Source organism: Nicotiana tabacum, chromosome 1 (genome assembly GCF_000715075.1).
Source record: "Nicotiana tabacum cultivar K326 chromosome 1, ASM71507v2, whole genome shotgun sequence".
Taxonomy (NCBI): domain Eukaryota; kingdom Viridiplantae; phylum Streptophyta; class Magnoliopsida; order Solanales; family Solanaceae; genus Nicotiana; species Nicotiana tabacum.
This window is the reverse complement of record NC_134080.1, coordinates 210,917,386-211,061,564: the sequence shown is the minus strand read 5'-3', so window position 1 is coordinate 211,061,564 and position 144,179 is coordinate 210,917,386. Positions and strand designations below refer to the sequence as shown.

Below are 144,179 nucleotides of genomic sequence, written 5' to 3'. Positions count from 1 at the left end.
GAAATGAAACGAAAACAGGCCCAACCAGCACTGATCCAGTCCAAAACCGGCTGCCTAAGCAGCAATTCAAACGACGCCGTATGAGGGCGTTCGATCTGAGCCATCCGTCCAGGCCAATCCAACGGCTCAGGACCTCTATCAGTAACCCGTTTCAAAACCCGACCCAAATAACCAGCCTGACCCAACCCCTCATTTAAACCAAACGACCTCGTTTCACTACCAAACGACCCCGTCTCATTTCTCACCCTCAGATCCAAGCCGTTGAGATCATATGATCTAACGGCTCAGATCCGATCAACCTCCCCATATATAAACTCAGCCCTTACCCCGCACCCCCTATCCGAACCCCACCCCTCACTCGTCTCCTTCCCCAACCTGAAACCCCCAAACCCTAGCAAGCCGCCCTAGTTTCCCTTCCACCAAAACCCGGCGGCATGAACGCCGGTGGCCACCTCCCGAACACCCTAAGACCCCCTCACTGTCCTAAACACGAATCCACTAACCACGAACCTCGAATCATCTCCTATCGTCTCGAATCTGGATTTGAAGATTCGAGGCAATACTCGATCTACACCAAACCTCACCAACTTTTGTATCAGCCACTCCCCTGACCTTCCTCGTGACCAAACCAAGCTTGGTTTGGTCCGAATCTACCCACAACTCCCTAAAAATCAGATCTGGAAATCCAGACTTTAGAACACATGCACCTGGGGAATCCGGCCGGTCTTGAAAGGGGTTTTGAGGTTCAATGGATCTTAACCAAGGTGTTCTCATGTGAGAACACCCTGGTTAAAATTTGTTCGGCCTCAAATGGGCAGAGTTGAGTCGGATTTGGGTCTGTTTGATTTAAACACTTTTCGGTAAGTTTTCTTTCCCTTTTCGTTTATATTAATTGCTGATTAAGTCATTAGCATTGCTGTGTGGTAATTGTTTTTTTATTTTTTGATAGTTTCTTAATTTCTTTCCTCTCAGTAAAGACCTTTTATTTGGTCAATTGTTTCTGTGTATGATTTAAATGTATCCTATGATGAGCATGTCCGATTAGTATAGTCGTCGCATGAATAACTTATATAGGCCCCAGTAATTGAGCACAAAATTGTCTGATGCCCTTTAGGTCCCTGAACGTATTGTTTATATGAGCGACTGATTATTACCTGCTATAATTAGTATAGTCGACTCTATAAATGTCGTCGATTAGTTTTCTATAACTAATGAGTCGAATGAGCTAATAATGTCGCATGACTAATTGTACCTTGTCACTGACTGGATGCCCAGCATCGTCTGAAATGGTTTGTTTGCATTGTAAAGGGTCAGTCCAGGCAGTCTTGAATTTGAACTTTCATCAGTTCAAAAATGCCCTGATGCTGCAATAGGAAGGGGCAGTAATAAGCAAGGTTAAACAGGGGTAATCTGGGGTTTGAAAAGGGCAGAAAAGGTTAGTTTAAATGAAGCTGACAAGTAGGGTACTAATTAAGATTAAACTAATACCAATGGGGAACAAAACATGAGGGCATGGGTTTAAAAGGAATACTAAAATAAGCCCATAATCCTGATTAAACAAAACCAGGCGTGGGGAACCAAAGGGGCTGGGCACAAAAGATGCTTAGGCATGGCTTTAACAGAGTATGGGCAGGCTGCAAAGTTGCAGCACGAGGGCAGCCTAGCTGCACTGAGTCATTTGGCTTATAAATAGGCCATTTGAGAACTTAGAAAGGGGCTGGACATTTCTTAGTCTTCAGAAAAGAAAAACAAGAAACATAAAGTCTCAGAATATTGTAACCAAACACTGTCTGAAAATTACATAAGAGTTTATGTTGGTTTAGCTGTCTTGGCCAATTACTGTTGGTTGCCTGTTTGAGCTGCTTGTGGTTGTTGAATTGCTGGGGTGTTTACATCGAATACTCTGCTGTCTCTGCTGGTTCCTACTCTGTTTCTGGGATTTGTTGTTTGTTGCTCGACTACTCGGGAGCTTCATCTTTGTTGGTTGATTTTGTTGCTGTGTTGTTGCTGTGTGTCTGCTACTGCTGTATTCGTTGCATACCACTCAACTGATAACTCTCTTTCTTCCTTTCCTTCCTATACCAGGTACACACCCAATACACTGTCAGATGTAGCTGGAAATTTGAGCATGAATGTAAATGAAAGACCTGAAGAATTTTGTTTATATACATAGTTTGCCCTTTTAAATATCATGTGATGTAGGAAATTTTATGCCTGTTTTGGATGCTGGAGATAGCCTTCAGGCCTGATAACTATCAACGAATGTTAGTTGAATGTTAGATTGTGTATATAGGATGGTGATAAGAGTATGCCTAAGGCAACAGGTTGTATCTCAGATTTAGTGCAATAGTGTAGTATAAGCATGTAATGTATGCCAAGCATAAAATTCGTACACTAAATAAGTTCTTTCCTTTCCAATAAATTGCTATATATAACTCTTAAACCATGTCTTAAGATCAGGAACACAAATTCAGGGCCTCAACCTCACAAGGGTCGAGTTCAGGCCAAAACAGGCCAAGTCGGCCTGCTTCGAACAAGCAGTGGCCCAGGTCTGGCCAATCACGCTGGGCTGGATTTGGGCCCGTGATTACTTGTTCGGACAGCCTCGTTTCTGATTGTAGGCATTTCTGAATGTTGTTACAAACAACTTGCAAGCATGTAATTAATTAGGACTATCTACTGTTTTCAATTGATAAGGACAAACGCGATAAGAAACGTAGTTGCTATAGGATATCCTTTTAAAATAAGAACGAGATGAGCCTCGATGAAAATAAACAAAACGTGCAAATGCGGGGCCCTTGTTTAAATGTATATTATCGAAGCATTTAGGTTCCAGGACGGGTTGTTTAGCAAATCTCACAACCCTCCTAAAATAACAATACGATAGACTCTTTAGGACGCGCCTTAATAAATCTTACCTTCTTAAACTAGGGTGCGCATTTATGCGACCCAAATCCAATTCTCAACGGAGTCGAAATGTGTTTCTAATCACGGGTACATTGACTGTGACGTGGTTCGAGATGAATGTCCATGACGTTGCAAATTCATAAAAAATAAAGAACGAGATGAGCCTCGCCAAATAAAACATACAAATTGCGGGGCCCTCAGTCAATATTTGCTTTAAAAATTATTTGGACTTCGGGATGGACCGTTAGTAAAATTCCACGGTCTTAGCCAAAATAAATACGCTAGTCGCTTAAGGCGCGTCTTTAATAATTTAATTTCTTTAAACTCGGGTGCGCATTGATGTAACCCAAATCCAAATCTCAACGGAGTCAAAGTATGTCGACGACCACGGGTACATTGATTGTAACGCGGTTCGAGATACATTTTCACAACGTTGCAATTCCTGATAAAAACAGTAAAGTGATAAAAGCGGTTTAAAGATAAAATTTGCACACAAGTTCATATTGTATTTAAAATCAGATAAATAAGCCAAATATAACAGTTGAGCGACCGTGCTAGAACCACGGAACTCGGGAATGCCTAACACCTTCTCCCGGGTTAACAGAATTTCTTATCCGGATTTCTGGTACGCAGACTATAATATAGAGTCATTATTTTCCTCGATTCGGGATTAAAATTGGTGACTTGGGACACCCTAAATCTCCCAAGTGGCGACTCTGAAATAATTAAACGAATCCCGTTTAGATTGTCCTTTAATTGGAAAAAACTCCCCTGCGCCCCCTCGGGCGCGGAAAAAGGAGGTGTGACAGCTCTGGCGACTCCACTGGGGAGGAAGGACCCAGAACCACTGGTTCAGGGTTAAGAATTCGAGCTGGAAATAATTGTTATTATTTGGCTTTATTTATTATCTGGTTTTTTTTACGTGTTTGAGCCTAATGTGCTAAATGTTGCTTTTACTGCTTTGATATTATTTGGACTGTATATATAAACTGTGCCAAAACCCTTCTCTTCTCTCTTGAGGAGCGCACGTTGGTCGTGGCTTCTTTCTGTTAGTGCCATATGCCAAAATAGAACGAGGATTCGGAGGAGTTGCAAAATCGGATGGCCTTTTGGTTACCGGTACACAGCTCCCATCCTTGGCTCGAGTTGTCCGCTCGGGTAAGCCAGGTCTAGAACAACACCTAGGTTCTGAACGTAGTATAACAAAGCCACATGCCAGGATCCCTAGTAGGAACGTTTATTTGCATCATGTGCATTTGACTTAGGGGACTCAACACAGGGGTTGGGTCCGTCTAGGACTAGCAACCTGATATGAAAAGACCATCCTGCTTGCTTTATGCATTTACTTGTTTCAAGGCTTGCATGCTGACCGGTTTCGGAATAACGGATAAGGAGATAATTATTTTTGAGAGGACTCTGCCAGAATTTTGAAAAAAAAAAATTAAAAAAAAAAAGAAAAAAAAAACAAATAGTGTGTCTTATTAATTTGTTTTAGCAAGGGTCTTTGATTCATCTCTAAGAGAAAAATAGTGTGTCAATTTGTGTATTTGAGTCCAATGAGTCTAGATCTTTGCTTAATCACCCCAATAAACATGCAGAATGAGCATGAATCCAAGTTTGCCGGTAACAGTTAGAAGCAAAATCCCCCTGGAAGTGCGATTATGGTGGGAGGATTTGGAAAAGTCAGAGCAAGACAAGGTCAAACTGCACCTGGGAGGTTTGGTTGATTTGTTAAAAGTCAGGCCTCGGTGCGACATCATAAAGGCTTTGGTTACATTTTGGGATCCGGCCCACAACGTGTTCCGTTTCTCAGATTTTGAACTCACCCCAACCTTAGAAGAAATGGCGGGTTACATGGACGTCACTGAAGGTCTAAGACACAAATACCTGATCGCTCCAAGGGCTGTGAATTCACACAAATTCATGGATCTGTTGAAGATAAGCAAAGGAGTCCCATACGCTGAACTGGATAGAGGTTTTTCTACCCTACAATTCATATACCAGAGGTACGGGAGCAAGGGAGGATTTAATGATCCAGAAAGTGGTATTTGTAGCAGGGGAAATCTGGTAAAATGGAATGAGCATAGGCGGTTCGCTTTTATGGTGGCATTTTTGGGCCTTGTGGTGTTTCCCCGAAAAGATAGAAATATCGATCTAAAGGTGGCTGGAATCGTCAAAATCCTGATTACCAACGATAAAAGCATCCTTGCTCCCATGATAATGTCAGAAATATACCGAGCCCTCACAGCTTGTAAAGCTGGAGCAGACTTCTTCGAAGGGTGCAACTTGTTGTTACAGATGTGGATGATCGAACACTTGTGTCACCATCCTCAGTATATGCACTACATGTCTACAAATGGGGGCTGCATCGAGGGTTATAGCCTAAGGGTTTCAGGTTTTCGATCGCCGGGAGGGTTTGAAGAATGGATATCCTATCTCCGGATCATCACCGCAGACCAAGTAAACTGGACTTTGGGTTGGCTTTCTGTGGAAGAAATCATATACATGCCCGCCACTGGTCCTCACTTCCTCTTGATGGGACTCAGGGGTATTCAACCTTATGCCCCTTACAGGGTAATGAGACAGTTGGGAAGATGTCAAGTACCACACCCGGACGAAGATCTCAGCACTTATGCAGTCGAGGTCAGCAGTGACGGCCAATTTCCTGAAAAGACAGTTCGTTGCATATGGAGTGAATGCCAGTACTACGGCAAATACCCGGGTAAAAGATATGTCTAGGGGTGAAGTCTCGCCGGCCTATCTCACTTGGCAGAACAAGAAGAACATCGTGAAATGGCCAACCAAACGGCCTCACCTCCGAAATTTTGTTGAATCATCGCAAGGACAATGGGACTGGCTCGCAAAAGAGGAGGGTTACCTGGTTGAAATTAGGAAGCTGAAGCGACAAGTTGAAAGGATTGTATTCGAAAACAACGTGCAAGTCGCCCAAGAGCAGGCTGAAAAAGATAAGCTAGCCCAAGAGAACCAAACCCTGAGGGCCCGCCTTCGTCAAGCCAGTAAGAATAACATCGACCGACAGAAGCGCTGCTCCGACGAAAGATTGATAGCCAGTTTGAGAAATCAGGTCATCCAGAGCCAAGAAGAATTAGACCAATCAGAGGCTTGCATAGCAAGGATGAGGGCCAAATGGGCAGAAGGTACAATGGCCCGGAGGAAGCGCCTACAGCAAGTCATGAGGAATTGTGAACTGAGCGTCAAAACAGCAAAGGAAACAAATGCTGCTCTGCAAGAGCGGATCTTCAAGCAAACACAAGATGCCCAAGCCGACCGAAGACGCTATTACAATGCAATGACAAGGATGGAAAGGCAAATGGACATGTTCCAGGATCAGCTCGCCACCGATGCACAAACGCTAGGATTGAAAAGCCGACAGATAAGGCAATTGTTCGCAGAAAGGGACAACATTCGAGCAAGAATTGACGAAATCGGGCATTACATCTACCTAAAATGTTTGGCATGCGAGCAAACACCTCGGGAAACCCTCATTGCTTCCATCATGGGCTGCGTCCACCGGATTATGAACGAGTTGAAGAGCTTGCAAAGAGGCCTTACACCTAGGGCCGCGAAAGGGCCGAAAGATGCCTCGTGGGTCCCTAAGTTGGAAAATTAGTTGACCAAGTCCTGGTCGTTTTGTTTGTTGTTTCCCCGTATGTTGTTTTCTTTTCCTCAAACCAAGTTTAAAACCGAGGAGTCTGTACTGTTGCTATTTTGTTTGAAGTAATGTGTAATAGCAAATTTTGATAATGAAATTAAGTGACTCCGGAAGAATTTCTATGTGTCTTTACTTTGAGGCAGAACTACGCCTGGTCTGATTCGCGCGGGGACGTGATACGTAGGCAATCCCCATAAGATTCGACCGCTTTTAATAAATAAAGAAAAGAAAATGTAAATAAAATAAAACGCAGGGTTTCGCAAAATACTTTAAAAAGACGAATGAGCAAACCGGGATGACGCATGTTGTTTGAAGCAAAGCATGTAGAAACGGTTAACTGCCTAGGTGCATTGCATCCTCTATGTGTTATGATCAAATCTGTTAAGCTCTAACACTAACAAAGTTTGTTGTTGTCTGATACCAGACAGTTAGTTGTTAAAGAATTCTGGCAACACATTCATACCAAACCAGATCCAAAGGACCGATAGCATCAAGCATGACTACTTCGGAGAATAGTAATGAGGAAGAAAGGCCGATGAGCCAGTTGCTAAAAGAGGCAATGGAAAAGATTGAAAGGATGGGACTAGAGATGCATGCAATGCAGCTAGCCCTGGCCAAAACACAAAAGAGCCCTGAGACACTGGGACACATGCCGGAATACCCTCACTCTGGCCCTTCCACAAGCCGCCCAAATCCCCTCTATCATCAAGAAAGAAGCCCTCACGATTCCCAAGCTCCACCACCCCATCAACCTCTCCCAACACCCAACATTCCCATTTTTGTGGGACCTACATCAGCTCCTTTGCAGCGAACGACTAGTGAGCCATTGTTTCAGGCTCACGACACCCAATACTATCCCCCTGAGCCTACATTCCACGCACCGGAACCACAGGCTTACAATCCCCATTTGAAAGTACCGGCAGAGGTTGAGAAGCCGGTTAAGGCCCCTGAACAGGAAGAAGTGTTGAGAAAGTTCAAAAGCCTGGAGCAATCCTTCAGGAACTTGCACGGGCTGGGCAGTCAAGTCAGCGTGGCATACAAAGATCTGTGCCCTTTCCCAGATGTCCAACTCCCGGCTGGGTTCAAGATGCCCAAGTTTGATTTATATGAAGGGCACGGTGATCCCATGGCACATTTGCGGGGATTCTGTAGCAAAATGAGAGGGGCGGGAGGCAAGGATGAGCTTTTGATAGCTTATTTCGGCCAAAGTCTGAGTGGATCTACACTGGAATGGTATACCAGGCAGGATTTCAGCAGGTGGTACACGTGGGATGATCTGGCACAGGCTTTTGCAGGTCATTTCCAGTACAATCTAGAGATAGTCCCTGACCGTCTCACATTATTGAGAACTGGGAAGAAACCCGGGGAAAGTTTTCGCGAGTTCGGATTCCGCTGGAGAGAACAAGCAGCTAGGGTCGATCCTCCCATGAGAGAGGGAGAGATGGTAGACTATTTTTTGCAGACGTTGGATCCAACCTACTTTGGTCACTTGGTGACAATGGTTGGAAAATCTTTCAACGAGGTGGTCAAAATAGGGGTCATGATAGAAGAAGGTTTGAGGTCGGACAAGATTTTAAACTATTCGGCACTTAAGGCCACAACCCAGGCTATTCAAAGCGGCACGGGAGGTGCGCTAAGAAGAAAGAAAGAAGAGGTTGCCACGATCGAGGCAGGCAGTTGGTCCAGGGCTGGCATGCCTCACTACAACCAACCCAGGCCTCACAGGTCAAATTACCCATACAACCCACCACAAAATTTCTATCCACTCCGAGAACCACATTGTTCCGTACACCAAGCCCAGGTATACACTCAGCCTCTGGTTCGCCCACAATGGCGCGCACCGGCTCCCCAGAACATATATGCACCACCACAAAACACCTACCCTCAACCAAGGGCATATAGAAATCCTTCAGGGGCAGGTTTCCGGGGAAATCCAGATGCTAGGAATGACAGGTTGCGGAAGCAAAGAACCTTCACCGAACTGGGAGAAACCTACACCGCTGTGTTCCACAAGCTGCGGCAATTGGGTTTGGTTAGTCCTGTCCATACTCGGGAACCAAATCCCCCGCCTCAGAATTTGGATCGTTCAATCAGTTGTGAATACTGTTCAGGGATGCTCGGGCACGATACCGAGAAGTGCTGGAAGTTAAGGCATGCCATACAGGATCTTATTGACACCAATAAGATCGAGGTCCAGACACCGGAGGCTCCTAACATCAACCAAAACCCACTGCCAGCGCACCACGAAACTCACATGATTGAGTTGGTGTGTGAGGGAGGAGAATTAAGAAAACCCTCACAAACAGTGATGATGATCCAAGCCGCCCCGAGAGAAGTCTTAACCAGTGGAGGAACGAGTATATAGCCGCAGGGTGAAGGCGTCAAGCCGGTAGTAATATTGGGGAAGAGCCCGTCCGTCATAGTAAGCAAACCCGAGCCAAGCAAGTTGGTAATACCAGGGATCCTGCCCACACCGGCAGTCATGTTGAAAGGGGTATGTAGAGAACGGGTGACCATAAAGCCGGTGGTCCAACTGCCGATGATTGACAGCAGGGCTGTGCCCTGGAAATATGAAAAGGCAGTGGTGACGTACCAAGGAAAACAGGTGGAAGAAGTCAGTTGTGAAGCGCAAGGGCTGACTCGATCAGGTCGATGTTTTGCTCCGGTGGAGTTAAGAAAAACCAACCCAGTGGCAACCAAGAAGCCAGTGTCAGAAGAAGAGGCTGAAGAATTCCTGAGGAAGATGAAAGTACAAGACTATTCTGTGGTTGAGCAGCTGAGAAAAACACCTGCCCAGATCTCACTATTGTCATTACTCCTCCATTCCGAGGAACATCGTCGGGCCCTGTTAAAGATATTGAACGAGGCCCATGTACCCAGTGAGATTTCTGTAAACCACCTGGAAACCATTGCCAGCAAGATTTTCGAGGTGAACAGAGTGACATTCTCAGATGATGACCTGCCGGTGGAAGGAACGGAGCACAATAAAGCTTTATACCTAGCTGTCAAATGTGAAGACTCGGTGGTAACCCGAGTATTGGTGGATAACGGCTCAAGCGCCAATATTTGTCCATTATCCACCTTGGACCAGTTAAAGATTGACCGTGGAAGAATCCGGGAGAATAGCATCTGTGTCCGGGGGTTTGACGGAAACGGAACAGCCACTGTGGGGGATGTTGTACTTGAACTGACCATTGGTCCGGTCCTGTTTACCATGGAATTCCAGGTATTGGACGCCACGGTATCTTACAACTTGCTGTTAGGACGACCCTGGATTCATGCAGCTAAAGCGGTGCCTTCCACCCTACATCAGACAGTGAAGTTTGAGTGGGAAAGACAAGAGGTCGTGTTGCACGGCGAGGATACAACATGCACCATGAGCGGAACCATTGTGCCTTTCATAGAGACCACTGATGACAAAGGTCCTTGGGTCTACCAGATTTTCAATACAGGGTCGGCCAACAAAATTTCTGAAGGAGAAATCATCCCGCGCCCTAGGGTAGCTGCCGCAACAGTCATGATGGTATCAGAAATGCTGGGTAATGGATTTGTGCCAGGAAAAGGCCTGGGAGTTGAACTTCAAGGGATAGTCCAACCTGTTTCCCTTCCTAAGAATCTGGAAACCTTCGGGTTGGGGTTCAAACCAACCGCAGCAGACAGGAAGGAGGCGCGAAGAATGAAGAAGAGGGTCTGGTTTCTGCCTAAACCAGTGCCACGCCTCTCAAGGTCTTTTGTTAAAGCAAGTGCCAAGGGGTCAGTGATCCCAAAGATTCGAGGACCTTTGACCGGTATAAATGAAGACCTGAATCAGAGTTTTGAGAGGCTGTTCGCGGATGTCAGTATGGTGGAAGCTGGAGAAGGTTCCAGCAGAGCAGAGATACAATTTGTGGGGCCTGAGGCCAAGACCAACAATTGGACGGTTACTCCTCTTCCTGTCCGAGGGGAGTCTTGGTAGTAGGCTTTGATTAATGTTTTGTTCGTTTATTTGTTTGATCGGATTATTCAAGGGTGTAATCCAAATTTTACTTTCGTTTTTGTAAAAGTGTGAACCCTTTTATCCCGCAAATTTAATAAAGTTCTCTTCTTTGGTCTCATTTTAATTTTTGTCTTGTTCTTTTTCCTTCTGAACAGTTCTCTTTTTACTGGTTCTAATGACATGGCATGCACAGCGGATCTTCGACCTAGTCTAATAAATCAATCTGAAACTGACTCAATGATGCAAAAGGTCGTTTGTGACGATGAATCTGAATGTGACGAAGGTGAAGCCTTCGAAGAAATAAACAGAGAACTGTGCCAGTTTGAAGAGAAACCCAAGCCTAACTTAAATGACACCGAGGCGGTGAATCTAGGAGACGCTGATAACGTCCAAGAGACCAAAATTAGCATCCACATTGAGCCGAATGTCAGAGCAGAATTGATCAAAACTCTCAGGGAATTCAAAGACGTTTTTGCCTGGTCATATGATGATATGCCTGGATTAAGCACCAATTTAGTGGTTCACAAATTACCCACTGACCCGGCATACCCTCCGGTCAAGCAAAAACTAAGGAAATTTAAAACAGAAATGAGTGTAAAGATCAAGGAAGAAGTGATTAAGCAGTTACAAGCGAAGGTCATTCGGGTCACTCGATATCCCGAGTGGTTGGCCAATGTGGTACCAGTCCCAAAGAAGGATGGAAAAATCAGGGTGTGCGTTGATTACCGCAACCTCAACAAAGCAAGTCCCAAGGACAATTTTCCGCTGCCCAACATTCATATCTTAATCGACAATTGTGCAGGGCGCGAGATCGGATCCTTTGTGGATTGCTATGCAGGTTATCATCAGATCCTAATGGATGAGGAGGATGCTGAGAAGACAGCGTTTATTACGCCATGGGGAACCTACTGCTATCGGGTAATGCCGTTCGGGTTAAAGAACGCTGGGGCAACATACATGGGAGCAATGACTGTCGTGTTTCATGACATGATACACAAGGAAATTGAGGTGTACGCCGATGATGTGATCATCAAATCTTGGCGTCGGGAGGACCATGTAGCAGACCTAAGGAGATTTTTCCAAAGACTCCGAAGGTATGATATCAAGCTTAACCCGTCCAAATGCGCATTCGGGGTTCCATCAGGAAAGTTGCTAGGATTCATCGTCAGTCGACGGGGGATTGAGTTAGACCCATCCAAAATTGAATCCATCCGAGATTTGCCACCGCCAAGGAACAAAACAGAGGTAATGAGTTTGCTGGGTAGACTCAATTATATCAGCAGGTTCATCGCTCAACTCACAGCAACTTGTGAGCCCATATTTCGGCTGCTGAGAAAGAACGCTGCAGTAGGTTGGACAGCAGAGTGTCAGGAGGCTTTCGACCAAATCAAAGGGTATCTGTCTAATCCACCCGTATTGGTCCCACCTAAGCCCGGGAAACCCCTAATCCTTTACCTGACGATCTTGGAAAATTCATTTGGTTGTGTGTTGGGGCAACATGACGACACAGGAAGGAAGGAGCAAGCCATCTACTATCTTAGCAAGAAATTCACAATGCATGAGGTCAAGTACACTCAACTCGAGAAAACGTGTTGCGCCCTAACTTGGGTAGCTCAGAAGTTGAAGCACTACCTGTCTTCATATACTACTTATCTCATATCCCGCTTGGACCCATTGAAGTATATCTTTCAGAAACCTATGCCCACGGGAAGGTTGGCAAAATGGCAAATTCTGCTCATAGAGTTTGATATCATATATGTGACGAGGACGGCCATGAAAGCCCAGGCGCTGGCAGACCATTTGGCCGAGAATCCCGTTGATGAAAAATACGAGCCCTTAAGAACGTATTTTCCTGACGAAGAGGTGATGCATACGAATGAGTTGGAATTACCCGAGGAACCAGGTTGGAAGCTTTTCTTCGATGGAGCTGCAAACGCAAAAGGGGTTGGAATAGGAGCAGTACTCATTTCTGAAACAGGACGGCATTATCCTGTTACGGCTCAACTACGCTTCTATTGCACCAACAATATGGCCGAATATGAGGCTTGCATTCTGGGTCTGCGCTTGGCTGCTGACATGGATGTCCAAGACGTCTTGGTCTTGGGAGACTCGGACCTCTTGGTACATCAAATTCAGGGTGAATGGGAAACACGAGATCTAAAGCTCATACCATACCGACAATGCTTGCATGATCTGAGCAAGCAATTTCGATCGGTAAAGTTCAAACACATCCCGAGAGTTCACAATGAGGTTGCGGATGCCTTGGCCACCTTGGCATCAATGCTGCACCACCCTGACAAAATGTATGTTGATCCTCTACACATCCAGGTCCGTGATCAGCACGCCTACTGCAATGCCATAGAAGAAGAAGCAGATGGCGAACCCTGGTTTCATGATATCAAGGAATACCTCAGGATGGGGATATATCCAGAACATGCCTCTGGAGACCAAAAAGAGCCCTCCGGCGGTTGTCGAATGGTTTCTTCCTCAGTGGGGGAATATTGTACAAAAGAACCCCGGATCTGGGATTGTTGAGATGCATAGATGCCGGGCAGGCAACGTCGGTTATGGCAGAAGTACATGCTGGAGTTTGTGGGCCACACATGAGCGGATATGTATTGGCAAGAAAAATCCTTCGAACAGGGTGTTATTGGCTCACCATGGAACACGACTGTATCACTTTCGTGAGGAAATGCCATCAGTGCCAGATACATGGAGACTTGATTCATTCTCCGCCAACAGAGTTACATACGATGTCAGCACCCTGGCCGTTTGTAGCATGGGGCATGGATGTCATTGGGCCCATCGAGCCAGCAGCGTCCAACGGTCATAGGTTCATTCTAGTGACCATTGATTACTTCACCAAATGGGTTGAGGCTAAAACCTTCAAATCAGTAACCAAGAAGGCAGTGGTGGACTTTGTTCACTCCCATATCATCTGCAGATTTGGGATCCCAAAAGTGATCATCACGGACAACAGTGCGAATCTTAATAGCAGCTTGATGAGAGAGGTATGCCAACAATTCAAGATTACACACCGCAATTCCACCCCATATCGTCCTAAGGCGAATGGAGCAGTCGAAGCAGCCAATAAGAATATCAAGAAGATACTGCGAAAAATGGTGGAAGGGTCCAGACAATGGCACGAGAAGTTACCCTTTGCCTTGTTGGGTTACCGCACTACCGTCCGGACTTCCATAGGCACAACTCCTTATTTGTTGGTGTATGGAACTGAGGCCGTGATACCAGCGGAGGTCGAAATTCCGTCCCTCCGAATTGTCGCTGAAGCCGGGATTGATGATGATGAATGGGTCAAGGCTCGATTGGAACAGTTGAGCCTGATAGATGAGAAAAGATTGGCAGCAGTGTGCCATGGTCAGCTGTACCAAAAGAGAATGGCAAGAGCGTATAATAAGAAGGTGCGCCCCAGGAAGTTTGAAGTAGGGCAGCAAGTATTGAAGAAGATCCTCCCACATCAGGTCGAGGCAAAGGGCAAATTCGCCCCAAATTGGCAAGGGCCTTATATCGTGACCAGAATATTGTCCAACGGTGCTTTGTGTTTGACAGATGTCGAAGGTAGATGTGTCGACATGGCTATCAATTCAGATGCAGTCAAGAGATATTATGCGTAATTTCTTTAATTATGGCAATTTTTGGTTTATTTGTTTGTATTTGGCATTTGTTGAATAATGAGATGACGGAGGCAATTCTTTCTTATACCCAAACACTGTTTAACCCTTGCTTCCCCCTTTTGAGCCTTAAGTTATTCTTTCATACCCCTCTTTTGGAATCACTAATGGGAAAGATATGAAAAAGAAAAGAGAAGAAAAGAAAGGAAAAGAAAAGGGAAAAGAAAAGAAAAGAAAATGAAAAGAAAGAAAAGAAAAATCAAGGAATATAAAACCGTGGGAACTACGTTTGACCTGATTCCTCAAAGAGGATACGTAGGCGCCTCACGGCTCGGTCATAGTATGCATCATAGCAAATATAGGATGCATAATGTACATAGTGTGCATAATAGGCACAATGTGCGTAACGCACATAGCTCAACATAAGCATAAAAGATAAATTCCCCAAGCAAGAAAACTGGGGCAGAGGTTATGTTTTAAGTTCCAACAAAGGTTTGATTCCAAAAGTTGTAGCACATCACCCTTCAAATTGTTTTCATTTTTATAGCCTTTCTTCAAACCCACACCAAAACCAACATCAACCTCCAAAGACCTCCCGATCAATGTTCGATAGATGCCAAGTCCGGCGAATAAGGCCGAGGATAATACACTGATCCCAAGCAAAGAAGAGGATCGTAAGACTGGAAATGAGTTGATGGTCAAGGGAATCTCCAGAAAGGAGGAACGTATCTACAACACCCCGATTTCCCGAAAGAAATAAAATGAGAGAGTCTTATCGGTGAAAACCTTCACAAGGCACCAAGAGGCGAGGTAAGATGAGGGATATGAAATGAGAGAGTCTTATTGGTGAAAACCTTCACAGGCACCATAAGGCGCCGGGAGATGAGAGAAACGAGAGAGTCTCATCAGTGAAAACCCCTCGAAGGGCACTATGAGGCGACAAGACAGATCAGCAAAAGCTACAACATCCGAAACGGACACTCCTTTATCATCCCCAGCAAGTCAGACCATCGGGCAAAGCGATTGATACAAATAGACTGGGTCGGGAATCTATGGTGCACGTCATGATCATGGGGACCAGTCGTATCCCCCAGATAAGTTCTTTTGAGTTTCTTCTCCCACCAAAATATTCTTTCAGAAAGATTTTCTCCTTTTTCTAGCTTTTATTTCTTTTCCTAAATGTGTCTTGAAAGGATTTTTCAAAGCTTACTACCAGAAATCGAAGGGGAATTCATCCAATGCAGGATAATACAAACAGTCTTAAAGGCCGGTCCCAGGCAATGCAGGGATTGTGCCCGGAAATTTTGGAAGAAGTAAGCTCCAAAAGGGAGTGGTTTCGGGAGGTAGAGGCAGACTCCCACAGAATATGCTTAAAGAGAAAGCAGAAAAGGGGATAAATTGAAAACCAATCCCCAGCAGGCTAGAGACCCCCAACAGGCAACTTTGCCCGCCAACCAATTATGGGGACAAAGAGCAAGAGAAGGGGAAGAGAGAAAAATGGCTCGCCAGAAAGGCACCCTCTACCACCACGATTAAAACTGACTAAATCCTTTTGTCTGTTGCAGGAGAGCAAAGAATTGATGATGGCAGCAAGATGCAACGCCATGGAAGTCACAAAAAACCGGGGCAGAAAATTTTCTGCCGATTGTCGAAAATTTTCTCGAAAAACGGGGAAGCAATTTCAATACATTTAAGTTCTAGGTCGCCCACCAGTATAATGCGGGAATACTTTTAAGTTCTAGGTCGCCCACCAGTATAATGCGGGAATACTTTTAAGTTCTAGGTCGCCCACCAGTATAATGCGGGAATACTTTTAAGTTCTAGGTCGCCCACCAGTATAATGCGGGAATACATTTAAGTTCTAGGTCGCCCACCAGTATAATGCGGGAATACTTTTAAGTTCTAGGTCGCCCACCAGTATAATGTGGGAATACATTTAAGTTCTAGGTCGCCCACCAGTATAATGCGGGAATACTTTTAAGTTCTAGGTCGCCCACCAGTATAATGCGGGAATACTTTTAAGTTCTAGGTCGCCCACCAGTATAATGCGGGAATACATTTAAGTTCTAGGTCGCCCACCAGTATAATGCGGGAATACTTTTAAGTTCTAGGTCGCCCACCAGTATAATGCGGGAATACATTTAAGTTCTAGGTCGCCCACCAGTATAATGCGGGAATACATTTAAGTTCTAGGTCGCCCACCAGTATAATGCGGGAATACATTTAAGTTCTAGGTCGCCCACCAGTATAATGCGGGAATACTTTTAAGTTCTAGGTCGCCCACCAGTATAATGCGAGAATACTTTTAAGTTCTAGGTCGCCCACCAGTATAATGCGGGAATACATTTAAGTTCTAGGTCGCCCACCAGTATAATGCGGGAATACATTTAAGTTCTAGGTCGCCCACCAGTATAATGCGGGAATACTTTTAAGTTCTAGGTCGCCCACCAGTATAATGCGGGAATACTTTTAGGTTCTAGGTCGCCCACCAGTATAATGCGGGAATACTTTTAAGTTCTAGGTCGCCCACCAGTATAATGCGGGAATACTTTAAGTTCTAGGTCGCCCACCAGTATAATGCGGGAATACTTTTAAGTTCTAGGTCGCCCACCAGTATAATGCGGGAATACATTTAAGTTCTAGGTCGCCCACCAGTATAATGCGGGAATACATTTTAAGTTCTAGGTCGCCCACTAGTATAATGCGGGAATACATTTAAGTTCTAGGTCGCCCACCAGTATAATGCGGGAATACATTTAAGTTCTAGGTCGCCCACCAGTATAATGCGGGAATACATTTAAGTTCTAGGTCGCCCACCAGTATAATGCGGGAATACATTTAAGTTCTAGGTCGCCCACCAGTATAATGCGGGAATACTTTTAAGTTCTAGGTCGCCCACCAGTATAATGCGGGAACACTTTTAGCTCTAGAGTTTGGAATCAGTAGCCCCACCTGAAGACGGAAGGTTACAACAGAGAGCCCCAAGCAGGAAAAACAATAAAATCCCCAGCGCCAAGAAGCAGAAGTCTGCCAAAACAAGCGCACATTCAAAAGGAAGGAAGAACGCGTCTCAGAAGAAGCAGTTCGGAAACATTATGGCATGCCCAACATAACAATTCTGATGAAAAACCATACCGCTGGAGAAACCATTGAAAGATTTAAGGAAGAAAGCCATGTTCCCAGCAAATCAAGCAAAGTGATGAGAACTGACATTCAGAAAAGGTGAAGGACCAGCATCATCTCCAAATTCACAAAATAAAGGCGTCAGAGGAAAGCGTCAGCCGACAAGAAAGCAAGACAACAAGAACAAGTTGAAGATATATGAGATCTCACACTCTAGCTTAGCTTCTTGTTTTTCCTTTTAGAGCAATGTAACAGGGAGATCGGTTGAGCAGTAGCATCCTAGAGCAGCATACAACAGCGCGCAACAACAGCAAACACTACAGTCACACGGTAGTCCCAGCTACCAAAAATTTCCCGAACTACATTGACCTGATTCCTGTTCAGCCCAGGATATGTAGGAAACCTCTGAAGCGAAGGTTCGGTCAAATCCTTTTCAAAAATGCTTCACACGGAGTATTCGGACAGGAAAAAATTGCTCGCTTTATCTTTGCGCGAAAACCCTTAGTGTCTTCGTGCAAAGAGGGGCAACTGTAAGCACGTGATTTTTGCTTCACGAGCAATCACTCCAAAAGGAAAACAAAAAATAAAAATAGTGACGGATGATTTCGCTGTACAATTTTTCGATTTTTTTTCCGTGACATGTGTTATTAGTCATTTGTGGGTCTGTCTATTTTGCATCTAGTCATTATCAAACGAAAATACAAAAATATGTGTCAGTAAAAGAAAATTCAAAAAATATATATGTGTGCATCGTTCGTTCTCGGCTTTTAGTTCACTTACTTAAATATTTTGTGATAATTGTGTTAAAATGTTGCATTGTTGTTTAGTTTTAATTTCGTTATTTTATTTATTTTGTTATTTTTATTTTTATTTTTGTTTAAATTTAAAAGAAAAATGAAATTAGAAAACAAAGAGGGAAGGAAATCGGTTGGGCCCAAAAGAAATGAAACGAAAACAGGCCCAACCAGCACTGATCCAGTCCAAAACCGGCTGCCTAAGCAGCAATTCAAACGACGCCGTATGAGGGCGTTCGATCTGAGCCATCCGTCCAGGCCAATCCAACGGCTCAGGACCTCTATCAGTAACCCGTTTCAAAACCCGACCCAAATAACCAGCCTGACCCAACCCCTCATTTAAACCAAACGACCTCGTTTCACTACCAAACGACCCCGTCTCATTTCTCACCCTCAGATCCAAGCCGTTGAGATCATATGATCTAACAGCTCAGATCCGATCAACCTCCCCATATATAAACTCAGCCCTTACCCGGCACCCCCTATCCGAACCCCACCCTCACTCATCTCCTTCCCCAACCTGAAACCCCCAAACCCTAGCAAGCCGCCCTAGTTTCCCTTCCACCAAAACCCGGCGGCATGAACACCGGTGGCCACCTCCTGAACACCCTAGGACCACCTCACTGTCCTAAACACGAATCCACTAACCACGAACCTCGAATCATCTCCTATCGTCTCGAATCTGGATTTGAAGATTCGAGGCAACACTCGATCTACACCAAACCTCACCATCTTTGTATCAGCCACTCCCCTGACCTTCCTCGTGACCAAACCAAGCTTGGTTTGGTCCGAATCTACCCACAACTCCCTAAAAATCAGATCTGGAAATCCAGACTTTAGAACACATGCACCTGGGGAATCCGGCCGGTCTTGAAAGGGGTTTTGAGGTTCAATGGATCTTAACCAAGGTGTTCTCATGTGAGAACACCCTGGTTAAAATTTGTTCGGCCTCAAATGGGCAGAGTTGAGTCGGATTTGGGTCTGTTTGATTTAAACATTTTTCGGTAAGTTTTCTTTCCCTTTTCGTTTATATTAATTGCTGATTAAGTCATTAGCATTGATGTGTGGTAATTGTTTTTTTTTATTTTTTGATAGTTTCTTAATTTCTTTCCTCTCAGTAAAGACCTTTTATTTGGTCAATTGTTTCTGTGTATGATTTAAATGTATCCTATGATGAGCATGTCCGATTAGTATAGTCGTCACATGAATAACTTATATAGGCCCCAGTAATTGAGCATAAAATTGTCTGATGCCCTTTAGGTCCCTGAACGTATTGTTTATATGAGCGACTGATTATTACCTGCTATAATTAGTATAGTCGACTCTATAAATGTCGTCGATTAGTTTTCTATAACTAGTGAGTCGAATGAGCTAATAATGTCGCATGACTAATTGTACCTTGTCACTGACTGGATGCCCAGCATCGTCTGAAATGGTTTGTTTGCATTGTAAAGGGTCAGTCCAGGCAGTCTTGAATTTGAACTTTCATCAGTTCAAAAATGCCCTGATGCTGCAATAGGCAGGGGCAGTAATAAGCAAGGTTAAACAGGGGTAATCTGGGGTTTGAAAAGGGCAGAAAAGGTTAGTTTAAATGAAGCTGACAAGTAGGGTACTAATTAAGATTAAACTAATACCAATGGGGAACAAAACATGAGGGCATGGGTTTAAAAGGAATACTAAAATAAGCCCATAATCCTGATTAAACAAAACCAGGCGTGGGGAACCAAAGGGGCTGGGCACAAAAGATGCTTAGGCATGGCTTTAACAGAGTATGGGCAGGCTGCAAAGTTGCAGCACGAGGGCAGCCTAGCTGCACTGAGTCATTTGGCTTATAAATAGGCCATTTGAGAACTTAGAAAGGGGCTGGACATTTCTTAGTCTTCAGAAAAGAAAAACAAGAAACATAAAGTCTCAGAATATTGTAACCAAACACTGTCTGAAAATTACATAAGAGTTTATGTTGGTTTAGCTGTCTTGGCCAATTACTGTTGGTTGCCTGTTTGAGCTGCTTGTGGTTATTGAATTGCTGGGGTGTTTACATCGAATACTCTGCTGTCTCTGCTGGTTCCTACTCTGTTTCTGGGATTTGTTGTTTGTTGCTCGACTACTCGGGAGCTTCATCTTTGTTGGTTGATTTTGTTGCTGTGTTGTTGCTGTGTGTCTGCTACTGCTGTATTCGTTGCATACTACTCAACTGATCACTCTCTTTCTTCCTTTCCTTCCTATACCAGGTACACACCCAATACACTGTCAGATGTAGCTGGAAATTTGAGCATGAATGTAAATGAAAGACCTGAAGAATTTTGTTTATATACATAGTTTGCCCTTTTAAATATCATGTGATGTAGGAAATTTTATGCCTGTTTTGGATGCTGGAGATAGCCTTCAGGCCTGATAACTATCAACGAATGTTAGTTGAATGTTAGATTGTGTATATAGGATGGTGATAAGAGTATGCCTAAGGCAACAGGTTGTATCTCAGATTTAGTGCAATAGTGTAGTATAAGCATGTAATGTATGCCAAGCATAAAATTCGTACACTAAATAAGTTCTTTCCTTTCCAATAAATTGCTATATATAACTCTTAAACCATGTCTTAAGATCAGGAACACAAATTCAGGGCCTCAACCTCACAAGGGTCGAGTTCAGGCCAAAACAGGCCAAGTCGGCCTGCTTCGAACAAGCAGTGGCCCAGGTCTGGCCAATCACGCTGGGCTGGATTTGGGCCCGTGATTACTTGTTCGGACAGCCTCGTTTCTGATTGTAGGCATTTCTGAATGTTGTTACAAACAACTTGCAAGCATGTAATTAATTAGGACTATCTACTGTTTTCAATTGATAAGGACAAACGCGATAAGAAACGTAGTTGCTATAGGATATCCTTTTAAAATAAGAACGAGATGAGCCTCGATGAAAATAAACAAAACGTGCAAATGCGGGGCCCTTGTTTAAATGTATATTATCGAAGCATTTAGGTTCCAGGATGGGTTGTTTAGCAAATCTCACAACCCTCCTAAAATAACAATACGATAGACTCTTTAGGACGCGCCTTAATAAATCTTACCTTCTTAAACTAGGGTGCGCATTTATGCGACCCAAATCCAGTTCTCAACGGAGTCAAAATGTGTTTCTAATCACGGGTACATTGACTGTGACGTGGTTCGAGATGCATGTCCATGACGTTGCAAATTCATAAAAAATAAAGAACGAGATGAGCCTTGCCAAATAAAAATACAAATTGCGGGGCCCTCAGTCAATATTTGCTTTAAAATTATTTGGACTTCGGGATGGACCGTTAGTAAAATTCCACGGTCTTACCCAAAATAAATACGCTAGTCGCTTAGGGCGCGTCTTTAATAATTTAATTTCTTTAAACTCGGGTGCGCATTGATGTGACCCAAATCCAAATCTCAACGGAGTCAAAGTATGTCGACGACCACGGGTACATTGATTGTAACGCGGTTCGAGATACATTTTCACAACGTTGTAATTCCTGATAAAAACAGTAAAGTGATAAAAGCGGTTTAAAGATAAAATTTGCACACAAGTTCATATTGTATTTAAAATCAGATAAATAAGCCAAATATAACAGTTGAGCGACCGTGCTAGAACCACGGAACTCGGGAATGCCTAACACCTTCTCCCGGGTTAACAGAATTCCTTATCCGGATTTCTGGTACGCAGACTATAATATAGAGTCATTATTTTCCTCGATTCGGGATTAAAATTGGTGACTTGGGACACCCTAAATCTCCCAAGTGGCGACTCTGAAATAATTAAACGAATCCCGTTTCGATTGTCCTTTAATTGGAAAAAACTCCCCTGCGCCCCCTCGGGCGCGGAAAAAGGAGGTGTGACAGGTGGTTGTACCTGCACCACAATAGGATTGAGTGTGAATGTGGGCTTCTTAGGATCGTCACCCTCTTTGATAAGTCCAATTGATCCCTCGGGATCCCACTCCTTGTAAGTTTCTATCACATTGATCCCTTCGCCCCTATGATCTGGAAGAGGATTGTTGTGGACGTTGGGTGCAACTTTCTTCGCCTGTATGACCTTATTATGCCACCTGATTGCAATGCTTTGTTCGTGGCCTACAATGCCTCAAAAGTTTTCACCATTCCACTTTTAACACCCTCTTCAATCCTTTCTTTGAGTTTGATGATATCGGAGAACTTATGATTCTCAATAACCATTAGCCTTTCATAATACCGTGGGTCTTGTGTCTTGAAAAATGACTTGTTCATCTGTTCCTCGTCTAATGCTAGTCTAACCTTGGCTGCTTCCGACCTCCACCGAGTAGCATATTCGCGGAAAGTCTTAGTTGGCTTCTTCTTTAGGTTCTGGATATAGAAGACATCCGGTGAATTCTCCATATTAAACCTGAACCGATCCATAAAATCTGATGCCATGCTCACCCAATTGGCCTACTTCTTAGGATTCTGGCTTATGTACCAGGACAGGTCATCTCCGGTAAGACTTCTCATGAAGAGCTTCATTCAAATTCTTTCATCTTTTCCGACCCCCACGAACATGTCACAATAAGTTCTCAGATGAACCTTGGGATCACCCTTTCCATCAAACATTTTGAACTTGGGAGGTTTGTAACCCTCTGGTAGTTCCATATCTGGTTGTATGCACAAATCCTCATAGTTCAGACCCTCTATCCCTTTGCCTCCTTCAATACCCTGAACTCGACTTGTCAACTTCTTGAGCTCCTCGGCCATATTCTTGATGAGCAGTTCCTTTTTAGCGTATTCTGATGTATAGGAGATTGGTTGAGCAGAGTGAGGCAGGGTCTCTACGTATATGGGGTTGTTTTGGTGAGTGCCAGGGATTTGGGTATAGTGGTGGTCGTTGGTTGAGTTTTGAGGATCGGGAATAGGTTGTGGTGTGTTCTAAGGAGTGTGATAGGTAGTGGTTTGTGGGTACTGGGTTGGTTGATGATGGTGTTATGGAGGAGTTGGTACCGGTAGAGGATTGGGATTTTGAGGCGGTATGGCATATTGATAGGGTGCGGGAGGATTTAGTGGATGTTGGTTTGGCGTATTTTGAGGAGGTGCTGGGTTCTAGGCATTTTGTTGGTTAACATCTAGGAGGTTTATGGTGAGGGAGAGATTGCCAAGTTGCGGACCTGCTCTAGTTCCTCTTGTAACTCCAGTATTTTCTGCTCCAATCGTAGGACCAAATCATTCTGGGCCGGAGTACTCCGACCGTCTGAAGTTTCAATATTCTCAACATTTTCTTTTCGGATGCCACTCAAATCATCCATCTTAGCTTTTCCTCTGCTTTTCAGATTACTCAGAGGAGGAGGAGGTGGAAGGCCTCTAGATCTGGTGTGATATGCTGATGATGCCAATATGCGCGAACCAACCTTAGGGGATGAGAATAATAAAAATAAAGAAAAAAAAGGTAATTAAGTCAGTAAGGATTCTAAAAATGTTTGCAGTATTTAAACACATATTGCGAGAATATAAATTCGCGTCCTAATTTGGGAGCCTCGTTGTGCCCAAGGTAGGCCTAGCGACATGTTGATTTGGAGAATTTCAGTACCAATAATTGCTCATTTCATTAATGTAAAAATATATGAATCTAAAATGATACTAAATAAGATAAGTCACTGATGACACTTGGCCTTATTACATTTGAAAAAGTAAATAAACCTAATCTACTTGGTCCTAGAAGGACCTTCTCCAGGATGGATGTTTTTGACTTTGTCGATCAAATTCCCCAGTTCGCGCAGGTTCAGCAATAGGTATGCCCTTGCTAAATGTCCTCCTTCACTTCTTTCGGTGTTCTGGCAATCGGTGACTCTCTTCCTCATTTTCTCTCCAATTCCATCAGACTGTACTCCAGATATTCCAACCTTTCGCTTGATCTAACAACCATCTCCCTCCATTCATTAATTAGTTCCATATCGGTTTGGTGTCGCTACAATTTCTCGGCCTCGGACTCGTGAACTCTTTTACGCAGTTTGTTATATTTCACTTGTGCTTCAGCAATTTCATCTATGACTCTATTTCCTTGACCAACCCTTGGCTCGAATATTCCTGCTGTGTCATCTTCTAACCATGATGGATAAAAGTACACATGACTGGCATGACATCCATCTGGCTCGATGGTATCCTTTTCCACGATAATTTTCAAATTCCACATATGTTGAGCTTCACATTTGTATGGACGTCATCATCCTGAAAATCTGCCCTGTAGTGACTCATTTTAGCTACTTTCGGTATGATATACTTCCTGCCTTCCTGTCTCATAACCCTGATGGGAGCATAAGGGTATATGACCCTTAACCCAATCAGTACCAAGTGCGGAACATCCCTAGATCTAATGATGAATTCGTCGGTAGGGAACTATTCGAACATCCATTGAACTTGATCCTCGGTCAGATTGCTGAAAAATTGCACCCATCTTGTAGCATTCTCGGATTGAGCAAACCTGTCTGGGATATAGGTCATTCTCTTAGGATGATGAAAAGCTATGTGATCATTCCACGGCCTTCGCGGAAGCTCTTGACGGTATTGACCTCTTTGGAGATACTCTAACAACTAAACTTGTATCAGCATATTACAACCTTCAAAGTATTTGTACCCCTTCTGATAGCGCTCCAAGGCCTGGTATATGTCTGCTATGATCATAGGTACAATGGTATATGTATGCCCCTTGATCCCATCCATTAAGGTTTTGGTTACCATGGCCAGTCTGGTGTGGATTCTATCCCCTTGAATCGGGAACACTATCATACCTAAGAAGTAGACGATGAACACAAAAACCCTGCGGTGAATCCAACCCAAGGAAGTGATGGAAATTCGTCATCAAAAATACGATAAGATCTGTTGTGACCGTATCGTTCATAGAGGAAGTCGAAAGGTATGTAAGATTTCTTCAGGCACTCCAAATCCTCATTCTTTTCAGACCCATCATCTTCAGAAACCCCTTAGTAGTGCTATTTTCCGGCACCAATAAACTAGGACTATCCCAAGGTAGCCCAGTGAATCCCCCTATTTCTTCCAAGAGAGGGGTCATTTCTATGTTTCCAAAGAGAAACACGGCTCTTTCTTTGTCCCAAAATATTGTGGCAGCTTCGATCAACATGTTGTTCGACTGGAGGTCCAATAGAGAAGGCAAATTTCCCAAGACCCTTTTCACATGATTTTTATCACTTAATGGAAGATCCTCCCACCAATCTAGCAATAGTGGTGGTATGTTATGGACCATGCCAAACCTGGGGACTTCGTGTCACGACCCTAACCTGGACCCGGTCGTGATGGCGCCTCTCGTGAAGACAAGGCCAACCGACACTTCCCATTTTTTGATTATTAACAGTTAAGCATTTAAGAAAATGGTCTAAATAGGATAAAATAAATCCGAATTAACCATGATAACATAAATACGCGAAAGAACACCTATACACAACCCTAACTGGGGTGTCACTAGTCATGAGCATCTATAAGTCATAATACAATTATGCTAAATCCATAAACTAGTACAATTGTCTGATAAGAAATGGAAGCTATAAAGGAATAGAGACACAAGGTTGCGGACGTCAACAACTACCTCGTAATCTCCGAACACCCGCCTGAAGCTGGTTGAATCAGCACTTGGGAGCGGAACCAACTACGCCTGAATCTGCACACAGGGGTACAGGGAGTAAAGTGAGTACTCCAACTCAGTGAGTAACAAATGTAAATAACTGTTGAAAGTAAGAAAACACGTAAGGCATAAGGCATTATATAATAAAGTAGTAAAACCATTTAAAAGCAGTAAAATAGTGAAAAGTCAAGTAAAATCCTCTTTCAACAAGTAAGCAAGTAATTGACAGGTAATTACGGTAAAGTAAACAAATAGAAGTTCGCCCCTCGGGCACAGTGTCACCACATTAACAGCCCCTCGGGCTCAATCTCACAACACAATGGGTACCCGCGCTCACTAGGGTGTGCAGACTCCTAGAGGGGTCCCTTACGGCCCAAGCGCAATAACAAGCCATCTCGTGACATCAAAACTAGGCCCTCGGCCTCATATCAATCAAGCCACCTCGTGGCGTACATATCTCAGGCCCTTGGCCTCTAAATCAGTATCAGTGTTTGCTCACAATATAGGCCCTCAGCCTTACTCAGTCAAGAATCCTCACAAGCCAATCGGGCAATTGTAAAACATGATTTTCAGCCCAAAAATATCATTTAAAAGATCATGTAAGTGTTAAAATAGAGTAAACATGGCTGAGTGCGAAAACAATGAAATATAACATGACTGAGTTCAAGTATAAAGTCAAAACAGTGAGGAAATACCAGTAAAAATCCCTGAAGGGTTCAAATAGTTGGCACAAGGCCAAAATATGGCATTCAGCCCAAATCATGATGATAGTAAATATATTTCAGTCAAATACACGGTAAAATAGTCATTCGGGATAGACTAAGTCACAATCCCCAACAGTGCACGACCCCACGCTCGTCATCAAGTGTGTGCGTCTCCTCAATATAGCACTACGATGTGCAGTCCGGGGTTTCAAACCCTCAGAACATCATTTACAATCATTACTCACCTCGAACCGGCTAAATCTTTAGCTCGCTATGCCTTTTCCCCTCAAATCGTCTTCCACGTGCATCAAATGTATCCAAAACCAGAACTAGGACGTCAAAATATGCTTAGGGAACGAAGCCCAAGAAAAAACAATCAATAAAGGGCACAAAACTCGAAATTACCAAAACCCGACCCTCGGACCCACATCTCGAAATTCGATAATTTTTACATCAATAGGTTCCTCATCTCCCCACGAGTTCATACATATCAAAAGTTCTCAAATCTGACCCCAAATGGTCCTTCAAATCCACAATTAAAGGCCTAAGTTTCCAAGCCCTAGTTTCCCCAATTTTAACCTTTGATTTCCATAATTTCTAGCTCTAATCCATGAAATAATAGCATAGAAACGCGTTTTAGGTCCGAATTCCTTACCTCAATGAAGTTCTATTGAAATCCCTCTTTCAAATCGCCCAAAAAGCTCTCAAGCCGAAGTAAAAAATGGTGAAATAAACCCATAATTCGCGAAGGACCCTTTTTATACCTTCTACCCAGTTGTTCCGTATCTGCGGCACCATTGCTGCTTCTGCGGTACCGCATATGCGGTCTATCCTCCGCTTCTGCGGAAATCACTTAGCGGACCAATTCCGCATCTGCGATCCAATCTCTGCACCTGTGACTCCGCAGGTGCGGTCCAACTACTGCATCTGCGGTTCCTAACTCTTCGTCTCAAATCCACTTCTACGGCTCCCCTTCTACACGTGCGGTGCCACACCTGCGGTCCCCAAACCACAGGTGCGAAAACACCAAAAGCAGCAAAGTTTAGCAGCTGCAATAACATCTCAACTTCACCGTTAACCATCCGAAATCACCCCGAGGCCCCCGGGACCTCAACCAAAAGCACAAACATATCCCAATACCTTATTCAAACTTGTTCCAACCATCAAAATACCTTAAACAATATAAAATCACCCAAAACACATCGGATTCAATCCAAACTTTCTAAAATCTTCCAAATTTCGCTTTTGATCAAAAACCCAACCAAACCACGACCGAAAGACCTAAAATTTTGCACACACATCCCAAATGACACAAAGGAACTATTGCAACTCTCGGAATTCCATTCCGACCCCTATATCAACATCTCGCCTACCAACCGAAAATCGCCAAAATATCAACTTCGCCAATTGAAGCCTAAATCTACTATAGACCTCCAAAATTCATTCCGATCGCGCTCCTAAGCCACAAATCATCTCCCGAAGCTAACCGAACCATCGGAACTCACATCCGAGCCCTCTAACACATAAGCCAACATCCGGTTGACTTTTCCAACTTAAACTCACTCTAAAGAGACTAAGTGTATCAAACCTTACCAAATCCTTCCCCAACTCGATCCGACCAAATCGATACCACATAACACGGATAAATAAAGCATAACGAAGCAGAAATGGGGAAAACGGAGTGGTAATTCATGAGACGACTGGCCGGGTCGTCACATCCTCCCCAACTTAAACAAACGTTCGTCCGCGAACAAATCAAGAAACATACCTGAAGCCTCAAACAGGTGGGGTTATCTTCTCCGCATATCCTGCCCAGTCTTCCAGGTAGCCTCCTCCACGAGCCGACCTTTCCACTGCACTTTCACTGAAGCTATATCCTTTGACCTCAACTTTCGAACCTAATGGCCCAAAGTAGCTACTGGCTCCACATCAGAGGTCAAATCATCAGCCGACTGAACCGTGCTAAAATCCAGAACATTAGATGGACCCCCAATATACTTCCAGAGCATAGAAACATGAAATACCAGATGCACACTCGACAAGCTGGGTGGCAAGGCAAGCTCATAATCTACCTCCCCAATCCTCCGAAGCACCTCAAAAGGCCCAATGAACCGCGGACTCAATTTCCCTTTCTTTGCAAATCTCATAACACCCTTCATGGGTGAAACCTTCAACAGAATCTTCTCGCCAACCATGTAGGACACATCTCGAACCTTCTTATCAACATAACTCTTTTGCCTCGACTGCGCTGTACGAAGCCTCTCCTGAATCACCTTCACCTTCTCCAAAGCATCCTGTACCAAATCAGTCCCCAATAGCCTAGCCTCACCGGGTTCGAACCAACCAACTGGAGATCTACACCGCCTCCCATACAAAGCCTCATATGGAGCCATCTGAATACTCGACTAGTAGCTGTTGTTATAGGCAAACTCTGAAATTGGTAAAAACTGATCCCATGACCCTCCAAAATCAATAACATAAGCACGCAACATGTCCTCCAATATCTGAATAGTGCACTCAGACTGCCCGTCCGTCTGAGGGTGAAAAGCTATGCTCAACTCAACCTGAGTACCCAACTCTCGCTGCACAGACCTCCAAAACTGCGATGTAAACTGAGTGCCCCTATCTGGGATGATGGAAACTGGGACACCATGCAACCGAACAATCTCCTGGATATAGATCTCTGCCAACCGCTCTAAAGAATAGGTAGTACCCACTGGAATGAAGTGTGCGGACTTGGTCAGCCGATCCACAATCACCCAAATAGTATCGAGCTTCCTCAAAGTCCATGGAAGCCCAACAACAAAGTCCATAGTGATCCTCTCCCACTTCCACTCGGGAATATCCATCTGCTGAAGCAAGCCACCCGATCTCTGATGCTCATATTTCACCTGCTGACAATTGAGACACCAAGCTACAAATCCCACAATGTCTTTATTCATTCTCCGCCACTAATAGTGCTGTCTCAGATCCTGATACATCTTTATGGCACCCGGATGAATGGAATACTGCAAGTTATGGGCCTTCTCAAGGATCAACTCCCGAAGTCCATCCACATTAGGCATATAGATCTGGCCCTGCATCCTCAACACCCCATCATCTCTAATGGTCACATCTCTAGCATCACCATGCTGAACTCTGTCCTTAAGGACAATCAAGTGTGGATCATCATACTAGCGCTCTCTTATGTGATCATGTAAGGAAGACCGAGAAACCACACAATCCAATACCTGATTGGGCTCCGAAATATCTAACCTCACAAACCGATTGGCCAACGCCTGAACATCAACTGTAAGAGGTCTTTCCCCAACTGGGATATATGCCAAACTCCCCATACTTACTACCTTTCAGCTCAAAGCATCGGCCACCACATTGGCCTTTCCCGGATGGTACAATATAGTGATATCATAATCTTTAAGCAACTCCAACCATCTCCGTTGTCTCAAATTAAGATCCTTTTGCTTGAACAAATGCTGAAGACTGCAATGATCAGTGAACACCTCACAAGATATGCCATACAAGTAATGCCTTCAAATTTTCAATGCGTAAACTATGGCAGCCAACTCCAAACCATGAACATGGTAGTTCTTCTCATAGGGCTTCAACTGACGAGAAGCATAAGCAATAACTCTACCCTCCTGCATCAATACACAACCAATCCCAACTCTCAAAGCATCACAATACACGGTATATGAACCTGAAGCTGATGGCAAAACCAACACTGGAGCTGTGGTCAAAGCTGTCTTAAGCTTCTGAAAGCTCTCCTCACACTCGTCTGACCATAAAAATGAAGCACCCTTCTGAGTTAACTTGGTCAAGGGCGATGAGATATATGAGAATCCCTCAACAAAACGGCGATAATAACCCACCAAACCAAGAAAGCTTCGAATTGTTGTGGCTGAGGACGGTCTAGGCCAACTATGAACCGCCTCTATCTTCTTCGGATCAACCTGAATACCCTAGCTGGACACCACGTGCCCTAAGAAAGCCATTGAACTGAGCCAAAGCTCACACTTGGAGAATTTTGCATAAAGCTTCTCCTCCCTCAATCTCTTCAACACAACTCTCAAATGCTCCGCGTGCTCCTCCTGACTACGCGAATACACCAGAATATCATCAATGAAGACAATCACGAATGAATCAAGATAAGGCTGGAACACGATGTTCAAATGCATGAACGTTGCTGGGGCATTGGTCAGCCCAAAAGACATCACCAAGAACTCATAATGACCATATCGGGTCCTGAAAGCTGTCTTAAGAATATCTGAATCCCTGATCTTCAACTAGTGATAACCTGAACGAAGATCAATCTTGGAGAACACCTTCGCTCCCTGAAACTGGTCGAATAAATCATCAATGCGAGGCAAATGATACTTGTTCTTGACTGTTACCTTGTTCAATTGCCTATAATCAATGCACGTTCTCAATGTGCCATCCTTATTCTTCACAAACAGAACTGGCACACCCCAAGGTGACACATTAGGCCAAATGAACCCCTTATCAAGGAGTTCCTGAAGTTGTTCTTTTAATTCCTTCAACTCTGCTGGTGCCATACGATACGACGGATAGAAATGGGCTGAGTACCCGGCACCAAGTCAATACCAAAATCAATATCCCTATCTGGAGGCATGCCCGACAGGTCTGTGGGAAAAACATTGGGAAAATCCCTCACAACTAGAGTAGAATCAATATTGGGAGTCTCAACACCGACATCCCGCACGAAGGCTAGATACGAAAGACAACCCTTCCCAACTATATGCTGGGCTTTCAAGAATGAGATCACCCTACTGGGAACATAATCAGTACACCTCGCCACTCGATCTGTGGCACACTCGGTATAGCCAATGTAACTTTCTTAGCATGACAGTCCAGAAGAGCACGACACGGAGATAGCCAATCCATGCCCAAAATGACATCGAAATCCAACATGCTCAATAATAATAGATCCACTCGGGTCTCCAGACCCACGATAGTCACCACACACGACCGGTACACACGGTCTACAATAATAATATCGCCCACCGGGGTAGATACATGAACAGGTAGGTCTATTCGTTCTATCTAGAAACGAGACATGAATTCTCGCAGCATTTCGTTCTCCCCCTGCTTAATCTTGAATACGTCAGACTTCCTTGTTGCTACCTTGATGGCGCCGGCATGCGCTGTTACAAAGGAGTCTGCTAGCATGGCAAACACATCTATGGAGTTGGGAACTAGGTTGTAGTACCACATCATGGCCCCCTTCGAAAGCGTTTCTCCAAACTTCTTCAGTAAGACGAACTCGATCTCATCGTCTTTTATGTCGTTTCCTTTCACCACGCACGTATAGGCAGTGACATGTTCGTTGGGATACGAGGTCCCAATGTATTTTGGGAGTTCTGGAATTCTGAACTTCTTTGGAATGGGTTTCGGAGCCGCTTCCTCTATGAACGGTCGTTGCACAAACTTCCTCGAATCTACACCTTTCAGGACCGGGGGCGCACCTGGGATTTGGTCGACTCTAAAGTTATAAGTTTTGACCTTCTTATCGTTGGCTGCTATCATTTTCTCGCCCAACTCGATACTTTTGACCCAAATCCAAATCTTAATAACGTTGAATAAAATGTGTTTCGGATTGCGGTGCATTTCATGTGGCGCAGTCCAAAGACATGTTTTAGACGACGTTAAAATCTTCTTTAAATAAATAAAAGCAGTTTTAAAGTGTTAAAAATTGCACCATAGGCTAAAACATGTATTGAAATCAGATAATATGCAAATTATAACAGTTGAGCGACCTTGCTAGAACCACGGAACTCGGGAATGCCTAACCCCTTCTCCCGGGTTAACAGAATTTCTTACCCGAATTTGTGTGTTCGCGGACTGTAAAACAGAGTCAATTTTTCCTCGATTCGGGATTTGAAACTGGTGACTTGAGACACCATAAATTATCCCAAGTGGCGACTCTGATTTTTTTTAAAAAAAATAATCCCGTTTTGATTGTCACTTTAATTGGAAAAACTCCCTTATACCCCTTTCGGGGTGTAGGTAAAAAGGAGGTGTGACAAGGATATCTAGATGAGCATGAACAAAATACATAAAGCTTTATTAAAGCGGGCAGCAGTATCTATCAGTTTGCCTACTGATTTTTATTAATATTCTGAATCTGGGCGTGTTTCAAGCAGCAAGAAATCAAAGTTTTTTATAGACCCAGATTTTTTAATTACCCTACACGCTTGCCTAAGTGAGGACCAGAGCAGAATCCTAAAATTGTTAATTACCGACTACAGTTTAGAAAACCAGTGATTGATTTTAATAGGCAGATTTTATCTTTTTAGATCCTATAGGCATGCTTTCTAAGTGTTGAAACTGATTATAAGCATTATTTCCTATAGACATGATATCTAAACACAGAAACTGATTTTTTACACTTACTTCCTATAGGCATGATGTCTAAGTGTCAAGACTGATTTTATATGCATTTCCTATAGGCATGATATCTAAGTGTTGAAACTGTTTTTACGCTTAATTCCTATAGGCATGATATTTAAGCGGGTAAAGGCGTTAACCAGTTGCCAAGCGAGTTCAATAAAGAAGATCCTAGAGACATGATCTCTAATGCACGCAAGGGGTTTGAAAAATATAGTTCTTGATGCAAAATTGATAAAACTGACTAGAAACGGGATTTCTAGGATGCAAAGTGAAAATTCAGGATTACAAATAATGAGATAAGTCCTATAGGCATGGTTTCTAATGGCATAAAGAATCACCACAACCTATAGGCATGATTTCTACCCAAACCCAACAAAGATATAAAAAATCCCTCCCCAGCTTTTACTAATAACCCCTGTAGACATGTGATTTTTGACCCTCCCCAAGATTTTTTATTTTTTAGCATGTAAATATTTAATTTAGGTTTATTATCTCTATTTCAACTAATTTTGACTCTTTTACTTTATTTTTATCACAAAAAATAAAAATTACAAAAATATTTTCTTTTTTAGCTAATATAGTTACTTTTAATTTATCTACTTTTCATAAAATTCAAAAAAAAAAATAGTTCCACCTTATTTTCAGGAATATTATTTTAATTTTACAATAATTTTTTAATTTTTTTTATCTTTTAGTATGATATTTGAAAAATACAAAAAATAGGTTTTTTTAACGGTTAGTTTTATTTTAATAGTTATTTTACTTAAGTAGGATTAATTAGTTAATGGTATAGTATTTTTGGTCTTGTTTTAGAATAAAGAGTATGAAATTTGAGGCTAATTTTATTTGGTCTTAATTGAAAAGGCCCAAATTTCGAATAGCCCAAAACATTGAGTCCATACCCATTCCCCATTTGACCTAACCTAATTCCTACCCCTATAAATAAATCCTAATTCCTAAATCCTAATCGATACCTACACCCTAAGAACTCTAGAATGAGACGTAGCTGAAGCCATCAGCTCTAACTTCACTACTTGGCAGAATCTTGCCAAAAATTCAACGCCCCCACTCCCTGCAAATCCATCTCACTGCAAACTCCCACAAGCCAACCCCCCAAGAAGACAATAGGCCACCCCTTTTAATTCCCCATCTCCCTTGCTAGAAAACGAAAAAGAAAACAAGCCGCAAACACACATAAAGGGACGATAGTCTCATTAAAAATAAAAGAGAAGACCAGCCGCAAAAGAAAAATTAATCCAGCTTCGGTAAGCTTTCTATCCAGCTTTCAATATGTGTAGGTGTAAATTAATCTTTATGTTAAAATTGATATGTACATCTTATTCGTTGGAATAATTTGAATCGAAAGGAGTGCTAATGTTTGTTTTATCGATGATCTTTTGGTGTTTCCATCTTCAAATTAAGTAGCCTTGGCTATCTCTTTGTGTGTGTGATTTTAAATCTTAGAAACATTGCATTGGATCGAAGCCAGCAATTTTTTTTTATAAAAAAAGTGGTTGTTTCTTGTTCATTAGTCTTAGCATTTTTAATTCAAGGTTAAATGGTTGCATGACTAGTTATAAGAATTAATTGTAGTTTTTGTCTTATCTTTGGATAGTGATTTGCACATAATTGAGTTAAATCTTATTAGCTAGAGCCTTATATCATTCCAATAATTTCCCTAATTCATGGTCTCGCAATAATTTCAAAGATTAGGAAAATAAATGAATCTCGTTGTTTGCTTTAGGCACGCAATTAAATTATTACAACTATGGGTACGGTTCCCGTGGCGTAGTTTGTGATACTTAATCTCAAAATTAGTTTTAAATATGAATATTCGTAGTTCATGTAATTGAACACTTTCCCTTTAATAAATTGAGGTGCACCATACGCAAACAAAATCCATAATACATTACCCTCATATTGGTTATCTTAACTAGTGTAAAAATGCCTTAAATTTTCGTAGTTTTCTTTGGGTGCGTTAACTAAATAATTGTCAGAGCTACGGGTACGATTCCCGTGATGTGGTCGTGCCACTTAATTTCTAAAAATACGGGGGTACATTTATGTGACCCGGCCCCAATTTAATCTTGTTAATAAAATAAACATGTTGTGGATCGTGGGTACGGTTCCCATGACATGATTCGCAATGTGTAATCAAATAAGTAGTTGTATGACAATTGGATTATTAAAAGCGGTTTAAAATGAATAAAATGCACATGGGTTTCAAAGATGTTTTAAAATCAGATAAATAGGCCAATAATAATAGTTGAGCGATCGTGCTAGAACCACGGAACCAGGGAATGCCTAACACCTTTTCCCGGGTTAACAGAATTCCTTACCCGGATTTTTGTATTCGCGAACTGTAAAACAGAGTCAATCTTTCCTCGTTCGGGATTTAAACCGGTGACTTGGGACACCATAAATTATCCCAAGTGGCGACTTTGAATTTTTAAATAAATATTCTCACTTTGATTGTCACTTAAATTGGAAAAAACTCCCTTATACTCCTTCCTCAGGTGGTAGGAAAAGGAGGTGTGATAGCTCTGGTGACTCTACTGGGGAGAAGAACCCAGAACTTCTGGTTCAGGGTTCAGAATTCGATCTTAGAATAACTGTTAGAGTTGGCTTTTGTTTATTATCTGATTTTCTACGTGTTTGGGCCTAATGTGCTAAATGCCGCTTTTTACCACTTTGATATTATTTGAACTGTATATAAATTGTTGTGAAACCCCTCTCTTCTAATCTCCTGGGAAGTGCACGCTGGCGTGACTTCTTTTCTGTTAGTGTCATACCCTATTTTAGAAAGAGGTTCGTACAAGTTACAAAGCCGGACGACCTTTTGGTTCTTGGTACGTAGCCCCTACTCGGCTCGAGTTGTCCGCTGGGGTAAGCCAGGTCTAGAACAATACACCCAAGTTTTAAAGCTAGAATAATGCAGCCTCATGTCGGATCCCTAGTAGGAACGCTTATTTGCTTCATGTGCATTTGACTTTGGGGACTCAACACAGGGGTTGGGTCCGTCTAGGGCAGGTTTACCCAAATTAAAAGACCATCCTGATGCATCTTACGTGCTACTTCTGTATCTGTCTGTTTTGGCTTGCATGTTGACTGGCTTCTAGAATAGGGAAAGAAAATCAAAAAAGAAAAAAAAAGTGAAAATTCTGAAACTCAGCCGAAATTCTGAAAAAAGAAAAGTCATTTCAAAATGAGTCAAAAATTTTAAGTGTCATGTTTCCCTTGTTCTGTCAAAACTGGCGAACTACGCGGGTCTGCTTCTCACTGGATGTTAGATACGTACGCTAACCTCATCGGTTCCGGCCCCCAATTTTCAAAAATTCAAAAAATATTTTCCTTTATTTCCTTCTTTAGAAAAGTCTTTCCTTACAACCACAATTTAAAAAAAATCCAAAAATATTTTTCATTACTTTCTTATTTAGAAAGTCTTTCTTTTAGACCCCAATTTTTTAAAAAAATATATACAAAAGTATTTTCTTTTAATTTCTTCTCAAAATACAAAAATATTTTTTATTCTTCTTTCAAAAATTGAAAAGAAAATTCAAGGTTCAAAAATATTTTCTTTTTCTTTAAAAGCATTTCTTTCATAAATTCAAAATAAAGATCCAAAAATCCAAAAATATTTTCTTTCTTTTTTAGAAGTTTTTCTTTCGAAATTCCAAAAAAAAAGGTCGATATTCAAAAAAAATATCTCTTTTCTTTAGAAGTCTTTTTTTGCAAAAATTTTGAAGAAAAATCAAAATCCAAAAATATTTTCTTTCTTCTTTAGAAGTTTTTCTTTCGAAATTTAAAAAAAAAATCTCTCTTCTTTAGAAGCCTTTCTTTGCAAAAATTTTGAAGAAAAATCAAAATCCAAAAATATTCTCTTTCTTCTTTATAAGTCTTTCTTTCGAAAAAATAAAATAAAAAATTCAAAATCCAAAAAAAGTTAGTTATTTACTTTATTCCTGATATTTCCGAACTACGCAAGATCTGATTCATGTTCCCACATGATACGTAGGCAACCCACATCAGGTTCGATCAACCATTGAAAATAAAAATGAGAAAAAAATGAAAGAAAAGAAAAAAAATGAAAAACAAAAGTGAAAAAATGTTGATAATAATAAGGACTGACTGAGTCCATTCTAACTTGTTTTTTGTTTTGAATTGTGAAGAAAGTTTGTGGTGGTCGGTGTGTGGTAAACAGACAGCACAAGTTCCAAGGAAAAATGATAATTGACATCGAAGCTGTTACAAGTGCTCAAGAGACTTAGGGTTAGAGGGTTCGACAAGAGTCTATTGTGTTTGAGGAAAATAGAATACTGAAACAGCAAATGACCAAAATGTACCAAGCATGGGCCAATGGCCAAGGACAGTCTTGTCATGACCCACAATTTGCTACCCGGCAAGAGCAGTATCACTCTCCTGAGGACCACTCGTACCTATTTGATTTTCCTGCAAAGATTGAGAAGCCTGCCCGAAAGATGGCACAACAAGAAATAACCCGAAGAGTGAAAAGATTAGAACGACGGTTGAAAAACATGCAAGGGTTGGCAGGTCCGAAGAGTATTGCCTTCAAGGATCTATGTATGTTCCCCGATGTCCACTTGCCGCCTGGTTTCAAGACTCCCAAATTTGAAAAGTATGATGGACATGGAGACCCCATAGCCCACCTGAAAAGGTATTGCAATCAACTAAGAGGTGCGGGAAGAAATGAAGAATTGCTAATAGCTTATTTTGGGGAAAGCCTTATAGGAGTAGCATCCGAATGGTTTTTGGATCAAGACACATCTCACTGGTACTTCTGGGATGACATGACACAAGCCTTTGTCAAACAGTTCCAATACAACATCGACATCACCCCAGACTGCAATTCCCTTTCAAACTTGAAAAAAAAACAACTGAAAGTTTCAGGGAATATGCCATTAAATGGAGAGAGCAAGAGGCTAGAGTTAAGCCACCCATGGATGACCACGAGTTAATCACTGTCTTCCTTCAGGCTCAAGAGCCCGATTACTTTCAAAACATGATGTCTGCAGTGGGTAAATCCTTCTCGGAAGCAATCAAAATGGGAGAAATGATAGAGAATTGCCTTAAGACAAGCAAAATTATAAGTCAAGCAGCTCTCAAAGCTGCAACTCAGGCTGTCCAAATCTAATTTGGTGACACGAATGAGATGGATGAAGAAATCATGATGACATCAGGGTCGCGAAGAGGTCCTAGGAGAACGTCTCGAAGATATGACCAGCCTTGTGTGTTTTTTGATAACTCCCCTGAGTATTACTATCCCCCTCAGAACCCATAATACTCTATCGCTGCACCTCAGTATATTGTCCAGCCACCAAAACACCTCAGAAGGCGAGCACGAGCATCACAAAATCTCCACTAGCCTCCACAAAATTTTCAGGTGTCCTATAACCCATATCCAGGCCAGAGGTATAAAGGGGAAGAAAAGTTGAAAGATAATTTTACACCAATAGGAGAGTCCTATGCAAGCTTATTTGAGAAGTTAAAGCATTATGACATGATTGCACCCATTACTCCAAATCATGTGGACCCACGTGCAAGAAGCTTTGACCCTGCTAAAAGGTGTGAATATCATTCCAATGCTCAGGGGCACAATATTGAAAGTTGTCAGGATTTGAAAAGAGAAATAGAAAGGATGATCCAGGAAAAATTGATTGTGATCCAAGACAGCGACACCCAGAATATCACGCAGAATCCTTTACCTGCACATGATGATGCACACTTTATGGGGATGATGCCTGGTGACATGGAGTATGAGAATCATCTCGGGAACTTGCCCACTGAAATTGGAGAAGGCCATGGTGATTCTGATGAGCAAATTTGTGGCCCAATGTCAAGCTTAACGATTGAAAAGTCGTTCTCTCCTTACTAGGAAGGAATGTTGGTAGTTTGTTTTGATGTTTTTTCTGTTATCTGGGTTATTTCAGGGTTGTGATCCAGATTTTGTTTGTTTTATTGAGTCAAACCCTTCTATCGTTCTATTATATTTGTATGAGTCATGTCTGTCTGTGTTTGTTGCTATTTTCATTATTCGGGTTACTTTAGGGTTGTAACTCGGATTTTAGGTTGCTTGTTTAGTTGTCAAACCCTTCCATCCTTATTCAATAAAATACAGTTTGTCCTTTCGTGTCATTTTATTTTTAGTTCTTTTCTCGCTAGTTCTAATGATATGACATGCATGCGGAAATTTATCCAGATCTTAGAAACTAATTTAATCTGGAGTTGGATAACTGAAAAAAAAAAAAGAAAAAAAATACTTTTGAGGATGAATAAAGAGTTGATATACTTTGGAATTAAGGTCGAGTAAAGTTCACCTTCAAATCATTGTGACGATCGGGCGTGAGGATGTTTAATCAATCAAAGTTTGTTGGCAAGTTTGACATTAAGGGATGGAAAGTGTCTTGTAACCATGACACACCAAGAAGATAGGCATGTTCATCAATGTTGTGATCGCGAAAAGATACTATGTTTGGCGTTCTCGAGGTTGGGAGGCCCTTTTTCTGCTACCCAAACACTTTATACCCTTTGTCACCCCTTTGAGCCTGTGTTATTTTCTTTGACCACCCTCTTTTGGAATCAAGTTTAGAGTCAAAAGTCAAAACAAAAAACAAAATCAAAAATGAAATAACAATAAAAGTCCATGCCCCAAGAGTACAAACTGGGGCAGCTTTTAGAAAGTTCTAAGTGAAAAAATGAAGAAGAAAAGAATTGTTAAAGGTTCATGCCCTCAAAAATAGAAGTTGGGGCAACTTGAAAAAAAAAGATACATAAAGAAAGATGAAAAAAATGAGTTAGATCAGATGTTTGAACTACATTTGATCTGATTCCTTTAAAAAAAGGATACGTAGGTAGCCTCACGGTTCGGTCTAACCAAATAAGAATTCAAAAAAAACAAAAAAAAAGAATTCCAAAAATCCCCAATAGCTGAAACTGGGGCAAAGATTTTATTTCACTTTTGAAAGAGTCGATTCCAAGAGTTGTAAGTCTACAACCCCATCATTTTGAGTCTACTTTGAGCCTTTATGCCTACCCTTCTTTCCAACCCTATCCAAAAACCTTCCCAATAAGACCTCCCGATAAGCCTTCAACAATGTCAAGAGACGCATGCAATGAGCAACAGTTGTCACACGACATAGAACACTGTCAGTTACTCACACAAGGAAGCAAAGCAACAGGAAAAAAATAAAAAAAATGACAGAGTCTTGCTAGTGAAAACCTCCACGGGCACTGTAAAGCGACGGTAAGTAGAGAAAATAAATGAGAGAGACTTGTTGGTGAAAACCCCTCGGGGCACCACTAGTCGAAAGTGAGTCATGAAGCTGATGCGAAGAATTGGCACGAACAAGCCCGACTTTAAAGGTCATAAAATGGTAAAAAGGAAGTTTGGATTAGTTTGGTAGATCGGTCGTTAAGTCCAAAATGCATGTCATAGTCATTAAGGCTAGTTATTGAAAAAAAAAACTCTTCCCCTGTCCTTCTCGACAGGGGCATTTCTTGTTAATACTGTTTCTTGGCATCATTATGTCCTTCACTTTGAGTCAGTCCTTCTCAAAACAAGCAAGAAAAGATTTCAAAATATGCTACCAACTTTTCAGTTGCATAAAGTAAATTTGGCCAGCACACTCAGTTGTTACTTTTAACATGCCTTGATGATTCATGCAAAAGCTCCCCCCAAAAGTCTCTTGTCAGCCTGCTTGGCGCAAACAAAGATAACTGGTGATTCTCTCTAACAGACAAGTTGCTCAAAAAGCAGGAAGTCATCCAAGATATTAGAAAATGTCACCTAAGCAAAGATCTCCAGTTGGGATAAGGCTAATTGAGCCAAAATACAAATGGTACTGGGTGTGAAACAATCAGGGTTAATGCAGAGCAAAAGTCTCATGAGACTGACTCGAGCTGATTGAGCAAAAGCCAAGCTGCCCAAGACTCAAGGCCTCAAATCGACCACCATTTTTAAAACTGACAAATTTTTCTTTGTGCGAAATAGGAAAAAGGCAGTGCAAGGAAAGTGGTTCAAAAAAAAAAGAAAGAAAAAAAACAAAAAAAGGGAAAAATAACAAAAAAAAAAAAAAGAAAATGACAGAAGAGCCGACAAAGGGAAGTTTCTCAAATCTTTGCCTTTATTTATCTTCCTATTGTGCATAAAATCTTGTCATTGATCTTCACATTTTTCTTTCCTCCTAGGATAAAAAGTCCTAGTCTTATGGATTTTCTCCCAATAAAATCTTAGTCTGATGAAAATCTTTCTCCTAAGATAAAAAACCTAGTCTGATGAATTTTCTCTTAGGATAGAAATCTTAGTCTGATGAATCTTTCTCCTAAGATAACAAAAAAGGACCTAGTCTGATGAATTTTCTCCTAGGATAAAATCTTAGCCTGATGAATTTTTCTCCTAAGATAGGAAACCTAGCCTGATGATTTTTCTCCTAAGATAGAAAATCCAGTCTGATGAATTTTCTCCTAGGATAGAAATCTTAGCCTGATGAATCTTTCTCCTAGGATACCAAAAAAAAAAGACCTAGTCCGATGAATTTTCTCCCAGAATAAATTTTTATAAAAAAAGAAGAAGGGAAGTCTGGATTTGAAAAAAAAGAGGGTTAATTTTTAGTTTTCTTGAAATCAAGGTTTCTGCCTGGAAAATAGAGTCAGTTTTTACTTTAGTCAAGCTTAGTTTATAGTTTTCCGCAAGCTCAATCACTTTTAGCAGACACACAACCTAGTCGAGTTATTAATTTTACTCTCATCATTGCATCCTTCATCAGCAGCGTAGGTGATTTATAGTTTTGCTAACACATCACAAATTTTCTAGTGCAAACTGGGGCAGAAAAATTTCTTTTGTAGATTCAGGCGTCCACTTGGAAAACAAGGGAAGACGACACAATTTCAAAGGAAAGCGGGTCAATCTTATCAATCAGGCGCCCACCTGGAGAACAAGGGATAACCGCTCAAGTTTCAAAGGAAAACAGTGCGAGTTCAACAATTAGGCGCCCACCTAGAGAACAAGGGAAAATAGCTCAAGTTTCAAAGGAAGACAGTTCAAGTTTGGAAATCAGGCGCCCACCTGGAGAACAAGGGAAGACTATTCAAGTTTCAAGGGAAAGCAGTTTCGAAGGAAGACAATTCAAGTTTGGCAATCAGGCGCCCACCTGGAAAACAAGGGAAGACAATTTAAGTTTCAAGGGAAAGCAGTTTCGAAGGAAGACAGTTCAAGTTCAGCAATCAGGCACCCACCTGGAGAACAAAGGAAAATGGTTCAAGTTTCAAAGGAAGACAATTCAAGTTTTGGCAATCAGGCACCCACTTGGAAAACAAGGGAATTCACTTCAGAATGTAATTCAAGTCAGCAACAAAAGAAGCTCGTGGCAAGAATACGAGTCAACAGTCTGAGATGATCAACGGAAGTTAGTCACAATCCAGAATATATAAAAAAAATAAAGGCAATAAGTGAATCCAAATGCATAAGTTGATGAAAGATGTGAGTTGCTCAAGACATGACCGAAATCACAAGCATTGTATGTTCGGTTTTGATCCGAAAAGCTGAAGAAGAATGAACTAGCACCTGCAATTAGCAAGCGTCAAGGTTCAAATCCAAAGTCTGTATGAAGAACCATTCAAGACTCAAGATCAAGCTTTAGAAGACTTTAGATAGGAATCTTGTAACTCATAGTTGACAGGTTTAGTTATTCTTTTTCATTTTTTGATTTTGATGTAATAACAGGACCGCGGACCGGAACCTCGACGGAACGGCACCTCGACCGGCTCTCCCTCTCGGTATACTCCATCACTCCTCCTACTTCTGAACTACACGTGGCATGATTCCTTTATATCCAAGGATATGTAGGCAGCTCAGATACCAGGGCTCGGTCATATTCTCCTTCCTCTTAGTTTTTGGTCTCTCTAAATAAGTGTCAGGTCAAAAAATCTGTATAGTCGTTCTATATCTGAAAATACTTCATATTTTCAGTCAAAGAGGGGCAGCTGTAGACATGTGATTTTTGACCCTCCCCAAGATTTTTTATATCTTAGCATGTAAATATTTAGTTTAGGTTTAATATCACTATTTCAACTAATTTTGACTCTTTTACTTTATTTTTATCACAAAAAATAAAAATTACAAAAATATTTTATTTTTTTAGCTAATCTAGTTACTTTTAATTTATATACTTTACATAAAATTAAAAAAAATAGTTCCACATTATTTTCAGGAATATTATTTTAATTTTACAATGATTTTTCAATTTTTTTTATCTTTTAGTATGATATTTGAAAAATAAAAAAAATAGGTTTGTTTTAACGGTTAGTTTTATTTTAATATTTATTTTATTTAAGTAGGATTAATTAGTTAATGGTGTAGTATTTTTGTTCTTGTTTTAGAATAAAGTGTATGAAATTTGAGGCTAATTTTATTTGGTCTTAATTGAAAAGGCCCAATTTCGAATAGCCCAAAACATTGAGCCCATACCCATTCCTTATTTGACCTAACATAATTCCTACCCCCTATAAATAAAGCCTAATTCCTAAATCCTAATCGAGACCTACACCCTAAGAACTCTAGAATGAGCCGCAGCTGAAGCCATCAGCTCTAACTTCACTACTTGGCAAAATCTTGCCAAAAATTCAATGCCCCTCACTCCCTGCAAATCCATCTCACTGCAAACTCCCACAAGCCAACCCCCCAAGAAGGCAATCGGCCACCCCTTTTAATTCCCCATCCCCTCGCTATAAAACGAAAAAGAAACTAGCCGCAAACACACATAAAGGGACGACAGTCTCATTAAAAATGAAAGAGAAGACCAGCCGCAAAAGAAAAATTAATCCAGCTTCGGTAGACTTTCTATCCAGCTTTCAATATGTGTAGGTGTAAATTAATCTTTATGTTAAAGTTTATATGTACATGTTATTGGTTGGAATAATCTGAATCGAAAGGAGCGCTAATGTTTGTTTTATCGATGCTCTTTTGGTGTTTCCATCTTCAAATTAAGTAGCCTTGGCTATCTCTTTGTGTGTGTGATTTTAAATCTTAGAAACATTGCATTGGATCGAAGCCAACAAGTTTTTTTAAAAAAAAGTGGTTGTTCCTGTTCATTAGTCTTAGCATTTGTAATTCAAGGTTAAATAGTTGCATGACTAGTTATAAGAATTAATTGTAGTTTTTGTCTTATCTTTGGATAGTTATTTGCACATAATTGAGTTAAATCTTATTAGCTAGAGTCTTATATCATTCCAATAATTTTCCTAATTCATGGCCTCGCAATAATTTCAAAGATTAGAAAAATAATTCAAATACGCTAGTGGCTTTAGGAACGTAATTAATTTATTACAATTACGGGTACGGTTCCCGTGGCGTAGTTTGTGATACTTAATCTCAAAATTCGTTTTAAATATGAATATTTGTAGTTCATGTAGTTGAACACTTTCCCTTTAATAAATTAAGGTGCGCCATACGCAAACAAAATCCATAATCTATGGCCCTCATATTGGTTATCTTAACTAGTGTAAAAATGCCTTGAATTTTCGTAGTTTGCTTCAAGAGGGTTAATTAAATAATTGTCAGAGCTACGGGGTACAGTTCCCGTGACGTGGTCATGACACTTAATTTCTAAAAATTCGGGGGTACATTTATGTGACCCGACCCCAATTTAATTTTGTTAATAAAATAAACATGTTGTGGATCGTGGGTACGGTTTCTGTGACACGATTCGCAATGTGTAATCAAATAATTAGTTGTATGACAATTGGATTATTAAAAGCGGTTTAAAAAGGAATAAAATGCACATAGGTTTCAAAGATGTTTTAAAATCAGATAAATAGGCCAATAATAATAGTTGAGCGACCGTACTAGAACCACGGAACCCGAGAATGCCCAACACCTTCTCTCGGGTTAATAGAATTCCTTACCCAACTTTCTGTGTTCGCGGACTGTAAAACAGAGTCAATCTTTCCTCGATTTGGGATTTAAACCGGTGACTTGGGACACCATATATTATTCCAAGTGGCGACTCTGAATTTTTAAATAGATAATCCCGTTTTGATTGTCACTGAAAATGAAAAAAACTCCCTTATACCCCTTCCTCGGGTGGTAGGAAAAGGAGGTGTGACAACCATATATCTATTTTTACAAGGATTATTATATTATTACAGACCATTATGAATAAATTACATAATGAAAAAAATTATTATACTATAGGGAGCCTTGGCATGCCCAATGTCAACCTGGAAGTCAGGCCTTCAAGCAAGTCTAATGTCCACATGTAGTTCATAACACACAAATGGGCTTCTGGTGTGTCAAAGTTCCCAAGGGCCTCATGGACCCCGGACAATGCTCACACCAGAACCTTTTCAAAGAAACAGTTTTGTAAAGAGTTTGGAAGGCCAGCCCTAGTGAGTCGGAGTTCGGATGAGTCTCATGGACCCTAGGCAATGCTCACACTGGGGGTGGTAGGACGTTAAATAACTAAGAGTAGAAGTTTGAAAATAGTGTATAAGGGTAGGGGACAATTTCAGAAAGAAAGCAGTTTGATTTTTCAGAAGTGAACAGAAACAGAACAGAACCATATTCCAGTAGATTGGTTCAGATATAAATACAAATAATTAAACAATCACAACAAAACAGGAACACTTAAATCATAGACAGAACTGACTACACACATTCATAATCCCTAAATAACTTCTGAATAGGTACCAGGTAATCAAAACAAAGTTCACATTGCTGGATTTAACTCGATTTTTGTAATCATGCAGATAGGTATTACGCAGAGGAAAACATGATGAAATTAAAATGACTAGCCAAACAGCCATACAAAACAGGTGGGGTAATAGAATTTAAACATGTTATTTTCATAAACAAGTAACAAGTGTCATGGACTAAAAAGAGACATGCTAAAGTTAACTAATCATACTAACATGATAAGTGAACAGGAATTAAGGCATGCTAGTTAAGAGAGCAATAAACAAGAACATAGAGCAAACAGAAGCATGTTGAAATTCATAATGAACTGACTACATAGCATATAGAGGAGAGCATGATAACAGAAATTGAGGCATACCAGTTAAGAGGTAGCAAATAGGAAGGTGAAGGCAAGTGGAATCCAAGAGTCTAGCCTTAGCTTTCAGTCGGCTAGACAGAATAGCAAATAGAAGTAACAGAAAGAACTACAGTTGTGAGTGTGTGAGTAAGAGTTTATGTGTGTGTAGGTGTTTCTTTATGTATCTTTCCGTGTGTGTTTTGTGTGTTCTAAAAAACAGAATGGGGAGGTTTATATAGCATTCAACAAAGTAAACAAATAAGTCAAAGAAAGTTAAGAGTTCACAAATAAGGCATGCAAACAAATTAACCAGTTAATTAGAGCTAAACCCAATCAATTAACACAGCAGGATCAGGGAAAGACCCCTTAAATTAGGGAGAATCAATTAATAGCCAAGTTTGAGGTTTAATAAGGTAACCAAATAAATCAAAGACCATTTATGGGTTGGTTATATCACGCCCCGAACCTGGGGGCGAGACTGGCACGCAATGCCTCACCTATCCTTGCGTACCAACTTGCGACTAAGGAACTCTGAACATGTGATGTCATACTTTAGCCAAGGGCCATATTGCAAGACAACTGCGAATGCTGACTAAACATTAATATAAAGTTGGGCCGACAAGGCCGTCATAATTATTATAGTTGACAAACCAACCAAATATACATACAAGGCCTACAAGCCCAACATATTGCACTAACTGACAGGATATGTCTACATGCCTCTACTGGTGGATATACTATGATCGGAATAGCTTCCCGACCTACTCATAACATATATACATATATACACAAGATGTACATAAAGCTATAGACCCGGCAACTCCAAAAGGCATAGAGCTTACCGATTAAGCTAAACTCGGGCAACACTTAATGAGGAGGTCTACCCGCATATCTGTCTGAACCTGCACGCATGAGATGCAGCGTCCCCAGAAAAGAGACGCCAGTACGAAATAATGTCCCGAGTATGTAAGGCAATATACTGGAAGCTGAAACTGAACTGATAATATAATAACTGAAAGTCAAAGATAATCTAAAATATGCTCACCTGTTGATACTGACTCAACTTTCTCAATATAGTAAGAAAAATAGTTGTCTGACCCTATAAGGCTCGGTATATATATAAACTTATTCTACCGTAGTAGGCTCGCTCATGGGCGCCCAGCCATACTAGGTTCTGTATCTCGACCAACTGAGCTCGCTCATAGGTGCTCGGCCATAGTAGACTCGGTATATAACTTATCATCTGATCAGAGGTTGCCCAATAGGGGCCTGCCCATGGATTATAGCTCTATTTTAATGAAAATACTTTAGTACTATATATATAAACTCTCTTCTCTCTTGACTAGAAGAAGAAAATACTCAATTGAATATGAATTCCCGACAAGGAGAATATTGTAACCTACAAAACTAGAAAAATATACATAAATTTTGGAATATGAATTTTTCTTTATGCCTCGTTATCAAACTCGTGTAATAACGAGATCATGCCAAAATAAAGGAAGAGCTTATAACATATCTGGAGTAGGGAAAATTTCGTATAATATTCTTGAAAAGGTTGCACCGTACTCCTCTAGAGTCGCAAAATCTCACGTTGCTACGGTGCTAAGAAATCTCGTTTGCATCGTGTCTTCCTGCCATCTGACCTCTAAGTTCCCCTTTGAGACCAATATAGTATTTCTTGTCAAATAACTTGTAGTATCATTTTCAAGTAGCAAATTGTCACCCTTTGTGTGCATTTAGCCCCTCTTCCCAATAAAGATGACACCCAATATTTAAGTGGCCACCTTTCATGCCAAATGATGAGTCATTAATGAGTTTCAAGGGGCTGCCACGTGTTTTTACTTTAGTCTTTATCCAAATACTTTAATCAATCTACCACTAATTATTAAATAACTAGGTAATGTCTCATTACCCAATAATTAACCAATTACCCACATAATTAAGAATTATTTCCACTTACTTAAAATACTATTCACTTTTCACACACGTTATATATCTTACTATCATGGTCATGTGGTACCTTGTATGGTACTAGTCCATAAATATCAGGTATTAACGCTCGGCCCGTATTATATCCCAACATGCCAGATTTGGACGAAAATTCATTTTCTTTGACTTGCTTCCCCTCTCACCTTCACGAATTTATTCATCACTTGTTTGAAATAGCATAATACTTATAATCTCCAAATAATCTTTTCCTTAGACTGATGTCATTTTCCTTACGACAAATTTAATGTACAATGCGACAGGGTGCAACATAGTCGTAATTTAATACTGCAAAGCGTAGCATCATCATAATGTAGTACTACGGGATGTAATATCAACGTAATATTGCGGGTCGTAACATCATTCCCCCCTTTGGAACATTTGTCCTCGGATATTGACTGATGCTCTTATTATTTTCATAACTTATAGCTCTTGTGAACACCTTAATACTCTCCTTGTCATTTAGGCAGTTGTTCTGTGAATAAATCCAAAGGCCAAGGCATTCCCCCCTTCTGGCCTCTTTCTCACGCCATGACTTGTTATCAAATTCCTTCCAATCTCGTAATTGTTACTACCTTCTATCATGCAGCCTCTACGATACTGACCTTGTAAGTGTGCATATGCGACTCTTCTCTCCTTTTTCCTCCAGCTTTTAGCCAATCTCTAGGCCTTACTTTGCAAACATATACAAGGCTTAATAGGATGCCTCTCTGGGCATCTATAGGTGTACTGAAGTTCTTCGCTCGGTACTTTGTAGAACTTGCGAATATGGCTATATCTTATTTCATAGACCTAGTTATCCATTCGTATGACTTTACTGCATCTACAGGTCATACTATACTATAATTCTTATTTCGATCTATCGTTACTAAGGTATGCAACCAACTTCAGGTTACTCTCATTACTTATCCTTAAGACTGATGGTCTAATCTTATCTCATAATGTGAACTTTTATCCATCTATTGTTGATTTACCTTAATGTTGATTCATCATCTACCACTGATAACTTGATCTTTTATGTAACACCGCCGCTAGGGCTCACGTCTCAATTGGGACATTTGAAATAATTAGATTAATCCACCTAGGGGTGATACTATAGTTCCATAACCATACTTTATAGCATCCTAATGTGACTCACCTTATATGGGTATTTTAGTCCCTTACAATTCATAAAATCCTCTTCCCCCTTTTTTTTCTTCTTCAAATCATTACTCAAGCAAAAGCCCAAATGTCATCCTTTATTTATCACAATTACACCCTCATTATGCTATCAGGACAGCATCCCATCTCTTCTAAATGCTACTAGTCATAGACTTCTTTGAGTTCATTCAGGCTATATTGAGTTTTCTATAACTGAGAGGAACCATCAGCTCCTTTGTTTTCACGGGCTTAATCCCGAGGACTTATCCATTTTCGTCACCTTCTCACTTGCCTTCTCCTTATCCTTAATCTTGTCTTTCTAAAACCTTGTCGTTCTATCATACTTTAGTTTACGATCGATTCCCTTATGCTTTTCTGGAACATCAAGTGAGACATTGCATCGTCTCTAACTCTTCTTTTACTCTCTAATTAGACCTTTCGGTACTTAGAAACCATAGGCTGGAAGGTATGCCACTGACGATGTTGCTATCATTCCTAGATACTGAATCCAGCTCTTCTAGTCTTTTACCTGAAGTATGGACTCCTCTCATCCTTATATACTCGAGTATTTCTTACGTTGTTCACCTTACCTTACTTATTTTAAAATATCACCTCATATTCTTCTCTCTCTCTTTCATCACCTCCCTCCCACATAGCTATAAATCACATCCACCATTTGAAGCTCTATTATAATACTTTTACCTCTGGTGCCTATAAAATCCGGTGGGAGCTTTCTAATTGGCTTTATCATAAAGCCGTTATAGAATATGGTTGTTGTGATATCTCTCTTGCACCTCTAATATTAAGAGTGATTCTGCTATGTTTTTAATCATGATTCCTCTAACTTTTGGGTCCAATAATCAGATTCCTGATTTACTTCATTGATGTAACTCTTTAGTTTCCTCCTTCTTCTAATCGGTCTTTATGTCGACTTAAGTTATCTCCCGATTTGGGGTTCATGGTATTAGTTATATTATTTAGCCTTTCATGGGCGCTAAGGAATATGCATGATACAATTCTTTAACAATTTAGTTCTTCGTTTATGACCTAGGCTCAATTCTTTCTTTTAACGTATACCAGAATCTTCTACGGCTGTATATGCTGCATGTGTAAAAATCTGAACCTTAAGTGTGTTCATAACATAACCAACTCTGGATCATTGATCGAATAATTTCTTTCGTTCCATCTTAGCTTTCTTTCAACGTAAGCTATTACTTTTCCTGGTCGTTATGCCCCCTTGTTGCATCCATATTTAGCTTATCTTAGTGCCCACACATGCCAGAGTTTTTGTGCAACTCATATGATTCTGAATATTACTTTTAATTTTACTTCCCTTCATTAGCCACGGCAGGTGCCACTTTCTTTTGGAATACTTATAATGTTGTTGTGAGACTGTTGTTACACGACCATTTCCTCTTTAGGTCCTTGTGCTTAGGTTGAAGCCTTCTCCCTTATTTTCTCAGCTAGTCTTTCGTTGTAGTACTTAGGGAAAACCATTGACTCTTGTAAAGTTGTGAGCTTATTGCGGACCTTTTGATGTCCTTCTTTGCCTATAATTATCCATAGTTGCTTACCTCCGTGTCCTTATGCTTGTAGGGTTTCTTTTGAACTGATATTTTAACTGTCTTCCCAGTGACACTTTCTTTTATCCCCGTAATACTTATACGGTACCTTTAACTACCCTGACTCCTATTTGAATATATCTCAAGTATTATAATGACATTACTGCGAGGCTGAATTCTCCATGTTAGGGTTTACTACATTTATCTTGCATGATCTGTTGATTTGTCTGTAACTTCTTGTCTAGTCATGACTAGGCTCTTCCTGAATCAACTACTAACTACTCGTTGGCCCATCATCATATCCATATTCCGCGTAATCTTTCTTGGGTTATTTCCTTTGTCTTAACTTACCTCACGTACTTGCTCCTTATTTATCAATAACATCCCGAGCAGGAATCCTTACTTCTTTTTCTTGACGTCGTGCTTACATAATGTTCTGGAATCATAGCATATCTGTAGCACTTGAATATGTGCAATCTCATCCATTTCTCATTTTTATTGCATTCTTCCTTTATCATTCCATAGTTACTAGATCCACTTAATTTTTTACTTAATGCCACATCACTCCACATTCCCCCCCCCCCCTTTAAGGGAGTACTAAGAGTTGGAGCTATGACGACCTGCCTATAGATGTTTTTTTCCTCTTCATCTTTGGTGTCCTTTCACATCATCAATGACCCTTACTCGCCTTGCGGTAATCTTTCTATACCAAGGATAACAAAATTCCTTACTCGCGATGGTGACACTTAGTGTAACTGGCATATACAATCCCTTAAGCTTAACTTTGCTCTCATTGCTTGCTTTAGGGAAGCGTCTTCCTGAGTGACCATTCTCTGAATTCATCATGGATCTTCTTCTGTTGTCCATTCTATTATCGCCGAAATGTAATATAAAATTCTCATGATGCTGACTATTACCACATCACTCAGTCCCAAATTCATTTTTAGTTTGTCTTGTTCACCAGTCCATACTGATTTATATTATTCTAGGGTATAACTTTTCCTTCTGTTAATCCTGTTAGAGTCGTGAACTTATTTCTCAAAATGAGGATGTGACTGTATGGCCTATACTCTTTTGTTGTCTTAAGGCCCATCACCTCTCGTCTCTTTCTTCATTTGACTATAGATTCTGTAAGACTCTACCGTTGTCATCCATGTATCACATCTCACTCATAATTCTTCCTTATCTCTTTTTTTATTACTCTGCTAATATTCCTGTCGATCCCTATCTTGTGAAAACATCAATAAGATATTCTTTTGCTTTTAGCTCTCCTTGCTTCATTCATCGACTCTTCGGATTGCTCAACGTCCTCTCTCTACTAGGGACGAGAGTCACACTAAGGTAATACTTATCCCTTTCAGGCTTTCAGTGCCTATCTTCACAATTTTTTTTATCATCCTAGTATTCATATCTAATCATAATATTCTAGAGTGCATCACCTGGGTGTCTCACAAGAAGTTCTATTAGCACATTTGTAATATTCATCGGAAATGTCAACTAACACAAACAATCCATTCACCATCTTGGTTTACTCTAACCCCAGTCGGATCGTGATATTATGTCCTTCTCTTATATTACTTCTGTTATTGTTGAAAGTAACACAAAAGGCTTATATCTCTCTTCCTGAATGGTAAATAATGATAATCTTCATTAATTGGGTACATCGTACCCTTCCTCACCTTGATTCTTTTACTTGCTGAAAATTATGTCTTCCTTCCGATTTTGTAAGAGTGGATAAGTATTCTCGCCTTAAAGCTCCTTATCAAGAACCTTACTCCTCTTAGTACATACATATACTGTGATCGAAATAGCTTTCCAACCTACTCATAACTTATATACATATATACACAAGATGTACATAAAGCTCTAGACCCGACAACTCCGAAAGGCATGGAGCTTACCGATTAAGCTGAACTCGGGAAATACTTAATGTGGAGGTTTACCCGCATGTCTGTCTGAATCTGCACGCATGAGATGCAGCACCCCTAGAAAAGGAACGTCGGTACGAAATAATGTACCGAGTATGTAAGGCAATATACTGGAAGCTGAAACTGAAATGATAATATAATAACTAAAAGTCAAAGATAATCTGAAATATGCTCACTTGCTGATACTGACTCAACTTTCTCAATATAGTAAGTAAAATAGTTGTCCGGCCCTATAAGGCTCGGTATATATATATATAATTGTTCTACCGTAGTAGGCTCGCTCATAGGCGCTCGGCCATACTAGGCGCTATATCTCGACCAACTGGGCTCACTCATAGGCGCTCGACCACAGTAGGCTGGGTATATAACTTACCATCTGATTAGAGATTGCCCAATTGGGGTCTGCCCATCGATTATAGCTCGATGGTAATGAAAATACTTTAGTACTGTATATATAAACTCTCTACTCTCTTGACTAGAATAAGGAGATACTCAATTGAATATGAAGTCCCAACAAGGAGAATATTGTAACCTACAAAACTAGAAAAATATACATAAATTTTGGAATATGAATTTTTCTTTATGCCTCGTTATCAAACTCGTGTAATTACGAGATCATGCCAAAATGAAGGAAGAGCTTAGCCTTAACATACCTGGAGTAGGGAAAATCCGTATAATATTCTTGAAAAGGTTGCACCGTACTCCTCTAGAGTCTCAAAATCTCACATTGCTATGGTGCTAAGAAATCTCGTTAGAATCGTGTCTTCCTGCCATCTGACCTCTATGTTCCCCTTTGAGACCAATATAGTGTTTCTTGTCAAATAACTTGTAGTATCATTTTCAAGTAGTAAACTGTCTCCCCGTGTATGCATTTAGCCCCTCTTCCAAATAAAGATGACACCCAATATTTAAGTAGCCACCTTTCGTGTCAAATGATGAGTCATTTAATGAGTTTCAAGAGGCTTCCAAGTTTTTTACTTTAGTCTTTATCCAAAGACTTTAATTAATCCATCACTAATTATTAATTAACTAGGTAATGTCCCATTACCCAATAATTAATCAATTATCCACATAATTAAGAATTATTTCCACTTAATTAAAATACTACTCAATTTTCACACACGTTATATATCTTACTATCATGGTCATGTGGTACGTTGTATGGTACTAGTCCATAAATATTGGGTATTAACGCTCGGCCCGTATTTTATCCCAACATGCCAAACTTGGACGAAAATTTATTTTCTTTGACTTGCTTCCCCTCTCACCTTCACGAATTTATTCATCACTTATTTGAAATAGCATAATCCTTTAATCTCCAAATAATCTTTTCCTTGGGCTGATGTCATTTTCCTTACGACAAATTCAGTGTACAATACTACAGGGTGCAACATCGTCATAATATAATACTGCGAAGCGTATCATCATCGTAATGTAGTACTGCGGGACGTAATATCGGCGTAATATTGCGGAGCATAATAGGTTAAAACAATAAAATTCGAGAAATCAGGCTAGTAACCTAATTAAGGCGAGTAGTACCAATTATGAGTCACAAATAAGGAAAAATAAGTAAAATCACCGAGAAATACTGCTTTCAACAGAAAATATAATTTCGAACACTAATTAGGAAAATAAAATCAGTTAATCTTTGTTAATTAACAGTGCCAAAGAATAACGGGCAAATATCAAAACAAACAGTGAAATAATTAGAAACCCTAGGGATTAGAACATAGATATGAAAACCAGTCGAGCAAACAAAGAGAACCGGAGTTAAACACTCAAGCTCTTTAGAAAATTTTTGCAGAAACGTAAAGATGAAATCCTAGCTTTAGAGAAAAGCTAAAATCGGTTAATAAAAAGAAAAACAGAAGATTTTTACAGAGAAATATCAGATAAACTCAAAATCATATCAGATCTATAGAGATCTTAATAGACTCGAGTAGAAAGTGACTAGGGTTTTAAAAAATGACAGAGGTGAGAAAAAAATCTGGTTTGGAACCAGAGATTTAAGCAATAAACATGAAGATAACAGTACTCACAAACATAGAGATGAACACATGCAGGTTCATCGAGAAAATGAAAAGTTTGGACCGAGTCTTGTTCAAATCTCCTTGAGATTCCATCAAACAACAAAAAAATTGAACAACCAGTAGAGGTAGGAGGCCAGATGGGGTCTAAGATCGATGGGAAACCCCATGGATTGAAGGGGTCAGGTGACGGCGGCCAGTGTTAGGGGAGAATTTGAGAGAAAAGCGAGGAGGGAAGGGAAACATGGGCGGCGGGTTATGGGAAGTGAGTAGGGTTTGGGGGGTTAGGGGTTAATTAAAAAGGAAATAACATCCTAGACCGTTGACCTCTAAGTTCAACAGCCATGATTTGTTCTAGGGTTGCGCGGGTCAATAGGAAGTTGGGCTATGGGTTATGGATCAGGGTTATTTAATTGAGCTAGGGTAGTATTTTTGGGCCAGGTCCGAAATTAAACCAGATTAAAAGAGGCTATTTGTTAAATACCCAATTAATTGATAAAATAATTTGTAAAAAATAGTTAATAAATGATAAAAATGATTTTTATGCATAAAATAATTTAAAATAATTATTTAAAATTATAAAAATACAAAATATCATTTTTCGTGTAAATAATGTAATTATGCATATACAGGCTATTATTGCAAAGTTATTGCAATTATAGCTTAAAGATACAAATATAATTATGCATAAAACGATTAAAGCTTAATATAAATATAAATGATAAAAAATGAAGTAATAAATCATCATAAAATTATTTGTGATGCAATTAATAATTATTGGATAATAAAATGTTAGAATAAATTAATTAAAATTCTTTTAAAATTACAGAAAATTATGAAAAAATATTGGTTGATGCTCATGCACTATTTTGGAACTATATATGTATTTTAAAAATATATAAGGGAAAAATTTGGTATCAACAGAGTTTCCTAGGGTCTTGCATGAATTGGCGTAAGTGTTGTACTCTAAAAGCTATGTCTAATCGTGTGTTAGTAAGAAAGTTTAATTTTCCTATTAGCTTTATGTAAAAGGTTGGATCTTCTAATGGTTTTCCCTCCTTGGCCTTTAGCTTTTCATTAGGATCAAGGGGTGAACTGAAAGTAGTGTACTCCATGCAACTGTACTCTTTTAGCAAATCTAGAACAAATTTTCTTTGAGAAATAACTACACCATCAGGCTTGTATAGAACTTCCAGTCCTAAGAAGTAGTGCAAGTTGCCCAAATCCTTTATCTTAAACTTGTCACGAAGGAAAACTTTCAGCTGAAGTATTCCCTCTTGGTCTGTTCCTGTGACTAAGACATCATCTACATATGCTGCCACGTATACCCCTAAATTTTCATCTTGCTTGTAAAACATTGAATAGTCATTCAAGGAATGGTTGAAACCTTTAGAACATAAGGCCTTAGTTAACTTCTCATACCACAGTCTACTAGCCTCTTTAAGACCATATAAGGATTTATTTAGTTTGCAAACTAAGGATTGATCTTTCACCATGAGACCTGGTGAAATTTGCATATACACCTCTTCATGCAAATCCCCATGAAGGATAGCATTGTTCACATCCAATTGAAATATTTGCCAATTATTCTTTACTACAACTTGAATAAGTGTTCTCACTGTAGTCATCTTGACTACTGGAGAAAAGGTCTTTGTGAAGTCTACACCCTCTTGCTGAGTATAGCCCTCACAACCAGTCTGGCTTTGAACCTTTCTATTGCGCCATCAAGTCTGTGTTTCACCTTGTAAACCCATCTACAACCTATTGCCTTTTTATTGTATGGAAGATGCACTAAGTTCTAGGTGTTGTTGGCATAGAGTGCCTCAAACTCTTGAATCATGACTGCTTGTCAAGCAGGACTGACAACAACCTCTTCAAAAGAAGATGGTTCACTATCATTGCAAATGCTGCTTACCAAAGCCTGACTGTTAGAATTCATTGATTCATGGGTTATGTGGTGAAATTTAGAGAACAAGTTATTGAGATAAAAGGAGTGTTTATCAACATTGCTGACATTATGTACATAGTCTTTCAGATATGTAAGAGTTTTGTGCTCCTTCTGTGATCTTCTTAGAAGTTCAAAGGGATGAATCACTAAAAGGGAACTGAGAGAACGAGGTGAGTATGAGGGAGAAGGTGCATAATTGACAGGGGGAGAAGTTTGAAAGGGAGAATCAGAAGATGAACAAGGTAAAGAGGGAGGAGTAGGTATAGGATCAACTGGACCAGGTGAATTCACATATGAAGAATCAGAAGGTGAATTGTTAGTAGGCAGTGTTGTGGCATTGTCCTGACTGACAGTCACTAGTTCATCAGAAGAGATATTATCAAAGAATCTGGGAAGTGACACAGACTTAGACTTAGAATATATTTCAAAAGGAAATACAAACTCATGGAAGACAACATCTCTGCTAATGTGTATTTTCTTTGTTAACAAATTCAAGACTTTGTAACCTTTGACACCAAATGGATAACCTAGAAAGACATGTGGAACTGACCTTAGTTCAAATTTTCTTATGTGAACTTTAGGTGTTGTAGGAAAGCACAAGCAACCAAAGCTTCTCAGCTGTGTATAGTCTGGTTTCTTCCCATATAGGACTTCAAAAGGGGACTTGTTTTGGAGATATGTAGTAGGTAATTTGTTTATAATGTGAGTGGCTGTTAGAACACACTCCCCCCAATACTTCAAAGGTAATTTAGATTGGAAAAGTAGGGCTCTAGTTGTCTCAAGCAAATATTTATGTTTCCTTTCCACCACTCCAATTTGTTGTGGTATATAAGGACATGTTCTTTGGTGAATAATCCATTTTGACTGAAAGAAAGTGTTGGTTTCTAAACTGTTAAATTCCAATCCATTGTCAGATCTAATGGACTGGATATTGGTTTTGAACTGATTTTCAACTAGGGAGATGAAAGTTTTGATTGTTTGCAAAGCATTGCTCTTGCATGCTAGTAACGGAGTCCAAGTGGTTCTACTGTAATCACCTACTATAGTGATGAAGTATCTGTATCTGTCATGAGTGTGTTCATTGTAGGGTCCCCATAAATCCATATGAAGTAACTCAAAAACTTTAGAAGAAGTGTTAGTCTTTTGAGGAAAGGGTAGTCTGGTATGTCTGGCCATGGGGCAGATTGTGCATATGAATGGTTGCTTGGGGGAAAATTCAACAGGTATGGTAGAGATACCTTTCATCTTTGCAAATGGCACATGGCCAAGTCTATTGTGCCATAAGATGTTCACATTATTGGAAAGACATGAATTAGATCTAGAAACATCAGCATTCAAAGTAAAAGTATTAACATTTGAAAGAGAAAGGTTTTGCATTTGACTCAGAATTGGCTTATTTACAAATGAAGGTATATGGCATTGCAGATTATTCAAAGAAGGACTATTTACATCACAGGGATGATCAGAAGCTATGGTGGAGGAATTGTTGTCTCTCAAACACTTGGAGCAAAGCAGGTACAAGCCATCTCTTACTTTATCAATCTCTAGAGGCCTCTTCACTGAAGGGGCCTGTAGAAGACAAGTATCATCAGTTGATGTCATGCCTTTAAGGTGTTTAGTCAACCAATAAAAAGACACAAGATTGAACTTGAAAGAAGGGACTAAAAGGACTTTGTACAGTACTAATTTTGGTGTAAGAACAACATCACCAATCTCAGATACTTTGACTTTGTATCCATTAGGTAGGACTACTAGAAGAGGATAAGGCAAGAATTTGATGTTAGACAGTAGGGATCTATTAAAAGTCATGTGATTGGAAGCCCCTGAATCCAATATCCATGTATCAATCTTCGACTCAAAGCATTTACATGAAAGTTTACCAAAATCAATAGAAGAGGTGCATACTATCATACTTGCAAAGTTGACAGCATTGGAATTGGGTGAGTGTGAATTCCCTGAGGATCTCCCAACATCTCTATTCCCCACATGAAATTGTTGAAGCAAGCTTACAAGCTGTTCATTGTCACGCCCCAACCTCGGGAGGTGCGACCGGTGCTCAATCGAGTGAACCCAATAGATCAAGCCTTATCGAACACTTTCTACCCAACTCAATATGATTAAGGAAACCAAGCTTTTGTTTATTTAAACAATAGGAAATATTGCACAATCAACATTGTTAGTTCATTTTACATCACAACCTTAAACCGTAGTTAAGTTCCCAAGATTCAATACAATTTCACTTTAGAGTAACAAGAGTTAGAATTACAACATAGTTCATAGACCCATCCAACACCCGTACATAACCTACACATACGTCTACAGAGCCTTTAAGGATACAAAAGACAATGATGACAATATCGGCAACAAGGCCCCGACTATACCTCAAAAGTGGATATCTCTATCAAAAGATGTACAACATAGCCCCTTGAAGGAGAAAGGGGCTCACCAAGACTTTGAGAAGAAGGTACTCCGCTACGCGCGATCGGCACTATCCGCAATAGAGCCACCTACATTCATTTAAAAATGTAGCACCCCCGGCAAAAGGGAAGTTAGTACCATGGAATAGTACTAGTATGTATAACTAAACACCATCTAGTTAGAAATAACTTTCATACAAGAATAAGGAAATCACAAGTATAACTCAAACACTTTAAATGATCACAACATCATCAAATAAAAGAATCATACAATTTTTCACATCATTTTCCCATAGCTTTTAGTTTTGGGGCATGTCATACTATTCATCATTGTCCACAATACCACCACTATCTTGAGCGGAGTCCGATCTCGAACCGATCGGGTAGGTTGCCTCATTTGAGACATATACTTCAATCACAAATACAATACCACTATGTGTGCGGCATGGCGTCCGATCTCGGCCCGATCGGCTAGGCCGCCTTAACAAGGCGTTTTCCTTTTTCATCAACCATCTCATTTCAATCTTTGTTTCACATATATCATTTCATAGGCACTTAGGGCCACAATTATCACAATATTTTCACTTTCAATGTTAGATTTGTAGTTTAGGATAATATGTGCACTCAAGGGCAAATAAAATTGTAAGCATATATGAGTTTTCACATAGATGGCACAATATATGCAGCTTCAATCTCACCTTAAGGTCTAAGCATCTCAATACATGATTCATGTTCCTTGCACCCTTTCAAGTTATCAAGAATAGCACATTGATCTTATTGAGACACATCTTTCACGCATATAAGGTCGCAACCCCAAATTCATGTGAAACAACAATCAAGACAACAATTCAACTTTAATCTTACCGCATTTACATAAACACCAACGGAGCTCAATTTCCAAAAGACGGGGTTTTAGCCATACATACCTCAGTAGAGCTTTCCTTATATCCTTACAATAAATTTCGGAATTTCCTAGCAACTTCAATCAATTTTATGAAAATTACAAGTTGAACCAAGAATTAAAGGCATGAAAGAGATTCTAACTCGTTCAAGTAAATTATCAAGAACTAAGTGTGCATAGCGATTTTAGGACACTTTTGTGAGAGATTTTCATCATCCTATACCACAATTGTTATCTCTTTTGGTTCACAACCACCCCATACCCCATTATCTTTTATGCATGCAAGATTATCAGCCCTTATACCCATGAACCCCCTTGCTAATCACTTATTTTAATGGAAATTTCGAAATTATAGATGAGGGTACAAGCTCTTACCTCTTAGGGTGAAGACCTAGCAATTTCACTTGACAATCTTCAAGTATTTAGGACAAGGATGGAGTGGGGACTAGATGAAGATCACTCCCTCTCTTTCTAGAACTTCCTCTCTCACTCCATATGCCATGAAATAACAGGAAAATGGTCTAATGGGGTATTTTTAATAGGAAGGGGTCGGATTATAAAATTTAGAAAATAGGAGCCCCGACATAATTTGCGATCGCATAATGGACTTGCGGCCCGCAAAACTGGCCCCAAAACCTGGACAAACTGTTTGGGTGTGCGACAGAAATGTGGTCGCATAATGCATCGCAGAACTGCCCTTCACAAAAAATCCAAGGGGATTATGTGATGACTATGCGGCCCGCATATTGATTATGCGATCGCATAATTGGCCGCATAGTTGGCCTCAATTTAACCAACATACTTACTGGCTCTGCGGCGACTATGCGGTCCGCATACCTATTATGCGACCGCATAATGGACCGCAGAAACGCTCTTTTCTAGCAAACATAATTCTTAACTTTTTAATGCACCAGTCAATCCAAATGGTCCGAACTGCGATGAATTTTTAACACATGATCCTATCTTGGCATCATGAGATTCAGGTTTTTGAGTAGAAATTTCTATGGGCCCTTACATCCTCACCCAATTAAGATCATTGGTCCTCGAATGAGGATCAAGGTTCACTTATTAGCAATCTCTATGCAACCTCAGTTTTTCACAACATGAAACATATCCACAACCCTAAATTTGGCTAACTTCCTAAATTTTCAAAAGTTTTGCCAGAGCTTCCTTTGTAACTAGGCCTATCCACCTGTCAGAGAGCCCCAGAAACATATCATAACAGCATGTACACATTTTACAGTCATAATATAACCTGTACAATACTAACCATGGCTGCATAGGCAACATATAACCAAAACAGGACAGTTTTACATGGATCAAATCATAAGATAAGAGTTCAGGGGAACCAAGTGCATAAAAGCTATTACATGACTATTCGAACAAATGTGAGTACTTCTTTCTCATTTCTTCCTCGGCTTCCCAAGTGGCTTCCTCAACCTACTGGTTTTCACACCCTTTTTTTAACAAACTTCACTTAACCCTCTTAAAAATAATAAAAGATTTGTAAAGCTCAAAAGGGTTTTTCAATTAGAAAGTGACAAAAGGATTGTGTTTCAAAAGAAAATAACTCAGAGTCGCCACTTAACATTTGATTTCGGTGTGCCAGGTCACCGTTTTTTCTAAAAATAAATTTTTTTTCCTTTCAAAATACTTGAGACTCCAAAACTAAGTCTGCACCAGAGATTCGGGTAAGGGGGTTCATTTGACTGAGGGAGAAGGTGTTAGGCACTCCCCAAGTCCCGTAACTAGTACGGTTGCGTATTTGATCTAGTCGGCTTTTAAAATGTTCGAATTGAGGTAATAACACACAAAAGGAAAATAAACAATCAAAAGAGACTCGAGGTTGTCCCACCTAAATGAAAGAAAATTAAAAGAAGAAAAATTAAAGTTCTAATTATCCTACGCTATTTCTTCTACGATGTTCTCCATGGCCTCCAATTACATTCACTTCAGGGCATACCCCGAAATAAAATATATACAAATCCATCGAGGCATTCCCTAGATAAATTTAACTAAGGGAACGACCTCTCCCCTCGAAACTAACAAAATCCTAAGGCTTGCCTACCCAAGTGATGACGGCCTAAGCATGCTCCTAGCGATAACAAAAGAAGAGAAGTAAAATTAGAAATAATAAAACTATTACATGCTCACTTTTCTTTTAACTTTTCCAACAGTTAAACCCCACTATGATCAAGCTTAAATTATATTATATCCCCAAATTAATTATATGTTCCAACTCTGCTCTAAAGGGCATCAAACAAGAAATAATATAATAAATATAGTGGCTTAATTGCCATGTGAACGAAGTTTAAAGCCACTAACTCCTAAAGGGCAAACAAGATCATTTAATTCTATTTTAGAGTCTACTGTATATAGTTTGGATATAACATTGAAAGTGACAGGCCTTAAATAATCTTCAACCAAACAAAATATTGTCAAGAACTTTATTCATATCACATTGGAAATTGACTCCAAAATAGAAGTAAGAGTGGGAAGAATTGAACCTGAGATCGCTTTCCAATATATAACTTCAGCAACTATGGCAACTGAAAATCAAACTTTCAATTGATGAAATTTCCACCAATACACGGATAGAATCGAGCGACCTCGAACTGAATCAAACTCCATGTTTTTAAGTGAAATTCCAAAATTAAAATGAAGAAAGAAATTGAAAATATTTTTTTTGTTTTGTTTTTTTTTTGAAATTTGGATCCTATTGACTAAAAAAATGGATCCAACTGAAGAAAGAAATTTTGAAAATATATGAAGTTTTCTCCATACAAATACACCAATTAGACAATTTCTTTTTAGATTAACGTTTCCATCTTTTCATGCTGAGTGGAGGCGCGATAGTAAATTGGATTTCAAGAGGAGATGGGATTTGGCCGTTTGGTTTCAAGAGGAGAGGGTTGTCGTCTCCTCTCTTGTGTGTATGCAGCTGTTATCTCAAGTCTAAAGGGGGTAGGTCTTTTTTTAGGTTATGAAGAAGAAGGGAGCTCATGGGGTGTAAGGGTTTTAATTTGGTGTATATGGTATTGGGCTCAAAATCTTGTGGGCCATTCTGAATTGGGCCAAATTTGGATAAGAAAATCTTAACAAGCCCAATGTTTTTCCATATTAATATAAAAATATAAAATTAATCCTAATTAATTAAAATAAACAATATTATATTGTTAAACTATTTTGATATTTTTCAAATTTAATACTAAAAGATAAACATGGAATTAGATTAAAATTATTGTAAAATTAAAATAATATTACTATCCAAAACACTAATATCCTTGAAAATAAAGTGTAATTATTTTTTTTGTATTTTTGAATTTTATGTAAGGTAGATAAACTAAAAGTAACAAAATAAAATATCAATAACCTAAATAAATGAAAATATTTTTGTAATTTTTATTTTTGCGATAAAATAAAGTAAAATAAAACTAGGTAAAATAACGATATTAGGCCTAAACTAAATATCTAAAGGCTAAAATATGTAAAATCTTGGGGAGGGTCAAAAATCACATGTGCTAAAATATGTAAAATCTTGGGGAGGGTAAAAAATCACATGTCTACAGCTGCTCCTCTTTGACTGGAAATACGAAGTATTTTCAGACAAAAGAACGACTAGACATGTTTTTTGACCCGACCCTTATTTAGGGAGACTAAAAACTAAGAGGAAGGAGAATGTGACCGAGCCCTGGTATTTGAGATGCCTACATATTCTTGGCTATAATGGAAGGAACAGTGATGGAGTGTACCGAGGTAGAGAGCCGATTGAGGTGTCGTCGAGGTTCTGGTCCGCGGTCATGTTATTACATCAAAATCAAAAATGAAAAAGATTAACTAAGCCTGTCAACTATGAGTTACAAAATTCCTATCTATAAGTCTTCTGAAGCTTGATCTTGAGTCTTGAATGATACTTCATGCAAACTTTAGATTTGAACCTTGACGCTTGCTAGTTGCAGGTGCTAGTTCATTCTTCTTCAGCTTTTCGGATCAAAACCAGACACGCCATGCTTGTGACTTTAGTCATGTCTTGAGCAATACACCTCTTGTCTCAGCTTCTACATTTGGATCTACTTCTTTTTTTCTCTTTCTTTTTTTCTGGATTGAGATTACTTCTGTTGATCATCTCGGACCGTTGACTCGCATTCTTGTTGCGAGCTTCTGCTACTTCTAACTTAAATTGAATTCTGAAATGACTTCCCTCGTTCTTCAGGTGGGCGCCTGCTATTGACTTGAAATTTGAAGTGACTCTGAAAAGAACTTGAAATGGATTCTCTCGTTCTCTAGGTGGGCGCCTGCGATCAAAACAACAAAATAAACAAAATTTTCTGCCCCAGTTTTGCACTAGGAATATTTGTGAGTTGTTAGCAAAATTGTAAATCACATATGCTATTGATGCAATGATGAGAGTAAAACTAAAGACTCGACTAGGATGTGTGCCTCCTGTGAATAAAACCAAGAAACTTTGACTAGCAAATGTGTCTGCTAATAATAAAACCTGAATGACCCAAACTAGGAAGTGCGTCTCCTAGGGGTGAAACTCAATGACTCAAACTAGGAAGTGAGTCTTCTAGGAATGAACTTAAATGACCCAAACTAGGAAGTGCGTCTCCTAACAAGTATAATCTGAAAGACCCAGACTAGAAAGTGCGTCTCCTAATGGGTAAAATTTCAATGACTCAAGCTAGGAAGTGCGTCTCCTAATGGGTAAAATTTCAATGAGCAAAGCTAGGAAGTGCGTCTCCTAGGGGTGAAACTTTAATGACTCAAACTAGGAAGTGCGTCTCCTAGGGGTAGACTCTCAATTTAGGAAGTGTGTCTCCTAAAACAAAATCTGAAAGACCCAGACTAGGAAGTGAGTCTCCTAGGGGTGAAACTTCAATGACTAAAACTAGGAAGTGCATCTCCTAGGGATGAATTTAAATGACCAAAGCTAGGAAGTGCGTCTCCCAACAAGTGGAATCTGAAAGACCCCTACTAGGAAGTGCGTCTCCTAATGGGTAAAACTTCAATGACTCCAACTAGGACGTATGTCTCCTAGGGATGAATTTAAATGACCAAAGCTAGGAAGTGCGTCTACCAACAAGTGTAATCTAAAAGACCCCTACTAGGAAGTGTGTCTCCTAATGGGTAAAACTTCAATGACTCCAACTAGGACGTGTATCTCCTGGGGATGAATTTAAATGACCAATATTAGGAAGTACGTCTCCTAAAAATAAAAATATAACTTGAAATACCCAGACTAGGAAGTGCATCTCCTAGGGGTAAAATCTCAATTTAGGAAGTGCGTCTCAACAACAACAAACAACAACAACAACGACCCAGTATAATCCCACAAGTGGGGTCTGGGGAGGGTAATATGTACACAGACCTTACCCCTACCCCGAAGGGTAGAGAGGCTGTTTCCAGGAGACCCTCGGCTCAAAAAAAGCAACAGGAGCCGATATATTAGTACCATAAAAATGCATAATAAAATAACAGCATAACAAGAGATATGAAATACAGAATACGAAATACGAAATAGATGACTGGTATAGTAAAACTAGCAGGTAAAGCCCTGCATCAATAGACGACCAATGACATTCTCATTATAACTCCTAACTGGCTAGTCTCACTCTATTGTGTTGTAGAATTAGGAAGTGCATCTCCTAAAACAAAATATAACTTGAAAGGCCCAGACTAGGAAGTGCTTCTCCTAAGGGTGATATTTGATCTTCTCAATAGCCTTTGCACAAGTAGAATCAGGGCATTACACCTGAAAATTTCAAGCTTTGTTATGAACATAGCCTTCATCCCTATTTCATACAAAGAAAACTTGTGAGTTTAAAACATGGTGGTTAGTTTGTGGCCTTGACTTTGAAGGCGGTTGCTTCTGCACTTGCCAAGATAACTTTGATTTCAACTTGGAAGACCTTGCCTGTTATCGACTACCCATTTTCTTTCAACCCTTATCACAGAAAATACTTCCACTCCATTTGATCCTAATATCCTCTATCTGTTGCATTTTGCTCATGAATTGACATTTACCGAACCTTTGCATTTCACATGAATCCCAAAGCATGTTAATTGTTATCAACTCAGTGCGCATACTGTTCTTTCCTAACTTATGCCATTTTGACATGCTAGCCAGAATCCGCTTTGTGCAATTGGAAAGCTGGTAGCAGATTTTGAAGTCATCTCTTTACTTGTTCTAACAAAACAGACTCCAGAGGATTTAAACAAAGCAAGAAGAACAGAGTTAAGGGGACAACATAAAGCGATGACATCTAACAAGAAAATCACCGAGTAGAAACTTGTCAGATGTAGATACCAACTCTAATGACTGTGACATGCATTTTGGATTAAAGTGGCCTAATATGTTAAGCAAGTCTAATGTTCAACTCTTGTTGTGCCTCTAAACTGTGAAACTGGGCTTCGGTACTCCAATTGTCCCATTTGATCCACAATCCTCAGTCGACTTGTAGTGCCCTGAACGATTTTCATCATCAAGCCTCTTTCATTTTGCTCTTTTTCTCAACTCACCGTCGCCTTACGGTGCCTATGAGGGTTTTCACCGATAAGACTCTCTCGTTTATCATTTTCTCTCTTTGCGATATGAATAATGTATTACCCATGATGTAGGAAGATCATACTTTCACCACACACTTGATTTGGCATCCTCAAATATTGGTCGGAAGGTCTTTCTTTGGACCGTAATGTAGGCTTTTGGACAGGGTTGAAAAGAAAGGGTGGCATGAAGGCTCAAAATAATTTAAGATGAAAGGGTTCAAAATTACAACTTTTGGAATCATATCTTTTGGCAAAATTAAAACTTCTGCCCCAGTTTCTGGAGTCTGGGGATTTTCTTTCTTTTTTTGGATTTTTATTTTGAGGGGACTTCTAAGAAAATCTGCCCCACTCTTGACTTTGGGGAATTGTGACATATTTTATTTTGTGTGACCGAACCGTAAGACTGCCTATGTATCTTGAGGTGACAAGAATCAGGTCGAACGTAGTTCAAAAGACAAAGTTGTTGTTTTTTTTTCATTTTCTCTTTTTTTTCTTTTTCTTTTTTTTCTCCTTTTTTTCTTTTTTTTTTCTTTTTCTCTTTTCCTTTTTTTCTTCTTTTTCTCTTTTTCTCTTTTTCTTTTCTTTTTCTATTTCCTAACTCTATTTCTGATTCCAAAAGAGGGGTATGAAACAAAAATTATGGCTCAAAATGGGTAGCAAAGAATAAAAGTGTTTGGGTAGCAGAATAAAATGATTTCGTCATGCCAAACTTTAAAAAATGCCAAGTACACGCATGCAATTGAAGATAAGCAAAGATATCATACATGGTATCTATTGATAGAATCAACACAAACAAAAGTGCCAATGGGAAATACCTTTATCTCGATGAATGAGCCTTGCCAGTTCGAAGCCAACTTGACTCAACCTTATCTCGATGTGGAAGAATGCATTTCAGCACTGACTGATTTACCTCAAAATTGCTCGGGAGACATTTCATTGTTGTATGTCCTTATCAACCTCTTGATTTCCCAAACTTACTACCTCAGTTTCACTCAATTCAAAGTTTAGGTCATCTCAGAATGTGCGAATCTCTACTTGTTTCCTCAAATGCCTCTTTTATCATGTTCAAAACTGTGTCATTGCTTTATGATTAAACTAACTTTCAAAATCAGGCTGACAATTATGCGTGCATGTCATACCACTAGAGTCAGTATGAAAAGAACTATAAAAGGAAAAGTTACCTAAACAAAACTGATTAGAACTAACAGAAAACAGGAGATTGTATTAGACAGATGGTGAACAGGGTTTGAACAAAACAAGCAAAATAGACATGGGTTACAACCCTGGAACAATCTTAGAAAACACTAGACGAGTTACTGTAATAAAACAAACTAGGCAAAAGAAGAAGAAGAGTTTGAGCCACAAAATAATATCCGGATTACAACCCTGAAATAACCCGGACAATAGAAATGACAAACAAAATAAACCACCAAAACTCCTTCTTGGCTAGCCAAGAAAGGAGTGTCTTTCCATTCACCAAGCTCGACATCTTAGCCACTGGATTACACATCAAAATTGATGGGACCTTCACCAATTTCAATATCGTTAACTTCAGTCAGCATGTCACCAAAGTGTCATCATCATGTGCAGGTAAAGGATTCTATGCGATATTCTGGGTGTCACTGTCCTGGACCACAATTATCCCTTCTTGAATCATTCTTTCTATCTCCCTTTTCAAAGCACGACAATCTTTAATGCTATGCCCTTGGACATTAGAGTGGTACATGCACTATACAGTAGGATCAAAACCTTTTGCATATGGGTCCGGAGTATAGCCAAAGAGCGGCTCAATCAGGCTAGACTATTTGAACTTTTCAAACAAGCTTGTGTAGGATTCTCCGATTGGCGTAAAACCATTTCTTTGCCTTTTTCCCCCTCTATTCCCTTGTTTTCTAGGGTTGTTGGGTGCTCGACAATGTTGTGACGGCGAAAGAGTATTATGCGGTGCTGGTGATCGCCATAAGGAGTGACCCAGTGGTTGAACAAATGACTGGACATTGTTCGGAGGATAGTACTGATGTGGATTATGTGGAGCTCGGGGATAGGTTTGGGGTTGGGGTCGGAGTCGAGGCTGAGTATATTGGTGAGGCGGACCCGTTGGGATATGTTGCGATCCTGATACAGCCATGGCAACATCATCATGTTTCTTCTGAATTGCATGTGTTGTGGCTTTTAAGGTAGAATAGCTCATGATCTTGCTTGACTTTAGTCCCTCTTCCACCATTTATCCCATCTTTACCACATCATTGAAAGGCTAACCAATGGCTGAGATCAAATAGCCGAAGTAAGTAGGCTCCAAGGCTTGAATAAAGTATTCAACCATCTAATCTTCTTCCATCGGAGGATTGACCCGTGCAGCTTGCTCCCTCCATCGGAAACCATATTCTCTAAAGCTTTCACTAGGCTTCTTTTCTACCTTGGTCAGGGACAGGCGATTCGGGACAATGTCTATGTTGTACTAGAAATGTCGAGCAAAGGCCTGAGCGAAATCATCCCATGTGTACCACCTGCTGGTATCCTAGCGGGTATACCATTCTAGAGCTGCCCCACTCAGACTCTGGCTGAAGTACGCTATTAGCAATTCATCTTTCCCCCGGCGCCTCTCATTTTACTGCAGTAACCTCTCAGATGAGCTACAGGATCCCCATGTCCGTCATACAAGTCAAACTTGGGCATCTTGAACCCGACAGGTAGTTGAACATCAGGGAACAAACACAAATCCTTATAAGCCACACTCACCTGGCTTCCTAACCCCTGCATATTCCTCAATGATTGCTCCAGACTTTTTACCTTCCTAAATATCTCCTCCTGCTCCACGTTCTTGGGTGGTTTCTCAGTTTCAACATGAGGCTCAAAGTGAGAAGTGTAGGAATAAGGATCTGGGACTTTGAAAGTGGGTTTCGGGGTATAGTATTGGGTATCTGGAGCTGGGAATGCGGTTGTTTTAGCTGGTGGATCATGGAAAATTTGGGAGGAAGTGCCAGGGTAATTGTGGTAAGGGGTGAAGCCTAGGGCGCGTTGAGGGGAAAGAGCAACAGTAGTGGGAACCTGGGCTTGTGTTCGTGGTGAGATAGTTGCAGGGTTTTCCGTGTACTTAGTGGGGAAGGAAGGTGGAGGATGCCCCCTGATCCAAGATTGATACATTTCTGCCATCTGTTGTTTCAACCTTCGGACCTCCTCTTTTAGTTCCGATTCTGATTCTACAATCTCCCTTGGTGGGTGTACAACCCCAGTGTCTGTTTCTTTGCTAGCCATGACTGCCTTGTGCTTTCTGGTGTTGTATGGACGAATCACCAAAGTGCCACAAACGAACCACCCTCTGTTATAATAACAATGAAAGTAACAAAGAGGAGCAAAACGAAGCCAACATGTTAGCGTTAGGACATTTATCAGATAAAAATATCACATTACGTGCAATGCCCCTAGTCACAGTTAACGGTTCTAGAATGGCTTCGAGGGTACGAAGGTCATATGACATCATCCCAGTTTCACTCTTTTAGCCTCATTTCCTTCTTCATTTTCCTTTCTAACACCACTTGATTTTTCATTTCTTTCCCCCTCTTTTCTCTCCTCTCATTTCTCACGTCCTACAACTTCATTCTTTTTTTTCTCTTTTTCTTTTTTTTTTTGTTTTTTTAAATGATGATTCGATCGAACCGTATGTAGGTTACCTACGTATCATGTCCCTCATGAATCAGATCAAGCGTAGTTCTGGAAAAGTAATGGACAAAATAAATTAAGAAACAAAAATCTTTTTGAATTTTATTTATAATTAATTTTTTTTTGGTTTTTCAAATACAAAATGGGAAGTAATATAACAAAAGACTCGATATTACTGTACAAGACTAGAAAGTAAAAGACAATATGAATAACAGACTCAAAACATAAAAGTATCTATAAGCAGCTCCTAGATGCAATGATTCTGGGTATTTGTCAAGCTCGAGCTCTGGTACACTGATCCATACCTGACTGAGAAAATAAGATCAAATATAATTAGCGCCTCGAGACACTATTTGAGGCCATAACACATCCTGGACACATGCAAGACGCGATTGGGCTATTTGTGAAAATTAACTTATGTGGCCAAGAGTGGCTAGAAGTGTAAACTCAACAAGATTGACCTCATAGACATGGGAAATGCCTCACTAAGGCTTATATGGATTCAAACTCTCAATAATCATGGCCCAAAATTAATTTGCAGAAATGACCTATTTTGCAGAAACGACTGCTATGGCCAGAAGTGGCTAAAGATGCAAACTCAATAAGGACGGACCTTAAGTAATATGATACCTAGTTGTGGACTTAAGATCCTAAGACATGTGTAATTGAACCACTTTTGCGAAAATAACCCCATTTTGCAAGAATGGCCGATGTGGCCAAAAGTGGCTAAACATGCAAGATTTGGCTAAGACCCCACAAAGCCAAGAACCTAAGACTCACTAGGAAGATCGGACTCTATGTGAGCTGCCTGCGTATCCTGCCCCGAGAGACAAGAATCAGGTATGCGTAGTTCGGGAAGATTGGACATGGGAGAAAGCTTTTAAAAAATGCAACTAGTTTGGAAAAACTATATTTTTTGTCTTTTTGGAAAAGGATGGAAAAGGTAAAATCTTTTTGGATTTTTTTTTTTGATTTTTTGGAAGATGATGGGAAAGTGCATAATCTTTTTTTTTTCATTTTTAATTTTTTTTTTGTCTTTTCTTGAAAAAGTTGTGAAAAAAAATATAACTAGGCCCTATTTGCTGCATTTTTCACCCTTCTTTCCCAAGCGTCGGTCCACCAAATGACCTTTTTACCATCAAAGATGTAACATGTATCACATAGGGATGATTGAATGTCTTTTGCCACGAGCCCATTTTTGACAAAATTTGGATAGGCTTCCTACAAAGGGACACGGTACATGGGACCGAGCCCTGCTAGGTCTAAATGACATGATGCAAGTAAGAATGACTTAAAGGTTGACCTAAGTTTGGGGTTCACTAACAAGGCAATTCGGGGGAGCGTATGGTCAATGGTGGCTGCTCAAGCTTTCCACCCACTCCATACGTCTGACGGCCCTCCCTCCTAAATTAAGGGTGACTCAACAAAGAGTTCGTGCACGCGACGCGTACTCCGAGACTTGTTGTAGAAAGAAGACACGTGGTTATGCAAATGATGATATTTTATAAAGCAGTAACACATTAAGAAAAGCAATAAACAAATAACCAACAAAACAAGAAAATAAGACAAACACAGCAAATAAACAAAACAAATAAAGAAAACAAACACCTCAACCGAATATCCTAAAAGCCAACAAGATCAAGTACCAGCTCGAACCTACAACTCCCCAGCAGAGTCGCCAGAGATGTCACACCCCTTTTTTAAACAAACTTCACTTAAACCTCTTAAAAATAATAAAATATTTGTAAATCTCAAAAGAGTTTTTCAACTAGAAAGTGACAAAAGGATTGTGTTTCAAAAGGAAATAACTCAGAGTCGTCGCCTGACATTTGATTTCGGTGTGCCAGGTCACCGTTTTTCTAAAAATAATTTTTTTTCCTTTCAAAACACTTGAGACTCCAAAACTAAGTCTACACCAGAGATTCGAGTAAGGGAGTTCATTTGACTCAGGGAGAAGGTGTTCGGCACTCCCCAAGTCCCGTAACTAGTACGGTTGCGTATTTGATCTAGTCAGCTTTTAAAATGTTTGAATTGAGGTAATAACACACAAAAAAGAAAATAAACAATCAAAAGAGGCTCGAGGTTGTCCCCACCTAAATGAAAGAAAATTAAAAGAAGAAAAATTAAAGTTCTAATTATCCTACGTTATTTCTTCTACGATGTTCACCAAGGCCTCCAATTACATTCACTTCGGGGCATACCCCTGAAATAAAATATATACAAATCCCTCCGAGCATTCCCCGAATAAATTTAACTAAGGGAACGACCTCTCCCCTCGAAACTAACAAAATCCTAAGGCGTGCCTACCCAAGTGATGACGGCCTAAGCATGCTCCTACCGATAACAAAAGAAGAGAAGTAAAACTAGAAATAATAAAACTATTACATGCTCACTTTTTTTTTAACTTTTCCAACAGTTAAACCCGACTATGATCAAGCTTAAATTATATTATATCCCCAAATTAATTATATGTTCCAACTCTACTCTAAAGGGCATCAAACAAGAAATAATATAATAAATATAGTGGTTTAATTGCCATGTGAACGAAGTTTAAAGCCACTAACTCCTAAAGGGCAAACAAGATCATTTAATTTTGTTTTAGAGTCTACTGCATATAGTTTGGACATAACATTGAAAGTGACAGGCCTTAAATAATCTTCAACCAAACAAATTATTGTCAAGAACTCTATTCATATCACATTGGAAATTGACTCCAAAATAAAAGTAAGAGTAGGAAGAATTGAACCTGAGATCGCTTTCCAATATATAACTTCAGCAACTATGGCAACTGAAAATCAAACTTTAAATTGATGAAAGTTCCACCAATACACGGACAGAATCGAGCGACCTCGAACTCAATCAAACTTCATGTTTTTAAGCGAAATTCCAAGATTAAAATGAAGAAAGAAATTGAAAATATTTTTTTTTGTTTTTTTTGGAAATTTAGATCCTACGTACTAAAAAAAATGGATCCTACTGAAGAAAGAAATTTTGAAAATATATGAAGTTTTCTCCATACAAATACACCAATTAGACCATTTCTTTTTACATTAACGTTTCCATCTTTTCATGCTGGGTGGAGACGCGATAGTGAATTGGATTTCAAGAGGAGATGGGATCTGGCCGTTTGGTTTCATGAGGAGAGGGCTGACGTCTCCTCTCTTGTGTGTATGCAGCTGTTATCTCAAGTCTAAAGGGTGTAGGTTTTTTTTTTTGGTTATGAAGAAGAAGGGAGCTCATGGGGTGTAAGGGTTTTAATTTGGTGTATATGGTATTGGGCTCAAAATCTTGTGGGTCATTCCGAATTGGGCCAAATTTGGATAAGAAAAGCTTAACAAGCCCAATATTTTTCCATATTAATATAAAAATATAAAATTAATCCTAATTAATTAAAATAAACAATATTATATTGTTAAACTATTTTGATATTTTTCAAATTTCATACTAAAAGATAAACATGGAATTAGATTAAAATTATTGTAAAATTAAGATAATATTACTATCCAAAACACTAATATCCTTGAAAATAAAGTGTAACTATTTTTTGTATTTTTGAATTTTATATAAGGTAGATAAACTAAAAGTAACAAAATAAAATATCAACAACCTAAATAAAAGAAAATATTTTTGTAATTTTTATTTTTGCGACAAAATAAAGTAAAATAGTTAAAACTAGGTAAAATAACAATATTAGGCCTAAACTAAATATCTAAAGGCTAAAATATGTAAAATCTTGGGGAGGGTCAAAAATCACATGTCTACACTGGTTCCGTCATAACACTTTTACGGAGGCAATTTCCTTATTTCTCAACTTTCGGACTTATCTTTCAAGAATGCCAACTGGAACTTCTTCATATGACAGTTCTTCATTAACCTCAATAGTTTCAACTGGCATAATAGTGGACGGATCTCCCACTACCTTCTTTAACATAGACACATGGAAGATCGGATGAACCAATGACATCTCGGGTGGCAGCTCGAGCTTGTATGCCCCCCGACCAATCCTCAGAATGATTCTGTACGGTCCGACATACCTCGGACTTAATTTCCCTTTCTTTCCAAATCGCATGATACCCTTCATTGGAGAAACCTTCAGAAATACCAATCATTTTCTTTGAACTCCAAATCTCTGCGACGAACATCCGACTAAGACTTTTGATGACTTTGAGCAGTTTTCAACCTCTCTTTAATAGTCTTGACTTTCTCCATAGCCTGATGCACGAGGTCCGGCCTTATCAATTCAGCTTCTCCAACCTCAAACCACCCAATGGGATATCTACATCTCCTACCATACAACGCCTCAAATGGTGCCATCTGGATACTAGCATGGAAGCTACTGTTGTAAGCAAATTCTATGAGTGGCAAATTGTCATCCCAACTACCTTTGAAATCAAGAGTACAAGCACGCAACATGTCTTCAAGCATCTGAATAGTCCGCTCTGCTTGCCCGTCGGTTTGAGGATGGAAAGTTGTGCTAAGATTTACCTGCTTACCCAAACTTTGCTGAAATTTCTTCCAAAAGTTGGTAGTGAACTGAGCCCCTCGATCTGAAATGATTGAGACTGGAATTCCATGCAACCTGACTATTTCTTTGATATACAACTAAGCATATTGTTCCGCTGTGTCGGTAGATTTAATTGGCAAAAAGTGTGCTGATTTCGTGAGTCGATCCACGATTACCCAAATTGAGTCGAGCTTATGCGGAGTGCGTGGTAACCCTACCATAAAATCCATATTAATCATCTCCCATTTCCACATTGGAATTTCTATTCTTTGGGCCAATCCACCGGGCCTTTGATGTTTGGCCTTCACTTGCTGACAGTTTGGACATTTTGCCACGAAGTCCGCCTCATCCTTTTTTATGTTATTCCACCAATAAACTTCCTTGAGATCATGATACATTTTCGTAGAACCTGGGTGCACGGAATACCTGGAAGTGTGAGCTTCTGTCATGATCCTTTCTCGAAGACCGTCAATATCCGGAACACATAGGCGGCCTTGGTACCGTAGGGTACCATCATCCATGCCAAAGGAAAAAGCTGTGGTCTTGTGTTTATGACTCCCCCTTTTCAGTTGTGCTAACAATGGATCGTTGAATTGTTTCTCTTTCACTTCCGCCACAAGCAATGATTCAGCCCTATTATGCACAATTATTCTTCCTTCAATAGAGTCCGCAAGGCAAACTCCCAAACTAGCCAACTGGTGAACCTCCCTAGCCAAAGGCCTCTGATACGCCTCCAAATGAGCCAAGCTCCCCATAGATTTTCGACTAAGAGCATCTGCCACAACATTAGCCTTTCCCGGGTGATAGAGAATATCAATATCATAGTCCTTGAGTAACTCTAGCCATCTTCTATGTCTCAGATTCAACTCCTTCTGCTTGAAAATATATTGAAGACTCTTGTGATCTGTAAATTCATCCACATGGACCCCATACAAATAATGTCGCCAAATCTTTAGCGCAAACACCACTGCTGCAAGCTCTAAGTCATGAGCTGGATAGTTCTTTTCATGATTCTTGAGTTGTCTAGAAGCGTAAGCTATAACCTTGTCGTGTTGCATTAACATACACCCAAGCCCGATCCTTGAAGCATCGCAATACACCATAAATCCCTCTGTACCCTCTAGCAGGGCTAATACTGGTGTTGTAGTCAATCTTAATTTCAATTCTTGGAAACTCCTTTCACAAGCATCGGACCATTGGAATTTAACCGCTTTCTGTGTCAATTTAGTCAATGGAGAGGCAAGAGTAGAAAACCCCTCCTCAAATCTCCTGTAGTACCCAGCCAAACCTAAGAAACTGCAAATTTCCGTTGGAGTGGTAGGTCTGGGCCAATTGTTCACTGCTGCAATCTTTTGAGGATCAACCTTAATTCCTTCCCTGGAGACGACATGACCCAAGAACGCGACAGATTCAAGCCAAAATTTACATTTTGAAAATTTTGCATACAATTTATGTTGCTGAAGAGTCTGCAGAACCGCCCTGAGATGGTCAGCATGGTCCTCCCGACTTCGGGAATACACAAGAATATTGTCAATGAACACTATCACAAAGGACTCTAGAAAAGGCATGAAGACTCGATTCATAAGATCCATGAAAGCCGCCAGGGCATTTGTTAGCCCAAATGACATCACCAGAAATTCAAAGTGCTCACACCGAGTCTTGAAAGCTGTTTTTGGAATATCCTGCTCCCTTATCTTCAATTGATGATACCCAGACCGCAAGTTAATTTTTGATAACACGTAGCGCCTTGCAATTGATCAAACAAGTCATTTATTCTTGGCAGGGGATATTTATTTTTGATTGTGACCTTGTTGTGTTGCCCATAGTCAATGCACATCCGTAGCGACCCATCTTTCTTCTTTACAAACAAGATCGGTGCGCCCCACGGTGACACACTCAGCCGGATGAAACCCTTTTCTAGCAAATCCTTCAGTTGTTCCTTTAGATCTTTCAATTCTACCAGTTCCATTCTATAAGGTGGAATTGATATAGGCTACGTGCCTGGCATCACATCGATCCCAAAATCGATCTCCCTATCTGGTGGGATCCCAGGGATTTCATCTGGAAAGACATCCGAAAATCTATTCACAACTGGTACGGACTCAAGGCTAGGTGCTTCGGCATCGGTGTCCGTAACCCGAACTAAATGATAGATACACCCTTTCTTGATTATCTTCGCGGCCTTAAGGTAAGAAATAAGCCCGACCTTTAGGCACTACATTATCTCCCTTCCATTCAATAATGGGCTCATTAGGAAATTCAAGCCTCATGGTTCTAGTACGACAATCAAGTTTGGCAAAGCATGAATGAAGCCAATCCATTCCCATTATTACATCAAAAATCGACCATCCCTAATTCAATAAGATCGTCCATGGTATTTCTACCCCGCCACATAACAACACAACCTCTATAAACTCGAGCAGCCGTAATTGACTCACCAACTGGAGTAGACACCGAAAATGGCTCATGAAGCTGATCTGGTTCTATCTCAAATTCCACATCAACAAAAGGTGTAACATAGGACAAGGTGGAACCAGGGTCAATAAATGCATACACATCATGAGACTGGACAGTCAGAATACCTGTAACAACATCTGGAGAAGCCTCTATTGTCTGGCGACCACTCATAACATAGAACCTACTGGGTCCTCCTAAACTCTGCGCACCACCCCTAGCTGCACCATGCCCTGCGGGTGCTGGGGAACCTCGAGCTGGAGAAGGGGCTAAAAATGTAGCAGCTATTAGACTGGATGACTGTGTTGTGCCCCTACCCGCTCCCTAACGGGATACACGACAATGTCTCTGAATATGACCCCTCATCCCACATCCATAACATACGGGTAACTCCAAATAGCAAACCCTTGAGTGCATCTTCCCGCACCTGGGGCACGGGGACCTCTGCTGCTACTAGGACCTCTTTCCTGACCGACCTCGCTGATGGGATCCCCTATGACCGGGCCTGAAACGACTCCACTGTTTCTGGTTGGGCCCTACTGGCGGTGCACTAGCTGAAGACTATGCAACAGACTGGGACGGCCCTGATGATCCTCCCCTGAAAGCTGATCTTCCCCCACCTAATGACTCTCTCATGTTGCCCGTAGATCGGGCCTTACTGTTACCCTCTCTCTCCATTCTGTTCTTCAGTTTATGGTTCTCTGTGGCCTGAGCAAATTCTACTATCTTTCCATAATTCATGTCAAAATTCAACGCAGCCATAGAAGCCTCATTAATAGTCAAAGGATTAAGGCCCTGAACAAACCGACGCACTCTGGCCTCCATTGTGGGCAACATATGAATGGCATACTTGGATAGGCGAGAAAACTCCATGTGGTACTCCTACACACTCCTACTACCTTGCTTCAGATTTTCAAACTCTATTCCAAGGGCTGCCCTTGTCTCAGCAGGCAGGAAATGATCTATAAAGGCATCGACAAACTCGCTCCACCTTTCCGGAGGGCTCCCTTCCTCACGAGAATCTTCCCACAACTCAAACCACGAATAGGCCACCCCTTTCAGACAATAGGCAGCCAACTCTACTTCCTCTATCTCAGTTGCAATCATAACCCTGAGGGTCTTGTGCATCTCATCAATAAAATCCTAGGGGTCTTCTTCTGGATTGGCACCCATAAACACCGGAGGGTCTAACTGAAGAAATCTGTTTACCCTGGAACTGGTGGAATCCCCTTGCTGGCTAGATAAACTAGGTGCAGCATTCGACCTCTAGGCCTGAGAGGCCACTAGCTGGGTCAACATCTGAATAGCTCCCCTAAGATCCCCATCAGAAATACCAGAACCGGAAGTTGGGGCTGGAGGCGGAGCAGGAGTATCAATGGGAGGGTTAGTGGTACCCTCCGCATGTGTAGGAACTGGGGTAGTCTGCTTTGGAATAGAAGAACTAGGCAGGGTGATAGCAGGGTGACTACCCTCACATGCAGTATCAAGCAGTAATTCATCAGCCACTCTTGAGGTGGCATTTGCTTCTTGGCCAATTCTCGCTTTCTTCTTAGGTGCCATTTACTAAAAGATAGAACAATGCACTAATTAGAGAGGGAACAGTTTCTCCGCACGATTCAGAATATCAAAGAAGGGTGTTATTCCTAAATGCCCAAGTAGCCTCCAACTTATAGATGTGGTCGACTACACACCGATAAGAAGGACTCTACTAGATACGACTCCGAGACATCCTAGGACACTTCAAAACCTTAGACTCTAATACCAAGTTTTTCACGCCCCAACCTCGGAAGGCGCGACCGGCGCTCAATCGAATGAACCCAACTGAGCAAGCCTTATCGAACACTTTCTACCCAACTCAATATGATTAAGAAAACCAAGCTTTCGTTTATTTAAACAATAGGAAAGATTGCACATTCAACATTGTTAGTTCATTTTACATCACAACCTTAAACCGTAGTTAAATTCCCAATATTCAATACAATTTCACTTTAGAGTAACAAGAGTTAGAATTACAACATAGTTCATAGACCCATCCAACACCCATACATAACCCACACATACGTTACGGAGCCTCTAAGGATACAAAAGACAATGATGACAATGCCAGCAACAAGGACTATACCTCAAAAGTGGATATCTCTATCAAAAGATGTACAACATAGCCCCTTGAAGGAGAAAGGGGCTCACCAAGACTTTGAGAAGAAGGTACTCTGCTACGCGCGATTGGCACTATCCGCAATAGAGCCACCTACATTCATTTAAAAATGTAGCACCCCCGGCAAAAGGGACGTTAGTACCATGGAATAGTACTAGTATGTATAACTAAACACCATCTAGTTAAAAAGAAATTTCATACAAGAATAAGGAAATTACAAGTATAACTCAAGCACTTTAAATGATCATAACATCATCAAATAAAAGAATCATACAATTTTTCACATCATTTTCCCATAGCTTTTAGTTTTGGGGCATGTCATATTGTTCATCATTGTCCACAATACCACCACTATCTTGAGCGGAGTCCGATCTCGACCCGATCAGCTAGGTTACCTCATTTGATACATATACTTCAATCACAAATACAATACCACTATGTGTGCGGCATGGCATCCGATCTCGGCCCGATCGGCTAGGCCGCCTTACCAAGGCGTTTTCCTTTTTCATTTCTCATTTCAATCTTTGTTTCACATATATCATTTCATAGGCACTTGGGGCCACAATTATCACATCATTTCCACGTTCAATGTTAGATTTGTAGTTTAGGATAATATGTGCACACAAGGGCAAATAAAATTGTAAGCATAGATGAGTCTTCACATAGATGGCACAATATATGCAGCTTCAATCTCACCTTAAGGTCTAAGCATCTCAATACATGATTCATATTCCTTGCACCCTTTCAAGTTATCAAGAATAACACATTGATCTTATTGAGACACATCTTTCACGCATATAAGGTCGCAACCCCAAATTCATGTGAAACAACAATCAATAAAACAATTCAACTTTAATCTTACTGTATTTACACAAATACCAACGGAGCTCAATTCTAAAAGACGGGGTTTTAGCCATACATACCTCAGTAGAACATTCCTTAAATCCTTACAATAAATTCTGAAATTTCCTAGCAACTTCAATCTATTTTATGAAAATTACAAGTTGAACCAAGAATTAGAGGCATGAAAGAGATTCTAACTCATTCAAGTAAATTATCAAGCACTAAGTGTCCTATACCACAATTGTTATCTCTTTTGGTTCACAACCATCCCATACCCCATTATCTTTTATCCATGCAAGATTATCAACCCTTATACCCATGAACCCCTTGTTAATCACTTATTTTAATAAAAATTTCGAAATTATAGATGAGGGTACAAGCTTTTACCTCTTAGGGTGAAGACCTAGCAATTTCACTTGACAATTTTCAAGGATTTGGGGCAAGGATGGAGTGGGGACTAGATGAAGATCACTCCCTCTCTTTCTAGAACTTCCTCTCTCACTCGAAATAACAGGAAAATGGTCTAATGTGGTGTTTTTAATGGGATGGGGTCGGGTTACAAAAGTTAGAAAATAGGATCCCCGACATGATTTGCGATCGCATAATGGACATGCGGCTAGAGGCGGATCCAGGATTTAAATCTTATGAGTTCAATTTTAAGGGCTTTTAACATTGAACCCATTGTATTTTTCAATTTATGGGTTCATATCTATTATTTTTGCAATTTTAATGAATTTTTATATATAAATTTTTACTCTGCATTGAAAGTTATGGGTTCAGTTAAACCCGTAGGTTATACGCTGCATCCGCCCCTACATGCGGCCCGCAAAATAGACCGCAAAAATGGCTCCAAAACCTGGACAAACTGTCTGGGTATGCGACAGAAATGCGGTCCGCATACCTGTTCTACGGTCGCATAATGCACCGCAGAAATGCCCTTTATAAAAATTCCAAGGGGATAATGCAATGACTATGCGGCCCGCATATTGATTATGCGATCACATAATTGGCCGCGTAGTTGGCCTCAATTTAACCAACACATTGACTGACTCTGCGGCGACTATGCGGTCCGCATACCTATTATGCGACTGCATAATGGACCGCAGAAACGCACTTTTCTGGCTAACATAATTCTTAACTTTTTAACGCACCGATCAATCTAAAGGGTCCGAACCGCGATGAATTTCTAACACATGATCCTATCTTGGCATCACAAAATTCTGGTTTTTGAGTAAAAATTTCCACGGGGCCTTACATTCATACTGTTCTTCAGTCAAATTCATATTTCTTCCATCATCTTGTGTTTTGTTCTCATTCTCTTTAGTGGTAACAGCTTCATTGGGAACTTGCACAGCTGCAACTACTCTCTTGCCTTTATTGTACCTAGAATTTTGGCTATTGTTCTGACTATTCGAGAAGTGTACAATTCTGATTGTTTTGTGGGTAACCATGTTACTTGTAACACCTGTCCTTACTATGTCCTGGCTTTCTGAAGTATTCACATATGAGCCTGTTTCTAGGAATTCCACTGTAATTGTTGTGTGTTGGGAAGTTTGCCTTAAAAGTCCCCTGTCCTAATGTACTCACATTCATTGAGGTTGACTCAACAGATAACTGGCTAACTAGCCTAATCTCTCTTTTTTCATCCTGAACTAGAAGTGAAAATGCATGTGCCAAACTTGGCAATGGATTCATCATAAGTATGATGCCTCAGACTATTGTATATACCTCATTTAGTCCCATAAGGAACTGTATCAGCCTCCTATCTTGCTCAGCTTTGTACATACTCTCGTTTGCACCATAATTACAAGTGCAACTACATTGAATCCTTTTGTTCAAAGTAGTAAGCTCTTCCCAAAGCTTCTTCAACTTAGTATAGTAAGTAGTGATATCAAGAGTACCTTGGGAAAGATCATTGATTTCCTTCTGAATTTGATACAGCCTAATTCCTTTAGTTTGTTCATAGCAATCCTCTAGTTCTTTCCAAAGCTCAACAGCATCATTTCCATATTCTACATTGTCTGCGATTTCCTTAGAGAGTGAATTTAGGATCCAAGAGGTCACCATATTATCACAGCGCTCCCACTGTCGAAATTGTGGTGACGAAGGATCTGGCAGTTTGCACTCACTGCTTATAAAGCCTAATTTGTTCTTCTTAGATAACCCCCTCAATACACTTCTCCTCCAAGATCTGTACCTTATTCCATCAAAAGCAGCTGAAACAAGTATAGCTCCTAGATTATCAGACGAGTGAAGATATAGAGGATCAATTGGATCAATTCATGTGTTCGTCGTAGCAACAGTGGCGGTAGTTTCTACTCCAGTCAAATTGTCTTGGTCAAGGACGACCATGATCGAATGAAATTGATGAAGAAAATAGAAGAATTTTCAACTATCACGATTTTGACAGCAAATCGTTAACGATAGAACGAAATCCCTAATAATTAGGGCAAATTCTGAAACCTAATGAAATCAAACAAGGAGACAAATGAAAAATAACAAAGGTAGGGGAAGATGATGTGCGTGATTAACCTCGCTCTGATACCATATAAAGATCTTCACTGAGAATCAGAATGAATGAGCTCAGCCATGTCCGCCATGGTGAGAAGTGAAACTTCTAGAACTCGGAGAGAATGAGAGGAAGAAAGACGATGGAATTGATGAAATAAAGCTCAAACTTTATTGATACAATACAGAATATATATACACAACTTTGTACAATTGGCACTATTAAAAAACTAATACTAACTAATGCTAACTAACTTTCTAACTACTCCAACTAATTTTCTAATTATGAAGAATACAAATAAGTATTAATTAAATAAGATATCTCAATAGTACAAGTCTAATTACGAAAGTAAATCCCATGATTAGCCTAAACAATCGCCCTTGATTTAATCTGTTCCGGGATTTTCGTCGTGATTTTCGACCGGTTACGGATATCTCGCTTTTCCGTTATTGTGCTTTGCTCGAAGTTTGTCATATTCGGTCTCGATCGCTGCTGGCCTCGATCTCGACAGGTACCTCGATTCTCGAACTCGATACCTTGTCTTCGTGCTCTGGTCTGATCCATTACAAGACTGACCCTCGATGCAATTCCCTGGTCTTGATCAAATAGTAAAATCGGGTAGGCCCGGTTTTAACCATATACAGGAAGAAAGTCTAGCCTAAAATGTATATTACTAAGCTAATTTAATAAAGAATAAATAAGGAACAAATAATTTATTTGATTGCTATATGATGTGTATCCTTTAATTTTGTATAGATTTTGTTATATTTCTGCATACTGCATTAAAAAAATAACAACTAATATTTATCAAAACAATTGATATATCAGATCATAATTTATAAGATCAATATTTGGTCAAATTATTCATGCATCGCACGGGTTCTAACACTAGTAACATATAATAATAAATTCTCATCCTTATAGGAATTATTACCGAGTCTAACCAAGACGAAGAGAAAAAACAAATAAAAATCGTCAAATATCAACAGAAGAGGAGAGAGTGAGAGAAAGAAATCAGAAAAGAAAACAAATGCATCAATAATATGAAGAAACGATAGAACAAAAAAATCGACAAAATAATAGAAAGCACAAAATAATGAGCTCGTTCTTAATTGTATTTTAGAAGCTCATTTTTTTTTCCACACCCTCTTTACTCCTTTCCTTCATTTTTTTCCTATCGTCTATGACTATCTATCTATATTATGCATGATTTTCATGCAGAGCTGGATATTAAACAAAGCTTTTAGCCTTCAGATTTCTTAATTTTTCCGAGATGGGATTTGGCAATCCGACCGTCACCTCCCTTAGGAAAAAAACCACCCGATTTATTTTCTTTTCCGGTTCCGTACACTATCCGGAGTATTTCCTCCGGAGTCCGACCGTAGGCAAGAGAGTGTTTGTCGCCGGCTAGCACGTTCCCTTTTATCTTCCCTTCAGCACCTTCCTTTGGTTTTACAATAAGCCCTTCATCTTTCAATCCTTGGTGTCCTAGCTTGTTCCTCAGCTTTGATATTTGGCTCGTGAATTCTGCCACTGGTATTCCGTAGGGTTCCACCTTCTCTATTGCTCTCTGATATAGTAACGTCCTTAGAACTGCATCTTGCCCTGATTCCACTCCTAATAATCCTGCTGCTAACTGGAAATATTCACATGACGTGTATAAGTCATTTAGTTTGAAAAGAAAAGAAAAGAAAAAAAGAACATTTATGATCCTCGCGATGATTGGCTTCTTTGTCGTTCTCTAGTCGAGGGTCTATGGGAAAACAGCCTCTCTGCCCTTCCGGGGCTAAGGGTAAGGTTGTTTACATCTTACTCTCCCCAAATCTCAAATTACTGAGTTTGTTGTAAGAAATCCAGTAGTCTGAAACAAGGGCAGATCCAACACAATAATTACGGGTTTCCGTGAATCCAGTAGCTTTTGTCTAAATTCTGTATTTGTCTTGAAAAATATATTAAATGTATAAGAATATTTAGCTTGGAACCCAGTCGCTAATCCAGTTATTATTATATATTAATTTAAGATTTTTTTAGGAATCCATAAACTTAAAATTCTAGATCTGCCTCTGAATATAAATTATTTTAAAGAAACATTATCCGTAAGAACACTAAAATGGAAGGCTAACAATGGAATAAATTCGGCTACTAGACGTGAAAATACAACTGGAGATACATAAGGAATCGCTAGCAAGTCAAATGCAAAAAAATGAAATCTGATCCCATATTTTTTTTTAATGAAAATTAATTGAAGTGAGATTTAGTTACTACTCCCTCTGTTTCAATTTATATGACACACTTTTTTTATTAGTCTGTTTAAAAAAGAATCACACATTTCTACTATTGGAAATAATTCAACTTAAACTCTTTTTTTTTTGGTTCCCACCCGATGTCCGGTACCCACATTGGGGTCCGACTAAATTCGGATTCGCGCCGGGAAGTTCCACATTGGGGGTAAAGCTTTCCCTAATAAAGGTGATTCCATACCCATGGACTCGAACCCAAGACCTCTGGTTAAGGATGAAGGAGTACTTACCACTCCACCACAACCCTTGTTGGTAACTTAAACTCTTTATTTACCCATTTTACCTTTAATTAGAATTTTTTATAACCACACAAATGTTATGACCCCATACAATTTTTACCCTTTAAGCTTTTAAGACCGTAAGTTTCAAAACTCTTTTTTCTTTTTTCGTAAACTCTGTGTCGAGTTACACTACCACATCTAAATTGAAACGGAAGAAGTACCTTTTTAGCAGTAGGACTCTTGAGTTTAGGATTAGCTCCAACATATCCAGTGAGTCCAACGTAAGGAACAACATATGATGCAAGAAGAAAGTTAATGTCATTAGCGTATGGATTGAAAGGTGGTTCCAGAGTATGTCCAAATGCATCATTCATAATTGTGCCAAATGACTCTGCAGTAAGATTTAGCAATGGTCTTGGAAATCCTGCTATTGTCTTCTTGATTGCCCTGTACATCAATTTGTCATTTCATTTAATACTAACATATTGCATGTACAAATTAACATCATATTCGCGAAGGGTTTGTTTGGTAGGGTTTATAAGAATAATGCCGGATAAAATATATTAGTAATGTATGATTTAGTAATGCAAGCATTAGTTATGAAGACATTATTTCTTATTCATTGTTTGGTGTGTTGTATTAAAAATTAAAATGCATTGCATAATTTTTAAGAAAATTATTGTTTACAAAAATATCCTCCTTATTTTTTAATTCTAAAGGATTTTAAGGACAATTTTATCTTTAACCATGCTAATGCATGCATTAATAGCCTTGGTATTGTTAATATCACGGTTTGCTATATATTACTTATACATAGAGTAATACTACCAAATAGGGTGTATAACCAATAATATTACTAAATAGGGTGTATAACCAATACTTGCATTACTAATATATATGTTGAAAAAAGTGCACCAAACAAGAGATTAGTAACAAAGGCGGAAACAGGATTTCCGCTAAGGGGTTCAAAAAAGAAAAAAGTTAAAAAAAATTGTAGCTAGTGGGAATTGAACCAATAAGCTTAGAGAGATTTTGAACTCCGTTGACCACTAAGCTATGCTTTTGGGCTATGTTAAGTGGATTCAGAACATAATATATAGAGGTAATAAAACAGATTTTTTCTTATACATATAGTGTAATTTTTCGGCGAAAAATATTTGGATGAGCCGCCTTCCGCCCCCTAAATCCGCCCTTAATTAGTAATACCAAAAGCTAATGCCTGCAATATTTTTCTTCATGCCCACCGGACGACCCCTTAATTGTTTTAAATTGAGATGAAGAATACCTTAAATGACCAACTTCTTGGAAACCAAACTGGGCAATAACATCTTTAATAAGAGGGCTAAGTTTGGCAATTCTAGCACCAATTGGTGGCGGCCCACCGGCGGCAAGGTCAGGTGAGAAGCTATCTAAGCCACGCCCAAAAGCTGCCCACAAAAAAAATTCAGCTTCTAAATATTCTAAATTCAGTGGAAATTCTAATAAATCCACATCTGGTTTTCCCACATGATAATTAGCATTATTATCACAATCCATAAAAAACTCATGATTAGCAGCTTCAATGCAATAAGTTAAACTTGGTAATTGTAGAAGAAGAAAAAATAGGGCAGAAAACTGAGCTAGTCTCATGTTGGAAAGAAAAAAAAAAAGATAAGTTATTTCTGTTGTGTTATGGGTTTATTTTATGTGTTATTTTTTGTATTCTCTTTAGACTTCTTCTTTTACATGCACGGTGTGTTTCACTAGGCGTTGGTTATGTATAAATTTATACAGAGGGGAAGAGAAAAAGACAAATAGTGCAAGCAGAAGAAAGAGTAAAATCTTGAGAAAACAAGGTGGGAAAAATTCGATTGAGAAGGATTTGGATCATCATTTGTTTGCAATATTAGTGGAGCTTTATTTTTAATTTGACGTCTTCATGCTTTGCACTTTCTCTTTCTGTTATTTTCTTATTTAGTTTTCATTTGGGGATTCTGAAAGCATTTTCTTTGTACATATGACTAGTTTCTTTATTTTTAAAACTCAAATCTTTACAACATATCATAACAGAGACAGGCCTAGCTATTTACAACTTTATGGCGACATTAATTCTTTGGGCCATTGTCACCGTCCAAAATTCCACCAATAATCGTGATGACATCTAACTCTAACCTCTTAGCTGGTAAATCATCATCCAAAATCAATCGAAGAACTAGATTAAAAATCAAGAGTGCATATGATCTATATATATAACCAAATCAAATCCAATAATTATGGATTTTTTTGTCGGCTTGATTCGCTATTTTCCTTGAAACACCTTACGGGATGGGATGGGGTGGTTTACACTTCAAAGAAATGGAGTTCCTTCCTAGCAACTTCGTTAAAGTTGTCCAGTCCCACTTTGGCAGAAAATGTGAAGTTCTTCGCATATATTCACTTCACAAAAGTGATGACTAAATTATCATTTTTACCTGTAAAATTTGTTTAGCTGCATGAGTGCATATTAGGAATCAATTAAAGTCAAGGTTCCTAATTAACATTACACCAGGTACAAATTAAGTACTTCCTCCGTTCCAATTTATGCAGCGGCGAATTCAAGATTTAAAGGCTCTGGGTGCCAAAAATTTTGAATGCAGTACTACTATTTACATTGCCTAAATAGGATATAAATTTAATCGATTTGGATTTCGATTTGGGTTATTCGTCTTTGGAGTTAATATAAACAAATTGATCGAGCAAAAAGATTACGTAATAATTATGATAACTTGGAAAAAACATAAAAATTCAACTGGATTATGCATTTTGTACAAGAAAAAACACTCGTTGTCACTTTATATTTAGATACTTAAGGCAAAAACATATACTAATAAGTACTCTATATTAAGTAAGTTTACAGACATTTTTCAATTTATATTTTTTATGAAAATTAACTCACCCGATATTATATATAATTATCCTACTTTAGAGTAATCTAACAACAAAATAAACTTTCATCATTGATTAAAACAATAACTTATTCAAGGATTCTTTTTTATTTTGGTTTCTGCAAATAAATTTTCAGAGTTATGGTCCTGGAGAAAACAATTAATTTATCTTTATCCATTGATAAATCTGGGAGGAGTTAGGAAAGTGCAACAATGGGAATTTCTTTGAATAAATTTGTGAAAGATTTTTTTATATATATATATTCTGTTAAATGTTTAGAGAAAAAATAAGGAGAAAAGAAATTTCAAAATAAACTAATAAGATCAAAGAAAAATTTAATAGGTCCTATTAATAAACAAAAAAGAACAATTAAGTAGAGAGAAAGAAGAAACAAAACATCCTCATTCGAACCCACACCATATGGATGAAAATGGTGGTGCCTTGCCAGTGGCACCTTGAGCCTTTTTGCTATTGAGGATGCCACTTAAAATATTTGTATACTTTCCTTCTATATATACATGCATGTATACATACTATTGCATAGTCTCGGTCAAAATTGGCGTACCACCCCGTCCCTTGCACGTAGATCTGCCCCTGAATTTATGTGGTGGAGTTCGGATTTCAAATGTCAAAGGAAGGAGTTTTTCTTTGACTGTAATTATTTCATATGTCTTTTAGATATTTTGAATTGTTAATTATTACTCTATCCATTTCAATTTATGTGAACCTAGGCACGTTTAAGAAAAAAGAAGGAATAATGCATAAAATCCCCCTGAACTATACCCGAAGTTGCTATGATACACCTTACCTGTGTCGGGTCCTATTACCCTCCAAAATTATTATTTTTTCGTAATTCTTTGCACCTTTATTGCTGACCTGGAGCACTAGGTGAGAACAACTTCTTCAAGCGCATGAGAACTTTAAAAAAGGGCTCTAACCTATACTAAATGGTCACGTGTCAATTCCAAAGCTGATTTTCAAGAGCTCTTCATCCCCATTTTATCATCCATTTTCAAGAGCTCCAAATCTAATTTTTGTGTCAAAATTCAACAAAAACTAGGCTAAATTCGCACCAATCAAGCTCAAATTTCAACTACAACTTCACAACAACATTATCATCACATCTGAGTGATCAATTTGGCCAACAACCAAGAATTTTGACAACCCCATTTTTTTGTTCTTTAAACTTTTTCAAGGCTCAACAATGGTGGATTCAATTTTTTTTTTCATTTTCGAATCTCTTCTACAACTATGGATTTAGAATGAATTTAGCATTTGAATCTCAACTTTTAAATTTCAACGATGTCTGAATATGCTCAACACCTTTAATAATTTTTCAAGTTCATACAAAAATAATTGTCTTTTTCATTTTTTTAAATACAAAATAGATTCATTATATCTCGAATTAAAAAGAAAAGAAAAAGGAAGAAAACGAAATAGATTTTAAAAAAATACGAAATTACATGTGGTCGCGCATGTATTTCACCGCTTGCAATTGTTTGGTTCTATATGCCACGTCATCACTTAGGGTGGCATTTATTCCACTTTAAAAAAGTTTAGGGTGGTCATAGAATCCCCGCAAAGGTGAGGTGTGTCGAAGCAACTTCGGGTATAGTTCAGGGAGGATTTTATACATTATCCCAAAAAAGAAAAAACTTTCGAACTTGTGGTGTAAAATGAAGCACATATATTTTGTGTGGCTATAAATTATTGCATATAGGTAAATTGTTTCCAAATATAAAAAGAGGTAATTCTTTTTTGTACGGAAAAAAAAAATAGATTCACATAAACTGAAACAAATGGAGTATGACTTATAGTAAGACCAAATATATAAATTTTATTTAAAAAATTTAAAGATTTTATGTCTGAATTCACGATCAAAATTAAGAAGTTTGACTCTCGAAATCAGAGTTCCGCCACATAAATTGGGACGGAGGGATTATTAATGGTTTCTATTCGAGTTGCACTTATAGGTCTATTAATCAAAAACTAGAGATAATTAGTTAGTATATCTGATATCAAATCATAGTATGGACAATCCTTGTAAATTTATTATTTGTGATCTTAGTTGATATCTTAATCCCCGGATAGATTAAGAATGAAAAATATAACAGCAAACTGGACAGTGGACATATTCTCTGGCATCATAGTACAGGCATAGCCTTGATTTATTGTAATGGGAGTTGAATCATCTTCATAAATGATATACTAATACTTAAGATAAAAGAGTTATTTTGCAAGAGGCTCAAAACTTAGCTAAACAACAAGCTGCAGTTTGCCATTTGGAATCCTTCAAAGAAAGCAAAGGAGTTCATTTCTGGGAACTAAGCAGAATAATTGTATAATAAGGTTTGCAAATCCCATATCGATAGAAAATGAAAACAAAGCGTTGAGATGCAGAATAAAAGAAGAGGCCCAAACACTAAGTAAATCATACCTTTCTCGGCCTTTTGGCTAAGATCAAGTGTAGTATCTGTTCTTATCAGTTTAATATCTGATATGTGAGTCATCGGCTCACATGATATTAACTTAATTTTTTAAGGGGGAAGGCTCATCAGGGTAGCTTGCTGCCTGGGCCTTCACGCATCGCCCTGGTTTTGTACTATTGCTTGGGCTTGGCGCACCCCACCAAATCAAGTTTTGTTTTTTGTTAGTTCTGGTCCTATTGTATGATAATATATTAGAACTACTTCTGATACAATTCAGATTCGAAATCCACATTGTCAAAGTATGTTAGTAACCTAAACCATGATGAAGCTTATGTTTGTATAAATTGTTTGTAGGTAGCTTTGTTGTATACTATAGCAGGGGCAGAGCTACTAAAAGTTAAGGGGGTTCAGAAGTTGTGTTAGGTTGACATTCTAGTATTTCTTTTAATCATCTTTTGTAAATACAATAAAAACTTTGTTCTATCAACCTTCGTTTTAATTTGATTACTTGGCCAAATAGTTTGTTAAGCTCGTCACGTTAAATAATTCTCTGAACTTTATATATACTGTCATTAGTATTCTTACCTTTGACACCCTTTTCTCTTCTCTTTAAGTAATTCAGTAATTCGAACATGTAAATCGAGAGTTTATGATTCGAAATGTTTACATTTCTTCAGAAGGATGGAGATATGATTATGAAATCGAAATCTAGGGAAAGACGGCAAGTATATGGATGAGCACCGTCTGATAAGTTTTAAGTTTAAGTTTCAATGATGACAATATTATCTTATATTTTATTTTCATGGCAAACAAAAAGGAAAGAATGAAGATGATTAACAAGATTGCTACTGGGTTCAAAATAAACAAAGAAGGAAGAATTAGTTACTGCATTAATGATCATTAAGAGGAGCTTGACTCGTCCCTAATCAAGGATTGAATAAAGATTCAGTTACAGACATTAATGGTCAATCAAGAAGCGGATTGACTCAATCAAGGGAACTCAGATTACCAATCTTGATCATTCCAGTTTCGAAGAATACACTCACTAATTAATCACTCCTTGAATTCAGTTGTGACAAGGAAGGTCACATTCGAATCTGGGTCAGTCAAAGAGCAAGATTCAAAGAGGCATCTCTTGGGTCAAATCCCTTAATTAAATATCTTATGCCTCCCGTTTCAAAAAGGATTTAACGACTCTATTCTCAGGTATAAAAAGGTTGCTCTCTCAAGAAGAAGATTACGCAACTACAAAAAGAGTATTCCAAATCTATCTACTTCTTAGTTCAAACACTGTAATTCTGAGTTATCAGTGTCTCAAAAGATAGAGAGATCTAGAGTACAAAAGAAAGTTGTGTCACTTAATTAGAACTCAACTGCTGATTCTATATGTTGATGGTAAACACAAAAATACCATCAATCGTGTAAATTTATTCAAAGATCTTAAGGGAACCCTTGTGACCTAAGGGAACTGGATGTAAGTACCACAACGATACTGAACCAGTATAAATCGTGTGTGTCTTACTATTGCTCTTTACTGCTTTTACTCTTTCTATCTCGTGGTTCGTCAATTAATATGAGTATTAGTTGACTAAATTTTAATTAGGCAACAATTCACCCCCCCCCTCCCCTGTACTTTCAATTGGTATCAGAACAAGGCTCACAACCTGTGCTTTACCACTAGTGAGGAAAAGATCAATGGGATCCAACACTATTGTTGGTGCTCTCTTTCAAGAAGGAACCTCTTAGGTTCGACCTCCTTACTTCAATGGTCAGCATTTTTCACATAGGAAGGTTCGCATGGAAACATACACCATGTCATACGACATCAAAGTATGTGGTGTGATAAAAAAGGAAAATCTTCCAATTCCTCCAACAAAAAATGCAAATGGTGAAATCATCACATCAACTGATCATCTGGATTTGGACGATTACACTGATGAACAAGCTGATGTCATCACTGTGAATGCAAAAGCAAAAAATCTACTATACAACGCTATCAGTGGAGAAGAATATGAAAAAATATCCAGTTGTGAGACTGCAAAAGAAATGTGGGATAAATTGGAAGTCACTTATGAAGTAACCAACAAAGTAAAAGAGACTAAAATAAATCTCCTGGTTAGGGAATATGAATTATTTCAAATGAAGGATGGAGAATCTTTTGAAGAAATATTTTCCAGATTTAGCAAAATTCTTGGAGACCTCAAATCATTTGGAAGACCTATTAAAAGTGGCGAACATGTTAGAAAGATCCTCACAAGTCTACCTACAATTTGGCAACCAAAAGTTATCGCTCTAGAATGTCAAGACCTGGACAAAATCTCCTATAATGAACTCAGAGGTGACTTGATCGCTTTTGAGAAAACTCATCTTGATAGACAAATTCAAGAGAAAAAGAAAACTGTTGCTTTCAAGGCAATTATGGTTGAACCTAAAAATGAAGATGAAATAGAAGGAGGAGAACAAGATGAAAACATTGCAATGCTATCGCAAGTTATGACCAACATGATGAGAAGAAACAACAACTACAGAAGAGGTAAGATTAATTTTAGAAAAGGAAGGGCGAGCAATGAAATAGATAAAAATGATGGAAGATGTTATAAATGTGGAAAACTCGGACATCTCCAAGCTGACTGTCCTGAATTAAAAAGGAAGCTTAGCAGGAATGTGCAAAAAAAAGAAAGCTTTTGGAGCATGGAGCGATGAGGAGGAATCTGATCATGAGGAAATTGCCAATATGTGTTTTATGGCTCTTAGCAACAATGAAGAACCAGATAAACTTGCACTAATGACAAACAACAATGAAGAAGAAGATGATTCAAGAATACCCTATTCATTGTTGGATGAAGGAACTAGTGAGGTACGTACTCCTTTATATCCATCTTGTTATGAACTTCAAAAATTTGTTGATATTGCTCTTGCAGACATTGAAAGAGTAGTAAATGAACTCAGAAAAGTCAAAAGAGAAAGAGAAAAGAAGGATTGGGCGCTGAAACTAGAAATATGCGAAGTTGAATGTGATATACTTCAAGAAGAAGTAAACGAACTCAGGCTTCAATTGAATGGTCTACAAAAATTTTCAAATTCTAGTTCAATTCAAGGACATAAATGTCTATACAATCAAAAACCTAGAAAACTTTGGGGATCAAATTTGTCTTTCTTCTATAATTGAAGAACCCTGGATTTGGCATAGGAAACTTGGACATGCAAGCATGCACACCATTCAAAAATTTTCAAACATGACCTTGTCATTGGTCTTCCAAAACTTGATTTTTCAAAAGATCATATCTGTGATGCATGTCAATTAGGAAAGCAAACTTGATCCTCTTTCAAAGTTAAAAATATTGTTTCTACATCTAAACCTCTTCAACTGCTGCATATGGATTTATTTGGCCCTACTAGAACTACTAGTATTGGAGGTATGAAATATGCTTTTGTTATTGTAGATGATTTTTTTATATTTACATGGGTTATATTTCCTAGTCATAAAGATGATGCCTTAAGGAATTTTGAAGTCTTTTTTAAGAAGGTTCAACGTGAGAAAGGTTATTACATCTCTATAATCAAAAGTGATCATGGAGAAGAGTTTGAAAGTAGAGTGTTTGAAAATTTCTGCAATGATCAAGGAATCTCTCATAATTTCTCTTCACCTAGATCTCCTCAGCAGAATGGTGTAGTAGAGCGAAAAAACAGAACCTTGAAGGATATACCAAGAACGATGATAGTGGAAAACTCTTTACCTCACCATTTCTGGGCAGAAGCTGTAAGTACAGCGTGTCATATTATTAACAGATGTCTCATTCGTCCTATTCTCAAAAAGACTCCCTATGAACTATGGAATGGTAAGAAACCAAACATCAGCTACTTTCACCCTTTCGGATGCAAATGTTTTGTTCATAACAATGGTAAGGATAATCTGGGCAAGTTTGATCCGAAGAGTGATGAATGTATATTTCTTGGTTACTCACCCTCTAGTAGAGCTTACAGAGTTTACAATAAGAGAACCTTATGCATTGAAGAATCTATTCATGTTGTTTTTATTGATACTAACCCTCGCCCAAGGAATGAACATGTTCTTGAAGATGAGGAAATTTCGTGTGCTCCAAAATCTGTTATTGTAGGAAAAGATCATCAACTGAGTCAGCTAATCAACAAAATCAACCAGCTGAATCTCCTTCAGAAAATCATGACTTATCTCAACCAGATCAGTCGACTAACATATCTTCTGGGAATACTCCAAATGAATGGAGTAACGAACCAGGATATCCTCACAAATTCATTATTGGATACCCACAGGATGGAATAACTACCAAAAGATCACAAAAGGACAAGTCTCATGTAGCTCTCATTTCTCAAATTGAGCCCAAGAAGATTGATGAAGCTATAAAAGATTCTCATTGGATCAATGCTATGAAAGAAGAATTAGATCAAATTGAAAAAAACAAAGTTTGGGAATTAGTTCCAAAACCCCAAAACTCCTCTATTGTTGGGACTAAATGGGTTTTCAGAAACAAATTGAATGAATCAGTCCAAGTTGTTCGAAATAAAGCAAGACTAGTGGCTCAAGGTTACTCTCAACAAGAATGAATCGACTATGATGAAACCTTTGCACCAACTACTAGTGGCTAAGGCTATTGGTACTCCTATGAGTCCAACTACTGTTCTAGATGATGACAGCAATGGAAAAATGGTTAATGAAACCATGTATAGAGGAATGATTGGATCTCTACTTTATTTAACTGCTAGTCGACCAGATATTATATTTAGTGTATGTAAATGTGCTAGATTTCAGTCAGCTCCTAAGGAATCACATTTGACTGATGTTAAATGCATTATTAGATATTTAATTGGTACTACTGAATTCAGCCTATGGTATGATCATTCTAACAATTTTTCTTTAAGAGGCTTTTCAGATGCTGATTTTGCAGGAGACAAAACTGATAGGAAAAGTACAGTGGGACATGTCAATTACTGAAAAATGCCTTAGTATCTTGTCACAACAAGAAATAAAATTGTGTTGCTCTTTCAACAACTGAAGCAGAATACCTAGCTGTTGGAAGTTGTTGTACACAAGTTTTATGGATCATGCATCAACTCCTTGATTATGATTTATCTCTTACTACTACTCCTATTTTTTGTGACAATACCAGTGCTATCTGTCTATCTAAAAATTCTATGCATCATTCTAGAGCGAAGCATATAGAAATTAAACATTATTTTATTCGTGATCATGTTGCAACAGGTGATATTGCATTAGAATTCATTAGCACTGATTCTCAACTTACAGATATCTTCATTAAACCTCTTTTAGAAGAAAGATTTTGTATCCTTCAAAAAAGGATTGGCATTCTGCCAAATTTGTAAACTAGTTGCTTGTTTAATTGGTTAAATTATTCTATATGTTTTCAGTATATTTTATTTCCTTAATTATCCATGTACTAATCAATTTTACTGTGAAAGTGTAATTATTACTTGTAGTCATTCAGAACCATTACTTCCGTCTGTATTTGACCCTTCCGATAACCAAGATGCCTCTTTACTTATCTCAAATCCTTGATAAAAACCCTCCATCTTCCAAAACTCCTTCCTCATTCCTTACCAAACACCCTTTCGATTTCTCCATGGCCAAAAGAAACCCTTCCTCTACAACCAGGCGAAGCCGTAGGGTTCAAAAACCTCTCAATACAGAAGAACGATAGATATAGAATCATCTACTGATTCAGACCTACTCAAGACTGATAATGATAGCAGTGCCTCATCAGAAAATCAACCCATTAGCCAGAAAAAGGCCGAAAAACGACACATGGAGCAAACCCCCAAAAAGGCTGCATGCAAAAAGTGCAAGGTAGAAGGCTTGGATTTCGGTCTAGAAGACAAGTTGATCTTCTATGGCCCCCAGTGAAAAGGCAAGGTTTGAGTCCTATAAGTCAAAATTCATGGCTTATGGGCGATGTGTAAGTCTCTCTCTTATAGTCTTCATTGTGATGTGACTGAAATTTTTGATTTCCAGTACCTTTCCCATATATTTTACACTCTTGGAAATTCTGTATATGAAGAACCTATGAGAATGTTTTATGCAAATCTGTTTGTGAATGATAAGGATGACTTAGAGTCTATGGTCTTAGGTACTAGAATTATGTTGGACTCCTACCAATTTGAAAATATCTTTTCTGCCAATTTAGTAGGTATGATGTGTTTGTCCAAAATTCTTAGCCCAAAGACTTTGATGTGTCTCTTGAAGAAGTAAAACCTTCTTGTCTGATAATCCCCCTGACATTGGCCCCAAAAATCTGAAATTTGAACACCGGGTTTTGGCCCATATTATTGCCACTACTTTGCTTCCCAGGTCTGGGTCCTTAAGTTCATTGTCTACTAGAGATATCTTTGTCTTCTACTGTCTAGTCAACAATAAAGGTCTTAATTGGTTTGTGTGGATTCGTCGATATATGCTTGAGAGTATCAGGGATATTTCCTCTTTTGCTGCTTGTCTGCCTTATGGCATTCTTGTCTCTCATATTCTAGAAGTTATGAAGGTTGATTTAGCACCATTTACTCCCAAGCACATCTCCAGTACCTATGATAAAACTGTTTTTTCTATGATAGGTTACTCATTGAGTGAAAATGGATGGGTTAAAAGGGCCAAGGTTGAAAGTGCTCCAGCTCCGGTAGATGTTCAACTTGATCAACCAGCCCCTCAGTCGACTACCTCCCAAAGTCTTCCACACATTCAACAACAACTTGATGAAGTCAAGATGCTGCTGGTGGGAATGAAAGAATAGGTAGATAAAATAAGAGAAGTCACTAAGGTGACAGGTTCAGATGTAGCAAAGATTCGGATAGACATAGGGGCTACAAGGAGACAGGGAACAAGGACCTTCAATTCCATGACTGAAAAATGGACAAGCTCGTCAAGGATGTTGACAACTCCTATGACTCCTTATGCACCAAAGTGATCAACACCCTCAAATATTTTCTGGGACGTCATTAATTATCTCTGGCTGTTTTGTGACAAACAACTTATGTTTTTTTTTGTGGTTTTTAGACTATTATTTTTTGTTCTGTACTAACTTAAGCCTCTGCTGAAGGCTCTACTGCTCTAACCCTTTTAGTATGTTTATTATATTGCTTTGTGTTTCTCTATGTTATGTTACTCTTTCCTTTTTGATTGATGTCAAAGGAGGAGAAAAAATGTGAGTAAACACTCAAGGGGAGACATGAGCACAACTTTCCAAACATAGGAACAATTCAATTCAAGGGAAACACTAGCTCAGGGGGAGCAACTCCTAAAGGGAAGTATCTTAAGTTTCTTTAAACTTGTTTACTCCTTCTTGATTATCATCATCAAAAAGGGGGAGATTGATAGGTTTAAGTTACGTTTTAATGATGACAATATTATCTTATGTTATATTTTCAGGGCAAACAAAAATGAAAGAATGAAGGTGATTAGCAAGATTGCTACTGGGTTCAAAATAAAGGAAGAAGAAAGAATTAGTTACTGCATTAATGATCATTAAGAGGCATCTTGACTCGTCCCTAATCAAGGATTAAATGAAGATTCAGTTACAAACATTAATGATCAATCAAGAAGCAAATTGACTCAGTCAAGGGAACTCAGATTACCAATCTTGATCATTCCAGTTTTGAAGAATACACTCACTAATTAATCACTCCTTGAATTCAAATGTGACAAGGAAGGTCACATTCGAATCTGGTCCAGTCAAAGAGCAAGATTCAAAGAGGCATCTCTTGGGTCAAATCCCTTAATTAAAGATTTTATGCCTCCCATTTCAAAAAGGGTTTAACAACACTTTTCTCTGGTATAAAAATGCTGCTCTCTCAAGAAGAAGATTACGCAACTACAAAAAGAGTATTTCAAATCTGTCTACTTCTTAGTTCAAACACTGTAATTCTGAGTTAGCAGTGTCTCAAAAGATAGAGAGATCTAGAGTACAAAAGAAAGTTGTGTCACTTGATTAGAACTCAACTGCTGATTCTATATGTTGATGGTAAACACAAAAATACCCTCAATCGTGTAAATTTATTCAAAGATCTTAAAGGAACCCTTGTGACCCAAGGGAACTGGATGTAAGTACAACAACAGTACCAAACCAGTATAAATCGTGTGTGTCTTACTATTGTTCTTTACTGCTTTTACTCTTTCTGTCTCGTGGTTAGTCGACTAATACCCATATTAGTCGACTAAATTTTAATTAGACAACAATTCACCCCTCCCTGTACTTTCACCCTCTTCCTGTTATTATGTAATGCTGTGGAATAATCACGAGTAATCAAGTGAAACAAAAACTTCAATAAGACTCATGCTCTGAGCCGCAAAATATTCTTGACTAACTTAAAGTTACAGGGTATCAACCCCCGTTTTTTTTAGAAATGTATATTTTTAATTGTTCCCAAAAATAATAGCCGACGAAATATAAATATATGTATAATATACATTTTTTGGTTAGCAAATATAATTATATTCGGCTGACCGGTTAATTTTATATTTTTGCCTTTTCTTTTATGGGGCAAGTTATTTGGAGAGAAAGGATGGTTTACACTAGAAAGAAAGCAAAGGAGTTCCTGTCTGGGAACTAAGAAGAGTCATAGTAGTAGTAGTATATTAAGGTTCATCAGTCCCATATCGACATAAAATGGAAAACAGAGACTTGAGACTTGAGAGGCATTATAAAAGAAGAGGCCCATGCACAAAGTAAAGCATACCTTTCTCGGCCTTTTGGCTAAGATCAAATGTAGTATCTGTTCTTATCAGTTTAATATCTGATATGTGGGTCATTGGCTCGCACGATATTAATTTAATTTTGTAAGGGGAGAGTCCATTAAGGTAGCTTGCTACCTGAGCTCTTGCGCGTTGCCCATGCGTTGCACTATTGCACGGGCCCGGCGCACCCCACCAAATCAAGTTTAAATCTGATAAGTTTCAAGGTGACTAACAATTCAATTGCAAAATGCAACAGGAGCATTTCAAGTAAATCTATCATCCGGAAACCAGCGGCATAAAATGGAAGAAAGCTTTGAAAAAATCAGGTTTTAATATCTACATAGATGTCTTTAACTCCTAATACACACTTACTTCTCGGGCTAAACAAAATTTATTTGGATCTAATTAGTAATGGCACGGACAATAGATACTTTGTTTACGATGTCTGTCTTTGTATTGCCAAATTTATACTTGTTTGCAGTTCTTCAAACACCATAACAGGGAAAATATAGTTCAGAAGGATCGAATTAAAATATGGGAAAAGACGGCAAGAATATGGATGAGAACCCTCTTACTGTTAAAGTTGTTGTCATGTAGCCAGGAGGTCACGGGTTCGAGCTGTGGAAATAGGCTACGTACAATAGACTTTTATGGTCCGGTCATTCCCCGGACCCCGCACGTAGCGGGAGCTTAGTGCATTAGGCTGTCATTTTTTACTCTCTTACTATTATTGCGTAATGCTTTGGAATAAGCACGAGTAATCAAATGAAATAAAGTGCTATGATAAGGCACACGTTGCGAGCCGCAAAATATTCTTGACTAACTTTAACGTTACAGGGTTTCAAGCCCCTTTCCTTTTCTGGGCTGAGGTATATAGGAGAGAGATAGGATGGTTTATACTGCAAAGAAAGCAAAGGAACTAAGAAGTGTAACAAAGTTTGTCAATACCACATCGACAGAAACTGAAAAACAGAGAGTTGAGAGGCATTATAGAAGAAGAAGCCCAACCACTAAGTAAAGCATACCTTTCTCGGCCTTTTGGCTAAGATCAAGTGTAGTATCTGTTCTTATCAGTTTAATATCTGATATGTGGGTCATCGGCTCACACGATATTAACTCAATTTTTTAAGGGGGAAGGTCCACTAGGATAGCTTGCTATTCGGGCCTTTGTGTGTTGCTTTGGTGTTGCACTATAGCCAAAGCCTGGCGCACCCCACCAAATCAAGTTTAAATATTTTATGTTTGTGTCGGGAATATGTTCAGTTCATCAAAATCCACCAAATCTATTCGAGTTAGGCTGATTGACATATGTTCAAGCTGTTTTGGTGGAGTATACCTGCCCTTGTAGTAAAGATTTGACGCAAATGTTCACATATATGTGGCTTTTTGTTAGAGCTGTAAATGTACAGCATGTCTTCATTCTGATGTTTAAGTGGTCAAAGGAATCATTACACAATTTAATATCTGGAACGAAATGGTTCTCTCTGATGTGGAGAAACACTTCGTATTTTGAAACAGAAAACCGGATATTTTTTACGGCGGCTTGGTCTAATTCACATTTACAATGCATTTTACAAGGTTTATCTGGGATAATAAGGTTTCAAGCCCCTTTCTTTTTTGGGATAAATTATTTAAGAAAGCAAACGAGTTCCTTTCCTTTCTGGGAACTAAGAAGTGTAATAGGATAATAAAATTCGTCAATCCCACATCGATAAAAAATGGAAACAAAAGAGTTGAAAGGCAGTATAAAACAAGAGGCCCATGCACCAAGTAAAGCATACCTTTCTCGGCCTTTTGGCTAAGATCAAGTGTAGTATCTATTCTTATCAGTTTAATATCTGATATGTGGGTCATTGACCCACATGATATTAACTCAATTTTTTAAGGGGAAAGTTTCATCAAGATAGCTTGCTATCTGTACCTTTGCGCGTCGCCCTTGTCTTGCACTATTGCTTGGGCCTGGCATACCCTACCAAATCAAGTGCCTAATGATTTTTGTTCGAGTTCTGCAAATGTCAGGCTATATATTTGTATGGATCAAAATATGACTAGAATGGTCCTCCCTAAGAGGAATGGTAATGGGACGACCATTATGATGCATATCAACCTTAGATATAAGCTCATTTCTCATATCAACCTATAAGCTCATTTCTCATGTTCGATATACGATTATTACATTAAGAAAGCTTTCTTATTATTCTTCTATTTCACACTCTGTATGTTTGAATCTGGAATTAATTATGTTTGACTAAGATTTACCTTCTTTATTATCAATAATTAGTTCGACAAATGGGTTTTACACTTTTTTGGTCAAACAATATTCCATTTACATCAGCACCTAGTAATAGAAAGTTAGTAGCAGTTTACGACGAGCTGCAATTTGCTCTTTCTAGTCCTTCAAGAACAGAGTGCCCATTAAATTTAGCCTGCTCTTGGTTCATACAAGAGATTCATTTTCAGTTAATATAGAGAAAGATAGAGATGCAAGTGCAACACAATAAAAGTATTCAATGTGATTAAACAATACAACTTCAATGCAACAGGATAACTTCAACTAAATCTATCATCCTAAACCAGCGGAATAAAAAAAGGAAGAAAGCTTTGAAAAAAATCTGTTTTTCTGCTGTCAAAGTTTATTAATAATCTCAAAGAATTCGATAATTCTATTTCTACAATGTTGCACATAGCTGAAAACACTCTCATGACATGTGGCTTGTGTCGCTAGTAAATCTCCTTTCCTATAAGACTAACCAAGATGTTCCAGATAATACACTTTAATTTGAGCCATTAGAAAACACCAACGCTATCAAAATTATTATAGGTTGAGTAGTTTCTATCATAGGCGAATCCAAGATTTAAATTCTATGGGTTCAATTTTTAAGATTTTTAACATTGAACCAATTATATATTTAAAGTTATGAGTTCAAATCTATTATTTTTGCAATTTTAATGAATTTTTACACATAAATTTCTACTCTGCGTCAAAAGTTATGGGTTCAATTGAATCCGTAACTTTCACACTGCATCCGTCTCTGGTTTCTATATCATGTGCCGGGTCCGTGCACGCCTTTATAATGCTGGATGTATACTCAGACAACAACTTGCCATGTAAACGAGGAATACATGATAATTGTGCTATGTATCTGCATTATCATCTTGAGCAATTTCAGAAATGTTTCTTCGTAGGGAAACTAAATTGCTCTTTTAGTAATTAACAAAAGATATTTTTAGACTTGTTTTAAGTTTAGCGAAATACATAGTTTACCCATCCAACTTACACTTAAATCCCTGTTACACACATGTTGACCACGAGTATAATTTTACACACCAAACTTTTCAAATGTGTGTCAATTACATACTACTTTTGACCAGCCCGTTAATATTCAATGTTATGTATACACACGCTTATTTAAATTAAAAAAACAAACGATTCTTTAATTAAAATGGACAAACCGACCATTTTCTTAATTCCGACCCAAAAAAGATCCGACCCTGTTAATTAAAAACAACTTCGCGACCAGATTAACAAACATAATTCCATTTTCAAATCCCTGTTCTTCAGTCCTAGCCTTTGAAGTGAATCCGACGGGAACACATATGCTCTTTATTGATGTTACTTTCTTCATTTTCAAGTTAGTATTCTCATTTTAGGTTGTTTAACCGTTTTGATTTAGATGGGTGGGTCGAAATAGTTAGGGTTTATTTGGCTGAAATTGGTTCCTTTTAATATGAAGAAGATGAAAATGGTTGCTTTTAATAAGAAGGAGATGAAGAATTGGGTGTTAGGGTTAAGAAAATGGGCCCAATTCCAGTAATTAGCCGTTGTAATTTGTCAAGTGAGGCAGAAAATAACTTTTCACGCGCCGCATTGGTCGTGTTTCACACGTCCCAGAGGCTGGTCAAAAGTAGTGTGTAATTGACACACATTTGAAAGGTTTGTTGTGTAAAGTTATACCCATGGTCAACAGGTGTGTAATAGGGATTTGAGCGTAAGTTGGATGGGTAAACTATGTATTTCGCCTCTACGTTTTGGGAATGACAGTATACTTTTAATCTTTTATAGTTGTATCAAAGTTTCATGTCGTGAAAATAATTATGTTACACAATTAGGTCACTTATAAGATAATTATTGATAAATTTCTATGATAAAATGAATCTGATGACATGATAAAAATGATGAGTAATATGTTATAATACATTAAACTACATCGGTCGTGCAAAAATTTAATAGGAGTCTTAAATTCTTCAAGATTAGATATGTTTACTGACTACCTAGTCCTTACATATTATGTCATCTGTGTACCTAGTCAAGGTGTGTGTATCTTCTTTGTTGTAACTATTGGTTGACCAAAAAATATAGATCTTGGTTCAAATAATTAAATTTAGGTAAATAGGGATTAATCTTAACTAACAATAATATCCTTAGATGGATTTTTAAAGAAGCAATAGACACTGTGCAAGTACGGTGGACAGTGGCAGTGGTATGTAGTGAATATTCCACAAATCAGAAATAACAACGTAGCATTTGATAACAATAAACAGTAATAACGCTAATGTTGAGAGTTTGTGGTGCCTGAGATGCTAACCATTCTGATACAATTTGTAAGGTTTAGATCGCGCAAGAACTCTAATGTTGAGAGTTTGTGGTGCTCTATAGTCTGCAGCATTTATCTCGAGCAAACTTAAGGGAAGACGGCGAGGAGGAGCTTTCGACTGTATACAATCAGGGAGAATGAGCTTTGTAAAAAAATTAAAGATAGTCAATATTTTGCTACACAGATTCTTCATAATTTCCTAGATGACTGTTTATCAAACTCATAAGGTACTTCCCTATTTCCCGGATTTTTCTACGCATGGTTATTTGATTTTGGTACCCAAAGGAAGGCTTCTCCTCCAGTTTGAGAATCATTGGTCAACTAAGTTCTTCAATGGAAGCTTGTGGAGTGCTAAATGTGCTACATATAGTATAAAAGAGATCATTTTAAGTCTATCCTCAAAGATGATAATGGACTGTTTTGTGTCTTTTCTCTTCTATTTACATCAGCACCTAGTAATAAGAAATAATAGCTGTAATTTTCAACAAGCTGCAGTTTGCCCTTTGGTATCCTTCAGAGAAAGCAAAGGAGTTCCTTTCTGGGAACTAAGAATAGTAATATAATAAGGTTTGTCAATCCCACATCGATAGAAAATGAAAAACAAAGAGTTGAAAGCAGTATAAAACAAGAGGCCTATGTACGAACTAAAGCATACCTTTCTCGGCCTTTTGGCTAAGATCAAGTGTAGTATCTGTTCTTAACAGTTTAATATCTGATATGTGAGTCATCGACTCACACGATATTAACTCAATTTTTTAAGGGGGAAGGCTTATCATGGTAGCTTGCTACTTGGGCCTTCGCGCGTCGCCCATGTGTTGCATTATTGCATGGGCTTGGTGCACTCCACCAAATTAAGTTCAAACACCAGTACAAGCAAACTATTAGTAGTTCAAAGGGATAGTAATATGATTATGAAATTGAAATCTAGGGCAAGGCAGCAGAACACCCTCTTGTGATTATCTAATGCAAAATCAACGTGTAGAAGGAATAAAAATGATATGAAGATTATGAAGTTGTTTTCTTTCGGAAATAGCATCTTTACTCCAGGTTTGTTGTTGTTGTTGTTGTTGAAAGTAAGGAATTGTTTTATGGATCTTTAGATGATAAGTCTGCTGAAGATTGTAGATTGAATAATTCAGTTTCTGAGGAGGAAAATGAAAAAGCCCTCCAAGATGAATATATTGGTACCACAAGGGCATCCTTATGCTAGGATTTTGATGAGAATTTGATTGGAACGAAGCTTTTTGCGTAGAAAGTGGAGAATGAGAGATATGGATGAAAGAGTTAACTAGATTGAGGCTTCTGATTTTGATTGAACCTGAGATTGGATGATTGTGGTATGTTGGAATTTGGTTACATTGTAAATTTGCACTATTTCCATATCATAAAAAAATCCTGTTCTCTGAGCTATTCAAATAATCTCGAGCTCAATGATTAAAGCTTCACATAGCAGAGTACAATGCAGTAATACATGATTATGGAAATACTAACAGGCATGATCTTCCTGACTTGGTTATTGGGCTCTCATGTTTCTTGGAGCTGCAAATGTGCAGCCAAGTTGAACATGATATAGTAAAAGAGGGCTACGAAAGGCTTCACACCCCCCCCCCCCCACACACACACACTATATTTTTTTAACATCAGCAACTATTAGGGGATTGTTTCGTTGGGAAGCAAGTTATCCCAAGATTAATTATCCTGGATTAGTTATATAGTTCAGAAGGATGTAATTAAAATCTGGGAAAGACTGGCAAAAATATGGATGAGCACCTTCTTCCTGTTACTGTGTAATGCTTTGAAATAAGCATGAGTAATCAAAGCTTTGATAAGACTCGTGTTGTGACACGCAAAATATTCTGAGGTGAGTTATTTAGGAGAGAAATAGGATGGTTTATTTACATTACAAAGAAAGCAAAGGAGTTCCCTTCTGGGAAGAAGTGTAATAGTATTATAAGGTTCATCAAAGCCCAAATATAGCTTAAGACTTCTTTTTAGGCCTAATCATGATTATTTAAGACTTTTAACCAGAAAAATGAAAGAAAAAAAGGATTTTTTAACGTGTCAAAACTTGCTCCAAAATTCATACTTTACCCAAATCAGCTTTTTCAGAATTTTTTTTGAAAATCTATGTTTAAACGGTCCTTAATCTTTCCTGTTCAAGTTAGGCTTATCGACATATGTTCAAACTGTTTTGGTGGAGTATACCTGCCCTTGTAGTAAGATTTGATGCAAATGTTCACATATATATTGTCAAGAGGCCGGATCTAGGATTTAAGCTTTATGAGTTCAACCTTTACGGTTCCTATTATTGAACCCATTATTTTTTAAAAATTATGGGTTCATATCTACTATTTATTGCAATTTTAGTAGATTTTTACTTGTACATTTTTACTTTGTGCCGAAAGTACTGAGTTCAAATGAACACGGTATCAATGCTCTACATCCGCCCCTGTATGTTGTCTAGTAAAACTGGTACAAATTGATAGAGTTGTTCTCTGTTGCAAAACAGAGAACACGCACGCTCTGGCTTTTTGTTAGACCTGTAAATGTGCAGCCAAGTTGAAAATGATAGTGGAAGAGGGTCTTAGGTGCGTGTTGCGACAATTAAATGTCTTCATTCTCATGTTTAGGTGATCAAAGGAATCATTACACTTTTTAATATCAGGAATGAAATGGTTCAGGAAGAATGAGCTTTCCAAGAAATTAAAGATAGTCATTAGAAGTGTACTAAGTTCTTCAGTTCCTCAAAATGGAAGCTTGTGGTTTTGCAGATATGCTCCACTTTTGGCTTTTGCACCTCACTTTCCACTAAGATATCATGGTTTATGCTTGAGAGTGCTAAATGTGCTCCATATAATATACTCCAAGGGATCATTTTAAGGGCCCGATTGGCCATAAATTAAAAAACCCACTTTTTTCAGGTAAATTTTAATTTTTTTTCGAAATCAACGTTTGGATATAAAAAATTTAAATTTCACTTGAAGTTGAGTTTCGGAATTTTTTGAAAATTTAAAAAATTCCAAACGAATAGCTACTATGTGTCTTTGTCTTTGATCGTTTTTGCGAAGAGAGTAATGTTAGTAAACTGTATTTGTAAAATAATTCTGGAAAATATAAATGAACATAAACAGAAATGAAAAACAGAAACAGAATTTGAATTCGAGGCTACTAAATTCACAGTGTTTCCTTAAGGAATTTAATCCCCTCCTAGTACCCAAGGTTATGAATTATTTCCTCCCAGGATAGAACGAAGGTGTAGTGGTACTTCAAACCCCAGTGTTTCAGCGAACACAAAGTTCGGTAGCAAATCACACTTACTGTTGCTTTGTTTGATGTTAAAAGTATGCATAAGAAGGAGGAGAAACTCAGAAAATCGTATGGAAATTCTGAGCAGAATAGACTTGTATTTATAGCCAAAGTTGGGCTGAAATCTGAAGAGGTGCAACTTTTCAAAATGATTGTTTATGCAAAACGGCCACATCATAAATGTCATAACATAAATGGCTATTTACTCAACAATAAAGAGGGAAAATAAAGAGGAAATATTGAAGAGGATAGTTTAATTTTCAGTTACACAACTGAAAAACGGATTGGAGGATTTAATATTAATATTTATTTTAATATTAATATTCTGTTATTAAACAAATATTTAATAATATTTTTGTTAATATTTTACTATTAACAAATAAATTTGGTCCAAAAAATTAACCAATCAATCGATCATTTGACCGAATCTGAATCCGAAGCCGAAGTCGAGCCGAGCGAGCGACGACGGCGACGGCGCAAGACTTGCCTTTTTCTCAACTCTTTAAGAGCTAGAAGAAGAGCAATTGCTTATATACCCATAAAAAACATCTTCCTCTTCCAATATGGGACAATGTCCCTTTGCCAAGGAGGGATCTGAATCCGAATCTGAAGCCGAAGACAAAGCCGAGCAAGCGACGACGACGACGGCGCGAGGCTTGCCTTCTTCTCAACTCTTTAAAAGCTAGAAGAAGAGCAATTGCTTATATACCCATAAAAAACCTCTTCCTCTTCTAATATGGGACAATGTCCCTTTGCCAAGGGGAGAAACTTAAAATTTCACTCAAAAATTTCATTCCCCTCAATTTCCCATTTAACCTCTTTTAAGTATTTAATATACTTAAATACATAAAATCCCAACAATCCCCCACGTGAATGGGGAATTACTATATCACAGAAACATGCATGGAAAATTGTGTGATTCGCAAGCAAGGATTAATTGCATCTGGATAAGTAAGTTTCCCTTTGAACTTTCTATAGTGAACTTATGTCGGATATACTCGATCAATCGGCAGATTTGATATCTTTGAGCTGTCAAACTTTTGTGTATACCTAGACAACCACAAGTCACACAACCAACCCTTAACTGTCTTTGGTTCTCATTGTTGTGTTCGTTTCAGCCATGAATACCGCATGGTTTCATGAGTGCATAGAGAACTGGCCTTGCAAGATTCTCCTTGAAGCGGCTAACACTTCACATTTACATAGGTGATTCCTAAACGTGCCATCCCGTAGATACACTATTTGATATACCCCGTATCAAATTTAGAAATCATTAAAAAGCCTTAAGGCTTTATCCTTGGTACTGAACATTGTCTCATCACGAGAATGGACCAACAATTTAGTTGATAATGTTGAACCGTCATTAATGACTTTATTTGATTTCCTTAAACCTAGATCTTGGGATCTCCAGTCTTCTAGGTAGAGTTACCGCCACTATGACTTGTTCTCGGCCATAGTCTCATTCTCCTTGATGACTTCTCAACTACCTCTCTAGTTAGGCCTTTTGTAAGTGGATCCGACACATTATCACTTGACTTTACATAATCAATCGTGATAATTCCTCTAAAGAGTAATTGCCTAACGGTTTTATGTCTTCATCATATATGACGAGATTTACCATTATACATAACACTCCCAACCCTTTCAATTTCCGCTTGACTATCACAATGTATGCATATTGGTGCCAGCGGTTTGGACCAAATGGAATATCTTCCAAGAAATTTCGGAGCCATTCAGCTTCTTCACCGGCTTTGTCTAAGGCTATGAATTCAGCCTCCATTGTAGAGCAGGCAATACAAGTTTATTTGGATGACTTCCAAGATACCGCTCATCCACCAATAGTGAATACATATCCACTTGTGGACTTGGAATCAGTTGATCCGGTGATCCAATTTGCATCACAGTATCCCTCAATGACCACAAGATATTTACTATAGTGCAAAGCAAAGTCCTGAGTATGTAGTAAATACCCCAAAATTCGTTTCATGTCCATCCAATGAGATTAACCTGGATTGCTCGTATATCGGCTCAATTTACCTATAGCACAAGCTATATCTGGTCGTGTACAATTCATGATGTACATTAAGCAACCCAACACACGAGCATAATCCAATTGTGATATGTTTTGGCCTTTGTTCTTTGCTAATGCAAGATTTACATCAATTGGAGTCTTTGCAACTTTAAAGCCCAAGTACTTGAATTTTTCAAGTACTATCTTAATATAATGAGATTGTTGTCACGCCCCTTTTTTTTACCAAACCTGTACTTCACCCCTCTTAAAAAAAATAAAAGAGATTTGTAAAGCTCGAAAGGGTTTTTCAATAAGAAAGTGACAAAAATTTGTGTTCAAAAGGAAATAACTCTGAGTCGCCACCTGACATTGATTTCGGTGTGCCAGGCCACCGTTTTTTTTAAAATGATTTTTTCCTTTAAAACACTTTAGACTCCAAAACTAAATCTGCACCACAGATTCATGTAAGAGGGTTCATTTGACTAGGGGAGAAGGTGTTAGACACTCCCCAAGTCCCGTAACTACTACGGTTGCATACTTGATCAAGTCGGCTTTTAAGATATTCAAATTGAGGTAATAACACACAAAAAGAAAATAAACAATCAAAAGAGGCTCGAGGTTGTCCCCACCTAAATGAAAGAAAAATTAAAGTTCTAAATTATCCTACGCTATTTCTTCTACGACGTTTGCCACGATCTCCAATTACATTCACTTCGGGGCATGCCCCTACAATAAAATATATACAAATCCCTCAGGGCATTCCCCGGATAAATTTAACTAAGCGAACGACCCCTCGTCTCGAAACTAACAAAATCCAAAGGCTTGCCTACCCGAGTATGGTCGGCCTAAGCATGCTACTAGCAATTTCAAGCAAACAAGATAAAACTATTAACGTGATGAATTTAATTTCCCATTCTATATGTCCAAAACCCCATATTCAATACAGAACTCCAATCAATCTACTTATATATGTATAATTAATCCTTTTGTCAGCTAAATAGTAACTGTAACAATTAAATATAGAATCAAAACTCACTCTAACTATCAAAATTCATCCAAACATATTAAACTAAACAGCAATAAAATGACATTCAAAGACAAAACAATAATAGATTAACCAAATAATAAGAGCATGATGTTAAGCAAACAAGGAGTAGAAGGGAAATGAGAAATCGACCTCAATGAACCTGAAGTTTCATTGTATGGCAACTTCACAATGCAAATGCCGGAACCGCAGACAAAAACTCGAATCGGCGTCGGAATCTCGAAACCAAAACGACTTCCATCAAATTTAGTCAGATTCCATGGTTTCAAGATCAGAAATTAGACGAAGAAGCTAAAATCCAACATCGGACTTAGGACAGAACTAAAATAACGACTAGTTAACTGACGCAGCCAACGCTTCTATTTTCTTCAGGATATGCTGCAATGATGTAATATTACAATAAGTTTATCTTTTGTTGTTCACTAATCTTACATATGTGACCAAAGAAAATGGTTGTCCAAGGTTGAAGATGAAGACAGATGGTTTTTTTAGATTTTGATCTCTGATGGCTTTTTGTTCAGCTATTGTTGATTCTTTTCATGTTGAAAAAGAAGCTTGGGTGGTCGTTGATGGCGTTAGGCTGGCGGGCGGCTAGCTAGTTGACTGGTTGAGAGTCGCCGGCGTTGTTGTGGCTTGGAGATGAAGAAGAAGATGAAAGAGTGGCTGGCGGTGGTTTCCGGCGAGCTGCTGGTTCAGTGAAGGTGGGTGGAGATGCGGCTGCTTGTGTCTTGGGTTCAGGGGTCTTTGTAGTATGCTCAGGGGTTGAAGAAGGCAGTCATGGGTCCTAAAGTTGTCCTCTAGGGTTTGTCTTGTGTAGGTTATGAAGAAGAAGGGTCTTGAACTTGGGCCTTTGGTGGTGGATTTGAAATTGGGCTCCATTTGGACAAGAAGAACTGAAAATTTCATTAATAAATCCAAGTTTCTTCCAAATTAGCATAAAATATTTGTAAACACATAAAATCACTCCTAATTGATTAATGTAAGAATTAAAAATTAAAAGTGAAACAATTTTTTTGGTATTTTCAAATATTATAAAAGTAGATAAACATAAGTTAAAACATAGTAAACTAAAATAGTACTACTACAAGAATATTAATGACCTTAGCTTAAATATAAAATAAGACAAAGCAAAACTATTTTTTGTATTTCGAATTTAAAGTAAAAGAGTCAAAATTAGTTGAAATAAATATATTAGGCCTAAACTAAATATTTAAATACTAAAATATGTAAAATCTCGAGGAGGATCAAAAATCACATGTCTACAGCTACCCCTCTTTGACTAGAAATACGAAGTATTTTCAGACAAAGAACGACTAGACAGGTATTTTGACCCAACCCTTATTTAAAGAGACCAAAAATTTAAAAGAAGGAGAATGTGACCGAGCCCTGGTATCCGAGCTGCCTACATATCCTCGGCAATAAAGGAATCAAGCCACGTGTAGTTCAGAAGTAAATGAGGTGACGGAGTATACTGAGATGGAGAGCCGATTGAGGTGCCGTTCTGTCAAGGTTCCGGTCCGCGGTCCTGTTATTACATCAAAATCAAAAAATAAAAAAGACTAACTAAGCCTGTCAGCTATGAGTTACAAAATTCTTATCTATAAGTCTTCTGAAGTTTGATCTTGAGTCTTGAATGGTTCTTCATGCATACTTTAGATTTGAACCTTGACGCTCGCTAATTGCAGGTGCTAATTCATTCTTCTTCAGTTTTTTAGATCAGAACCGGACACACCATGCTTGTGACTTTAGTCATGTCTTGATCAATCCACCTCTTGTCTGCTTCTGCATTTTGGATTCATTTCCCTTTTCTTTTTTTTGTTTTGTTTTTTCTTTTTTTATTCTGGATTGAGATTACTTCTGTTGATCATCTCAGACTGTTGACTCGCATTCTTGCCACGAGCTTCTGCTACTTCTAAGTTGAATTGGATTCTGAAATGACTTCCCTTGTTCTCCAGGTGGGTGCCTGCTACTGACTTGAAACTTGAAATGACTCTGAAATGAACCCTAAAATGTCTTCCCTCGTTCTCTACGTGGGTGCCTGCAATCAAAATAACAAAACAAATAAAATTTCCTGCCCTAGTTTGCACTAGGAAGATTTGTAAATTATTAGCAAAACTGTAAATCACCTATGTCATTGATGCAATGATGAGAGCAAAACTAAAGACATGACTGGGATGTGCATCTCTTATGAGTAAAACCAAGAACATTTGACTAGCAAATTCATCAGACTAAGTCTTCTATTTTAGGAGAAAGATTCATCAGACTAAGATTTTGATCCTAGGAGAAAATTCATCAGAATAATTCCTTTTTCTTTTCTTTTTTTCTTTTTGTTGTTATCTTAGGAGAAAGATTCATCAGACTATGATGTCGATCCTAGGAGAAAATTCATCAGACTAGGTTTTCTATCTTAGGAGAAAAATTCATCAGACTAAGATTTCGATCCTAGGAGAAAATTCATCCAACTAGATCTCTTATCTTAGGAGAAAGATTCATCAGACTAAGATTTGATCCTAGGAGAAAATTCATTAGACTAGGTCTCTCTTAGGAGAAAGATTCATCAGACTATGTCTTTTTGTTATCTTAGGAGAAAGATTCATCAGACTAAGATTTTGATCCTAGGAGAAAATTCATCAGACTAGGTCTTCTATCTTAGGAGAAAAATTCATCAGACTAAGATTTTGATCCTAGGAGAAAATTCATCAGACTAGGTCCCTTTTTTTGTTATCTTAGGAGAAAGATTCATCAGACTAAGATTTTTGATCCTAGGAGAAAATTCATCAGACTAGGTCTTCTATCTTAGGAGAAAAATTCATCAGACTAAGATGTCGATCCTAAGAGAAAATTCATCAAACTAGGTCCTTTTTTATTATCTTAAGAGAAAGATTCATCAGACTAAGATTTTCTATCTTAGGAGAAAAATTCATCACACTAAGATTTCGATCCTAGGAGAAAATTCATCAGACTAGGTCTTCTATCTTGTTATCTTAGGAGAAAGATTCATCCGACTAAGATTTCGATCCTAGGAGAAAATTCATCAGACTAGGTTTCTATCTTAGGAGAAAGATTCATCATATTAAGTCTTTTATCTTAGGAGAAAGATTCGTCCGACTAAGATTTCGATCCTAGGAGAAAATTCATCAGACTAGGTCTCTATCTTAGGAGAAAGATTCATCAGACTAAGATTTTGATCCTAGGAGAAAATTCATCAGACTAGGTCTTTTATCTTAGGAGAAAAATTCGTCAAACTAAGATTTTGACCCTAGGAGAAAAAATATGAAGAGCAAAAGCAACATTTTATGCACACTAGCAAAACAGGTATGAGAAAAGATTTGAGAAACTTCCCTTTGTCGATTCTTCTCTTTTTTTTTCTTTTTCTTTCTTTTCTTTTTTTTCTTGTTTTTGAACCCACTTACTTGCACTGCTTTGTTCCTGTTTCAAACAAAGAAAACTTGTGAGTTTAAATGTGGTGGTTAGTTTGTGGCCTTGACCTTGAGAGCGGCTGCTTCTACACTTGCCAAGATAACTTTGATTTCAACTTGGACAACCTTAACTGTTATCGACTACCCATTTTCTTTCAACCCTTATCACAGAAAACACCTCTACTCCATTCGATCCCAATATCCTCTATTTTGTTGTATTTTGCTTATGAATTGACATTTATCGAACCCTTGCATTTCACATGAATCCCAAAGCATGTTGATTGTTACCAACTCAATGCGCATACCAATTTTCCTTGACTTACGCCACTTTGATGTGCTAGCTAAATTCGTTTTGTGCAATTAGAAAATTGATAGCAAATTTTGAAGTCATTTCTCACTTGTTCTGACCAAACAGACTCAAGAAGGGACTCAAACAAAATAAGAGGAACAAAATAAGGGACAAGGGAAAGAGATGATACCTAACAAGAAAATTACAAAGTAGAAACTTATCAGATGGATACCAACTCTAATGACCATGACATGCACCTTTGAATTAAATGGCCTAATATGTCAAGCAAGTCTAATGTTCAACTCTTGTTGTACCTTTGAGCCATGAAACTGGGCTTCAACGCTTCAATTATCCCATCTGATCCACAATCCTCAATTGACTTATAGTGCCCTAAAGGTTTTCACCATCAAGTCTCTCTCATTTTGTTCTTTTCTCAACTCACCGTCGCCTTACGGTGCCCATGAGGGTTTTCACCGATAAAACTCTCTCATTTTATCATTTTCCCTCTTTATACTGAGAACAAGGTATTACCCATGATGCAAGAAGGTCATACTTTCGCCACACACTTGATTTGACATCCTCAAAAATTAGTCGGAAGGTCTTTCTTTGGACCGTAATGTAGGCTTTTGGACAGGGTTAGAAAGAAAGGGTGACATGAAGTCTCAAAATAATTTAAGATGAAAGGGTTCAAAATTAAAACTTTTGGAATCAGGTCTTTTGGCAAAATTAAAACTTCTGCCCCCGTTTCTTGGAGTATGGGGATTTTTTTTATGAGATTTCTAAGAAAATCTGCCCACTCTTGATTTTGGGGGATTATGAAATATTTTATTTGGTGTGACGGAATCGTAAGGTTGCCGACGTATCTTGTAGTGACAAGAATCAGGTCGAACGTAGTTCAAACACAAAAATAATTTTTTTTCTTTTTCTCCTTTCCCCCCCTTTTTTCTTCTTTTTCTCTTTTCCCTTTTTTCTTCCTTTTCTCTTTTTTCTTTTCTTTTCTAGTTCCTAACTCTATTTCTGATTCCATAAGAGGGGTATGAAAGAAAAAATTAGGGCTCAAAAGGAGGTAGCAAAGGATAAAAGTGTTTGGGTAGCAGAATAAAATGTCTTCATCGTACCGAACTTTAAAAATGCCAGGTACAAGCATGAAATTAAAGATAAGCAAAGAAATCATACACAATATTTATTGATGGCATCAACACAAACAGAAAGCGCCAACGGGCAATACCTTTGTCTCAATGAATGACACTGGCCAGTTCGAAGCAGACTTGACTCAACCTTACCTTGATGTGAAAGAATGCATTTCAGCAGTGACTGATTTATCTCAAACTGCTTGAGAGACATTTTCTTGTTGCATGCTCTTATCAACCTCTTGATTTCCAAGACTTACTGCCTCAGTTTTACTCAATTCAAGCTTCAAGTCATCTAAGAATGCGTGAATCTTTACATATTCCCTCAAATGCATCCTTTTATCATATTCAAAATTGTGCCATTGCATCATGAGTAGACTAACTTTCAAGATCAGGCTGAGAATTATATGTGCGTGTCATGTCACTAGAGTCAGCATGAAAAGAATTATAAAAGAGAAAGTGACCTAAATAAAAACTAACTAGAACTAACAGAAAACAGGAGATTGCATTAGACGGATGTTGAACAGGGTTTGAACAAAACAAGCAAAATAGACATGGGTTACAACCCTGGAGCAATCCTAGATAACACTAGACTAGTTGCTACAACTAAACAAACTAGGCAAAATAAGAAGAAGAAGAAGGGCTTGGGTCATAAGACAATATCCGGATTCCAACCCTGAAATAACCCGGACAACAGAAATGACAATAAAATAAACTACCAAAACTCCTTCCTGGCTAGCCAAGAAAGGAGTGTCTTTCCAATTACTAGGCTCGACATCTTAGCCACTGGGTTGCACATCAAAATTACTAGGACCTTCACCAATTTCTATCACGTTGACCTTAGCAAATAGATTTTTGGTCCCTTTTGCCAACTTGTCCTTAAGATCAACCTCTATAACCGAGACTGATAGCGTTGAAAACTTTGCAGTAAGTGGCCCTCCAAGGGATTCATAAGTGTTCTCATATTTCTTTTCCACACAAATCATGTCCACCACATGCGTCTCATTATGAACAAATAATGGACTTTGGCTAGTATCTGTTGCTTTTGGATTTGTACGGTAATGTCACCTGCATTAATAATCTTCTAGACTGCTCTTTTCAGATGCCAACCCTTTTCTATGTTGTGCCTCGGGGCATTAGAGCAATATGCGCACCTTTGAGAAAAATCAAAATTCTTTGGAAGGATCTTCGACATTTTTATCTGAATTGGCTCCAACATGTCCAATTGCCTCAGCCTTTGGAGCAAACTAGCATATGATTCTCCAATAGGAGTGAAAGACTTTTCTCTTTGCTGTTGACTATTTTGTACTCTGGCCTTTGTTGGAACCTCTTTCGGGTAGGGGGTTGATATGCTTGTAGAGGTGGGTAAGACATTTGTGGAGGCGGTGCAAGCCGTTGCGGGTTTTGTGGATGTGGAGCATATGGCGGTACATTGTGAATAGAGTACTGGGAATGTGAGGTATGACTTTGGGAATTTTGTGGAGGAAAGTAGCATTGGTGAGGATTATCTGGAGTACTAGGATATTTATGGGGTCGGTATTGAGGCTGAAAGCATTTAGCAGGAATGCCCCCTGGATCATGTCTTTGGCGGGGCTCAGCAACATCTTTTCTATCAATTGGAGAACTGACCCGAGCAACTTGTCCGTTCTATCTTAACCAAAACTCCTTAATACTTTCCTTGGGTCTCTTTCCTTAGGCATCGGGGACTTTGAACACAGTCTCGCTAGAGGATCGAGGAAGAGTAGCTAGTGGAAGAGCTATAAAAGTTGGAGCAGATGTCGGAGCAGGGTATGAGGTTGTTTTGGCTGGTGGAGCATGGAAAGTTTGGAAAGGAGTGCCAAGGTAATTGTGGTAAGAGGTAAAGCCCGGTGCATGTTGAGGAGAAAGGTCAACGGTAATGGGAACCTGGGCTTGTGACAGTGGTGGGATAGTTGTAAGGTTTTCAGTGTAGTTAGTGGGGAATGAAGGTGGAGAATGTCTCCTGATCCAAGACTGATACATTTCTACCATATGTCGTTTCAATCTTTGGACCTCCTCTTTCAATTCATACTCCGACTCCACAAACTCCCTCGAGGGGTCAACAACTCCTGTGTTCAAGTCTTTGCTATCCATGTCTACCTTGCTCTTTGACCTTGTGTTGTACAGATGACTCGCCAAAGTGCCACAAACTAACCACCCTCTGTTATGATCACAATGAAAGTAACAAAAAGGGAGCAAAACAAAGCCAACATGTTAGCGTTATGACATTTATCAGATAGAAATATCACATTGCGTGCAATGCCCCTAGCAACAATTAATGGTTCTAGAATGACTTCGAGGGTCACAAGATCATTTGACATCATCCCAATTTTGCTCATTTCAACCTTCTCTTTTCTTTCTTTTCTAGCACTTCTTGGCTTGCTCATTTTCCTTCCTATCTTTTTCTTTTTAATTGTCTCTCTTTTCTTTTCTCTCATTCCTCACATCCACAATTTCATCTCTCTCTTCTTTTTTTTTAAAAGATGCTTCGATCGAACCCTATGTAGGTTGCCCACGTATCATGTCCCTCATGAATCAGATCAAGCATAGTTCTGGAAAAGTGATGGATAAAATAAACTAAAATAAATCTTTTTGAATTTTCCATTTATAACTTTTTTTGTTTTTCAAATACAAAATAGGAAGTACTATAACAAAAGACTCGAAAATCTTAACTAGACTGACAGACTCGATACTACTGTACAAGACAACATAAAATAGACTAAAAATAAAAAGTTTCCTCAAGCAACTCGTGCATGGAATGGTCTTGACTAGAATGGTCCTGGGGTATTTGTCATGCTCAAACTCTAGCAAATTGATCCATACCTGAATGGGAAAAATAAGATCAAATAGAGTTAGTGACTCAAGATACATGTGACGCCACGACACCTTCTATTGGACACATGCAAGGCATGATTAAGGCTTTTTGCAAAATGACCTATGTGGCCAAGATGACTAGAAATGTAAACTCAACAAAGGTGACCTCAAAGACATGAAAATACCTCACTAAAGCATATATGGATTCAACTCCCAATAATCATGGCCCAAAATCAATTTGTAGAAATGACCCATTTTGCAAAAACGGCTGATATGGCCAGAAGTAGCCAAAGATGCAAACTCAAAAAGGATGAACCTTAAAGTATTATGACACCTAGTTGTGGAATCAAGATCCTAAGACATGGGTTATTGAACCACTTTTGCGAAAATGACCCCATTTTGCAAGAATGGCCGATGTGGCCAAAAGTGGCTAAACATGTAAGATATGGCTAAGACCCCGCAAAGCCAAGAACCTAAGACTTACTAGGAAGATCGGACCCTATGTGGGTTGCCTATGTATCATGTCCCGAAAGACGAGAATCAGGAATGCGTAGCTCGGGAAGATTGGACATGGGAGAAAGCTTAAAAAATGACACTAATTTGGAAAAAATATATTTCTTTGTCTTTTTGAGAAATGATGGAAAATGTAAAATCTTTTTGGATTTTCATTTTTTGATTTTTTGGAAAATGAGGGGAAAGTGCAAAATCTTTTTGGATTTTTCATTTTCGTTTTTTTATTTTATTTTTTGAAAAATGATGGGAAAGTGTAAAATCTTTTTGGATTATTCATTTTCATTTTTTTTTGAAAAGGTTGTGAAAACAAATATAACTGGGCCCTACTTGCATCATTTTTTACCCTTCTTTCCCAAGCATCGGTCCGTCAAATGACCTTTTTACCCTCAAAGGTGCAACATGTATCACATAGGGATGATTGATTGTATTTTTAGGCAACGGGCCCATTTTTGACAAAATTTGGATAGGCTTCCTACAAAGGGACACGGTGCCTGGGATCGAGCCCTACTAGGTCCAAATGACATGATGCAAATAAAAATGACCTACAGGCTGACCTAAATTTGGGGTTCACTCGACAAGGCAATTCGTGGTGGCACGTGGTCGATGGCGGCTGCTCTAGCTGTTCGCCCACTCCACGCTCCCATGCCACCCTCTAAAGACACGAGTCACTCAAAAAAGGACCGTGTACGCTCAAACGTACTCCGAAAGACTTGTTACAAAAAAAAAGACTCAGGGTTATGCAACTGATGACAATTTATAAAGCAGTAACACATAAAGGAAAAACTGTAAACGAATAAGCAACTAGCAAATAATAAAACGACATAAACAAAAATAAAAATCAAATAAAGCAAACAAAACACATAAAAACCTCAACCGATCATCCTTAAAAGCCAACAAGATCAAGTACTAGCTCGAACCTGTAAATCCCCAGCAGAGTCGCCAGAGATGTCACACCCTCTTTTTTTACCAAACCTCTACTTCATCGCTCTTAAAAAAATAAATAAAAGAGATTTGTAAATCTCGAAAGGGTTTTTCAATTAGAAAGTGACAAAAATTTGTGTTCAAAAGGAAATAACTCCGAGTCGTCACCTGACATTGATTTTGGTGTGTCAGGCCACCGTTTTTTTTAAAAATAATTTTTTCCTTTAAAACACTTTAGACTCCAAAACTAAATCTGCACCAGAGACTGGGCAAGGGGGTTCATTTGACTCGGGGAGAAGGTGTTAGGCACTCCCCAAGTCCCGTAACTAGTACGGTTGCATACTTGATCAAGTCGGCTTTTAAGATATTCAAATTGAGGTAATAACACATAAAAAGAAAATAAACAATCAAAAGAGGCTCGAGGTCGTCCACACCTAAATGAAAGAAAATTAAAAGAAGAAAAATTAAAGTTCTAAATTATCCTACGCTATTTCTTCTACGATGTTCGCCACGACCTCTAATTACATTCACTTCGGGGCATGCCCCTGCAATAAAATATATACAAATCCCTCGGGGCATTCTCCGGATAAATTTAACTAAGGGAACGACCCCTCGCCTCGAAACTAACAAAATCCTAAGGCTTGCTACCCGAGTGTGGTCGGCCTAAGCATGCTACTAGTGATTTCAAGCAAACAAGATAAAACTATTAATGGGATGAATTTAATTTCCCATTCTATATGTCCAAAACCCCATATTCAATACAGAACTCCAATCAATCTACTTATATATGTATAATTAATCCTTTTGTCATCTGAATAGTAACTATAACAATTAAATATAGAATCAAAACTCACTCTAACTATCAAAATTCATCCAAACATATTAAACTAAACAGCAATAAAATGACGTTCAAAGACAGAACAATAATAGATTAACCAAACAATAAGAGCATGATGTTAAGCAAACAAGGAGTAGAAGGGAAATGAGAAATCGACCTCAATGAACCTGAAGTTTCATTGTATGGCAACTTCACAAAATGCCGGAACCGCAGATGAAAACTCGAATCGGCGCCAGAAGCTCGAAACCAAAACAACTTCCATCAAATTCAGTCAGATTCCATGGTTTCAAGATCAAAAATTAGACAAAGAAGCTAAAATCCGAAATCGGACTTAGGACAGAACTAAAATAACGACTAGCTAACTGACACAGCCAACGCTTCTATTTTCTTCAGGATATGCTGCAATGATGTAATATTACAATAAGTTTATCTTTTGTTGTTCACTAATCTTACATATGTGACCAAAGAAAATGGCTGTCCAAGGTTGAAGATGAAGACAGATATTTTTTTTAGATTTTGATCTATGATGGCTTTTTGTTCAGCTGCTGTTGATTCATTTCATGTTGAAGAAGAAGCTTGGGTGGTCGTTGATGGCGTTAGGCTGGCGGGCGGCTAGCTAGTTGACTGGTTGAGAGTCGCCGGCGTTGCTTTGGCTTGGAGATGAAGAAGAAGATGAAGGAGTGCCTGGCGGCGGTTTTCGGCGAGCTGCTGGTTCAGTGAAGGTGGGTGGAGATGCGACTGCTTGTGTCTAGGGTTCAACGGTCCTTGTAGTGTGATCAAGGGTTGAAGAAGGCAGCCATGGGTCCTAAAGTTGTCCTCTAGGGTTTGTCTTGTGTAGGTTATGAAGAAGAAGGGTCTTGAACTTGGGCCTTTGGTGGTGGGTTTGAAATTGGGCTCCATTTGAACAAGAAAAACTGAAATTTTCATTAATAAATCCAAGTTTCTTCCAAATTAGTATAAAATATTTGTAAACACATAAAATCGCTCCTAATTGATTAATGTAAGAATTAAAAATTAAAAGTGAAACAAATTTTTTGGTATTTTCAAATATTATAAAAGTAGATAAACATAAGTTAAAACATAGTAAACTAAAATAGTACTACTACAAGAATATTAATGACCTTAGCTTAAATATAAAATAAGACAAAGCAAAACTATTTTTGTATTTTCGAATTTAAAGTAAAAGAGTCAAAATTATTTGAAACAACTATATTAGGCCTAAACTAAATATTTAAATACTAAATATGTAAAATCTCGGGGAGGGTCAAAAATCACATGTCCACAATTGTGACAATGCCGGACCTTGAGAAGTCTTATGGATCTTAATTCCTAAAATTAAATCAGCAACTCCTAAGTCTTTCATATCAAACTTGCCAGTTAGCATACGCTTAGTCGCATTTATGTTGGCAATGTCATTACTCATTATCATCATATCATCCACATATGAACAAACAATTACTATGTGATTTGGAACATTTTTAATGTACACACATTTATCACATTCATTTATTTTAAAACCATTTGACAACATTGTTTGGTCAAATTTTGCATGCCATTATTTGGGTGCTTGTTTTAGTCCGTAAAGGGACTTAACAAGTCTACATACCTTATTTTCTTTACCTGGAATCACAAACCCTCTAGGTTGTTCCATGTAAATTTCTTCTTCCAACTCTCCATTTAAGAATTCTGTCTTAACATCCATTTGATGAATTTCAAGACCATAAATGCAGCTAACGCTACTAACGTTCGTATGGACGTAATTCTTGTAACTGGAGAGTATGTATCGAAATAGTCAAGACCTTCTCGTTGTCTATACCCTTTGACCACAAGTCTTGCCATAAATTTGTCAATAGTGCCATTATCTTTCATTTTCCTCTTAAAGATCCATTTAGAACACAACGGTTTATTTCCAGAAGGAAGATCAACCAATTCCTATGTATGGTTGTTCAGTATGGATTCTATTTCACTATTAACTGCCTATTTCCAAAACAATGATTCCGAAGAAGACATAGCTTTTTTAAATGTTTGAGGCTCATTTTCCAATAAGAAAGTCACAAAATCTGGTCCAAATGAAGTAGACGTTCTTTGACGTTTACTACGTCTTGGATCCTCCTAATTAAATGTACTTTCTTTTGTTTATTCCCGAGGTCATTTAAGTCCTTCACCAATGGACTCACATTCCTTTTTATATGGATATATATTTTCAAACAACTCAGCATTATCTTATTCTATAACCGTATTATCATGAATGTAGGGATCTTCTGATTTATGAACCAGAAATCGATATGCTTTACTATTGGTCGCATATCCTATGAAAACACAATCAACAGTTTTCGGTCCTATTTTTACCCTTTTGTGTTTAGGAACTTGTACTTTTGCCAAACACCCCCACACTTTAAAATAATTCAAGCTGGGCTTCCTTCTTTTCCATTTTTCATATAGAATGGATTGTGTTTTGCTATAGGGTACTCGATTTAGTATTTGGCTAGCCGTAAGAACGGCTTCCCCCCACAAGTTCTGTGGCAAACCAGAACTTATCAATAATGCGTTCATCATCTCCTTTAATGAACGATTCTTTCTTTCTGCAATCCCATTGGATTGGGGCGTGTAAAGGACCGTTGTTTGATGAATAATTCCATATTCTAAACATATTTGTTCAAAAGAAGATTCATATTCACCACACATATCACTTCTTATCATTTTTATTTTCTTGTTAAGTTGCGTTTCAACTTCATTTTTGTATTGCTTGAATGCGTCTATTGCTTCATCTTTACTATTAAGTAAGTAAGCATAGCAATATCGAGTACTATCGTCAATAAAAGTTATGAAATACTTCTTTCCACCGCGAGATGGTATTGACTTCATGTCACAAATATCTGCGTGAATTAAGTCTAAAGGATTTGAATTCCTTTCAATTGACTTATAAGGATGTTTAACATACTTAGATTCCACACATACTTGACATTTTGATTTGTCACATTCAAACTTAGGCAATACTTCCAAATTAATTATTTTCCGCAAGGCTTTATAATTGACATGACCCAAACGTATATGCCATAATTCATTTGACTCAATTAAGTAAGACGAAGCTGAAATTTTATTATTATTTTCAACAACCATTACATTCAACTTGAAAAGGCCCTCAATAAGGTAACCTTTTCCTACAAATTTTCATTCTTACTTATTACAACCTTATCAAAACAAAAACACATTTAAAACCATTCTTAACAAGAAGTCCAACAGAGACTAAATTCTTCCTAATCTCGGGAACATGAAGGGCGTTGTTCAAAGTCACAACTTTGCCAGAAGTCATTTTGAGAAATATCTTCCCACATCCTTCAATCTTGGCCTTTGCAGCATTTCCCATAGAAAACATCTCATCGGGTCCAACATGAGCATAAGTAGCAAAAGCTTCTCTAACAGCACAAACATGGCGAGTGGCTCCAGAATCAATCCACCACTCTTTAGGATTGTCCACCAAGTTGCATTCGGAAAGCATGGCACATAAGTCATCAATATCATCATGCTTTTCAACCATGTTTGCTTGACCCTTCTTCTTGTCTTTCTTCGGAGCACGATACTCGGTAGATTTGTGTCCGGATTTTCCACAATTGTAGCAATTTCCACTGAACCACTCCTTGCTTGGGTTGCATTTCGGTCCAGAAGCCTTCTTCTTCTTTTTATTCTCTTCAACAATATTTGCTCCCATTATTGTTGAGTTTCCACGGCCTCTCTTTTCAGTAGCTTTGTTGTCCTCTTCGATTCTCAACCGAACAATGAGATCTTCAAGGGACATCTCTTTTTTAAGTAATTTTTGAAGTCCTTCCACAAAGGAGGCAACTTCTCAATCATCACTGCTACTTGGAATGCTTCATTGATGACAAGACCTTCAATGAAATTTCTGTTAGTAAAAATACTAAGATTACTACTTTCAACATCAGTATTAATTTGATTTATACCTTCAGCAAGGAGATCGTGAATAATCACTTGCAATTTCTGGACTTGGATAATAACAGACTTGCTATCTACCATTTTGTAGTCCAAAAACTTTGCAGCAACGAACTTCTTCAACCTGACATCTTCGGTTTTGTATTTCTTTTCAAGCGCAGTCCACAGCTCTTTTGACGTTTCCAAGCCACTGTAGACGTTATACAAAGCATCCTCCAGCCCGCTTAGAATATAATTCTTGCACAAAAAATCTGAATGCTTCTACACCTTAATCACGAGAAAGCGTTCAGTTTTTGGAGTTTCATCGGACAGCACAGGAACATCTTCCTTGATGAACTTCTGGAGACTTAGAGTAGTCAAATAGAAGAACATCTTTTGCTGCCAGCGCTTGAAATCAATCACGGAAAATTTTCCGGGTTTCTCCGCCGGTGCCAATGCTGCCGGTGTTGTTCGGCTCGTTGAGGCATTGACAGTCACCATTGGAACAACTTGGTTCACATTTTCATTAGTCATTTCTGTAAAAGAATGACACAAACGTTAAAATCACGTAGATTTTAATTTCCAATAGAGTACAAAATCACAAAGGTTTTACTCTCCAGACACAGTGAGTACAAATACAGAAAATATATAAAATCCTTAAGCTTGTTAGTAAACTGTATTTGTAAAATATTCAGGAAAATATAAATGAACATAAACAGAAACGGAATTTTAATCCGAGCTCACTGAATTCATAGTGTTTCCTTAAGGAATTTAATCTCCTCCTAGTACCCAAGGTTATGGATTATTTCCTCTCAGGATAAAACGAATTACACACTAGTGTAGTGGTACTTCAAACCCCAATATTTCAGCGAACACAAAGTTCGATAGCAAATCACACTTACTGTTGCTTTGTTTGATGTTAAAAGTATGCAGAAGAAGGAGGAGAAACTCAGAAAATCGTATGGAAATTCTGAGCAGGATAGACTTGTATTTATAGCCAAAGTTGGGCTGAAATCTGAAGAGGTGCAACTTTTCGGAATGGTTGTTTATGCAAAACGGCCACATCATAAATGCCATAACATAAATCGCTATTTACTCAACAATAAAGAGAGAAAATAAAACTGAAAAACGGATGGGAGGATTTAATATTAATATTTATTTTAATATTAATATTATGTTATTAAAACAAATATTTAATAACATTTCTGTTAATATTTTACTATTAACAAATAAATTTGGTGCAAAAAATCAATCAATCAATCGAAGCCAAGCGATGATGGCGCGAGGCTTGTCTTCTTCTCAACTCTTTAATAGCTAGAAGAAGAGCAATTGCTTATATACCAATAAAAACCCTCTTCCTCTTCCAATATGGGACAATGTCCCTTTGCCAAGGGGGAAAACTTAAAATTTCACTCAAAAATTTCATTTCCCTCAATTTCCCATTCACACTCTTTTAAGTATTTAATAAACTTAAATACATAAAATCCCAACAAGTAATGCCAAGCAACTCATCCGTAAAGAAACAATTAGAACAATTCTGAAAATAAAGAAAGTCTTAGAGCTGAGAAACTATCTGTTTAATTTATATTCTTTGCTTACCCAAAAGAAAGAAAGATATCAGGTGCAGTGCTGAATCTTTTATTGGAGAACCTATTGAGACAATAAGTAAAAATGTGAAGCTAATTGCTGGTGCAAAGGGACAGCTTGAACATTTGGTGAAAAAAGTTAAAAACCTCAATGCTTTCCTAGCTATAGAGGATGCTGCGGAAACTTAAAGCAACAGCAAGCACTGGAAAAGGTTTGTCAGAAAAGCTCGTATTAATATATAGTCAAACTTCTCTATAATAGCCTCGTTTGTTTCAGATATTTTTAGTTGTTATAGCGCAGTACTATTATAGAACATATATTATAACATAACATACAAATTGGTTCCGAAAAAACTTGACTTTTTTAGTAAATGATTGTTATATGACGATGTTGTTATATAAAGGTCCGACTATAGTATACAAAGTTGAGGATATCTATTAACCTTGATAAGCTCTTCTGCACGTAGAGAAAAATATAATTAAAAGAAGGTTGATCATCGCCAACGTCAAAGAGCTCGAAAATCAGGTGAGAACCGTCATTGAATGGTGAAGAAAACTTCGTTAGGAAAACCTCGGCAATATCCCGGATGTTCCAAAAGCCAATTTGGTTTTCAAAAAATTCAGCTGCTCTTGGTATTACTCTCTTCGTAAAAAACGATGGAAGACAGAGAGACTGATAGCTAATCGTTTGTAGGGAATAAAAGGCGCGTAAGGAGGTATCCGTTAAAAAAATGTGTGTAGGGTTATGACTAAAATTGCACTATTTTGTTAAAGTAAATGGGATATTGGTGCTCCATGTGAAAGAATATGTATGATTTTGAGTCTAAAGCCAAAAATAATGTATGATTTTGAGCTTTTTCTCCGCTTCTCAACAAGTTGCAGTTTGCCCTTTGGTATCCTTCCAAGAAAACAAAGAAGTTCCTTTCTGGGGACTTAAAAGAATAATATAATAAGATTTGTCACTCCCATATCGGTAGAAAATGGAAAACAAAGAGTTGAAAGGCATTATAAAACAAGAGGCCTGTGAATGTAGTAAAGCATACCTTTCTCGGCCTTTTGGCTAAGATCAAGTGTAGTATCTGTTCTTATCAGTTTAATATCTGATATGTGGGTCATTGACTCACACGATATTAACTCAATTTTTTAAGGGGGAAGGTTCATCAAGGTAGCTTGCTGCCTGGGCCTTCATGCGTCGCCCTGGTCTTGCACTATTGCTTGGGCCTGGCACACCCCGCCAAATTAAGTACTAATCTTTGTGTTCTGCTCTTTTGGTTTTCACTATATGTTGTCTAGTAAGCTGGTATGAATGAGAGTTCGTGCAAAATAGAGATCATTTTATAATGGACTGGCTTATATGCTGTTGGGCAAATTACAACGAAATACTTCCATTTACATCAGCACCTAGTAATAAGAAATTAGTTGCACTTTTCAACAAGTTCAAGAACAGAGTGCCCCATTACATTTAGCTTGCTCTTGGTTCATATAAGAGATTCGTTTTCAGTTAATACAGAGAAAGATAGAGATGCAGCCTCTAGTAAAAGTATCAGCTTTGAAATTCTGATAAATACTTCAACTTAATCTGTCATCCTGAAACCAGCGGAATAAAAAGGGAAGAAAGCTTTGAAAAAAATCTGTTTTTCTGCTGTCAACGTTTAAAATAATCTCAAATAATTCGATAATTCTATTTCTACAATGTTGCGCATAGCTGAAAACATTCTCATGATTTTGGTCACTCGTGTTGTCGAAAGGCTTGTTGTTATTAAAACTGTATTGCTGTAAAATCAATAAAACAATAAACTTTCTGAAAAACAGAAATAGAAAGTTAGTAAAACTAGAACGTCAAAATAAATTCTGAAAACAGTATAGGAACGTCAAAATAAATTCTGAAAATAGTATAGAAATAAATCAATTCCACTGAATACACAGTGTGTCCTTAAGGAAATTATTCCCCTCAAGTACCCGAGGTTCTGGAATATATCCTCCCAGGATAGAACGGTTTAACTCACCGGAGTGTTGGTACCAAAAACGTCGATGAACAAAGAGCCACTCGAAGGCTGTAAAACACACTGGAATTTTTTATGTGCAGAAGAAGAAGAAGATCAGAAAATTTTGCAAGTCAAAATTCTAGGATTGAAGGAATATTTATAGCCAATTTGGCACTGTTTCTCAAAAGGTTTGCAACCATTCAGAACAACCATAGTTGTTGGAACAGGTGGGAAAAAATTGTGGGAAAAACAAACGGATTTAAAATTAATCCGGGAAAGAAGACGGACTAGATCGAGTCGCGGGTCATGGGTTATTGCGAATTGAATTTTTTGTTAATTAATTTAATTAATTAATTAAATAATTGAAAAGGATTTTGTCCAAAAAGATTAATCAATCAATCTTTGACCGAAGCCAAAGCCGAGTGACGACGACGGCGCGAGACTTGCCTTCTTCTTAACTCTTTAAGAGTTAAAAGATGAGTTTCTCTATATATACATAAAGATTTTCTTTCCTTCTACCAACGAGGGACAAAGTGCATTAGTAAAGTGGATTAATTCAAAATTTCACTTCCCTCCATTTCTTTTGCCACCACTTTCCATTCACACCTTTTTAGTTATTAATAACAAAACCCAACAATCCCCCACATGAATGGGGAATGACTATAAACTTAAAGGAATGCATGAACGCGTGTGTGTTTTACATGCAAGAATTAATTGCATCTTCAAGTATGCATCTTCCGTCTTGTACTAGTGCGTCCCATAATTCTTTTGAAGTATTCATCGCACTGTACACATGATTGTAAGTTAATTTTAACTCATTTCTTTCAATCATTAACATCTTTTAACATGATTTCAACTTAAAATCAATGGTTTTCATGGGAAAATTGGGTGTTTTGGGTAGAACCTAAGTTTTTTAAAAATTGGGGATTTGGACCTCGATTTGAGGTCCGATTTAAAAAAAAATTATATATTTGGTTTCCTAGGGGAATGGGTAATCGGGTTTTGACCATGTGGGCCCGGGGGGGCAATTTTTGACTTTTTAGGTAAAACTTTAGGAAATTCATTTTCATGCATTGGGGTTGATTCATTTAGCGTTCATTGACGTAATTAAGTAACTTGTGACTAGATACGAGCGAATTGGTGGTGGAATCAAGGGGTAAAGCTATAGTTGAATCGTGAATTGTGTTTGTGTCATCGAGGAAAGTGTTTGGTCTAACCTTAGCTTGAGGGATTAGGAGTTGTGTCTTATGTGCTACATGTTAATTGTGGAGTACGACGTATAGGCATGGTGACGAGTATCTATACGTTGGTGTCAAGCATGCCCGTGAGTCTTGTATTATAATTGTTATGACTCCATTGTGGTTTATTGCGCTTCATATGTTATTATCACCATTGTTCCCTTGCCGGGATGTTTGTTTGATATTAATGATCCCTTGCCGGGATGTTTGTTTTGATAGTATTGTTCCCTTGCCGGGATGTTGTTGAAATATCATTGTTCCCTTGCCGGGAAGTTGTTATATTGTTCTTGTTCCCTTGCCGGGATTCCTTGTGATTATTGTTGGTTTGTAAATGGGAGGGGGTGGTACGCCTACCACAAGATATAATGAAATGGGAGGGAGTGGTACACCTACCACAAGATATAATGAAATGGGAGCGGGTGGTACGCCTACCACAAGATATAATGAAATGGCAGTGGGTGGTACGCCTACCACGAGATAAATAAAATGGGAGCGGGTGGCACGCCTGCCACGAGATAAATGAAATGGGAGCGGGTGGCACGCCTACCACGAGATAAATGAAATGGGAACTGTCACACCTCCTTTTTCTGCCCCCGCGAGGGGCGTAGGAGTTTTTCCAGTTAAAGGACAATCGAAACGAGATTTATTTATTTATTTCAGAGTCGCCACTTGGGATATTTAGGGTGTCCCAAGTCACCAATTTAATCCCGAATCGAGGAAAAGAATGACTCCATATTACAGTCTGCGCACCAGAAATCCGGATAAGGAATTCTGTTAACCCGGGAGAAGGTGTTAGGCATTCCCAAGTTTCATGGTTCTAGCACGGTCGCTCAACTGTCATATTTGGCTTGATTATCTGATTTAATACATGTTGAACCTATGTGTAAAATTTAACTTTTAACCGCTTTTATCATTATTCTTATTATTATTTTATACAAGAATTGCAACGTCGTGAAAATGCATCTCGAACCACGTCACAACCAGTGTACATGTGATTTGTTGACGCATTTTGACTCCGTCAAGATCGGGATTTGGGTTACATAAATGCACACCCATATTTAAGAAAATAACCTTATTAAATATGCGCCAAAAGACTACGCGTTATTATACTTTTAGGTAGGATCGTGAAATTAACTAAACGGCCCATCCCGGGATCTAAGTATTTTTTTTTAAAATAAATAAATAAATAAGATTGGAGAATCCTGCAAATTTTTGTATTGTTTACATCTATTTATTTTTAACGACATCCTTCCTTATTTTATGAATATCCTTTAATGACTACATTTTTATTATTACTAAGTTTATCTATAAATATAAAATCAATCTCTATATACTTAAAAATAACATATTAAATAGAAGAGAAAAACAAATATTAATGGAAAGTAATAAAAATTATAATTATAAATACAACAGGGAATTGTCAAATAATTTTTTTTTAAAAAAAAACTAATTATCCCATAGTCGGATTAAAAATCATATTGTTAGATGACTTGAGCTATTGAAATTAATTATTTACAAATACTGAAAATTAGAAATAATCTTGATTACTAAACCGTATTTCTAAAAATTAAATAATTTAACCTTAACTAACCTTGTTTTAATTCAAATCCTGTCCTAATACTTGATTCGCAAAATTAATTCATGTTTTAACTGAATTTAGCTACATGATTCCGATTAACTTAACGTTGGCGATACTAAAACCCTTATGAATAAGGAACTTAATCAATTTTGCCAAACTGATTTAATAAAGTCATTTTTAAGTTATTTTCTTCTATTTTAATTATTTGACAGTTTAATCAGTAATAAATATGCTTAAATATATACTACCTAATAATCAGGTTAAAGCAAAGCATTATTTAATACATCGCTACAATATGCCTAATTATGCAAAACAACGGCGATTTACAGAATAATAATACATGAAATAACATAACTGCAATTAATAAAAAAAAACTAAATTAAAAATTTAAACTTCCATTCTTCATTTTCAGCTTACAAAAGGCCAAAATTACAGTTGTGTACCTGGTATTGTCAATATAAGACGAAGAAAGTCAGTCACGTAGTACGTAACACAGCAACAACAATAATAACCACCAATCCAGTCAACAGAAATCTCAGTGACAGATTTGAAAATCAAAATAAAATCCAGAAACACCAACAACAAACAACGGACAGAAACCAAGGGAATTTTCAGATTTTGAAAGGCTAATTAATGTTTAAGCCTTCTTTTCTAAACCCGTATATCAGAATATTTATCAGGTGTGTACTACTCTCTATTCTAATTTCCAGCTCCCTTTTTTTATTTGTATTTCTTTTCTTTTCATTTTTTTTCTTGAAAGTTTTAATATTTTTCGGAATTTTCTTTCTCTCTTAAATATTCAGCTCTTTTCTCTCTCTCTATATCTCTGTCCCCCTTCAAGATCTGATTCAAGTCTTTTATTTATATCCCATCCCAAAACCCTTTAATCAATTAATAAATTAACCACTTTCTCCTACCAAACCCATTATCTTCCCACTCATCCCCCACAACATTAAACAAATATATCAACCCCACCCCATTACATCTTGTCTCCCATGCCTAACATAAACAAATACAATATTCCCCTCCACTACATTATGTCTTGTCCCCCATTATATTAAACAACTATATCACTCACACCCCATTATATTTTGTCCCCCATTATTAATTACTTTAATATTATCTTAATTTTAATGGAAAGAACACTCAAAATAAATAATTATTCAGATTTTAAATTCCAAAAATACCCCTCTGCCCTTACTGAAATTACCATTTTATCCCTGAACGTACTGCAAAATACCAAACTACCCCCATCAGCTATAACCACTTCACTTAATCAATTTCAACCAAAATATAGCAAATATGACCAATTTCTAACAATGTTCAACAACAAATTCAAACTAAATGATGAACAACAAAGAAATAACTAAAATTATCTTGATTGAACAACATCTTTAACAACAAACAAACCTACTTTCAGATTCAACACCAACAAACATGTATATTCAGATTTCTAAATTCAATAATCATTTGAACTTAAAATTAAATCTAACAACATTACTACCAACAATTTCTATATTAAAACTAAACAAAATCATGAAGCAAACCAAAGAAATAATCAAAAATGATAATCAACAAACAAGATGATCAAACTTATACTAATTTCGGATTCAAGAACAATCAAACAAAGTATGGACATAAATGAAAAGATTCATCAACAATAATAAGCAAGTTTTATTCAAATTCGAATTAAACTCGAATTAAGTTTAAACAAAAGAAATAAACTTATTCAAATCACTAAACTTCAAATAATCAATTGATCTTTTTAAATTAACTCCAACAAAATTATAACAAAGATACATGATTCAAAAAAATTAAAAACCAAAACATAACTTCACATTAAATCACTGAATTAAAAACGAACTTTAAATAAAATGAACACGAATTTAATCTACAACAAACAACGGATTCAAGCGATTTAAACTAACATTCTTTTATATTAACATTAAATCCTTTTAAATTAATAAAACAAACTGAAAAATAATCAAATGAATCTTCAATTTAAATCTTAACAACATTATAATTAAACTAATTAATTTTTATCTAAAAATAAATAAGAAAAATGAAACAAACTTATACTAATTTCAAATATGAAAATATCAAACAAATTACGGATGAAATAGAACTTAAACCAACTAACTGTAAATGACCAACGACGAACTCGAACGAACTTTAAACGAATCCAACGAAACTTTGACAAAAACGGACTTGAAGACGACGAAGCGACGACCTCGACAAAACTTCGAATAAACTAAATGGTGGCAGCGACACAGCTGAAACAAAATAGCTGCTTGTCGAGCAGTGACAACGCAGCAGAAGCGAGGTGCGTTTGGACGTAACAGAGCTTGGAGTCGAGGTTGTAGAAGACGATGACAGAGGCAGTAAGAAGCAGCTTGGTTGAGCAGCGGCAGCAGCAAGAAGCAGAAGCAGCACGACGCAGCAAGAAGCAGAAGCAGCAGTGGACGCAGCAAGAAGCAGAAGAAGCACGACGCAGCCATGGCGAAGGAGGTGGTGAAGCAGTAGGGTGGTCGGCGATGAGGAAGACGACGCAACAGTGTGTGTGTGTGTGTGTGCGAGGGTGTATGCGTGAGTGTGTGTGTTGTCAATGGGGAGGGGGAGGTCATGTGAGGGTGGATGGGCAACAGCCATGGGAGGGGACTTAGGGTTGTACGGAGAAGATGGAGAGAAAGGGGGGGGGGGGGGCGGATGAGTTTAGGGTTTTTTAGGTTTTTTTTTTTTTTTTTTTTTTGTATTTGAAATGCAAGATAGGGGGTGTTGGGTTATGGATTGGGTCAACCCAGTTTGAAATGGACCGGGTCGCGGGGAAGGTTAGACAATTGTTTGGGCCTGAGGTTGAAATTTGAAGAAGTGGCCCAATCCGATTTTTCTTTGTATTTTTGCTCTTTTTCTTCTTTTATTTTTTCTAGAATTAAATTATAAAAATACTTAAATTATTATTAAGAACTAAATTAAGTTATAAAAGCGCAAATTAATTCCCAATAACAATTAATGCATAATTAAGTAATAATTAAGCATAAAATTGTATATTTGGACATTAAATGCTAAAAATGCAAAAGATGCCTATTTTTGTAATTTTTTAATTTTTGTAAAACAAACTTAATTACTAACAATTGTAGGATTAAATCCTAAATGCAAATGCGACATATTTTTTGTATTTTTTTATTAATTTAACAAAATAAACATGCACACACAAATACAAATAATTATCCAAAAATGTCACAAAAATTCTCAAAATTGCACACCAAGGAAAATCATTTTATTTTGAATTTTTTGGGAGTAATTCTCATATAGGGCAAAAATCACGTGCTTACAGCTGCCCCTCTTTGCCCGAAGACACGAAGGGTTTTCGTGCAAAGATAAAGTGAGCGATTTTTGCCTATCCGAGTGTGAAGCATTTTTTGAAAGTTTTTACCGAACCTTTGCTTCAGAGGTTTCCTACATATTCTGGGCTAAAACAGGAATCAGGTCAATGTAGTTTGGGAAGTTTTGGTAGCTGGGACTACCGTGGGACTGCAATGTTACTGTTGTTGCATGCTACTTTTACTGCTTCCTGACCTCCTTATTACACCATGCCTAAAAGAAAAGTGAAGAAGTTAGGCTAGACTACGGATTACAAGATCTCTTTATTTGTTCTTGATGCCTTGCTTTCTTGTCGGCTTGCATCGATTCCGGTGCTTCTTTCTTCCGAGAATTGACGGGGATGACACCGGCCTCTTTCTTTCCTGAATCACCAGTTTGCATCATTTTGTTCGGTCCGCTGGGGATATGGCTTCCTTTATTAGGCTTTGTTATGCTGGGCATAATTTAATGTTCACATGCTGCTTCTTTCAAGACGCGTCTTTTCTTCCTTTTGACTCATGCGCTTGAGTTTGTGCTGGGACCTCTTGTTGTAACCTTCTGTTTTCCGGTGCTGAGGATTTTTTATTGTTTCCTGTTGGGAATTCCTGTTGTAACCTTCTACCTTCCGGTGGGTTACTGATTTCAAGATCTGCAGTATAAGACTGAAAAGTATTCCTCTCGTTATACAAGGTGGGCGCCTGGATGCAACAATATGAAATGTATTCCCTCGTTATACTGGTGGGCGACCTAGGACATGAAATGAAAATGTATACCCGCATTATACTGGTGGGCGACCTAGAAATGAAAAACTGAAATGTATGCCCGCATTATACTGGTGGGCGACCTAGCACACGAAATGAAAAACAGAAATGTATTTCCGCATTATACTGGTGGGCGACCTAGAACAGAAATGAAAAGACAGAAATATATTCCCGCATTATACTGGTGGGCGCCTAGGACATGAAATGAAAAACTGAAAGGTATGCCCGCATTATACTGGTGGGCGACCGAGGACATGAAATGAAAAGACAGAAATGTATTCCCATTATACTGGTGGGCGACCTAGCACACGAAATGAAAAACATAAATGTATTCCCGCATTATACTGGTGGGCGACCTAGAACAGAAATGAAAAGACAGAAATGTATTCCCGTATTATATTAGTGGGCGCCTAGGACATGAAATGAAAAACTGAAAGGTATGCCCGCATTATACTGGTGGGCGATCGAGGACATGAAATGAAAAGACAGAAATGTATTCCCGCATTATACTGGTGGGGGCCTAGGACATGAAATGAAAAACAGAAATGTATACCCGCATTATACTGGAGGGCGACCTAGAACATGAAATGAAAAACTGAAAGGTATGCCCACATTATACTGGTGGGCGACCGAGGACATGAAATGAAAAGACAGAAATGTATTCCCGCATTATACTGGTGGGCGCCTAGGACATGAAATGAAAAACAGAAATGTATACCCGCATTATACTGGTGGGCGACCTAGAACATGAAATGAAAAACTGAAAGGTATGCCCGCATTATACTGGTGGGCGGCCGAGGACATGAAATGAAAAGACAAAAATGTATTCCCACATTATACTGGTGGGCGCCTAGGACGTGAAATGAAAAACAGAAATGTATACCCGCATTATACTGGTGGGCGACCTAGAAATGAAAAACTGAAATGTATACCCGCATTATACTGGTGGGCGACCGAGGACATGAAATGAAAAACAGAAATGTATACCCGCATTATACTAGTGGGCGACCTAGAACATGAAATAAAACAGAAATGTATACCCGTATTATACTGGTGGGCGACCTAGAACATGAAATAAAAATAGAAATGTATACCCGCATTATACTGGTGGGCGACCTAGGACAGAAATGAAAAGACATAAATGTATTCCCGCATTATACTGGTGGGCGCCTAGGACATGAAATGAAAAACTGAAAGGTATGCCCGCATTATACTGGTGGGCGACCTAGAACATGAAATGAAAACATAAATGCATACCCACATTATACTAGTGGGCGACCTAGAACATGAAATAAAAACAGAAATGTATACCCGCATTATACTGGTGGGCGACCTAGGACATGAAATGAAAACAGAAATGCATACCCGTATTATACTGGTGGGCGACCTAGAACATGAAATGAAAACATAAATGCATACCCGCATTATACTGGTGGGCGACCTAGAACATGAAATGAAAAGACAAAAAATGTATTCCCGCATTATACTGGTGGGCGCCTAATTGGTAAAGAATAATTTGAATTTGTTTCCTCGATTCTCCGAGAAAATTTTCACTTATGGCAGAAAATTTTCTGCCCCAATTCTGGCGATCTTTCTTATGGCGTATCTTTAGGCCATCATCAACACTTTATTTTCCTGTTCAAATTAAAGAAAATTTAGTTTTTTTTTCTTGAAATATGGCGAGTAGTCATGTCACTCCTGATGGGGATGATTGTTCCCTTTCCCTTATTCCTGTTCGGCATTCCCAAAACTTGTTGGGGATGATGTTATTTGCTGGGGATAACATTATGCTTGGGATGGTTTTTCCATTTATCCCTTCCCCATTTTGTATCTCAAAAATTGCTGGGGGTTATTTTGCTGAAGATGGATTTTCCTTTCTTCCCTTCCCATTCTGTGTTGTCCGACCACCTCGGAACTTGGTCGATATTCGGTCGGAGTCCTGCTGGGGATCGTCTTGGAACTTGGCCCACAATTTCCTCAACATGTTTTTTTTCGGTTCTTCCCCGTACTTTCCTTGCCATTTTAGGACAATATTATTCGGCCTGGCAACCAACGTCTTTTGTCTTATTGCCTTGTCTCTGGCCTGCCCTTTTCACATTTTATGTTGTACCATTTTGGCAACTGGTAGTAAGCTCTGAAAGACCTTCCTTAAAACATAAATTTCTGGAAAAATTCTTTTAAACAAAGAAATGAAAAGATAGAAAAAAAGAAAATCTTTCTGAACAAATGATGGGGAAAAGAAAAGAAATGAACTTATCTGGGTGATATAACCGATTCCAACGATCATGTTGTGCATTCCGGATTAATCAACCCAGTCTATTTGTGTCAATCAATCTTTCTGATGTCTTCACTTGATGGGGATAAATAGGTGCCCAATTCTTCGCAAAATGCGGATCCTTTCCGCAAATCTATCTTGTCGCCTCATAGTGCCCTTCGCGGGATTTTCACTAACAAGGCTCTCTCATTTCTCACAGCTCCCATCGCCTTATGGTGCCTGTGAAGGTTTTCACCGATAAGACTCTCTCATTTTGTATTTCTTAGCTTACGTTGCCTTTGACGCCTGTGAAGGTTTTCGCCGATAAGACTCTCTCATCTTATTTTCTCAGCTAGGGATTGGAGTGTTGCCGATAAGATTTTTCTCTGCTGGGAATTCTTATGGCTATCAATTCTTTCAACTCATGATCCTCATTCAGTCGGGGACCGGCGTTTTATTCTTGGTTTTCGTTTGCCTTTCTTAACACCTCTCGGATACTGATCAGGAGGTCTTTTTTGGACATTAATATAGGTTTTATAAGAAAAAGGATATAAAATTCAAAATAACTTTGATGGGTAAAGTATTACAACTCTTGGAATCAAACTCTTTTTTTTCAAAATTTAGAAACATAATTTCTGCCCCAGTTTTCTTGCTTGGGGATTTTTTCTTTTGATTTTTTTTCTCCCTTTTTTTTGTTACCTTATGACCGAGCCGTGAGGCGCCTACGTATCCTCTTTGAGGAATCAGGTCGAACGTAGTTCACTGACTCCTTTGTTTTCTTGCGACCTTCAATTTTTATTTTTATTTTGATATATTTTTTCATTTTTTTTCATTAATGATTCCAATAGAGGGGTATAAAAAGATAAGTAAGGCTCAAAGGGGTAAAGCAAAGGTTAAAAGTGTTTGGATAGAAGAAAGAATTGCCTCCATCATTTCATTATCCGATAAACACTAAGTACAAACAAACAAATAAACAACAAAAGAAATTACACATAATATCTTTTGACTGCATTAGAATTGATAGCCATGTCGACGCATCTTCCTTCGACATCTGTCAGACGTAAAACGCCATTGGATAATACTCTGTTCACAATATACGGCCCTTGCCAATTCGGGGCGAACTTGCCTTTTGCCTCAATATGATGTGGGAGGATCCGTTTCAATACTTGTTGCCCTACTTCAAATTTCCTGGGGCGCACCTTCTTATTGTGTGCTCTTGCCATTCTCTTCTGATATAACTGGCCATGACATACTGCTGCCAATCTTTTTTCATCCATTAAACTCAACTTCTCTAGTCGGGCTTTGACCCATTCATCATCGTCAATCCCGGCCTCAGCGACAATTCGAAGGGATGGAATTTCAACTTCTGCTGGTATTACTGCTTCAGTTCCGTATACCAACAAATAAGGAGTCACACCTATTGAAGTACGAACAGTAGTGCGGTATCCCAACAACGCAAATGGTAGCTTTTCATGCCATTGTTTGGATCCTTCAACCATTTTCCTCAATATCTTCTTTATGTTTTTGTTGGCTGCCTCAACCGCTCCATTCGCCTTGGGCCGATACGGGGTGGAATTACGGTGTGTAATCTTAAACTGTTCACATACTTCTCTCATCAAGTTGCTGTTAAGATTAGCACCATTGTCCGTGATTATTATTTTTGGGATCCCAAATCTACAAATGATATGGGAATGGACAAAATCCACCACTGCCTTCTTGGTTACTGACTTGAAAGTTTTGGCTTCAACCCACTTAGTGAAATAATCGATGGTTACCAGAATGAACCTGTGACCGTTCGAAGCTGCCGGCTCGATAGGCCCAATGACATCCATGCCCCATGCCACAAATGGCCATGGTGCTGACATTGTGTGCAATTCCGTTGGTGGAGAATGAATCAGATCTCCGTGTATCTGACACTGATGGCATTTTCGTACGAAACTGATACAATCATGCTCCATAGTGAGCCAATAATATCCTGCTCGCAGAATCTTCTTTGCCAACACATATCCGCTCATATGGGCCCCACAGACTCCAGCATGTACCTCTGTCATCACTATCGTGGCTTGACCTGCATCAATACATCTCAGCAATCCCAGATCTGGGGTTCTTTTGTACAACATTCCTCCACTGAGGAAAAATCCATTTGCCAGTCGTCGAATGGCTCTCTTTTGATCTCCGGTTGCCTGCTCCGGGTATATCCCCATCCTGAGGTATTCCTTGACATTATAAAACCATGGCTCGCCATCCATTTCTTCTTCTATTATGTTGCAGTAAGCATGCTGATCACGAACGTGAATATACAATGGGTCAACATGGATTTTGTCTGGATGGTGCAACATCGATGCTAAAGTGGCCAAAGTATCGGCAACCTCATTGTGAACTCTCGGGATGTGTCTGAACTCCACTGATCGAAATCGCTTGCTCAGATCGTGCAAACATTGTCGATATGGTATAAGCTTCAAATCCCGTGTTTCCCATTCACCCTGGATCTGATGTACTATGAGGTCCGAGTCTCCCAGACCAAGACGTCCTGAACATCCATGTTTGCAGCCAATCGTAGGCCCAAAATGCATGCCTTATATTCAGCCATGTTGTTGGTACAATAGAAACGTAGCTGAGCTGTAACAGGATAGTGATGTCCTATTTCTGAAATAAGTACTGCTCCTACTCCAACTCCTTTTGCATTCGCAGCCCCGTCGAAGAAAAGCTTCCACCCTGGTTCCTCATTCAGTTCTAACTCCTCTATATGTATCACTTCTTCATCTGGAAAATACGTCCTCAAAGGCTCGTATTCTTCATCAATAGGATTCTCAGCCAAGTGATCGGCCAATGCTTGGGCTTTCATGGCCGTCCTCGTCACATAGACAATGTCGAACTCTGTGAGTAATATCTGTCATTTTGCCAATCTTCCTGTGGGAATAGGCTTCTGGAAAATATAATTTAATGGATCCAGGCGTGAAATAAGGTAAGTAGTATGTGACGACAGATAATGCTTAAACTTTTGTGCTACCCAAGTTAGAGCACAACATGTCTTCTCAAGTTGAGTGTACTTATTCTCATAGACTGTAAACTTCTTGCTGAGATAATAGATGGCTTGCTCTTTTCTTCCTGTGATGTCGTGTTGCCCCAACACGCAGCCAAACGAATGCTCCAGGACCGTTAGATAAAGGATTAATGGTCTCCCCGACTCAGGTGGAACCAACACAGGTGGATTGGATAAATACCCTTTGATCTGGTCAAATGCCTCCTGACATTCTGCCATCCATTCTATCGCGGCATCTTTCCTCAACAATCGAAAGATGGGTTCACAAGTCATTGTGAGCTAAGCGATGAATCTACTAATATAGTTCAACCTTCCCAACAGACTCATTACTTCTGTTTTGTTCCTCGGTGGCGGTAATTCCTGGATGGATTTGATCTTTGACGGATCCAACTCAATGCCTCGCCGACTGACGATAAATCCCAACAACTTTCCAGATGGAACACCAAATGCACATTTGGCTGGGTTGAGCTTAATGTCGTACCTTCGAAGTCTTTGGAAAAACTTCCTAAGGTCTGCTACGTGGTCTTCCTGATGCTTGGATTTGATGATCACATCATCTACGTACACTTCGATCTCTTTGTGTATCATATCATGGAACACAGTAGTCATTGCTCTCATGTACGTTTCCCCAGCGTTCTTCAAACCGAATGGAATTATCCGATAGCAATAAGTCCCCCATGACGTAATGAAAGCTGTTTTCTCCGTATCTTCTTCATCCATCAGAATCTGATGATACCCAGCATAGCAATCCACAAAGGAGCCGATTTCTCCTCCGGCGCAATTGTCGATCAAGATATGGATATTGGGCAATGGAAAGTTATCTTTTGGGCTTGCCCTGTTCAGATTGTGGTAGTCGACGTATACCCTGATCTTCCCATCTTTCTTTGGTACTGGCACCACATTAGCCAACCAATCTGGATATCGAGTGACCCGAATAACCTTTGCTTGCAGCTGCTTGGTTACTTCTTCTTTAATCTTCACACTCATATCTGTCTTGAACTTCCTCAGTTTCTGCTTGACGGGAAGGCATGCCGGGTCAGTGGCCAATTTGTGAACCACTAGCTTGGTGCTTAAACCCGACATGTCATCATACGACCATGCAAAAACATCTTTAAACTCAATGAGTGCTTTGATTAATTCTTCCCTGATGCCAGGCTCAATGTGGATGCTGATTTTGGTTTCTCGGACATTATCCGCATCCCCTAGATTTACAGCTTCGGTATCATTCAGATTAGGCTTGGGTTTCTCTTCAAATTGGCATAATTCTCGGTTTATTTCTTCGAAGGCTTTATCCTCGTCATATTCAGACTTATCGTCACAATCGATCTCTTGTATCATTAAATCAGAGTCAGATTGATTTATTAGACTAGGTCGAAGATCCGTCGTGCATGCCATGTCATTAGAACCAGTAAAAAGAGAACTGTTAAAGAGAAAAGAATAAAACAAAATTAAAATGAGACAAGAAAAAGAATTTTATTAAAAATGCGGGATAACAAGGTTCACACTTTTACAAGACAAAATGAGATTTGGATTACACCCTGAATAATCCGAAAAACAAGAAAGCAAAAATCAAAGCCTACTACCAGGACTCTCCCCGAGTAGGAAGAGGAGTAACCGTCCAATTGTTGGTTTTGGCCTCAGGCCCCATAAACTGTATGTCTGTTCCGCTGGAACCCTCTCCGACTTCTACCATATTGACATCAGTGAACAATCTTTCGAAGCTCTGATTCACATCCCCGTCAATCCCAATCAGTGACCCGAGAATTTTCGGGACCGGTGACCCCTTGGCGCTTGCTCTAACAAAAGATCTTGAGAGACGTGACACAGGTTTGGGAAGAAACCAAACTTTCTTCTTCATTTTCCGCGCTCGCTTTACATCTGCCGCAGTCGGTTTGAACCCCAACCCAAAGGTCTCCAAATTCTTGGGCAAAGAAACAGGTTGAACAATTCCCTGAAGCTCAGCTCCCAAGCCTTTTCCTGGTACAAACCCATTACCCAGCATTTCTGAAACCATCATGATCGTTGCGGAAGCTACCCTAGGGTGCTGCATGATTTCACCCTCAGGGATCTTATTTGCCGACACTGCATCGAAAATCTGGTAGACCCAGGGACCTTTGTCATCATTGGTCTCTATGAAGGGTACAATGGCGCCTCCTATGGTGCACGCAGTGTCCTCGCCGTGCAACACGACCTCTTGTCTATCCCACTCAAACTTGACCATCTGATGCAAGGTGGATGGCACGGCTTTGGCTACATGGATCCACGGTCGTCCCAACAGAAGGTTATAAGATACCGCGGCATCTAATACCTAGAATTCCATGGTAAACTCGACTGGACCGATGGTCAACTCAAGTACAATATCCCCCACGGTGGCTGTTCCATTTCCGTCAAATCCTCAGACGCAAATGCTATTCTTGTGGATTCTTCCGTGGTCGATCTTCAACTGGTTCAGGGTAGATAATTGACAAATATTGGCGCTTGAGCCATTATCCACCAATGCCCGAGTAACTGCCGAATCTTCACATTTGACAGTTAGGTAGAGAGTTTTATTATGCTCTGTGCCCTCCACTGGCAGATCATCATCTGAAAATGTTACCCTGTTCACCTCGAAAATTTTGTTGGCAATCGTTTCTAGGTGATTTACAGAAATCTCGTTGGGCACATGATCTTCATTCAGTATCTTCATCAGGGCCCGATGATGTTCATCTGAATGGATGAGTAATGATAGCAGCGAGATCTGGGCCGGTGTTTTCTTCAACTGTTCGACCACGGAGTAATCCTGCACTTTCATCTTCTTTAAGAATTCCTCAACTTCTTCTTCTAACACAGGTTTCTTTGTTGCAGCTGGATTGGGTCTTCTCAACTCCGCCGGAGCAAAACACCGTCCTGATCGAGTCAGTCCCTGCGCATCACAACTATTCTCCTCCACTTGTTGTCCTTTGTACATCACCACTACCTTCTCGTACTTCCAAGGCACGACCTTGCTATCAATCACTGGTGTTTGGACTACTGGCTTTATGATGACCGGTTCCCTGCAGACCCCTTTCATAACAACCATGGGTGCAGATGATGCTCCTGTTATTACCAACTTGGCTGGTTCTGGTTTCCTTGTAACGGCAGATGGATTCTTCCCTAATATCACCACTGGCTTGACATCTTCCCCCTTCAACTGTACCCCTGCTTCCTCATCAGTCGATTTTTCTTTCGGAGTGGCACGGATCATCATCACTGTCTGTGAGGGTTTCTTTGGCTCCCCTCCTTCGTGCACAAGCTCGATCATGTGGGCTTCAGGGTGCTTTGGCAATGGGTTCTGGTTGATGTTGGGTGCCTCCGGTGCCTGTACCTCGATCTTGTTGGTATCAATAAGATCTTGTATCACATGTTTCAGCCTCCAACATTTCTCGGTATCATGTCCGGGAGATCCCGAACAATATTCATATCTTACCGAGTGATCCATATTTTTGGGTAAGGGATTTGGCAATCTAGGCTCAACAGGATTTAATAAACCCAACTGCCTTAATTTGTGGAACAAGGCAATATAAGTTTCCCCCAACTCAGTAAAAGTTCTTTGCCTCTGCAATCTTTCATTTCTGGAGGCCGGATTTCCTCTGAAACCCATCCCTGGAGGGTTCCTATAGGCTCTTGGCGGTGGATAGGTGTTTTGTGGTGGTGGGTAGGTGTTATGTGGAGGTGGGTATGTATTGTAGGGAGCCGGTGCGCGCCATTATGGGCGAACCGGAGGTTGGGTGTATGTCTGGGCTTGATGGACGGTGAAATATTGTTCTTGTGGTGGGTAGTAGGGTTGTGGAGGGTAATTTGGAATGTGTGGGTAGTTTAGACGATGGGGTCTGGGTTGGTAATGAGGGGAAGGACCTCTAGATCTGGACCAATTGTCGGCCTCTATTGTCGTGACCTCCTCTCTCCTTTTCTTTCCGAGCGCACATCTCGTGCCGCTCTGAATGGCCTGAGTTGTTGCCTTAATTGCCGAGTAACTCAGGTACTTATTGGACTTAAGTCCCACTTCTATCATACCTCCCATTTTCACCACTTCATTGAATGATTTGCCAACTGACGTCACCAAGTGACCAAAATAAGTTGGCTCGAGAGTTTATAGAAAGTAATCCACCATTTCTCCCTCTCTCATTGGGGGATCAACTCTGGCTGCCTGTTCTCTCCATCGGAACCCAAATTCTCGGAAGCTCTCTTTGGGTTTCTTCTCAAGCTTTAGCAATGTGAGACGGTCTGGGACTATCTCAAGGTTGTATTGGAAATGTCCTGCGAAAGCCTGTGCCAAGTCATCCCAGGTGTACCACCTGCTCGGATCTTGTCTTGTATACCACTCTAATGCCGACCCGCTCAAACTCTAGCCAAAGTAAGCTATCAATAGCTCATCTTTGCCCCCTGCTCCCCTCATTTTGCTACAAAAACCCCGTAGATGTGCTATAGGATCGCCATGCCCTTCGTATAAATCGAACTTGGGCATCTTGAACCCTGCTGGTAATTGAACGTCAGGGAAAGGGCATAGATCCTTGTAAGCC

General features: G+C 38.7%; 2 protein-coding genes, 3 long non-coding RNA genes and 6 other non-coding genes across 11 annotated transcripts; 6 read left to right on the top strand and 5 right to left on the bottom strand.

The window, feature by feature from the left end:
• Positions 1-58,657: 58,657 nt before the first annotated feature.
• On the bottom strand, positions 58,658-62,748 carry LOC142182258 (uncharacterized). Its single transcript, XR_012711118.1, has 2 exons — positions 62,273-62,748; positions 58,658-58,954 (listed from the first exon to the last, which is right to left on the bottom strand). It is a non-coding gene; the product is annotated as an uncharacterized LOC142182258 (long non-coding RNA).
• Positions 62,749-63,248: 500 nt separating this feature from the next.
• On the bottom strand, positions 63,249-73,187 carry LOC142182257 (uncharacterized). The gene is made up of 3 exons (XR_012711117.1): positions 72,721-73,187; positions 67,130-70,283; positions 63,249-64,060 (listed from the first exon to the last, which is right to left on the bottom strand). It is a non-coding gene; the product is annotated as an uncharacterized LOC142182257 (long non-coding RNA).
• A 7,942-nt stretch (positions 73,188-81,129) lies between these two features.
• Positions 81,130-81,997, bottom strand: LOC142164742 (uncharacterized). Its single transcript, XM_075223237.1, has 3 exons — positions 81,659-81,997; positions 81,396-81,577; positions 81,130-81,313 (listed from the first exon to the last, which is right to left on the bottom strand). The coding sequence occupies exons 1-3, from the start codon at positions 81,995-81,997 to the stop codon at positions 81,130-81,132; spliced, it is 705 nt and encodes a 234-aa protein (XP_075079338.1).
• A 1,484-nt stretch (positions 81,998-83,481) lies between these two features.
• Positions 83,482-86,679, bottom strand: LOC107785060 (desiccation-related protein PCC13-62-like). The gene is made up of 3 exons (XM_016606285.2): positions 86,246-86,679; positions 85,182-85,407; positions 83,482-84,075 (listed from the first exon to the last, which is right to left on the bottom strand). The coding sequence occupies exons 1-3, from the start codon at positions 86,587-86,589 to the stop codon at positions 83,683-83,685; spliced, it is 963 nt and encodes a 320-aa protein (XP_016461771.1). The 5' UTR covers positions 86,590-86,679; the 3' UTR covers positions 83,482-83,682.
• Positions 86,680-90,297: 3,618 nt separating this feature from the next.
• LOC142165428 (U2 spliceosomal RNA) lies at positions 90,298-90,493 on the top strand. The gene has a single exon (XR_012696177.1). It is a non-coding gene; the product is annotated as a U2 spliceosomal RNA (small nuclear RNA).
• Positions 90,494-99,007: 8,514 nt separating this feature from the next.
• On the top strand, positions 99,008-99,202 carry LOC142165458 (U2 spliceosomal RNA). The gene has a single exon (XR_012696187.1). It is a non-coding gene; the product is annotated as a U2 spliceosomal RNA (small nuclear RNA).
• An 828-nt stretch (positions 99,203-100,030) lies between these two features.
• On the top strand, positions 100,031-100,226 carry LOC142165434 (U2 spliceosomal RNA). Its single transcript, XR_012696180.1, has one exon. It is a non-coding gene; the product is annotated as a U2 spliceosomal RNA (small nuclear RNA).
• Positions 100,227-100,786: 560 nt separating this feature from the next.
• On the top strand, positions 100,787-100,982 carry LOC142165455 (U2 spliceosomal RNA). Its single transcript, XR_012696186.1, has one exon. It is a non-coding gene; the product is annotated as a U2 spliceosomal RNA (small nuclear RNA).
• Positions 100,983-104,255: 3,273 nt separating this feature from the next.
• LOC142165432 (U2 spliceosomal RNA) lies at positions 104,256-104,451 on the top strand. Its single transcript, XR_012696178.1, has one exon. It is a non-coding gene; the product is annotated as a U2 spliceosomal RNA (small nuclear RNA).
• A 12,935-nt stretch (positions 104,452-117,386) lies between these two features.
• On the bottom strand, positions 117,387-120,835 carry LOC142182256 (uncharacterized). Its single transcript, XR_012711116.1, has 2 exons — positions 120,066-120,835; positions 117,387-117,645 (listed from the first exon to the last, which is right to left on the bottom strand). It is a non-coding gene; the product is annotated as an uncharacterized LOC142182256 (long non-coding RNA).
• Positions 120,836-126,460: 5,625 nt separating this feature from the next.
• LOC142165435 (U2 spliceosomal RNA) lies at positions 126,461-126,656 on the top strand. The gene has a single exon (XR_012696181.1). It is a non-coding gene; the product is annotated as a U2 spliceosomal RNA (small nuclear RNA).
• Positions 126,657-144,179: the final 17,523 nt, after the last annotated feature.

What these genes read in the sequence shown, in the direction of transcription:
- LOC142164742 (XM_075223237.1), bottom strand. Translation starts at nt 81,997, where the DNA reads ATGGTGACCTCTTGGATCCTAAATTCACTCTCTAAGGAAATCGCAGAC. An exon ending in TCCTTATGGGACTAAATGAG is followed by an intron (nt 81,578 to 81,658) that starts GTATATACAATA and finishes CTTCTAGTTCAG; the next exon opens with GATGAAAAAAGAGAGATTAG. An exon ending in CCAGGACATAGTAAGGACAG is followed by an intron (nt 81,314 to 81,395) that starts GTGTTACAAGTA and finishes CCAAAATTCTAG; the next exon opens with GTACAATAAAGGCAAGAGAG.
- LOC107785060 (XM_016606285.2), bottom strand. Translation starts at nt 86,589, where the DNA reads ATGAGACTAGCTCAGTTTTCTGCCCTATTTTTTCTTCTTCTACAATTA. An exon ending in CAAGAAGTTGGTCATTTAAG is followed by an intron (nt 85,408 to 86,245) that starts GTATTCTTCATC and finishes ATTGATGTACAG; the next exon opens with GGCAATCAAGAAGACAATAG. An exon ending in AGAGTCCTACTGCTAAAAAG is followed by an intron (nt 84,076 to 85,181) that starts GTACTTCTTCCG and finishes GAATATTTCCAG; the next exon opens with TTAGCAGCAGGATTATTAGG.